Below are 123,049 nucleotides of genomic sequence, written 5' to 3'. Positions count from 1 at the left end.
TCTCTGCCACAGTTAGCAGACGAAGGGGGACAGAGAGAAATGTTTGAGACAGAGAAGGTCAGTGGACAGATCTGAGTGCCTCAGGTGCTCTGAGAATGAGTAGCAATCAGTGAACAGTGTACGTCTGAGTAAAGCCTGGTGAAGGTTTTGAGTGTGACTCCTCTCCTCCTCTCTGCCGCTCTCCCTGGAGGGGACGTTTTTGAACGCAACACCCTCTCTGTCTTTTTGCTGGAGGATAAGGAGGAACGGGAGCAGCAGATGCTCGTTAATCAGCAGAGAGAATGTTTAGAGTGGAAAGGAGAGGAGAGGGAAAGAGAAGAGAAGGAAAGGTGAATAGAAGATTGAGTAATTGTTTTGCAAGCCAAATAAACCCTGTCCTAAACACTCAGGCAGAGAAACCCTGTCCTAAACACTCAGGCAGAGAAACCCTGTCCTATACTCTACAGTCAGCCTCAGAGATGGTTGAGGGTCCCATGCCATCGAATCACCATCTCTTGACCCAGTCTCCTATATTAAGGCAAAGGTCTGTGTCGTGACTTCCCCCGAAGGTGGTTCCTCTCCTTGTTCGGGCAGTGCTCGGCGGGCGGTGCTCGGCGGGCGGTGCGCTCGGTGCTCGGCGGGCGGTGCTCAGTGGGCGGTGCGGGCGGTGCGCTCGGTGCTCGGCGGGCGGTGCTCAGTGGGCGGTGCGGGCGGTGCGCTCGGCGGGCGGTGCTCGGCGGGCGGTGCTCAGTGGGCGGTGCGGGCGGTGCGCTCGGCGGTCGGCGCCCGGCGTCGTTCAACAACATACGGCAGAACTGCAACGTCTGGGCACTGCGATAGATCAGGTGATGGCGGCGATTGACAGGTGGGAGAGAGGTGGCCTTCTTACACCTCCACCAGCCAAAATACAACCAGCCCTCTCATTCGTCGCCTGGGTCCAGTGGTATTCGGCTCGCGCTCCCGAGGGAGTACGATGAGACGGCTGCCGGGTGCCATCACCGATCCATTTTTCCGTTTGTTTTGTCTTTGGTCCATTCACACCTGGTTTTCATTTGCTTTAATTCCTGTGTGTATATTTACCCGTTTCCCCGCTTAGGTTTGTGTGGGATTATTTTCATGTTGCTTGTGGAGGCTTTCCTCAGTTATTCATGTGTGTTTATTATAGTAAGGAGCGTTTTGTTTTTTCTCCTTCCGTGTGTAACTGTGAGTTCCCATTGTCTGGGGCGTTTTCTTTTGGTGATTGTACCTGTACCGTTTTTGGACTTGCCTATTAAAAAAACACTACATTGACATCTCTGCTCTCCTGCGCTTGACTCCTTATCTACCTTCAGAAGGAAATCGCAAAAGTCTGTCTCGACATGGTCTAGTCCTAAAACTATAGCAACTATGGAGAGTTCAACAAATCACGAGCGCTTTTAGATTTCATACATACATTTGGGGGCAGCCACACGGAACAGTCCCTTGTCCGTACTGCTCAACCAAATTATGGACCTGTGCCCCTCACAAATGACCTTAAAAAGCACACCATACATCTTTCTTGGTGAAATTGACAGCATTGTGTTGTAGTGGGGCTGAGAGAAGTATACCCTCCACTCTCACAGGCTGAGGTCATAACACAATTAGTACAAGCAGAGTGGATGAGGAAGAGACTCAGGCCTGCGTCTGAAACGCCACCCTGTCCTCTAAATAGTGCATTACTTTTGACCAGAGTAGTGCACTATATGGGGGTTAGGATGCCAGATAAACCTCATGCATGAAGGACAACGCCAACCTGCCCAACAGAGACGCCAAAAAGAGAGCATCAGATATAAGGAATGTGCACCACCCTGCAGCCAGACAGATGACCAGACAGTGTATAATAACGATTTGTTTGGTAACTCAGTAATTCAGTTCCAAACATCTTATTTTCATTTCAAACAGCAGCCTCCAAATAATATCATTTTTAAAGAGCTGCATAAGCCTGTGATTTGGGCTATACCTAGATAATACGTGAGCCACTCAGTCGGTTGAGTCCGTCCCCTGCTCAGCTAAGTACCATCACACACCCTGTTAGCAGCGACACAACAAACACATATAGCAACCCTGCAGTGGATACACAGACCAGATGGGGCTTTAGTTGACCATAGAGCACATACTGTTTCAAAAAAGCAAAGATGCACCTCTAAAAGAGAATCAGTCAGTCTACTGTGATAACAATTGTCTGGATCCAGATTAACAGCCCAAATATGAAGTAACGGTACATCTCCAAAGCCCCCGTTAGTTGTGTTCTCTGCTGTCTTCACTAAGGTTGGGTTGGTCGCAGTTAAGTCTGGCCTCCAATCCACAACCAACCCAGTCTGGTTAAGAGCACAATGTAACACACTATTTACAATGACACAGTCCACAGTGCAGAAAACAGATAATGCTTGAAGATAATGAAGAAAGCGCAACATTTTCTAGGCACAACAGAGTTCCTACCTTCAGGACATTGACGACACTAATAACAAGCACATATTCAGCATTTTAACATCCAAAGTAACGTGACAATGAGTAGAAGCTTTGTAAAGGTATTACTGATACTGCGTGTCAAGCTACTGCCCTGCGAAACCCCTAAAGCTTATCATTCAGGTGTACACCCCCCTGCTAACCACAGGAGTTGCTGAGAGGACGGCTCATAGAAACGTCTGGAATGGAGTAAATGGAATGGAAACCACGTGCTTGATGTGTTCGATACCATTTCATTCATTCCATTCCAGCCATTTCTATGAGCCCGTCCACCCCAATGAAGGTGCCACCAGCCGTCTGTGCTACCAACACACATCCCTTATATCCCACCCACATAATAATTCCCCGTCCTATATGAGGGATTCATCAGTAAACATGATTGAAATAACTACATTGGCATACGTATACTATTGAACAAAACATTGTTTTCCCATCACTTGGGACAAATGCTAACGCAAAACTGTGCTACGATAATATTTCCTTATTTTCTTTTGTTTGGCAACTATTAAACGGTGTATCATTTTCCTGTGGGTATATTAGGAAAGCATTCTCTATGGGTCATGAGTATTTTCCCTTTTTGAGTGTATACTACAGGTTTGATTTACCCATGCTTAGTTCATCCCTTCAGATAGACATATCTAACTAACTCTCTGACCCCATTGGCTGCCTTGACATTAGCGTTGCAGTAATGGTCAGGCGTTGGTTTCCCTATAGCCCGTGGGTGCATCTCCCCATACCTACCGTCCGCAGGTTAACAGTTTCCCTATACGAATGACATAACATATCTCTCTGGTTTCCCCCCATGTCCCCCTTGTCCCCCCATGTCCCCTTCGTCCCCCAGTCAGTCAATGGTTCCTCCCTCAGCACGTCCCCATAGTGCTGACCGTGGTGTAACTAAATTTGGACATGGACACCCCCATAGCCATGGCGTCCTCCTCTCCATCCCGCAGCCCGTGGCGTCTGTGTCGGCAGGGCGGGCGGCAGCAGCAGGCGAAGGTGGCGAGCAGCGCAGTGCGGAAGCGTGTGTTCATGAAGCAGTAGGTGATGGGGTTGACACAGGCCGAGGTGTAGGACAGGAGGTGGATGAAGGAGATGGGGGCACCAGAGAGGGCACGGCGGGCAGAGACGGGGTGGAAAGCCTTCCAGGTGTTGGCGCAGTAGAGGGGCAACCAGCACAGGAAGAACAGAGCAACAATCACCACCAGCATCCGGATCACGCGCTTCTTGGCCAAGAGCTTGGCCTCCGAGGTGTTGCTGCGGAGACGCTCCAATTTGGACGCGGTTGCCGTCGATGATGTCACAGTGGACATCTCCATGGAGCGCGGTCGCTTGGCGAGCTGGACGTAGCATCCATCACCGCCGTCGTCGCTGCCGCAAGCCCCGGTGGTGGTCAGGCCGTTCTTTAGACCTGAGGGGGCGGGGCAAAGAAGATGACAGAGGATTTACTTCGCAGGCAAGTAGAGGTCCAAAACTGTAAGGAGGGGTCAGACCAATTAGGTTTTGTAACTAATAATTTCAGACGGTCACAAATATTTATGATCCATTCAACACCCCATATATCTAAATTTAGCCATGAGCAACACAATCCTGGGTCACAGATGTATTTTAGAGGAGGCACATCACCAAAAACCTGAGTCACATCTCTCATCTGAGGGCTAATGTTCCCTCGCTTTCTCTCTTCCTCCATATCACTACCCCTCTGTTTCTCTCTCCCCTCCATCCCTCCCTCTCTCATATTGGACAGACAGATGGTGAAGGTCTACAGCCATCAGCAGCAGATATACTCCATTTATCAGATCCTTCCAGCTACTCACTTTCACACTGCCTAAAGGTTACGCTGCTCTAACCTGCAACACAGTAACATGATTGAAATGCTACTGAAATGTTCATTCTGTGTGACCACAGAAAAGAGACAGCCCAAATCCTAATAATCTGGTTCACAATTCAAACATCTGGGAAACACTACTGGGCACTAACTGGATGATAACTATTTATTCTAGTACTCAAAGTTCATTCCAATTCAGCATTCTAACATCTTCTCACTAACCTCTCCACTGCAAGATGTAAATAAATGTGTGAATAATTAAATAACAGTAATGTAGGTCTCACCGGGGGATGATGTCTTCTGAACCATCTCAAACTGGATTCCCCGGTACAGCTCTCTGGAGATGAGTCCATAGGCCACAATCATCACCACCCCCGGAACAACAAAGAGCGTAAGCAGCAACATCATGTTCCTGGGACACACACAGGAAGTGGGTTTAACAAATTGACCTTAGACACTAATCCAAGGTATGTTGTGCCTTACCCCTCTTGAGATGGTTAAGGTTAGGATGTTTGGTGACTACTCTGATCCTAGATCTGTGCCCGAGGCCAGCTTCTTCAAGGAGCATAGAGAGAGCATAGGAGAAAAGGGCTCGCTCTCACAGGAGACTTCCAGAAAGAAGTTAGGCAGAGGAAGTCCAATAGGCATTGGGTTAGAAGGCGCAAACCAGAGATGGGGATCTTCAATTCTTCAATATCTTTGCTGTGGTCCAACGGCTGGAGACAATAATGGTTGATACCCAGTGTAGAAGACATTCCACCACAATGCTGTTATTTTATTTAGTCGTCGTGGAGGACAAAATATGTGGAACGGGTAATCGAAAAGTATTAAATATGTTAACAGGGACATTGAGCTAGTGGATTATGAATATAAACAGTTGGAATTAAATTAGCTCTCTGGGTAAAGCCACATGAATTATGTCCTTGATAGTCCATTGAAATTGTTTAGAGGCACCATGGCTATTAGAACAATATTCCACAATCATAAGAGAGCCTGTAGGAGATTAGAATAGTTACATAGTTACATTAGAATAGTTACATAGTTACATTAGAATAGTTACATAGTTACATTAGAATAGTTACATAGTTACATTAGAATAGTTACATAGTTACATTAGAATAGTTACATAGTTACATGTGCATCCATTCTTCCTTGGAACTGTCTCTTTATCTGTTTGGTTCCTACAAGTGTTTTAACTTGCTTTTGTAACTCATTATTGAACCCTTTGGAGAGTGAAAGAGAGGGTAAAGAGAGTACGTTTCGTGCATTTCATTTATCTCAATAATGATTTCAAATGGATGTCTGACTACAGCAGAGTAGGCTGGTGGGAGGAGCTATAGGAGGAAGGGCTCAATGTAATGGCTGGAATAGAATAAATGGAATGGTATCAAACATATGGAAACCACATCTTTGACTAATTTCCATTCCAGTCATTACAATGAGCCCTGTGACATAACAAGCTGGCATTTACAGGTTAGGTTGTTCTATGTCAGGGCCTCAGACAGAGGGGATGGCGGATGAGGGATAAGGAGAGAGAGAGAGCGACAAAGAGAGAGAGAGAGGGATAAGGAGAGAGAGAGAGGGATAAGGAGAGAGAGAGAGGGATAAGGAGAGAGAGAGAGGGATAAGGAGAGAGAGAGAGGGATAAGGAGAGAGAGAGAGCGACAAAGAGAGAGAAACAGAGACGGACAGAAGGAGGGACGAGCTGACTGACAAGCAGACGGACAGACAGAGGAGAGATGAGGACGCAAAGAGGGGGCTATGAAGAGGCGGGAGAAGAAGAGGTGTGTGTGTGTGTACGTCTCTATCTATGACTTGAGCGGGTATGTGAATATGTGTGGATATGCGAGTGAGTTTTTCTCACAAGAGTAAGCGTCATGGAGGTACCAACATGAAAGAAAAATGACTGAGCCGCATTACAGCTACAGCCAGTGTTTTCTCCCTGGAGAAGTCTACATCAAACCTAAAGCTGGTTTTAGTGGAAAGTTACACCTTATTTTGCTGTTGCACCCATTTTAGTAATGCGTTTCTATTCTAATGAGTATGCAAAAACAACACTGCTGTATCATCACTCTAATGTCTAGGTGTAGACAGATTTTATTTTGTTCGTTATCACAATTCCAACCAAACCCCCTAAAATGCAGTATTAGGACAACAGCACTAAGCAAAAAGTAAGACGAGAGGAATTAACACCCACCCACCCTTACACACACACTTCATACACAACCTCACCCCCACACACACACACCCACCCTTACACACACACACTTCATACACAACCTCACCCCCACACACACACCCTTACACACACACACTTCATACACAACCTCACCCCCACACACACACACCCACCCTTACACACACACGCTTCATACACAACCTCACCCGCCACACACACACCCACCCTTACACACACACACTTCATACACAACCTCACCCCCACACACACACACCCACCCTTACACACACACACTTCATACACAACCTCACCCGCCACACACACACACCCACCCTTACACACACACTTCATACACAACCTCACCCCCACACACACCCACCTACCCGTATACACACACACACACACACTTCAACCTCACCCCCACACACACAGACTCACCAGGCCTGCTCCACCTCCGGATAGGGCCAGATGTGGCGACACATGCGTGCGATGGTGATGTTGTCCTTTAGGGGAACGTGCTTCAGGTGGCTGAACACGGGGTAGGGGGTCATGATCATGAAGGACAGGAGCCAGGTGGCGGCGATCACCCGATAGGCATGGGAACGGGTCTGCCACGCCCGCGATTTCAGCGGGTTGCAGATGGCGCTGTAGCGCTCAATCGCTATGGCAACCAGGCTGAAGGTGGAGATGCTCACGGATACACCTGTTGGAAAGTCAAGAAATGAGAAACGACACAAACAACACTTTTAAAAGTTTCAAATATGTACAACTTTTTCCGTTAGTTACGTAAGAGTTCTGCTAAGTTTACATATTGAAAGGTTCCAACTTTTGTAAAATATCAGATGTGACTGAAGGTTATGAATCATAGATCAGTACTGAGCACTTTTGAGTGAAGATGTGTTTTTAAGGATGTGTTAGTGAAACATGAGTGGGAGATGTTGGCTAAATACAGATGGTGTTGGAGGAAATCGCATCCTGAACCTCCTGATCTGATCCCCCAGACTGGAGGAGGGAAAGGATTCTATGCTCTCCTCCTAATCCATATCCTCCTACTAGCTGGAACATGACATTAGACTGTGTGTGTGTGTGTGTGTGTGTGTGTGTGTGTGTGTGTGTGTGTGTGTGTGTGTGTGTGTGTGTGTGTGTGTGTGTGTGTGTGTGTGAGCCTGCATGCTTGTGTGTGTTCATCCATGTGCGGTATTCTATGTATGTCTGTGTGCAGGTCTGTGAGGTGTCCTGTACTGCGTTATTCTGTGGGGACCATTGGGAGCAGCTGGAGAGCACAGCCAGCAGATTCCCAGATCCTGCCCTTTCCACTCTTGCTCTCTCAATGCATCCTAATGATGATTCTCTGTCTCAGTTCCTTCCATGCCACTAGGTGCCAAGGTTTCCTTTACACTGCCCTACTCTATACATCCCACATGATACCTAGTCAGTCTCCCTCTCTCTCTCCTCTTCTCTCCCCCCCGCCCTCCTCCTGTCTCACCCATGAGGTAGGCCACTATCTTGCACATGGCGGCTCCAAAGATGAAGTCCTCCAGGAGGTTGGGGATGAGGGTGAAGGGCATGCAGAAGATGGCCATCATCAGGTCGCTGACTGCCAGGGACAGCAGGAAGGAGTTGGTGACAGTCCTCATGCGCTTGTTGACTGCCAGCACCACGATAATGAGCAGGTTACCCAACACACTGAGGAGGAAGATGACCGAATAGAGCAGGATACGCAGAGAGTCCACCTCTAGAGGTAGGAGGAGAGAGACAGAGAATAGAGGGATGGAGTTAACAGGGAGTCCACCTCTAGAGGTAGGAGGAGAGAGACAGAGAATAGAGGGATGGAGTTAACAGAGAGTCCACCTCTAGAGGTAGGAGGAGAGAGACAGAGAATAGAGGGATGGAGTTAACAGAGAGTCCACCTCTAGAGGTAGGAGGAGAGAGACAGAGAATAGAGGGATGGAGTTAACAGAGAGTCCACCTCTAGAGGTAGGAGGAGAGAGACAGAGAATAGAGGGATGGAGTTAACAGAGAGTCCACCTCTAGAGGTAGGAGGAGAGAGACAGAGAATAGAGGGATGGAGTTAACAGAGAGTCCACCTCTAGAGGTAGGAGGAGAGAGACAGAGAATAGAGGGATGGAGTTAACAGAGAGTCCACCTCTAGATGTAGGAGGAGAGAGACAGAGAATAGAGGGATGGAGTTAACAGAGTCCACCTCTAGAGGTAGGAGGAGAGAGACAGAGAATAGAGGGATGGAGTTAACAGAGAGTCCACCTCTAGAGGTAGGAGGAGAGAGACAGAGAATAGAGGGATGGAGTTAACAGAGAGTCCACCTCTAGAGGTAGGAGGAGAGAGACAGAGAATAGAGGGATGGAGTTAACAGGGAGTCCACCTCTAGAGGTAGGAGGAGAGAGACAGATAATAGAGGGATGGAGTTAACAGGGAGTCTACCTCTAGAGGTAGGAGGAGAGAGACAGAGAATAGAGGGATGGAGTTAACAGAGAGTCCACCTCTAGAGGTAGGATGAGAGAGACAGAGAATAGAGGGATGGAGTTAACAGGGAGTCCACCTCTAGAGGTAGGAGGAGAGAGACAGAGAATAGAGGGATGGAGTTAACAGGGAGTCCACCTCTAGAGGTAGGAGGAGAGAGACAGATAATAGAGGGATGGAGTTAACAGGGAGTCCACCTCTAGAGGTAGGAGGGTGCTGACAAACAGAGGTGGAGATCACATAACATACTACATTTAGAGCCTGATGGATGCAATAAGATCCCACCAGTCACAATCCAACACAGTACGTATGTTGTGTTCCTTAGCTAGGATTGATGGTTATCATGTCATGACCCCAACAGCGTTATTTATAGAAGCCCCAGCCAGGCAGAGGAAGTCTGAGCATGTAATTATTGAGGGCAGGAGGCCCTAGTCCAGTTTAACAGATTAATCAGCACTGTTGGCAATGAGGCCTTTTATCTACTTCCCCAGAGTCAGATGAAGTCGTGGATACCATTTGTACAACAACAACAACAATAAAAAATTGCCCTTTCAGAGGAAGTTGCTAACTAGCGCTAGGGCAATTGCTAACTAGCATTCATGCAATGACTGGAAGATTACAGGTATCTGCTAGCATACTAGCATACTAGCATACTAGCAGATACCTATAGACTTCCAGTCATTGCACTAATGCTAGTTAGCAATGGCTCACAAAACTAACCCTAACATCCTTCATACTGGACACAGAGACATACATATGGTATCCACGAGTTCATCTGATTCTGCGGAAGTAGTTAAAGGGCCTGAAGTATATGTTTAACATACAGCTCAATACCATTACCCTCTTCCACCATGTCTCTATTGATCTCTACCTCTACAGCCTGCTACCAACTGGGCTCTAGGCGTACCAAAGAGAGGGTGGTGGGAAGGGGTGGGTATGTGTCTGTATGTATGTGACATAGAGAGAGAGAGTGAGAGAGACAGAGAGGAAGAGAGAGAGAGTTAAAGAGACAGAGAGGAAGAGAGAGAGAGAGAGTTGGACAGAGATGAAGAGAGAGAGAGAGAGTGTTACAGAGAGACAGAAAGGAAGAGAGAGAGAGAGTTAGAGAGAGACTCCCATATCTACTGGGTGAAATTCCACAAATTCCACAGTGCCATCACAGCAGCAAGATTTGTGACCTGTTGCCACAAGAAAAGGGCAACCAGTGAAGAACAAACACCATTGTAAATACAACCCATATTTATTTTCCCTTGTGTACTTTAACCATTTGTACATTGTTACAACACTGTATACATATATTTATATAATATGTCATTTGTAATGTCTTTATTGTTTTGAAACTTGTGTGTGTAATGTTTACTGTTAATTTTTTATTGTTTATTTCACTTTATATATTCACTTTATATATGATCTACCTCACTTGCTTTGGCAATGTTAACACATGTTTCCCATGCCAATAAAGCCCTTGAATTGAATTGAATTGAATTGAGAGAGAGAGAGAGAGAGAGAGAGAGAGAGAGAGAGAGAGAGAGAGAAAGAAAGAGAAAGAGAAAGAGAAAGAGAAAGAAAGAGAGAGAGAGAGAGACACAGAGGAAGATAGAGAGAGACAGAGAGGAAGAGAGAAAGAGAGTTAGAGTGAGACAGACAGACAGAGAGACACAGAGGAAGTGAGAGAGAGAGTTAGAGAGAGACAGAGAGACACAGAGGAAGAGAGTTAGAGAGAGACAGAGAGACACAGAGGACGTGAGCGAGAGAGTTAGAGAGAGACAGAGAGACACAGAGGAAGAGAGTTAGAGAGAAACAGAGAGGAAGAGAGAGAGAGTTAGAGAGAGACAGAGAGAGACAGAGAGACAGAGAGGAAGAGAGAGAGAGTTAGAGAGAGACAGAGCGGAAGAGAGAGAGAGAGAGAGAGAGAGAGAGAGAGAGGGAGAGAGAGAGAGAGAGAGAGAGAGAGAGAGAAAGAGAGAGAGAGAGAGAGAGAGAGAGAGAGAGAGAGAGAGAGAGAGAGAAAAAGAGAGACAGAGAGAGAGAAAAAGAGAGAGAGAGAGAGAGAGAGAAAAAGAGAGAGAGAGAAAGAGAGAGAGAGAGACTTTTGACTTTTGGTCTTTCTTTATTGAAACATTCTCAATTCATTTAAAACTCACCCCCCCACTCCTAAAATAAAAAATAAAATAAAAATATATCCTGTACAAATCACCATACACAAAAACCCTCTCCTACAACCGTATATCCAAAACATCTTCCCCAGCAATACAGACAGCCCCCCAACACACCATATCTCCTCAAACATCTCCACACATTTGATCATTTTATAGAACTCAAACTCAACCCTAAGGCGCGCAGAGACCATCCCATTAAACAGTAGTAAAGGGTCTGTTATCCCCCCACCTTTGACCCTGTTCCTCCTTGTTAGCCAAATAGCTAACTTTGCCTGAGCAAACAGAAAATTCAACAAAACACAGTTTTCTTTCTCCTTACTCGAATACCTGTATCCCATTATAAACATCCCAACAGAAAAAAACACCCCCAACCTGTCACACAGACATTAATGGCATTAACCTGGTGCACACAGAAAACACATGAATTACAGTTTCTTTCATTTGACAGAAAGGACACCCCTGCCCAATTCCCGGATCAACCCGTGCCAACCAGCTGTTAGTTGCCAGGGCTCCATGAAGAACCCTCCACTGGAGGTCCCCTGACCTCTTTGGTACTGGGGGTTTGTAGAGCGCCCTCCATCTAAAACCCACCATACTCTCCGCCCCACATACCCCCTGCCACTGATGTGCCTTCACTCCTGTTAGGCTTCTAATGCTCCTAACCTTAACACTGAGGTTGTAGAGGGCTTTACCTCCCACCACCTCAAACTCCCCCAGGCTCGGAGTGTTAAAATCTAACAAGTCCTCCAGACCCCCTTGCCAGTCTCCAGTCTCTGCCGTCACCTGCAGTGGCGGGAACATTGGTGGCCCCTCTCCCTTTGGCCTCTCAAACACCCCCCTTACCGGCTCAGACAGTGCCTCCTGGACCTCCTCCAGGAATCTCTCCAGCAGCCTAAGAGACGTTATTCCTGTTTGTTGCGCCAAGACCTCCGGGGTTTTCCACCCCTCCTCTCCCAGCAGTCTCAGGTCACCCAGCCTTTGTAAACCCCCTGCCATCAGTTGCCTCTGCAGGGTGGCCGACTGAACCGATCTCAAAGGGATGGCTGGGTTGTGGAAGATAGGCTCCTCCCACACCCACTGCCCAGGCTCCACACCCCCTTCTCGTGTGGGCCTTAGCAGCTGCCAGGCCCTCAGCACCGCAGAGTAAAACTCTGAGAGACCTGCTGTACTCAGCCTCTCCAGCTTCATAAGGAACAGCTGCCGGTCCAACCCTAATCCGCCAGCTCTCCTCAGCAGCGCGCATGCTGGTTCCCTCCAGCCAACATCAGTGTGGTACAGCAGTCTCTGCACCGCCTTTAGTCGGAAAGCAGCCATCCTGCTCTCCAGTTCCACCAGGCCCTGTCCTCCTTCGTGGACGGTCATGTACAAAACTGCTGCCTTCAGCCAGTGATGTCCCGACCAAAAGAAGTCCACCAGCTTGCGTTGCAGGTCTGCAAGCAGACCGGCGGGGGGTTGAGGACAGCCAGTTTATGCCACAAGGAAGATGCCACCAGGTTGTTGATTATCAGCACCCTCCCTCTATATGACACTTGTGACAGGAGCCACCTCCACCTGGCCAGTCTTGACACCACTGCCTGTGACAGCCCCTCCCAGTTCTTGCTGACCCACCTCTCCGAGCCCAGGTACACCCCCAACACTTTAAGCCCTTCACAACCCCACTGCAAACCTCCTGGAAGCAGAGGAGGAGGAGCCCTACCCCCATGCCCCACATAACAGAGCTTTGCTCTTTCCCCAGTTTACCTTAGCTGATGAAGCTCCCTCGTACACCTTCAGACTGGTCTCTAGTTCCTGCATATCTTGCCCATCCCTGACCATCACAGAAACATCATCTGCATATGCTGAGACTGCTATTCCTGTCACCACATCCATGCCTGTCCAGCACACTCCAGCCTACTGAGCCCCCTCCCACCTAAGTTTACCTTAGCTGATGAAGCTCCCCACCTTCAGACTGGTCTCTAGTTCCTGCATATCTTGCCCATCCCTGACCATCAAAAACATCATCTGCATATGCTGAGACTGCTATTCCTGTCACCACATCCATGCCTGTCCAGCACACTCCCCGAGTCTCCTGCATAGCAGTCCTCAATGGCTATTGTGTACAGCTGCCCAGATGCATCCTTGTCTAATGCCCCGTCTCACCCAGACTGGCCTACTGAGCCCCCCTCCCACCTTAACCATACATGATGCCCCAGCATACAACAGCTTCACACAGGTCACAAAACTCTTCCCAAACCCAAACACAGACATCACATTAACCTCTTAAGTCGACCCTCTACTTTTTTGAACATTCTGTTAAAAATCGCGCAACATTTCAGCGCCCTGCTACTCATGCCAGGAATATAGTATATGCATTTGCTTAGTCTGTGTGGATAGAAAACACTCAGACGTTTATAAAACTGGTTAAATCACTGCTGTGGCTTTACCAGAACGGCATTTACATCGAAAAGCACAGGAAAAACTGATCACTGAAAATGGGAAAATATATCCATGCGCTACTTGAACCCATTGATAAAGGTGAACCACAATTAATTGACTGAGGTTGCAGTACCTACAGCTTCCACACGGTGTCTAGAGTCTTGTCATTTCCCTTCGAGTTTTTTCTTGGTCAAACACATGCAGGGCACCGTATCTCCTCAGGTCTAGGACCGGATATTTTCGTTGAGTTTCTAGCCGGACATTTTTCCAGACGGACAGCTAATGATCTTTACATCGCCTCCTGATGAATTTTATCGCTTATTAATGTTTACTAATACCTAAAGTTGCATTACAAACGTATTTCGAAGTGTTTTGTGAAAGTTTATCGTCGACTTTTTGAATTTAAAAAAATGACGTTACGTTTTGAAACGATGTTTTTTTCGTTTATCACACAGTCTACATATAACGATATCTAGGCTTTATATGGACCGATTTAATCGAAATAAAGACCCAAATAGTGTTTATGGGACATCTAGGAGTTTCCAACAAAGAAGATGGTGAAAGGTAATGAATGTTTTCTATTTTATTGTGCGGTTTGTGTAACGCCGAAATGCTAATTATTTTGTTTACGTCCCTGCGGGTCTTTTGGGGTGTTACATGCTATCAGATAATAGCTTCTCATGCTTTCGCCGAAAAGCATTTTAAAAATCTGACTTGTTGCCTGGATTCACAACGAGTGTAGCTTTAATTCGATACCCTGCATGTGTATTTTAATGAACTTTTGAGTTTTAACTAATACTATTAGCATTTAGCGTAGCGCATTTGCATTTCCAGAGCTCTAGTTGGGACGCAAGCGTCCCGAGTAGAAGCAAGAGGTTAAACAGATACTCATGATCCACTCTATCAAAAGCTTTCTCTTGATCTAAAGAGACCAGTCCAAAGTTCACATTAGAACCTCTCGACAAGTCCAACATGTCCCTAATCAAGAACAAGTTGTCCGTGATTGAGCGTCCCGGTACACAATATGTCTGGTCCTTGTGTATTATAGAGTCCAGATGGGATTTCAGTCTGTTATAGAGGACCTTGGCAAAAATCTTGTAGTCCGCACAGAGTAATGCCACAGGCCTCCAGTTCTTAAGTTCACACAAGTCCCCTTTTTTGGGCAGGAGAGTCAGAGCCGCCCGACGGCAGCTCATCGGCAACTCTCCTACCCCGACGCATTCACGCAACACGCAAAAGAAATCCTGTCCAATTGTTCCCCAGAATTTTTTGTAAAATTCCACTGGAAGTCCATCGACCCCGGGTGCACGACCGGGGGACATCTGGGTTACTGCCTCTGCCAGTTCATGTGACAACAGAGGAATGTCCATTTCATCCCTCTGTGCCCGAGAGAGCTTAGGGAGTCCTGCGAACAAGACCTGAGCACACATAGGATCACACATTTCTGCCCTATACAATTCAGTATAAAACTCCACAGTCCGCTCCCGCATCTCCCCCACCACAGAGGTCACCCGCCCATCAGACAGCCGTAGACAATGCATACCCTTGGCTTCACTGCTCTGTCTTTCCAAACCAAAGAAGAAGGAGCTGGGAGCATCCATCTCCTTGAGCATGGAGAACCTAGCTCTTACAAGTGCTCCTTTGCTTTAACCTGGAAAAAACTGCCCAGGTCCCTACGTAATTCGGCTAAGTTAGCCTGGAGGCCTACATTGCCTTGCCCCACCATCTCTACCTCCATCTCACTAATACACCGCTCTAGTTCCCCCAATACTCTCCTAGCCTCTGAGGATGAGAGAGCTGTGTACTGTTGACAGAAAAGCCGAATTTGCACTTTCCCCACATCCCACCATTGACTCAGAGACTCATACTCCTCTCTTCGCTGCCCCCATCTTTCCCAAAAAGTCTGGAAACCTGAGCAAAAAGTGGCATCTTGTAAGAGCTTTACATTGAACTTCCAATAAGATGCCTGCCGGGGCCCTGGTGAAATAGACAGCCGAGCCATGGTTATGTGGTGATCCGAAACCCCACTGGGAGAATGGTAGCACCCAGCAGCCTATTGCTCTGATTCCTGGACATGTAAAAACGATCAAGTCGAGCTGCACTCACCCTAGCCCCAAAAACCTTCACCCACGTATACTGTCTTGTGTTTGGATGTTTAGTTCTCCAAACATCCACTAGGTCAAACTGATTAAAGATGTCCCTTAACACTCCCACTGACACTGAATGAGGCTCTTCCCCATTTCTGTCTTTTGTAAAAATCCATTGTACAGTTCCAGTCACCTCCGATCACCAGCGTCTCCTCAGGCGCTACTTGTGAGAGTTCCTGTCTAAGACTCCCAAATAGAACCCCTCTTTCTCTCCCTGTGTTAGGCGCATACACATTTATAAAGACAAAACACATGTTGTTATTTTCTGCTTTAACAACAAGCAACCTACCCCTACACACCTCCTTTGAGGAGCAAATTTTTACAGCCAGACCCGGTGCAAAAAGGACTGCCACCCCTGCACTAAGATTTGTCCCATGGCTCAACACACTTGCCCCTTTCCACCAGAGCCCCCAATCAACTTCATTCACCACATCACTATGCGTCTCCTGCAGAAACAACACCTGTACTTTTTTTTGTTTTACATATTCACCCAACACACTCCTCTTTCCCGCATCTCTGGCGCCATTTATATTGAGCGAGCCTACCCGAAGAGTCTCCATAAGAATTGGGAGAAAAGCCAGCAGAGAAATAGACCAATAGCAAAGCTCAAAAAGCCCCAGTGTCAGTAAGAAATTAAACATTTAAACAGTGTCTGAAGGTAAACCTTTACGCACTGTTGTGACCCACTTCCTCAACCTAAACCGTTTCCTGGGTGAGAGGACACCATGCCCCTCATTACTCATAGCATGTTGTACTGATCTTACAAACTTTCTAGGATCAGGAAAAAAAGCCTCAAGATTAACTTTTTTCCCCTTAGTCTCATTCAGGAACCTTGTCAGTTCTCTCAACGTGTACTTAGACCCCTCTGGTTGACTGGCTGTCAGCTCCGGGCCAATTGAAGAGGAGTCTGAAAAAAATAACTCCTCATCCTCTTCCTCAGACTCACTTTCCTCCTCTTCTCTATCTCCCACCCTGACCACCTGCCCTTTCTCTCTGGTTAGGGCCTCACCCACAGCAACAGGCAACATTTCCATGGTGCCTTTGTCCACACCCTTTTTCCTTTTCCACTTGACACCCTCCTCCTCCCCCCTAATCTCTTACACTTCCCCACTATACTCTCCTCATCCACTAGAATAACCTGACTAGACGCAGTATCATCTGCACCACCCTCCATAGCATGACTAGGGCCAGCCTCATCTGCACCACCCTCCATAGCATGTCTAGGCCCAGCCTCAGCTACCCCACCATCTCTAGCCTGACTAGACCCAGCCTCTGCTTCTCCACCATCTCTAGCCTGACTAGACCCAGCCTCCACTACCCTACCATCTCTAGCCTGACTAGACCCAGCCTCTGCTTCTCCACCATCTCTAGCCTGACTAGACCCAGCCTCCACTACCCTACCATCTCTAGCCTGACTAGGCCCAGCCTCATCTACACCACCATCTCTAGACTGACTAGGCCCAGCCTCTGCTGTCTGCATCTCCTTACCCCCTGCATTTTGACCTCGATTTCCCCCACTTGCGCTAGTACCCTCATTTTGTCTATGGCCTTTATGTGGGCACGCAAAGCTCTTGTGCCCCAAATCCCCACATTCAAAACACCGTAGACTATCTGTGCTGGCAAAACCTGCATAGAGCCCCTCCCCATGCCTCACTTTGAAATGCACATTTAGCTGTTGCTCATTATTGTTCAGAAACATAAACACTTGCCTCCTGAACGAAACAACGTGCTTAACGGCATCTGCCTGAAAACCTGCTGACAGTACACGGAAACCGCTAGCAAACTTACCAAAACGACTCAGCTCTTTCCTAATTTGATCATCCGTAATAAACGGAGGCAAATTTGCCACTACAACTCTTGTTGAAGGGGTAGAGAGAGGTGAAATTGACACCAACACATCCCTTACAAATATTCCGCTAGCAATTAGCCTACCGACCAAATTAGCCCTTTTCATGAACACAACCACCACTTTGTTCATTCTAGAAGCAGAATGTATAAACTCAGCTCCTACCTGTTCACCAACCGCGAGCAGAACCTCCTCCACCTTAACTCCGTTCTCAGGAACACACCTGAATCCATGCTGTATCGACAGCGTCTCCTCCGCGCTAGGCTGAGAAGCCATTGCGCACACAACACCTTCCAACCCCCAGGAAAGTTACTCTGTCCTCTTCCACCCTAACTTTGAAAAAAAACTTTGGATACTGCTAAAAACAAATATTGCATTAACCCTCCACCATAGAAAATAACATGTAAAGAAAAGAATCAAGAAAGTTAGTTAGGATAGAGCTCTCCACACCAAACACCCAAACTCCAAAAACACCCAGCATGCACCGAGAGAGAGAGAGAGAGAGAAAAAGAGAGAGAGAGAGAAAAAGAGAGAGAGAGAGAGAAAAAGAGAGAGAGAGAGAAAACGCGAGAGAGAGAAAAAGAGAGAGAGAGAGAGAGAGAGAGAGAGAGAGAGAGAGAGAAAGAGAGAGAGAGAGAGAGAAAAAGAAAAAGAGAGAGAGAGAGAAAAAGAGAGAGGGAAAAAGAGAGAGAGAAAGAGAGAGAGAGAGAGAGAAAGAAAGAAAGAGAAAGAGTGTTCCGGAGTTCCAAATTGAGCAGCTGCTGAAAAATGAGCTCCTGTATATATTGAGATTTAAATGTTTTTTTAGAGTGAAGTACATCGAAAAAAATCAAGAGAAAACTGCAAGACTCAATAGAAGACAAAACAAGGAACAAACCAAAAGACAGGCTTTTGAAAAAGTAACTATTTTTCATAAAATTGTACAGTTATCTTAGCTAGCTGAATTGCTAGCTGAATTGTTTACTTGTTGCTAAGCAGTTGCTAGGGACTCTCCTGGAAGAAGCTAGCTAGCTTACAAAGAATAACAACAAAAAATATCTAGTTAACAGAAGAAAGGAAGACAAAATAAGGACAGAAGAAAAAGGAAAAGAAAAGGACAACAAAGTGAAACCTCTAAAGAAACAAGAGACCATAATACAAGAAACAGCACTATATAGAGATAGAAGAAATACACAACATTACTTTATAAGGACTGAATTCTAACATAATTCTGCCAAGCTTGATACAGCTTCAACTAGCACCGACGTGTCAAGTGAGAGGTGTCAAAGCCCATTAGCCCAACAATGGCAGGAGAGTCACACAGTCTACCCCAACCAAATGGAGAGGCCTTAGAAGCTCCCTCCTGCTGTTCAGAGGTAATTAAAATACAGTACCCTGTGCATGTAAAGAATAATAAGGCAAGAAAAGATTACAAAATGAAGCTCCTTATGGAAAATCAAGAGACACTTTTTGCTGACTATTACAAAAATGGGAACATCAGCAACCTTATCTTCCACACAAACCATCCCCTGGCATGGCACAGTGCTATATTAGCACACTACCCCCTTGTTACGAGAGCGGGGATTAACGAGGGTGGAAACTCAGAATACTTGATAACGAGGACTCTGAGTCAAGTAATATAAATATCTATAAGTCCGGAACAGTAATGGCACAGGGTAATCACAAACAGTTTCAGCTGGACTTTCACCTAATCAAAGAATTAGCCCAGCAGGAGAAGCTCTCCCTTGATAAAGATACCCCCACACCGAGCGGGTCAGACCAGACCTCTTCATTATGTAACCCCACAGACGAGCAACCCCAGCAGAGAGTCAACCTCCCAGCACAGATTACCACTCCCTCATTGAAATGAAGGACAAATTCACCCAGCTGGAGATAAGGCAGGTGGAGCTGGAACAGCAGGTGATTACACTTCAGTCAGCACAGACCCAGACAACAGTCCAGCACAACAACAGCCCCTTAACCAGACCCGGAGAGCTGGAGGTGGACAGAGACATATCTGCACTTTGGACAGTGGTGAGACAAATACAACAGGAGAAAGAGGAGCAGAACAGAGCACTAGAGGAGAGTATCAGACTGCTGGTGGAGGAGAGGTTGAGGGGGATGGAGGAGAGGTTGAGGGGGATGGAGGAGAGGGTGAGGGGGATGGAGGAGAGGTTGAGGGGGGCGGCGTGCGACAGAGAACAACCCACTAGAGAGGTGGCTACCCCCACAGAGAAGCCAGCAGAACAGCCCACCTCAGCACCCAACAAAAGTCTCGACACCACAGCAGAACAGTCCACACCAGACCCTGACCATAGAGTCGACATCACAGCAGAACAGACAAATGAAGAACCCCAAGCCCAGCGGCTCTCACCCCCTCTGAGCACCCCCTGTCAGCCTGCCTGATAGCCCTTCTGACAACCCCCCCACACCCACTGAGGACAAACACAAGACACAGATTGTACTACTTATGGACACAAATGGGAAATATATAGAAGAAAAAAAACTTTTTCCCAAACACAGTGTGTCTAAACTCTGGTGTCCAAACACCCAGCGCGCCCTAGACCTTCTGTCTGAGGCCAAACTAGGGTCACCCAGCCACATAATAATACACACAGGCACAAACGACCTGAGAGCACAGCAAGAAAGAGTGGCCACAGCACTGAAGGGAGTGATTGAAAAGGCTTCTTCTACTTTCCCCAACGCACAAGTGGTTATCTCCACCCTGCTACCACGAAAAGACTTCCACCCTGCCACAATACAGCCGGTAAATGCAAGTATTTCCCGTGACTGTGCCTCAAAACCAAATGTTTTCCTGGCACACCACTCCACCCTGGACTTGAACAGCCTCTATGACCAGGTCTACCTCTACAAGGCAGCAGTGCCCACCTTTGCCCGAACTCTAAAGGACATCGCTCTCAAACATATCCCCAACACTTCACACAGGAGCAACAGATCAATAGACACCCCACCCAGACCGGCGAGACACCCTCCCAGACCTGCAGGACCCCCCCCTGGACCTACACATAGAGGACCCACGCCAAGAGGAATTACATCCAGACCACCGCACACCCAGACACATCCACACCCCCACCCCAACCAATCCACACCCCCCCACGTCAACCATGCCCACACCCCATTTAGGCCCCCTCAGATCAGACCTATGCCACTCCTGCCCACCCCATGCACCCCACCCCCGCAAAGAGGGCCTCAACATGGAAGCCAATGGCATGTACCAGATGCTCAGCAGGCTCTGCTCACACTTTCTGGCCTGAGGCCAAACCACGACCAACAACATTGGACACTCTATGGAACAAAAAGCATTCACTATATCATCCTGGAATATCCAAGGCCTGAGGTCATCTGCCTTTGGCCTGAAGAGCAGAAACCCGGACTTCACCAAAGAAATCGGTAACACAGACATTGTCATCCTGCAAGAAACCTGGTATAGAGGAGACAGACCCACTGGTTGCCCTCTAGGTTACAGAGAGCTGGTAGTCACATCCACCAAACTACCAGGTGTGAAACAGGGAAGGGACTCAGGGGGTATGCTAATTTGGTATAGAGCAGACCTAACTCACTCCATTAAATTAATCAAAACAGGAACATTCTACATTTGGCTAGAAATTCAAAAGGAAATTATCCTAACAGAGAAAATGTCCTCCTGTGTGCTACCTATATCCCCCCACTAGAATCCCCATATTTTAATGAAGACAGCTTCTCCATCCTGGAGGGCGAAATCAATCATTTCCAGGCCCAGGGACATGTACTAGTCTGGGGCGACCTAAATGCCAGAACCGGACAAGAACCTGACACCCTCAGCACACAGGGGGACAAACATCTGCCTGGAGGTGACAGCATCCCCTCCCACATATTCCCCCCTAGGCACAACTATGACAACATAACCAACAAAAATGGGTCACAACTCCTGCAGCTCTGTCGCACGCTGGGTATGTACATAGTCAACGGTAGGCTTCGAGGGGACTCCTATGGTAGGTACACCTATAGCTCATCTCTTGGCAGTAGTACTGTAGACTACTTTATCACTGACCTCAACCCAGAATCTCTCAGAGCGTTCACAGTAAGCCCACTGACACCCCTATCAGACCACAGCAAAATCACAGTCTACTTAAACAGAGCAATACACAATCATGAGGCATCAAAGCCAAAGGAACTGAGTAACATTAAGAAATGCTATAGATGGAAGGAATGCAGTTTGGAAACCTACCAAAAAACAATTAGGCAACAACAAATTCAATCCCTTTTAGACAATTTCCTGGGTAAAACGTTCCACTGTAATAGTGAAGGTGTAAACCTGGCAGTAGAAAATCTTAACAGTATATTTGACCTCTCAGCTTCCCTATCAAATCTAAAAATCTCAAATAGAAAACCGAAGAAAATTAACAATAATGACAAATGGTTTGATGAAGAATGCAAAAATCTAAGAAAGAAATTGAGAAACCTGTCCAACCAAAAACATAGAGACCCGGAAAACCTGAGTCTACGCCTTCACTATGGTGAATCACTAAAACAATACAGAAATACACTACGGAAAAAGAAGGAACAGCATGTCAGAAATCAGCTCAATGCAATTGAAGAATCCATAGACTCTAACCACTTCTGGGAAAATTGGAAAACACTAAACAAACAACAACACAAAGATTTATCTATCCAAAATGGAGATGTATGGGTAAACCACTTCTCCAATCTTTTTGGTTCTATAACAAAGAACAAAGAGCAAAAACATATACATGATCAAATACAGATCTTAGAATCAACTATTAAAGACTACCAGAACCCACTGGATTCTCCAATTACATTGAATGAGTTACAGGACAAAATAAAAACCCTTCAACCCAAAAAGGCCTGTGGTGTCGATGGTATCCTCAATGAAATGATCAAATATACAGACAACAAATTCCAATTGGCTATACTAAAACTCTTTAACATCATACTTAGCTCTGGCATCTTCCCCAATATTTGGAACCAAGGACTGATCACCCCAATCCACAAAAGTGGAGACAAATTTGACCCCAATAACTACCGTGGAATATGTGTCAACAGTAACCTTGGGAAAATCCTCTGCATTATTATTAACAGCAGACTCGTACATTTCCTCAATGAAAACAATGTACTGAGCAAATGTCAAATTGGCTTTTTACCAAATTACCGTACAACAGACCATGTATTCACCCTGCACACCCTAATTGACAACCAAACAAACCAAAACAAAGGCAAAGTCTTCTCATGCTTTGTTGATTTCAAAAAAGCCTTCGACTCAATCTGGCATGAGGGTCTGCTATACAAACTGATGGAAAGTGGTGTTGGGGGTAAAACATACGACATTATAAAATCCATATACACAAACAACAAGTGTGCGGTTAAAATTGGCAAAAAACACACACATTTCTTCACACAGGGTCGTGGGGTTAGACAGGGATGCAGCTTAAGCCCCACCCTCTTCAACATATATATCAACGAATTGGCGCGGGCACTAGAAAAGTCTGCAGCACCCTGCCTCCCCCTGCTAGAATCCGAAGTCAAATGTCTGCTGTTTGCTGATGATCTGGTGCTTCTGTCACCAACCAAGGAGGGCCTACAGCAGCACCTAGATCTTATGCACAGATTCCGTCAGACCTGGGCCCTGACAGTAAATCTCAGTAAGACCAAAATAATGGTGTTCCAAAAAAGGTCCAGTCACCAGGACCACACATACAAATTCCATCTAGACACTGTTGCCCTAGAGCACACAAAAAACTATACATACCTTGGCCTAAACATCAGCGCCACAGGTAATTTCCACAAAGCTGTGAACGATCTGAGAGACAAGGCAAGAAGGGCATTCTATGCCATCAAAAGAAACATAAATTTCAACATACCAATTAGGATTTGGCTAAAAATATTTGAATCAGTCATAGAGCCCATTGCCATTTATGGTTGTGAGGTCTGGGGTCCGCTCACCAACCAAGACTTCACAAAATGGGACAAACACCAAATTGAGACTCTGCACGCAGAATTCTGCAAAAATATCATCCGTGTACAACGTAGAACACCAAATAACGCATGCAGAGCAGAATTAGGCCGATACCCACTAATTATCAAAATCCAGAAAAGAGCCGTTAAATTCTACAACCACCTAAAAGGAAGCGATTCACAAACCTTCCATAACAAAGCCATCACCTACAGAGAGATGAACCTGGAGAAGAGTCCCCTAAGCAAGCTGGTCCTGGGGCTCTGTTCACAAACACAAACACACCCTACAGAGCCCCAGGACAACAGCACAATTAGACCCAACCAAATCATGAGAAAACAAAAAGATAATTACTTAACACATTGGAAAGAATTAACAAAAAAACAGAGCAAACTAGAATGCTATTTGGCCCTACACAGAGAGTACACAGCGGCAGAATACCTGACCACTGTGACTGACCCAAAATTAAGGAAAGCTCAGTGAGCATAGCCTTGCTATTGAGAAAGGCCGCCGTAGGCAGACATGGCTCTCAAGAGAAGACAGGCTATGTGCTCACTGCCCACAAAATGAGGTGGAAACTGAGCTGCACTTCCTAACCTCCTGCCCAATGTATGACCATATTAGAGAGACATATTTCCCCCAGATTACACAGATCCACAAAGAATTCGAAAACAAATCCAATTTTGAAAAACTCCCATATCTTTTGGGTGAAATTCCACAGTGTGCCATCACAGCAGCAATATTTGTGACCTGTTGCCACGAGAAAAGGGCAACCAGTGAAGAACAAACACCATTGTAAATACAACCCATATTTATGCTTATTCATTTTATCTTGTGTCCTTTAACTATTTGTACATTGTATATATATATATAATATGACATTTGTAATGTCTTTACTGTTTTGAAACTTCTGTATGTGTAATGTTTACTGTTAATTTTTGTTGTTTTTCACTTTATATATTCACTTTGTATGTTGTCTACCTCACTTGCTTTGGCAATGTTAACACATGTTTCCCATGCCAATAAAGCCCTTGAATTGAATTGAATTGAATTGAAAGAGAAAGAGAAAGAGAAAGAGAAAGAGAGAGAGAGAGATACACAGAGGAAGATAGTTAGAGAGAGACAGAGAGGACGACAGAAAGAGAGTTAGAGTGAGACAGACAGACAGAGAGACACAGAGGAAGTGAGAGAGAGAGTTAGAGAGAGACAGAGAGACACAGAGGAAGAGAGTTAGAGAGAGGAAGAGAGAGAGAGTTAGAGAGAGACAGAGAGACACAGAGGAAGTGAGAGAGAGAGTTAGAGAGAGACAGAGAGACACAGAGGAAGAGAGTTAGAGAGAAACAGAGAGGAAGAGAGAGAGTTAGAGAGAGACAGAGAGACAGAGAGGAAGAGAGAGAGAGTTAGAGAGAGACAGAGAGGAAGAGAGAGAGAGTTAGAGAGAGACAGAGAGGAAGAGAGAGAGAGTTACAGAGAGACAGAGGAAGAGAGAGAGAGAGAGAGAGAGAGAGAGAGAGAGGAAGAGAGAGAGAGAGTTACAGAGAGACAGAGGAAGAGAGAGAGAGAGAGAGAGAGAGAGTTACAGAGAGACAGAGGAAGAGAGAGAGACAGAAAGGAAGAGAGAGAGAGTTACAGAGAGACAGAGGAAGAGAGAGAGACAGAAAGGAAGAGAGAGAGAGTTAGAGAAAAAGAGAGAGAGAGAGAGACAGAGAGTTAGAGAGAGAGAGAGAGAGAGAGAGAGACAGAGAGACAGAGAGGAAGAGAGAGAGAGAGTTACAGAGAGACAGAGGAAGAGAGAGAGAGAGAGTTAGAGAGACAGAGAGGAAGAGAGAGAGAGAGAGAGAGACAGAGAGACAGAGAGGAAGAGAGAGAGAGAGACAGAGAGTTAGAGAGAGAGAGAGAGAGAGAGAGAGAGAGAGAGAGACAGAGAGACAGAGAGGAAGAGAGAGAGAGTTAGAGAGAGACAGAGAGGAAGCGAGAGAGAGAGTTACAGAGAGACAGAGGAAGAGAGAGAGAGAGAGAGAGAGAGAGTTAGAGAGACTCCCATATCTACTGGGTGAAATTCCACAAATTCCACAGTGCCATCACAGCAGCAAGATTTGTGACCTGTTGCCACAAGAAAAGGGCAACCAGTGAAGAACAAACACCATTTTAAATACAACCCATATTTATGCTTATTTATTTTCCCTTGTGTTTTTTAACCATTTGTACATTGTTACAACACTGTATATATATATGTATAATATGACATTTGCAATGTCTTTATTGTTTTGAAATGTCTGTATGTGTAATGTTTACTGTTAATTGTTATTGTTTATTTCACTTTTGTATATTATCTACCTCACTTGCTTTGGCAATATTAACACGTTTCCCATGCCAATAAACCCCCTTGAATTGAAATGAATTGAGAGAAAGGAAGAGAGAGAGAGAGTTAGAGAGAGACAGAGAGACACAGGAAGAAAGTTAGAGAGAGACAGAGAGGAAGAGAGGAAGTGAGAGAGAGAGTTAGAGAGAGACAGAGAGACACAGAGTAAGAGAGTTAGAGAGAGACAGAGAGACACAGAGGAAGAGAGTTACAGAGAGACAGAGAGACAGAGTTTTAGAGTTTTAAATACTCTTTATTGGGGGTGGGGGCCCACCACAGAATAAATACTCATACAAAACCACAGTTACACATCAATTAAAAACACAACTTCAATTCCTCCTCCACAGTAACTAAACACAACAGCCTCTGAATACCCCATATACTCAAACAGATCGATATTGTTGACAAGTTTATAATAGGCAAACTCAACCCTTAGTCTCGCTGCCAACATTCCCACCACATCCACAGACCCCTGTCCCCGAATGCTGTTCTTTCGGGTCTTCCATATCGCAAATTTTTCTGCCCCTAACACAAAATTAAGCAACACAACTACACCCTTTTGACTGAACCTGTACTTTGGCCCAAATATATACAGTTGGGAAGAGAAAACCTCTCCCAACGTTGAGAACCAATCAGTGATCAGTTCAATCATCCCAACCAACCTGGGACACAGTAAAATCAGATGTGCCAGAGATTCAGACTCAGCACAGAATGGACACCCCTCTCCAACAGTAGGATCCAGGTGTACCAGATGCATGTTGGTGGCTATAGGCTCCATGTATTACCCTCCATTGGAGGTCAGCTGTCCTCTTATCAATAGGCAGTTTGTATAATGATCGCCAACAGCCTTTTGGAGAGGCACCTGGACCAAGCACATCCGCAGACCTCGTCGATTTTACCCCTTCCAGGGAAGAGGCATGGGACACCTTTACACACATTCTGTACATGGCCTTCTTTCCCACCTCCTTGAATTCCCCCAGCTCCGGGGTATCGAAGGAAAGCAGCATCCCCACGTCCTCTTCAAATGCCCCCATCGCAGCACTAACAATCAGTGCAGGGAACACATAATCCAGACCCTCCTTCCACCGATCAGAATTGGATGTATCCGTCACAATCTGCAGTCCACCAGGCCTTGCCCACCCTCGTGCAGTGGCAGGTACAGGGCTGCAGCTTTAATCCAGTGTTGTCCAGACCAGAAGAAATTGACAAGGGTCCTCTGAAGCACTTGTATCAGACCCTTTGGTGGCTGTAAAATCATTAGTCTGTGCCACAGGGTAGAGGCAGCAAGAGTATTAGCTACCAGGACCCTTCCCCTATAAGACAGCGGGGGCAGCACCCATTTCCATCTTGACAGTCTGGCACACACTTTCTCCGCTACACCCTCCCAGTTATTTTTCTGAAAGACATCGGAGCCTAGAAAACCCCCCAAAGTCTTCATCCCATCTCTGCCCCACTGAAGCCCCCCTGGTAACCGTGGAGTGGACCCCATCTGAAGCTGACCTGCCCACAGCGCTTCACTCTTTCCCCAATTGACTAGCTGAGGAGGCTCCCTCATACACCTTTAAAGTGTTTGAGAGAACCTTAACATCCTCACCCCCTGTAATAAAAACTATCACGTCATCTGCATACGCAGACAGTGCTATCGTGGGACCCTTCATTACACATGGCACAGAGAAACCAGTAAGCTTCGCTCTTAAAAAACAAAGCATTGGTTCAATCGCCAGACTATGATGCCCCTTTCGACAGGGATGGGGCAACTTAAACCACCACCCACCTTCACCATACACGAGGCTCCAGCATACAGTAAATTCACCCAAGACAGAAAAACATCCCCAAACCCAAAGGCTTTCATTGTTTTAAACAAGTACTGGTGGTCCACACGATCAAAAGCCTTCTCCTGATCCAAAGAAATTAAACCCACATTTACATCAGACAGTTTACAAATGTCTAAAACATCTCTTATCAGAAACAAGTTGTCAACAATAGAGCGATCAGGTACACAGTAGGACTGGTCCTTGTGGATCAACAATCTCAGATACACTTTCAACCTGTTTGAGAGACATTTAGAAACAATTTTGTATTCTGTGCACAGCAAAGCAACAGGTGTCCAATTTTTTATGACAGCCAAATCTCCCTTTTTTAGCAACAGTGAAAGCACCGCACGTTGACAGGATACAGGAAGAGAACCCTAAGGAAAAGACTCACACAGCACTTCATAAAAATCCACCCCAATAGAAAAAGCCAAAAGTGCTTATAAAACTCAGATGGTAAACCATCGATGCCAGGGGCTCGGCCTGTTGAGAGCTGCATAACTGCTGTGGACAGCTCCTGCAGTGTAATGTCAGCATCCAATGCGACTCTCTGCTCAGGTCCCAATTGAGGAAGACCATGTAACAACTGTTCAGTACACATAGAGTCACAATCCTCCGCCTTATAAAGGGACGAGTAGAAATCCACGGCATGTTGACGCATTTCAATATCATTCGTGGTCACCTTCCCATCAGGGAGACGAAGGCAGACCATCTGTTTACGTTGAAATATCAACTGTCCTAGGTTTTTTTTAAAGCACTAGGAGCATCCATATCCTTGAGGGAAGCGAAACGAGACATAATCAAGGCACCCTTCACTCTTTCATGCAGAAACGACCTCAGTTCATGTCTCTTGTCCTGTAAATTCATGACTAGTCCAGGGTCGTTCTGAGTGAGCAGCTTCAATTCAATAGACTTGATGTCCTGTTCAAGTGCCTTGATAGTCTCTTTAACTTCAATTTGAGACAGAGCAGGATACTGTTGACAAAATACTCATATTTGGGCCTTCCCAACTTCCCACCATTGTCTCAAGGACTCAAAATTTCCCTTTATAACCCTCCATTTTTCCCAAAACAACAAAAACCTGTCACAAAACATGACATCATGTAACAATTTCACATTAAAATACCATTAAGGTGATGACCTTCGTGGACAGGACAAGTGAATATCAACAGTAACAATATGATGATCAGAAAATCACACAGGAGTAATGGCACACTTTCCAACCCTACTACAGTATTGCTCAGATACATACAACCTGTCTAACCTTGCTGCACTGACACGACCTTCATTAATTTTTAGCCATGTGTACTGCCTAACTTTTGCATTCCTTACTCTCCACACATCAGAAAGCTCAAACTCATTTAATAGGCCAGACAGGCAAGTGGCTGACCGCAGGTGAGGTTCTTCAGTGGTGCGATCAACAGTAAAATCCACTGTACAATTCCAGTCACCCCCTAAAACCATACACCCCTCTTGATCACACTGTCTTAAGGTTTCCTTAATTTGATCAAAAACAGCAATACGCACTGTACTGTCTTTAGGAGCATAAACATAAAAAAAATAAAAAATAAAAACATAACATCCACCTTGACCAATAAAACCCGACCCTTGACAATCTCTGTTGTAGATACCACAGTCACCCCTAAGCCTGAGGAAAACAATATTGCCACCCCAGTACTGAAATTAGTACCATGACTGAGTACATGCTGCCCCTCCCACCACATACCCCAGTCAACCTCATTTTCCTCATCGCTATGTGTCTCCTGTAAGAAAACTACATTAAGCCTTTTCTGTTAAATTACTTCTAATACCCAAGCCCTCTTATTCCTGTCCCTTCCCCCATTAATATTAAGAGAACCTACCATATAGAAAAGAGAAAAGAAAAGCAGAAGAGCCCACAGAGAAACCAACGAGAAAAAAGACACCCTATGAAGCATGATCATCATCATTCTTTTTATTTTCTTCTCTTAACCTGACCACGTTTCCCACCAACTTTTGCTGCTGCAACAGCAGTAATACATCTCCTCAAGCGAAACCGCTTCTTCTCACTCAATTGGTCTAACCCCACCGTCTTCTGTAACATCACAGCTGACCTCACAAATTTATCAACATCAAAATAATCTGCCAATTTGACAGATTTCCCAAAAGTCTGATCCAGAAACGAATTTACCTCCTCTAGATCATAAACTGAGTCCTCACCATCAGCTGTCATATCTAAAGAGATATCCATATCCTTCTCTTGATCCTCAGCTGAGACCACAGAAAACTGACTCCCCTCTACCACATCCCTTTCAACACTCCCCACTTGCACCTCATCACTCGTACCAGGCATCTCCTCCACTACCTGGGAGACTAGCCCCACCTGAACATCACTACTCATAGTGGGCATCTCCTCCACTAACTGGGAGCCTAGCTCCACATGAACCCCAGCACTCGTAGTGGGCATCTCCTCCACTACCTGGGAGCTTAGCTCCACATGAAAACCCTCCTGTACCTCATTACCTGTAGTGGGCATCTCCTCCACTACCTGGGAGCCTAGCTCTACATGAACCCCAGCACTCGTAGTGGGCATCTCCTCCACTCCCTGGGAGCCTAGCTCCACATGAACCCCCTCCTTTACCCCAGCACTCATACTGGGCACCTGCTCACCAGTCTGAGGAACTGGCTCTTCAGATACATCCTTACCTTCTACAACAATACTTTTCTGTAGCATAATTTCCCTCTAATACAAGTTGCAACCCCGTGCCCTCAACACGGATAACTTGTTCCTCAGCAACAGGTGCTTGTGGCTGCTCTACCGCTGTCAGCCCACCTCTCCCTACATCAGCGGGCCCAGGCCTTACGATGACCACCTGTGCCCCTCCCTCTGCCTTCTCCCTTTTCGGGCAAGCATGTCGCTTATGACCAACATCCCCACACTCAAAACACCGTTGACTATCCGTACTAGCATAAGCCATATACATTCTATTGTCATACTTGATTTTAAACGATAACTCTAAAGTCTGCCCCGGTGAGTCCAAAAACATAAACACCTGTCGCCGAAATGACATAACCTGTTTCAACGCCGGGTGTTTGCAACCCAACGGGACAACCTTAATTGAACTGGCGAACTTCCCAAAGCGCAATAACTCGCGCTCCAATAGCTCATTTGGAATAAAAGGTGGTACATTTGAAATCGTTACCCTTGTTGACGGGAAAAAAAGTGGCGTAACTTGAATAAACATTCCTTTAAGAAGTACGCCATGCTCAACCATACGATCAACCAGACACTCTTCTTTAAGAAATACCACCACAGCTTTATTAATCCGGGATGCATAAGCAATATTCTCATATCCTACCTTCTCTCCTACGGCGACCAGAAACTCCTCCACCGTGACAGTAGCTTCAGTAACACACCTAAAGCCATGCCGAAGTGACAGGGACGGCGTCTCCAATCGGGCTGCCATCCCCGCCAAAATCAGGGTCATTTCCATACGAAAAACAAAACACTGAATTCTACCACAACAAAAATAATAACCTTAATCATGCACAGAAGAAAACCCCAAAAATGCCACCAAGAAATAGCAAACCGAATGAAAGTTGTGAATATCTAACTCTCCACAACACACGCACTCCTTCACTCAAACAATTCCCAGCATGCAGAGAGGGAGACAGAGAGACACAGAGGAAGAGAGAGAGAGTTACAGAGAGACAGAGAGAAAGATATATATATATATATCTTTCTCTCTGTCCAACTCTCAATTCAATTCAATGGCTTTATTGGCATGGGAAACATGTGTTAACATTGCCAAAGCAAGTGAAGTAGATAATATACAAAAGTGAAATAAACAATAAAAATGTACAGTAAACATTACACATACAGAAGTTTCAAAACAATAAAGACGTTACAAATGTCATATTATATATATACAGTGTTTTAACAATGTACAAATGGTTAAAGGACACAAGATAAAATAAATAAGCATAAATATGGGTTGTATTTACAATGGTGTTTGTTCTTCACTGGTTGCCCTTTTCTTGCGGCAACAGGTCACAAATCTTGCTGCTGTGATGGCACACTGTGGTATTTCACCCAGTAGATATGGGAATTAATCAAAATTGGATTTGTTTTCGAATTCTTTGTGGATCTGTGTAATCTGAGGGAAATATGTCTCTCTAATATGGTCATACATTGGGCAGGAGGTTAGGAAGTGCAGCTCAGTTTCCACCTCATTTTGTGGGCAGTGAGCACATCTCCTGAGAGCCATGTCTGCCTACGGAGGCCTTTCTCAATAGCAAGGCTCTGCTCACTGAGTCTGTACATAGTCAAAGCTTTCCTTAATTTTGGGTCAGTCACAGTGGTCAGGTATTCTGCCGCTGTGTACTGTCTGTTTAGGGCCAAATAGCATTCTAGTTTGCTCTGTTTTTTTGTTAATTCTTTCCAATGTGTTGAGTAACCCGGCACAGCCAGAAGACAAATGGCCACCCCACATAGCCTGGTTCCTCTCTAGGTTTCTTCCTAGGTGTTGGCCTTTTTTCCTAGTTTTTCCTAGCCACTGTGCTTCTACACCTGCATTGCTTGCTGTTTGGGGTTTTAGGCTGGGATTCTGTACAGCACTTTGAGATATCAGCTGATGTACGAAGGGCTATATAAATACATTTGATTTGATTTGATTTTGATTTGATTTGAGTAATTCTCTTTTAGTTTTCTCATGATTTGGTTGGGTCTAATTGTGTTGCTCTCCTGGGGCTCTGTAGGGTGTGTTTGTGTTTGTGAACAGAGCCCCAGGACCAGCTTGCTTAGGGGACTCTTCTCCAGGTTCATCTCTCTGCAGGTGATGGCTTTGTTATGGAAGGCTTGGGAATCACTTCCTTTTAGGTGGTTATTGAATTTAACGTCTCTTTTCTGGATTTTGATAATTAGTGGGTATCGGCCTAATTCGGCTCTGCATGCGTTATTTGGTGTTCTACGTTGTACATGGATGATATTTTTGCAGAATTCTGCGTGCAGAGTCTCAATTTGGTGTTTGTCCCATTTTGTGAAGTCTTGGTTGGTGAGCGGACCCCAGACCTCACAACCATAAAGGGCAATGGGCTCTATGACTGATTCAAGTATTTTTAGCCAAATCCTAATTGGTATGTTGAAATGTATGTTCCTTTTGATGGCATAGAATGCCCTTCTTGCCTTGTCTCTCAGATCGTTCACAGCTTTGTGGAAGTTACCTGTGGCGCTGATGTTTAGGCCGAGGTATGTATAGGTTTTTTTGTCCTCTAGGGCAACAGTGTCTAGATGGAATTTGTATTTGTGGTCCTGGTGACTGGACCTTTTTTGGAACACCATTATTTTGGTCTTACTGAGGTTTACTGTCAGGGCCCAGGTCTGACAGAATCTGTGCATAAGATCTAGGTGCTGCTGTAGGCCCTCCTTGGTTGGTGACAGAAGCACCAGATCATCAGCAAACAGCAGACATTTGACTTCGGATTCTAGTAGGGTGAGGCCAGGTGCTGCAGACTTTTCTAGTGCCCGCGTCAATTTGTTGATATATATGTTGAAGAGGGTGGGGCTTAAGCTGCATCCCTGTCTCACCCCACGACCTCACTCCCTCTCTTTCTCTCTGTAACTCTCTCTCTAACTCTCTTCCTCTGTCTCTCTGTCTCTCTCTAACTCTCTCTCTCTTCCTCTCTCTCTCTCTAACTCTCTTCCTCTGTGTCTCTGTCTCTCTCTCTCACTTCCTCTGTGTCTCTCTCTAACTCTCTCTCTCTCTTCCTCTAACTCTCTTCCTCTGTGTCTCTCTCTAACTCTCTCTCTCTTCCTCTCTCTCAATCCAATTCTATATATGTATATAGAGGGAGAGAGAGAGCGAGAGTTTGAGAGAGAGTTTGAGAGAGACAGAGAGACAGAGAGAAAGAAAGAGTGAGAAAAAGACAGAGAGGAAGGAAGGAAGTTATATAAAAAGTGAGATAATTCCAGTCTCTGTTGACTACCTTAAAGGTTCTATTGGGATACCTCTTCCGGTCTGGAAACTAAATGGAGGATTCTCAAAGCAATCCGTGAGACACTAATCACTTACAGACCATGGCCTAATACACCACCATTTATTATGGGGATGACATTTCTAGCTGTGTCTATTGGTGAAGAAAAAGGAATTGAACATAGTAAGGTGATGATTGAATAGAGGAAGACGGAATGTTCATTGGAGAGAAGTGATATAAACAGCTAAGACTTGATAGTGCATAGTAAAACACTATAGTGGCTTCATTTCAAATGTCACTTAAAGTATGCTATCATGTACAGTATTTCACTGAGCCTAACACAATGTGGGCCGAAGCAAGAATATGAGTGAGTGATTGGATCAGACGTGAGGGGGCAACGGTTTGAAATTAAACGTAGCTCAGGTTTAGGACAGAGAGAAAGAGAGAAACAGAGATAGACATTGTTAGAACACTGTGCATAGCCATGGTAGAACATTTTAAATCAAATCTAATTGTATTTGTCACACACGCCGAATACAACAGGTACCTTGACGTGAAATTCTTACTTATGAGCCCTTAACCAACAGTGCAGGAAGAGAGAGAGAGAGAGCAAGAGAGAGCAGAGGAAGAGAGAGAAGGAAGAGGAGAGAGATAGAGAGAAGGAAGAGAAGAGAGAGAAGGAAGAGGAGAGAGAGAACCCTCTCCGAGTTGGGCATCTCCGGCGCGGCCCACGCTTGGATTGCGTCCTACCTGACAGGTCGCTCCTACCAGGTGGCGTGGCGAGAATCTGTCTCCTCACCACGCGCTCTCACCACTGGCGTCCCCCAGGGCTCTGTTCTAGGCCCTCTCCTATTCTCGCTATACACCAAGTCACTTGGCTCTGTCATAACCTCACATGGTCTCTCCTATCATTGCTATGCAGACGACACACAATTAATCTTCTCCTTTCCCCCTTCTGATGACCAGGTGGCGAATCGCATCTCTGCATGTCTGGCAGACATATCAGTGTGGATGACGGATCACCACCTCAAGCTGAACCTCGGCAAGACGGAGCTGCTCTTCCTCCCGGGGAAGGACTGCCCGTTCCATGATCTCGCCATCACGGTTGACAACTCCATTGTGTCCTCCTCCCAGAGCGATAAGAACCTCGGCGTGATCCTGGACAACACCCTGTCGTTCTCACCTAACATCAAGGCAGTGGCCCGTTCCTGTAGGTTCATGCTCTACAACATCCGCAGAGTACGACCCTGCCTCACACAGGAAGCGGCGCAGGTCCTAATCCAGGCACTTGTCATCTCCCGTCTGGATTACTGCAACTCGCTGTTGGCTGGGCTCCCTGCCTGTACCATTAAACCCCTACAACTCATCCAGAACGCCGCAGCCCGTCTGGTGTTCAACCTTCCCAAGTTCTCTCACGTCACCCCGCTCCTCCGCTCTCTCCACTGGCTTCCAGTTGAAGCTCGCATCCGCTACAAGACCATGGTGCTTGCCTACGGAGCTGTGAGGGGAACGGCACCTCAGTACCTCCAGGCTCTGATCAGGCCCTACACCCAAACAAGGGCACTGCGTTCATCCACCTCTGGCCTGCTCGCCTCCCTACCACTGAGGAAGTACAGTTCCCGCTCAGCCCAGTCAAAACTGTTCGCTGCTCTGGCCCCCCAATGGTGGAACAAACTCCCTCACGACGCCAGGACAGCGGAGTCAATCACCACCTTCCGGAGACACCTGAAACCCCACCTCTTTAAGGATTACCTAGGATAGGATAAAGTAATCCTTCTCACCCCCCCCCCTAAAAGATTTAGATGCACTATTGTAAAGTGGCTGTTCCACTGGATGTCATAAGGTGAACGCACCAATTTGTAAGTCGCTCTGGATAAGAGCGTCTGCTAAATGACTTAAATGTAAATGTAAAGAGAAGAGAGAGAAGGAAGAGAAGAGAGAGACAGAGAGAAGGAAGAGAAGAGAGAGAAGGAAGAGGAGAGAGATAGAGAGAAGGAAGAGAAGATAGAGAAGGAAGAGGAGAGAGAGAAGAGAGAGAAGGAAGAGAAGAGCGAGACAGAGAGAAGGAAGAGAAGGAAGAGAAGAGAAGAGAGAGAAGGAAGAGAAGAGAGAGAAGAGAGAGGAGGAAGAGAAGAGAGAGACAAAGAGAAGGAAGAGAAGGAAGAGAAGAGAGAGAAGGAAGAGGAGAGAGAGAAGAGAGAGAAGGAAGAGAAGAGAGAGACAGAGAGAAGGAAGAGAAGAGAGAGAAGGAAGAGGAGAGAGAGATGGAAGAGGAGAGAGAGAAGAGACAGAAGGAAGAGAAGGAAGAGAAGAGAGAGAAGGAAGAGAAGAGAGAGAAGAGAGAGAAGGAAGAGAAGGAAGAGAAGAGAGAGAAGGAAGAGAAGAGAGAGACAGAGAGAAGGAAGAGAAGGAAGAGAAGAGAAGACAGAGAAGGAAGAGAAGAGAGAGAAGAGAGAGGGGGAAGAGAAGAGAGAGACAAAGAGAAGGAAGAGAAGGAAGAGAAGAGAGAGAAGGAAGAGAAGGAAGAGAAGAGAGAAGGAAGAGAAGAGAGAAGGAAGAGAAGGAAGAGAAGAGAGAAGGAAGAGAAGGAAGAGAAGAGAGAGAAGGAAGAGAAGAGAGAGACAGAGAGAAGGAAGAGAAGGAAGAGAAGGAAGAGAAGAGAGAGAAGGAAGAGAAGAGAGAGAAGGAAGAGAAGGAAGAGAAGAGAGAAGGAAGAGAAGAGAGAGAAGGAAGAGAAGGAAGAGAAGAGAGAAGGAAGAGAAGGAAGAGAAGAGAGAGAAGGAAGAGAAGAGAGAGAGAGAGAGACAGAGAGAAGGAAGAGAAGAGAGAGACAGAGAGAAGGAAGAGAAGGAAGAGGAGAGAGAGATGTTTGGTTGGTCACGTTTTCGAAGAGGCAGCGATAACCCCAGGAAATTTTGGCCTGCAGCGGGTCATATCCTGTTTAAGACCTGTCTCTCTTCATGTCACTCAAACTTCAGCCCACCAGCCCACCCATCCAACACTGACTCAGACTGTCTGAGTGCACTCCAAAACCGGTTGCCCACGTCGCCGTGCCCAAGGGATTAGAGATGCCCAGGTGACTCTACATAAACACACCTACAGTAAAGTGCATGCATCACAAAAAGGCACACAAACACACACCTGCACAAATTCATGTATCTGTGTCTCAGATATGGTATGCTTACAAACACTCACCCTCAGGGCTTTGACAGCCTCAGACGTGTGTGTTTGTGTGTGTGCGTGAGTGCGTGTGTGTGCATGTTGATTGGTTGTGGTGCAATTGAGCTGAAACCACTGGCATAGTATATGGATTGGATTGACTACTTATGCAAGCCTGCACCCAAATCAACAAACTGTGTCTACCTCTCACTCTGTTTCCCTGTCATACCTGCAGTCTACTCTACCCCTCACTCTGTCTACCTGTCATACCTACAGTCTACTCTACCCCTCACTCTGTTTCCCTGTCATACCTACAGTCTACTCTACCCCTCACTCTGTCTACCTGTCATACCTACAGTCTACTCTACCCCTCACTCTGTTTCCCTGTCATACCTACAGTCTAGTCTACCTCTCACTCTGTTTCCCTGTCATACCTGCAGTCTACTCTACCCCTCACTCTGTCTACCTGTCATACCTACGGTCTACTCTACCTCTCACTCTGTTCCCCTGTCATACCTACAGTCTACTCTACCTCTCACTCTGTCTACCTGTCATACCTACAGTCTACTCTACCCCTCACTCTGTTTCCCTATCATACTACTCTACCCCTCACTCTGTTTCCCTGTCATACCTACAGTCTACTCTACCTCTCACTCTGTCTACCTGTCATACCTACAGTCTACTCTACCCCTCACTCTGTTTACCTGTCATACCTACAGACTACTCTACCTCTCTCTCTGTTCCCCTGTCATACCTACAGTCTACTCTACCTCTCACTCTGTCTACCTGTCATACCTACAGTCTACTCTACCCCTCACTCTGTTCCACTGTCATACCTACAGTCTACTCTACCCCTCACTCTGTTCCCCTGTCATACCTACAGTCTACTCTACCCCTCACTCTGTTTCCCTATCATACTACTCTACCCCTCACTCTGTTTCCCTGTCATACCTACAGTCTACTCTACCCCTCACTCTGTTTTCCCTGTCATACCTACAGTCTACTCTACCTCTCACTCTGTTCCCCTGTCATACCTACAGTCTACTCTACCCCTCACTCTGTTTCCCTGTCATACCTACAGTCTACTCTACCTCTCACTCTGTTCCCGTCATACCTACAGTCTACTCTACCTCTCAGTCTGTCTACCTGTCATACCTACAGTCTACTCTACCTCTCACTCTGTCTACCTGTCATACCTACAGTCTACTCTACCCCTCACTCTGTTCCACTGTCATACCTACAGTCTACTCTACCCCTCACTCTGTTTCCCTGTCATACCTACAGTCTACTCTACCTCTCACTCTGTTCCCGTCATACCTACAGTCTACTCTACCTCTCAGTCTGTCTACCTGTCATACCTACAGTCTACTCTACCTCTCACTTTGTCTACCTGTCATACCTACAGTCTACTCTACCTCTCACTCTGTTTACACTGTCATACCTACAGTCTACTCTGCCTCTCACTCTGTTTCCCTGTCATACCTACAGTCTACTCTACCTCTCACTCTGTTTACACTGTCATACCTACAGTCTACTCTGCCTCTCACTCTGTTTCCCTGTCATACCTACAGTCTACTCTGCCTCTCACTCTGTTTCCCTGTCATACCTACAGTCTTCTCTATCCCTCACTCTGTTTCCCTGTCATACCTAGTCTACTCTACCCCTCACTCTGTTTCCCTGTCATGCATACAGTCTACTCTACCTCTCACTCTGTCTACCTGTCATACCTACAGTCTACTCTACCCCTCACTCTGTTTCCCTGTCATATCTAGTCTACTCTACCTCTCACTCTGTCTACATGTCATACCTACAGTCTACTCTACCTCTCACTCTGTCTACCTGTCATACCTACAGTCTACTCTACCTCTCACTCTGTCTACCTGTCATACCTACAGTCTACTCCACCTCTCACTCTGTCTACATGTCATACCTACAGTCTACTCTACCTCTCACTCTGTCTACATGTCATACCTACAGTCTACTCCACCTCTCACTCTGTCTACATGTCATACCTACAGTCTACTCTACCTCCCACTCTGTCTACCTGTCATACCTACAGTCTACTCCACCTCTCACTCTGTCTACATGTCATACCTACAGTCTACTCTACCTCTCACTCTGTCTACCTGTCATACCTACAGTCTACTCTACCTCTCACTCTGTCTACCTGTCATACCTACAGTCTACTCCACCTCTCACTCTGTTTCCCTGTCATACCTACAGTCTACTCTACCTCTCACTCTGTTTCCCTGTCATACCTACAGTCTACTCTACCCCTCACTCTGTTCCCCTGTCATACCTACAGTCTACTCTACCCCTCACTCTGTTCCCCTGTCATACCTGCAGTCTACTCTACCCCTCACTCTGTTTCCCTGTCATACCTACAGTCTACTCTACCCCTCACTCTGTTTCCCTGTCATACCTAGTCTACTCTGCCTCTCACTCTGTTTCCCTGTCATACCTGCAGTCTACTCTGCCTCTCACTCTGTTTCCCTGTCATACCTGCAGTCTACTCTGCCTCTCACTCTGTTTCCCTGTCATACCTACAGTCTACTCTGCCTCTCACTCTGTTTCCCTGTCATACATACAGTCTACTCTGCCTCTCACTCTGTTTCCCTGTCATACCTACAGTCTACTCTGCCTCTCACTCTGTTTCCCTGTCATACCTGCAGTCTACTCTGCCTCTCACTCTGTTTCCCTGTCATACCTAGTCTACTCTACCTCTCACTCTGTTTCCCTGTCATACCTACAGTCTACTCTACCTCTCACTCTGTCTACCTGTCATACCTACAGTCTACTCCACCTCTCACTCTGTCTACATGTCATACCTACAGTCTACTCTACCTCTCACTCTGTCTACCTGTCATACCTACAGTCTACTCTACCTCTCTCTCTGTTTCCCTGTCATACCTACAGTCTACTCTACCTCTCACTCTGTCTACCTGTCATACCTACAGTCTACTCTATCTCTCACTCTGTCTACCTGTCATACCTACAGTCTACTCCACCTCTCACTCTGTTTCCCTGTCATACCTACAGTCTACTCTACCTCTCACTCTGTTTCCCTGTCATACCTACAGTCTACTCTACCCCTCACTCTGTTCCCCTGTCATACCTACAGTCTACTCTGCCTCTCACTCTGTTTCCCTGTCATACCTGCAGTCTACTCTGCCTCTCACTCTGTTTCCCTGTCATACCTACAGTCTACTCTACCCCTCACTCTGTTTCCCTGTCATACCTACAGTCTACTCTACCCCTCACTCTGTTTCCCTGTCATACCTAGTCTACTCTGCCTCTCACTCTGTTTCCCTGTCATACCTGCAGTCTACTCTGCCTCTCACTCTGTTTCCCTGTCATACCTGCAGTCTACTCTGCCTCTCACTCTGTTTCCCTGTCATACCTACAGTCTACTCTGCCTCTCACTCTGTTTCCCTGTCATACATACAGTCTACTCTGCCTCTCACTCTGTTTCCCTGTCATACCTACAGTCTACTCTGCCTCTCACTCTGTCTACCTGTCATACCTACAGTCTACTCTACCGCTCACTCTGTCTACATGTCATACCTACAGTCTACTCTACCTCTCACTCTGTCTACATGTCATACCTACAGTCTACTCCACCTCTCACTCTGTCTACATGTCATACCTACAGTCTACTCTACCTCTCACTCTGTCTACCTGTCATACCTACAGTCTACTCCACCTCTCACTCTGTCTACATGTCATACCTACAGTCTACTCTACCTCTCACTCTGTCTACCTGTCATACCTACAGTCTACTCTACCTCTCTCTCTGTTTCCCTGTCATACCTACAGTCTACTCTACCTCTCACTCTGTCTACCTGTCATACCTACAGTCTACTCTACCTCTCACTCTGTCTACCTGTCATACCTACAGTCTACTCCACCTCTCACTCTGTTTCCCTGTCATACCTACAGTCTACTCTACCTCTCACTCTGTTTCCCTGTCATACCTACAGTCTACTCTACCCCTCACTCTGTTCCCCTGTCATACCTACAGTCTACTCTACCCCTCACTCTGTTCCCCTGTCATACCTACAGTCTACTCTACCCCTCACTCTGTTTCCCTGTCATACCTACAGTCTACTCTACCCCTCACTCTGTTTCCCTGTCATACCTAGTCTACTCTGCCTCTCACTCTGTTTCCCTGTCATACCTGCAGTCTACTCTGCCTCTCACTCTGTTTCCCTGTCATAACTGCAGTCTACTCTGCCTCTCACTCTGTTTCCCTGTCATACCTACAGTCTACTCTGCCTCTCACTCTGTTTCCCTGTCATACATACAGTCTACTCTGCCTCTCACTCTGTTTCCCTGTCATACCTACAGTCTACTCTGCCTCTCACTCTGTTTCCCTGTCATACCTGCAGTCTACTCTGCCTCTCACTCTGTTTCCCTGTCATACCTAGTCTACTCTACCTCTCACTCTGTTTCCCTGTCATACCTACAGTCTACTCTACCTGTCACTCTGTTTCCCTGTCATACCTACAGTCTACTCTACCCCTCACTCTGTCTACCTGTCATACCTACAGTCTACTCCACCTCTCACTCTGTCTACATGTCATACCTACAGTCTACTCTACCTCTCACTCTGTCTACCTGTCATACCTACAGTCTACTCTACCTCTCTCTCTGTTTCCCTGTCATACCTACAGTCTACTCTACCTCTCACTCTGTCTACCTGTCATACCTACAGTCTACTCTACCTCTCACTCTGTCTACCTGTCATACCTACAGTCTACTCCACCTCTCACTCTGTTTCCCTGTCATACCTACAGTCTACTCTACCTCTCACTCTGTTTCCCTGTCATACCTACAGTCTACTCTACCCCTCACTCTGTTCCCCTGTCATACCTACAGTCTACTCTACCCCTCACTCTGTTTCCCTGTCATACCTACAGTCTACTCTGCCTCTCACTCTGTTTCCCTGTCATACCTGCAGTCTACTCTGCCTCTCACTCTGTTTCCCTGTCATACCTGCAGTCTACTCTGCCTCTCACTCTGTTTCCCTGTCATACCTAGTCTACTCTACCTCTCACTCTGTTTCCCTGTCATACCTACAGTCTACTCTACCTCTCACTCTGTCTACCTGTCATACCTACAGTCTACTCCACCTCTCACTCTGTCTACATGTCATACCTACAGTCTACTCTACCTCTCACTCTGTCTACCTGTCATACCTACAGTCTACTCTACCTCTCTCTCTGTTTCCCTGTCATACCTACAGTCTACTCTACCTCTCACTCTGTCTACCTGTCATACCTACAGTCTACTCTATCTCTCACTCTGTCTACCTGTCATACCTACAGTCTACTCCACCTCTCACTCTGTTTCCCTGTCATACCTACAGTCTACTCTACCTCTCACTCTGTTTCCCTGTCATACCTACAGTCTACTCTACCCCTCACTCTGTTCCCCTGTCATACCTACAGTCTACTCTACCCTCACTCTGTTCCCTGTCATACCTACAGTCTACTCTACCCTCACTCTGTTTCCCTGTCATACCTACAGTCTACTCTACCCTCACTCTGTTTCCCTGTCATACCTAGTCTACTCTGCCTCTCACTCTGTTTCCCTGTCATACCTGCAGTCTACTCTGCCTCTCACTCTGTTTCCCTGTCATACCTGCAGTCTACTCTGCCTCTCACTCTGTTTCCCTGTCATACCTACAGTCTACTCTGCCTCTCACTCTGTTTCCCTGTCATACATACAGTCTACTCTGCCTCTCACTCTGTTTCCCTGTCATACCTACAGTCTACTCTGCCTCTCACTCTGTCTACCTGTCATACCTACAGTCTACTCTGCCGCTCACTCTGTCTACATGTCATACCTACAGTCTACTCTACCTCTCACTCTGTCTACTGTCATACCTACAGTCTACTCTGCCTCTCACTCTGTTTCCATGTCATACCTACAGTCTACTCTACCTCTCACTCTGTCTACCTGTCATACCTACAGTCTACTCTACCTCTCACTCTGTCTACCTGTCATACCTACAGTCTACTCTACCTCTCACTCTGTCTACCTGTCATACCTACAGTCTACTCTACCTCTCACTCTGTTTCCCTGTCATACCTACAGTCTACTCTACCTCTCACTCTGTCTACCTGTCATACCTACAGTCTACTCTACCTCTCACTCTGTCTACCTGTCATACCTACAGTCTACTCTACCTCTCACTCTGTTTCCCTGTCATACCTACAGTCTACTCTACCTCTCACTCTGTTTCCCTGTCATACCTACAGTCTACTCTACCCCTCACTCTGTTCCCCTGTCATACCTACAGTCTACTCTACCCCTCACTCTGTTCCCCTGTCATACCTACAGTCTACTCTACCCCTCACTCTGTTTCCCTGTCATACCTACAGTCTACTCTACCCCTCACTCTGTTTCCCTGTCATACCTAGTCTACTCTGCCTCTCACTCTGTTTCCCTGTCATACCTGCAGTCTACTCTGCCTCTCACTCTGTTTCCCTGTCATAACTGCAGTCTACTCTGCCTCTCACTCTGTTTCCCTGTCATACCTACAGTCTACTCTGCCTCTCACTCTGTTTCCCTGTCATACATACAGTCTACTCTGCCTCTCACTCTGTTTCCCTGTCATACCTACAGTCTACTCTGCCTCTCACTCTGTTTCCCTGTCATACCTGCAGTCTACTCTGCCTCTCACTCTGTTTCCCTGTCATACCTAGTCTACTCTACCTCTCACTCTGTTTCCTGTCATACCTACAGTCTACTCTACCTGTCACTCTGTTTCCTGTCATACCTACAGTCTACTCTACCCCTCACTCTGTCTACCTGTCATACCTACAGTCTACTCCACCTCTCACTCTGTCTACATGTCATACCTACAGTCTACTCTACCTCTCACTCTGTCTACCTGTCATACCTACAGTCTACTCTACCTCTCACTCTGTTTACCTGTCATACCTACAGTCTACTCTACCTCTCACTCTGTCTACCTGTCATACCTACAGTCTACTCTACCTCTCACTCTGTCTACCTGTCATACCTACAGTCTACTCCACCTCTCACTCTGTTTCCCTGTCATACCTACAGTCTACTCTACCTCTCACTCTGTTTCCCTGTCATACCTACAGTCTACTCTACCCCTCACTCTGTTCCCCTGTCATACCTACAGTCTACTCTACCTCTCACTCTGTTCCCCTGTCATACCTACAGTCTACTCTACCCCTCACTCTGTTTCCCTGTCATACCTACAGTCTACTCTACCCCTCACTCTGTTTCCCTGTCATACCTAGTCTACTCTGCCTCTCACTCTGTTTCCCTGTCATACCTGCAGTCTACTCTGCCTCTCACTCTGTTTCCCTGTCATAACTGCAGTCTACTCTGCCTCTCACTCTGTTTCCCTGTCATACCTACAGTCTACTCTGCCTCTCACTCTGTTTCCCTGTCATACATACAGTCTACTCTGCCTCTCACTCTGTTTCCCTGTCATACCTACAGTCTACTCTGCCTCTCACTCTGTTTCCCTGTCATACCTGCAGTCTACTCTGCCTCTCACTCTGTTTCCCTGTCATACCTAGTCTACTCTACCTCTCACTCTGTTTCCCTGTCATACCTACAGTCTACTCTACCTGTCACTCTGTTTCCCTGTCATACCTACAGTCTACTCTACCTCTGTCTGTCTACCTGTCATACCTACAGTCTACTCTACCTCTCACTCTGTCTACCTGTCATACTTACAGTCTACTCTACCTCTCACTCTGTCTACCTGTCATACCTACAGTCTACTCTACCTCTCACTCTGTTCCCCTGTCATACATACAGTCTACTCTAACCCTCACTCTGTTCCCCTGTCATACCTACAGTCTACTCTACCTCTCACTCTGTTCCCCTGTCATACCTACAGTCTACTCTACCCCTCACTCTGTTCACCTGTCATACCTACAGTCTACTCTACCTCTCACTCTGTTTCCCTGTCATACCTACAGTCTACTCTACCCCTCACTCTGTTTCCCTATCATACTACTCTACCCCTCACTCTGTTTCCCTGTCATACCTGCAGTCTACTCTGCGTCTCACTCTGTTTCCCTGTCATACCTACAGTCTACTCTGCCTCTCACTCTGTTTCCCTGTCATACCTACAGTCTACTCTGCCTCTCACTCTGTTTCCCTGTCATACCTACAGTCTACTCTACCCCTCACTCTGTTTCCCTGTCATACCTACAGTCTACTCTACCTCTCACTCTGTCTACCTGTCATACCTACAGTCTACTCTACCTCTCACTCTGTCTACCTGTCATACCTACAGTCTACTCCACCTCTCACTCTGTTTCCCTGTCATACCTACAGTCTACTCTACCTCTCACTCTGTTTCCCTGTCATACCTACAGTCTACTCTACCCCTCACTCTGTTCCCCTGTCATACCTACAGTCTACTCTACCCCTCACTCTGTTCCCCTGTCATACCTACAGTCTACTCTACCCCTCACTCTGTTTCCCTGTCATACCCACAGTCTACTCTACCCCTCACTCTGTTTCCCTGTCATACCTAGTCTACTCTGCCTCTCACTCTGTTTCCCTGTCATACTTGCAGTCTACTCTACCCCTCACTCTGTTTCCCTGTCATACCTGCAGTCTACTCTGCCTCTCACTCTGTTTCCCTGTCATACTTGCAGTCTACTCTACCCCTCACACTGTTTCCCTGTCATACCTGCAGTCTACTCTGCCTCTCACTCTGTTTCCCTGTCATACCTAGTCTACTCTACCTCTCACTCTGTTTCCCTGTCATACCTACAGTCTACTCTACCTGTCACTCTGTTTCCCTGTCATACCTACAGTCTACTCTACCCCTCACTCTGTTCCCCTGTCATAATAAGAGTCTACTCTACCCCTCACTCTGTTCCCCTGTCATAATAAGAGTCTACTCTACCCCTCACTCTGTTCCCCTGTCATACATACAGTCTACTCTGCCTCTCACTCTGTTTCCCTGTCATACATACAGTCTACTCTACTCCTCACTCTGTTTCCCTGTCATACCTGCAGTCTACTCTGCCTCTCACTCTGTTTCCCTGTCATACCTACAGTCTACTCTGCCTCTCACTCTGTTTCCCTGTCATACCTACAGTCTACTCTACCCCTCACTCTGTTCCCCTGTCATACCTACAGTCTACTCTACCCCTCACTCTGTTTCCCTGTCATACCCACAGTCTACTCTACCCCTCACTCTGTTTCCCTGTCATACCTAGTCTACTCTGCCTCTCACTCTGTTTCCCTGTCATACCTGCAGTCTACTCTGCCTCTCACTCTGTTTCCCTGTCATACCTGCAGTCTACTCTACCCCTCACTCTGTTTCCCTGTCATACCTGCAGTCTACTCTGCCTCTCACTCTGTTTCCCTGTCATACCTAGTCTACTCTACCTCTCACTCTGTTTCCCTGTCATACCTACAGTCTACTCTACCTGTCACTCTGTTTCCCTGTCATACCTGTCAGTCTACTCTACCCCTCACTCTGTTCCCCTGTCATAATAAGAGTCTACTCTACCCCTCACTCTGTTCCCCTGTCATAATAAGAGTCTACTCTACCCCTCACTCTGTTCCCCTGTCATACATACAGTCTACTCTGCCTCTCACTCTGTTTCCCTGTCATACATACAGTCTACTCTACTCCTCACTCTGTTTCCCTGTCATACCTGCAGTCTACTCTGCCTCTCACTCTGTTTCCCTGTCATACCTACAGTCTACTCTGCCTCTCACTCTGTTTCCCTGTCATACATACAGTCTACTCTACCCCTCACTCTGTTTCCCTGTCATACCTAGTCTACTCTGCCTCTCACTCTGTTTCCCTGTCATACCTGCAGTCTACTCTGCCTCTCACTCTGTTTCCCTGTCATACCTACAGTCTACTCTACCCAAAACTCTGTTTCCCTGTCATACCTGCAGTCTACTCTGCCTCTCACTCTGTTTCCCTGTCATACATACAGTCTACTCTACCCCTCACTCTGTTTCCCTGTCATACCTGCAGTCTAGTCTGCCTCTCACTCTGTTTCCCTGTCATACCTACAGTCTACTCTACCCCACACTCTGTTTCCCTGTCATACCTGCAGTCTACTCTGCCTCTCACTCTGTTTCCCTGTCATACCTACAGTCTACTCTGCCTCTCACTCTGTTTCCCTGTCATACCTACAGTCTACTCTACCTCTCACTCTGTTTCCCTGTCATACCTGCAGTCTACTCTGCCTCTCACTCTGTTTCCCTGTCATACCTACAGTCTACTCTACCCCTCACTCTGTTTCCCTGTCATACCTGCAGTCTACTCTGCCTCTCACTCTGTTTCCCTGTCATACCTGCAGTCTACTCTACCCCTCACTCTGTTTCCCTGTCATACCTAGTCTACTCTGCCTCTCACTCTGTTTCCCTGTCATACCTGCAGTCTACTCTGCCTCTCATTCTGTTTCCCTGTCATACCTACAGTCTACTCTACCCCACATTCTGTTTCCCTGTCATACCTACAGTCGACTCTACCCCACATTCTGTTTCCCTGTCATACCTGCAGTCTACTCCACCTCTCACTCTGTTTCCCTGTCATACCTAGTCTACTCTACCTCTCACTCTGTTTCCCTGTCATACCTACAGTCTACTCTACCTGTCACTCTGTTTCCCTGTCATACCTACAGTCTACTCTACCCCTCACTCTGTTCCCCTGTCATAATAACAGTCTACTCTACCCCTCACTCTGTTCCCCTGTCATACATACAGTCTACTCTGCCTCTCACTCTGTTTCCCTGTCATACATACAGTCTACTCTACCCCTCACTCTGTTTCCCTGTCATACCTGCAGTCTACTCTGCCTCTCACTCTGTTTCCCTGTCATACCTACAGTCTACTCTGCCTCTCACTCTGTTTCCCTGTCATACATACAGTCTACTCTACCCCTCACTCTGTTTCCCTGTCATACCTAGTCTACTCTGCCTCTCACTCTGTTTCCCTGTCATACCTGCAGTCTACTCTGCCTCTCACTCTGTCTACCTGTCATACCTACAGTCTACTCTAACCCTCACTCTGTTTCCCTGTCATACCTAGTCTACTCTGCCTCTCACTCTGTTTCCCTGTCATACCTACAGTCTACTCTACCACTCACTCTGTTTCCCGGTCATACCTGCAGTCTACTCTGCCTCTCACTCTGTTTCCCTGTCATACCTGCAGTCTACTCTACCCCTCACTCTGTTTCCCTGTCATACCTGCAGTCTACTCTGCCTCTCACTCTGTCTACCTGTCATACCTACAGTCTACTCTAACCCTCACTCTGTTTCCCTGTCATACCTAGTCTACTCTGCCTCTCACTCTGTTTCCCTGTCATACCTACAGTCTACTCTACCACTCACTTTGTTTCCCGGTCATACCTGCAGTCTACTCTGCCTCTCACTCTGTTTCCCTGTCATACCTGCAGTCTACTCTACCCCTCACTCTGTTTCCCTGTCATACCTGCAGTCTACTCTGCCTCTCACTCTGTTTCCCTGTCATACCTACAGTCTACTCTACCTGTCACTCTGTTTCCCTGTCATACCTACAGTCTACTCTACCCCTCACTCTGTTCCCCTGTCATAATAAGAGTCTACTCTACCCCTCACTCTGTTCCCCTGTCATAATAAGAGTCTACTCTACCCCTCACTCTGTTCCCCTGTCATACATACAGTCTACTCTGCCTCTCACTCTGTTTCCCTGTCATACATACAGTCTACTCTACTCCTCACTCTGTTTCCCTGTCATACCTGCAGTCTACTCTGCCTCTCACTCTGTTTCCCTGTCATACCTACAGTCTACTCTGCCTCTCACTCTGTTTCCCTGTCATACCTACAGTCTACTCTACCCCTCACTCTGTTCCCCTGTCATACCTACAGTCTACTCTACCCCTCACTCTGTTTCCCTGTCATACCCACAGTCTACTCTACCCCTCACTCTGTTTCCCTGTCATACCTAGTCTACTCTGCCTCTCACTCTGTTTCCTGTCATACCTGCAGTCTACTCTGCCTCTCACTCTGTTTCCCTGTCATACCTGCAGTCTACTCTACCCCTCACTCTGTTTCCCTGTCATACCTGCAGTCTACTCTGCCTCTCACTCTGTTTCCCTGTCATACCTAGTCTACTCTACCTCTCACTCTGTTTCCCTGTCATACCTACAGTCTACTCTACCTGTCACTCTGTTTCCCTGTCATACCTACAGTCTACTCTACCCCTCACTCTGTTCCCCTGTCATAATAAGAGTCTACTCTACCCCTCACTCTGTTCCCCTGTCATAATAAGAGTCTACTCTACCCCTCACTCTGTTCCCCTGTCATACATACAGTCTACTCTGCCTCTCACTCTGTTTCCCTGTCATACCTGCAGTCTACTCTGCCTCTCACTCTGTTTCCCTGTCATACCTACAGTCTACTCTGCCTCTCACTCTGTTTCCCTGTCATACATACAGTCTACTCTACCCCTCACTCTGTTTCCCTGTCATACCTAGTCTACTCTGCCTCTCACTCTGTTTCCCTGTCATACCTGCAGTCTACTCTGCCTCTCACTCTGTTTCCCTGTCATACCTACAGTCTACTCTACCCAAAACTCTGTTTCCCTGTCATACCTGCAGTCTACTCTGCCTCTCACTCTGTTTCCCTGTCATACATACAGTCTACTCTACCCCTCACTCTGTTTCCCTGTCATACCTGCAGTCTAGTCTGCCTCTCACTCTGTTTCCCTGTCATACCTACAGTCTACTCTACCCCACACTCTGTTTCCCTGTCATACCTGCAGTCTACTCTGCCTCTCACTCTGTTTCCCTGTCATACCTACAGTCTACTCTGCCTCTCACTCTGTTTCCCTGTCATACCTACAGTCTACTCTACCTCTCACTCTGTTTCCCTGTCATACCTGCAGTCTACTCTGCCTCTCACTCTGTTTCCCTGTCATACTTAGTCTACTCTACCCCTCACTCTGTTTCCCTGTCATACCTGCAGTCTACTCTACCTCTCACTCTGTTTCCCTGTCATACCTACAGTCTACGCTACCTCTCACTCTGTTTCCCTGTCATACCTGCAGTCTACTCTGCCTCTCACTCTGTTTCCCTGTCATACCTACAGTCTACTCTGCCTCTCACTCTGTCTACCTGTCATACCTACAGTCTACTCTACCCCTCACTCTGTTTCCCTGTCATACCTAGTCTACTCTGCCTCTCACTCTGTTTCCCTGTCATACCTGCAGTCTACTCTGCCTCTCATTCTGTTTCCCTGTCATACCTACAGTCTACTCTACCCCACATTCTGTTTCCCTGTCATACCTGCAGTCTACTCTACCCCACATTCTGTTTCCCTGTCATACCTACAGTCGACTCTACCCCACATTCTGTTTCCCTGTCATACCTGCAGTCTACTCCACCTCTCACTCTGTTTCCCTGTCATACCTAGTCTACTCTACCTCTCACTCTGTTTCCCTGTCATACCTACAGTCTACTCTACCTGTCACTCTGTTTCCCTGTCATACCTACAGTCTACTCTACCCCTCACTCTGTTCCCCTGTCATAATAACAGTCTACTCTACCCCTCACTCTGTTCCCCTGTCATACATACAGTCTACTCTGCCTCTCACTCTGTTTCCCTGTCATACATAGTCTACTCTACCCCTCACTCTGTTTCCCTGTCATACCTGCAGTCTACTCTGCCTCTCACTCTGTTTCCCTGTCATACCTACAGTCTACTCTGCCTCTCACTCTGTTTCCCTGTCATACATACAGTCTACTCTACCCCTCACTCTGTTTCCCTGTCATACCTAGTCTACTCTGCCTCTCACTCTGTTTCCCTGTCATACCTGCAGTCTACTCTGCCTCTCACTCTGTCTACCTGTCATACCTACAGTCTACTCTAACCCTCACTCTGTTTCCCTGTCATACCTAGTCTACTCTGCCTCTCACTCTGTTTCCTGTCATACCTACAGTCTACTCTACCACTCACTCTGTTTCCCGGTCATACCTGCAGTCTACTCTGCCTCTCACTCTGTTTCCCTGTCATACCTGCAGTCTACTCTACCCCTCACTCTGTTTCCCTGTCATACCTGCAGTCTACTCTGCCTCTCACTCTGTCTACCTGTCATACCTACAGTCTACTCTAACCCTCACTCTGTTTCCCTGTCATACCTAGTCTACTCTGCCTCTCACTCTGTTTCCCTGTCATACCTACAGTCTACTCTACCACTCACTTTGTTTCCCTGTCATACCTGCAGTCTACTCTGCCTCTCACTCTGTTTCCCTGTCATACCTGCAGTCTACTCTACCCCTCACTCTGTTTCCCTGTCATACCTGCAGTCTACTCTGCCTCTCACTCTGTTTCCCTGTCATACCTACAGTCTACTCTACCTGTCACTCTGTTTCCCTGTCATACCTACAGTCTACTCTACCCCTCACTCTGTTCCCCTGTCATAATAAGAGTCTACTCTACCCCTCACTCTGTTCCCCTGTCATAATAAGAGTCTACTCTACCCCTCACTCTGTTCCCCTGTCATACATACAGTCTACTCTGCCTCTCACTCTGTTTCCCTGTCATACATACAGTCTACTCTACTCTCACTCTGTTTCCCTGTCATACCTGCAGTCTACTCTGCCTCTCACTCTGTTTCCCTGTCATACCTACAGTCTACTCTGCCTCTCACTCTGTTTCCCTGTCATACCTACAGTCTACTCTACCCCTCACTCTGTTCCCCTGTCATACCTACAGTCTACTCTACCCCTCACTCTGTTTCCCTGTCATACCCACAGTCTACTCTACCCCTCACTCTGTTTCCCTGTCATACCTAGTCTACTCTGCCTCTCACTCTGTTTCCCTGTCATACCTGCAGTCTACTCTGCCTCTCACTCTGTTTCCCTGTCATACCTGCAGTCTACTCTACCCCTCACTCTGTTTCCCTGTCATACCTGCAGTCTACTCTGCCTCTCACTCTGTTTCCCTGTCATACCTAGTCTACTCTACCTCTCACTCTGTTTCCCTGTCATACCTACAGTCTACTCTACCTGTCACTCTGTTTCCCTGTCATACCTACAGTCTACTCTACCCCTCACTCTGTTCCCCTGTCATAATAAGAGTCTACTCTACCCCTCACTCTGTTCCCCTGTCATAATAAGAGTCTACTCTACCCCTCACTCTGTTCCCCTGTCATACATACAGTCTACTCTGCCTCTCACTCTGTTTCCCTGTCATACCTGCAGTCTACTCTGCCTCTCACTCTGTTTCCCTGTCATACCTACAGTCTACTCTGCCTCTCACTCTGTTTCCCTGTCATACATACAGTCTACTCTACCCCTCACTCTGTTTCCCTGTCATACCTAGTCTACTCTGCCTCTCACTCTGTTTCCCTGTCATACCTGCAGTCTACTCTGCCTCTCACTCTGTTTCCCTGTCATACCTACAGTCTACTCTACCCAAAACTCTGTTTCCCTGTCATACCTGCAGTCTACTCTGCCTCTCACTCTGTTTCCCTGTCATACATACAGTCTACTCTACCCCTCACTCTGTTTCCCTGTCATACCTGCAGTCTAGTCTGCCTCTCACTCTGTTTCCCTGTCATACCTACAGTCTACTCTACCCCACACTCTGTTTCCCTGTCATACCTGCAGTCTACTCTGCCTCTCACTCTGTTTCCCTGTCATACCTACAGTCTACTCTGCCTCTCACTCTGTTTCCCTGTCATACCTACAGTCTACTCTACCTCTCACTCTGTTTCCCTGTCATACCTAGTCTACTCTACCTCTCACTCTGTTTCCCTGTCATACCTACAGTCTACTCTACCTGTCACTCTGTTTCCCTGTCATACCTACAGTCTACTCTACCCCTCACTCTGTTCCCCTGTCATAATAAGAGTCTACTCTACCCCTCACTCTGTTCCCCTGTCATAATAAGAGTCTACTCTACCCCTCACTCTGTTCCCCTGTCATACATACAGTCTACTCTGCCTCTCACTCTGTTTCCCTGTCATACCTGCAGTCTACTCTGCCTCTCACTCTGTTTCCCTGTCATACCTACAGTCTACTCTGCCTCTCACTCTGTTTCCCTGTCATACATACAGTCTACTCTACCCCTCACTCTGTTTCCCTGTCATACCTAGTCTACTCTGCCTCTCACTCTGTTTCCCTGTCATACCTGCAGTCTACTCTGCCTCTCACTCTGTTTCCCTGTCATACCTACAGTCTACTCTACCCAAAACTCTGTTTCCCTGTCATACCTGCAGTCTACTCTGCCTCTCACTCTGTTTCCCTGTCATACATACAGTCTACTCTACCCCTCACTCTGTTTCCCTGTCATACCTGCAGTCTAGTCTGCCTCTCACTCTGTTTCCCTGTCATACCTACAGTCTACTCTACCCCACACTCTGTTTCCCTGTCATACCTGCAGTCTACTCTGCCTCTCACTCTGTTTCCCTGTCATACCTACAGTCTACTCTGCCTCTCACTCTGTTTCCCTGTCATACCTACAGTCTACTCTACCTCTCACTCTGTTTCCCTGTCATACCTGCAGTCTACTCTGCCTCTCACTCTGTTTCCCTGTCATACTTAGTCTACTCTACCCCTCACTCTGTTTCCCTGTCATACCTACAGTCTACGCTACCTCTCACTCTGTTTCCCTGTCATACCTGCAGTCTACTCTGCCTCTCACTCTGTTTCCCTGTCATACCTACAGTCTACTCTGCCTCTCACTCTGTCTACCTGTCATACCTACAGTCTACTCTACCCCTCACTCTGTTTCCCTGTCATACCTAGTCTACTCTGCCTCTCACTCTGTTTCCCTGTCATACCTGCAGTCTACTCTGCCTCTCATTCTGTTTCCCTGTCATACCTACAGTCTACTCTACCCCACATTCTGTTTCCCTGTCATACCTGCAGTCTACTCTACCCCACATTCTGTTTCCCTGTCATACCTACAGTCGACTCTACCCCACATTCTGTTTCCCTGTCATACCTGCAGTCTACTCCACCTCTCACTCTGTTTCCCTGTCATACCTAGTCTACTCTACCTCTCACTCTGTTTCCCTGTCATACCTACAGTCTACTCTACCTGTCACTCTGTTTCCCTGTCATACCTACAGTCTACTCTACCCCTCACTCTGTTCCCCTGTCATAATAACAGTCTACTCTACCCCTCACTCTGTTCCCCTGTCATACATACAGTCTACTCTGCCTCTCACTCTGTTTCCCTGTCATACATACAGTCTACTCTACCCCTCACTCTGTTTCCCTGTCATACCTGCAGTCTACTCTGCCTCTCACTCTGTTTCCCTGTCATACCTACAGTCTACTCTGCCTCTCACTCTGTTTCCCTGTCATACATACAGTCTACTCTACCCCTCACTCTGTTTCCCTGTCATACCTAGTCTACTCTGCCTCTCACTCTGTTTCCCTGTCATACCTGCAGTCTACTCTGCCTCTCACTCTGTCTACCTGTCATACCTACAGTCTACTCTAACCCTCACTCTGTTTCCCTGTCATACCTAGTCTACTCTGCCTCTCACTCTGTTTCCCTGTCATACCTACAGTCTACTCTACCACTCACTCTGTTTCCCGGTCATACCTGCAGTCTACTCTGCCTCTCACTCTGTTTCCCTGTCATACCTGCAGTCTACTCTACCCCTCACTCTGTTTCCCTGTCATACCTGCAGTCTACTCTGCCTCTCACTCTGTTTCCCTGTCATACCTACAGTCTACTCTACCTGTCACTCTGTTTCCCTGTCATACCTACAGTCTACTCTACCTGTCACTCTGTTTCCCTGTCATACCTACAGTCTACTCTACCCCTCACTCTGTTCCCCTGTCATAATAACAGTCTACTCTACCCCTCACTCTGTTCCCCTGTCATACATACAGTCTACTCTGCCTCTCACTCTGTTTCCCTGTCATACATACAGTCTACTCTACCCCTCACTCTGTTTCCGTGTCATACCTGCAGTCTACTCTGCCTCTCACTCTGTTTCCCTGTCATACCTAGTCTACTCTGCCTCTCACTCTGTTTCCCTGTCATACCTGCAGTCTACTCTGCCTCTCACTCTGTTTCCCTGTCATACCTACAGTCTACTCTACCCCACACTCTGTTCCCCTATCATACCTACAGTCTACTCTAACCCTCACTCTGTTTCCCTATCATACTACTCTACCCCTCACTCTGTCCCCCTGTCAGACCTACAGTCTACTCTGCCTCTCACTCTGTTTACCTGTCATACATACAGTCTACTCTACCCCACACTCTGTTTCCCTGTCATACCTACAGTCTACTCTGCCTCTCACTCTGTTTCCCTGTCATACCTACAGTCTACTTACACCCCTCACTCTGTTCCCCTGTCATACCTACAGTCTACTCTGCCTCTTACTCTGTTTACCTGTCATACATACAGTCTACTGCGTGTCTTTGGCTATGCTGGATTAAGTGATATGACATGCTATTCTATAAAATAGTTTCTCCGTAATTAATTTGACCTGATTTAGCTAATCATGTAAATGTAATTAACTAGAGAGTCGGGGCACCACAAAATAATATTTATAGTGCTGTTATCTTCCGAATAAAATCTTAAAGACCTAGTAATAATTTACATCAATAGCAGTCAATATTAATCGTCATCTTAATTCAGTCTTAACTGAAAGTTGTACGTTTTGCAACTTTAAAAAATATATATATATTTGTACATTTTCTGCACGAACACTGGCTAACAAGTTGAATCAGCAATACAAAATTGGGTTTAATTATTTATTTACTAAATAACTAACTAATCAGACAGAATTACACATACATATAATTAATCATGACTTTATTACAAATTACGTCATAAAGGAAAACGTCCCTAGCGGGCGGAACAGATATGGCAGCTGGTTACACAAAAGAAAAGGGTCTGGGTTTGAGTGAAAGAGCGGGAAAACTGAGGAACAAAGGGCGAAGCTGTGCTATGCAAATACAGCATCTCATGGATTCTAAATTACCGCCCATTTGGAAAAGGAAAATGCAATAAATATTTACTCTGAGCTGCGCTTCGGTAGGTTGGTGGTAGATGGAAGGCCGTGTTGCCAAACCGAGCCCTTTTAAGAATGTCTCTGGTGGTCAATTGGATACGTTGTAGTAACCTCATTGTGTGGTAGACGGGATACTCTGTCTGTTCCTTCCTAACCTGTGTTTGCAGCTGCTGTTGCTAACTCAACGACTAGGAGGTGTCACTTCTGTAGTGAATAAGAGTTCAAAGTTCATACCATTCGCAACCAAAGCTCACGCTGATGTTGGCTTCGTTCTGTAGTTATTATCTGAACCATTCTGACATCAGACCGTCGTCCTCAGATCCTCGGAACAGGAGGTTATATTGTCGTCAAAGGCTTATATTGGAAGGGAGAGGAGGGCGTGTTTGAAAAGTTCATTCACAGGCGCGGGCCACTGATTGAGCAGAGCCCTATCTTATGAAAAGCCAAATCTCACATTTTAGAAGCTAAAATCACATTTCATCCCATCACAAATAATTTCATATTCAAACATTTAAATTGAACAACAATTCCATGTGAATCCGATAACTCTGATGTGTAGACTTTCCACTATAGAGTTTATGTCATCTTATCATTGATGAGAATGTCTCAGATGACAACCGAACTGACATCATATTCATTAAGTACCACCGCATATGTTAAATTGGTCGGATTACCAGAATATAGTTAATTTCCCCCCACCTTCCTTCTGATGTGCCCAGAATCTCTATGTTAACCAAGGGTTTTGCAAATGTAACATCAGTAGGGTAGAGAGAGGAAAAGGGGGGAAAGAGGTATTTATGACTGTCATAAACCTACCCCCAGGCCAACATCATGACAGTCCCCCCATGTTGGGTTCAATCTTGCAATTAACCTGCATGTTGCAAACCAACATAAAAATGACCGTGGGTTGTCCTGGTTGTGGACCATCATTGTGGTCTCCATCTGGTGGTAGACCCGGGTAGGGTTTCTGCGAATGAAATCCGCTCCATGGCTGGACAGCAGATGTCCAGTTGGTGGTCACTGTTGCAGTCCCCTCTCTGGTGTAGTCGACCCGGGTAGGGTTTCTGCAAATGAAGAAATACGCTCCATGGCTGGGAAGCGGATGTCCGGATTAGGATCGCCGTTCCAGTCCCCTCTCCGGTGGTCGACCCGGGTAGGGTGTCTGCAAATGAAGAAGTACGCTCCATGGCTGGGCAGCGGATGTCCGGATTGGGATCTCCGTTCTGGACCCGTCGTCTGGTCGTCCAGACTGGAAGATCTGGGCAGTAACTTAGGCAGATGTTAACAACGCACACACACTCATGAAATATATGATTACATTTCCTCCCAAATGAGCGGCGTTGTGGCACTAACTGATGATTGTACGGGGAAGTTGTTTATGGCTCTATCACTTTCCAAGTGCCAAAGAAAATGAAACAAAATGAATGAAAGCATAAACAAAACAGAATATAGTTATGCCCCCTTAATCATCTAATTGGACTGTATTCTATCTACGTCCAAGGTCTTGGAAAAATGACCCTATAATGGCATTGTCTAATGTCATATCTAGGGCGTTCCTAAATTGCAGGGTGTTGCTTAGGGTACTATCCTAAGTTGATAACTATATGATAAGTCTACAGCTGTAAGGCACTAGTTTTGGGAAGTCTACAGGGATGACCTATGGACTTCTGAAAAGAAAACTGGTGAAGAGTGCAATGGAGATTCTCTTCCCCGTGTTGCACTCTGAGTGACTCCTATGTCACTGTTATCAAAAGCAATTTAACTTGTGAGGTTACTAATCCTCTTACTGAGTGTTGCTGGACTGACTGTGGTATTGGTACTGGTACTCAAGGGGTCCAGTTGTCCTACCGATTTATTCTGAAATGTTATCCTACAGGAATACATGATTAGAGCATTTTACTAGTTGTCTTGTAGTGACTACTACACATGGCAAGGAATGATTATTGTTGCCATTTGTTTTGGAGGTGGACAAGTCCACTGGACTTCCTTTACGACCAGTGTGGTACACCTCAGTACTATCTTAGATTTGTTCTAAGATAATCCCCGTCTAGGGGCCCGTCTGCTCCTCACTGTTCTCATAGGGGAGTTTACAACTAGATTTGATTTATGCTCTGGCGGCCTCGTACGGTGTTGTCCATAGTCTCGACCCCCCAACCAGCCTCGATAAAGCTCATCATGGGTCTTGGCTAGTATTCCCCCCCTTTGTGTCTCGGGTTGTCAGTGGCTGCGTTATTATGAGAGTGGCTGTAACCTTTCAACCAAATCTCCTGGTGTTTGTGTTTCAACACCATTAGTGGCTGTTGAGGTCTGTCAGTCACCACCACGTCCGCGTGTGGCAATCTCTTCAGTACCTGCGAACTGAGACGAGGCTATCGGTCTGTGATATCGCAAAGTGTTTCGCCAGTGGGAGTCATCGGGTCAGTTGCTGGACTGACGCCATTAGTGTCATTGTAAGGGGTGACAGTCCCCAACAAAGCGGAAGGTGTATCATCGGAAGCAGAGTATACTCTGCGCATCAATGTTTTTCTTGCTGAGACGCCGCAGTGCTTGCGGAAATGTCCGAAAGGCAAGAGAAGTTCATCTCAACTACCGTATTGCATGACTGCAAGGAGGAGGGAAGTTGCTCATTCACAGAGACAGCTGGCTCGAAATCATGAAAATAATTTTCAATCAGATTGGCTGATGGAATGTGTTGAGATATAGTAATATCTCCTTGGATCGGATTCTGCCCCAAGAGGTTTCTAAACGTCTTTTTCCCAATGGGTGCTTTTGACAGATACCCCTTGTGAATGACTGCGTTGCAGCTAGTGTTAGGGGAAGACAGTGTGGTCAGTGGAGAAGGCACTGTGGCCTGTGACCATACCTGGTTGGTTTTCCAATCCATCAATGGGAGTAACCGATCCATCAAGTTTGCTCCAAGTAGCAGGGGTACAGTTTTGAGGCTGGTAACATACACAGGGTGGACGAGCGATACATCCTTGAAGTGTGGTTTCAGCATGACTCTCAATGTGAGAGGCGAGGTAGCCTGAGTGACCCCTCGAAGTGTAGTGTCGCATCGTTCCACTTTTAACCAACGTTTAGTTGGCTTCAAAGCCCTTTTAAGATCATCAAACAATGTTTGAGAGATGAGTGATATTGTCGCACCCGAATCAATTAGCGCATGACAAATGAAGCAGTCCTCCAGGACTGTTTCCAGGTATGGTCGTTTCGATTCTAATTTAGTGGACATATTCCCCACAAAGTGGAGTGGTCGTTCGCAACAACGTGATGTGTCAATTCTGTTCAAGGTGGAAGCAGATCGACTTTTCCGATTTTGAGTGGGCTTGGCTTTAACGAAGCGTTTGACCTTTTTCTTTGCAACTTTTGTATCAGAGTCTTGATCAAACGGGCCCTGGATAGGGTCTCGAGTGAGAGCAGGAGAGATTTTAATTTTAACGTCCTTGCTATGAGTGTTAATTCCCCGTCTAGTCCTTGTGACTTATCTTTTACCCTTTTCTCAAATGTTTCTCGCCTTAGTTCCTCACCTAGTGGAACTTCTAGAGAACATTGGTCTTTGTTTTGATCATCCTTTAACCCTTTGTTACCCTTGTGACTGACACTTTGTGTGGGTTGGGTGCAGGAACGTAGTGAACAGGTCAATTGTAGCGGTAGTTGTTTTGATAGCGACGTACTTTACAGTTATTTTGACCGCTGAGGTTATTGGAATCATGGTTTCATGGTAGAAACTGTTGTTGTGCATCATCTCTCAACGCTCCAATACCTGATAATGCACCCTCTAACTGGAGTGAGTGCTCCTGGTCAAACTTCAAAACCAAGTGGTCAGGGCTCTTAGCGTTGCGAGCTTTTGATGCCTCAAATGCTGTGCTTGCAAGCTCTCTGAGTTGTGAGATAGGCAAGCCAATGCGTAGTCATTTAGCACGTGTTGCTGTTGTAGGCGAATGAACCTGGTCACGTGTCTATTCGACGTTCGCTTCAACAGGTAAACCCTGTCAGAACCCGTAGCGTTTGGGTAGCCATCCAAAGCGTCCTCTATGTCAGCTAGGAATGTCTCAGTATCCTTTGGCTGACCTGGAACGGGGTGGGGAAATTCTTGACGAGTTTGTCAAGGTATTCCGCGTCAAGCGGGCGGAGAGGGTTGGCTTCATCCTGTGGGGAAAGTGGGGCCGAAAGGCCAAGAGTAGAAGCCAAACTTTGGCTTTTTTGGCCAAGAGGCGCCATATTACTCAGTGCCGAATGGCCAAGAGGAGAAGACTGAGGGACACTTAATGGAGGCAATGTCTGAAACCTATCATCTTCACTCCTTTGAGAGCAGGGCTCCGGATGCTTGGATGGGTAGTCACGCTTTCCTCCACTTGCTTAGAAATCAAGATTTCCATCTACATCACCCAAGTTCTCGCATCATTCATTTGGTCAGCGACTTCAATGAGTTCTACTCCTGTTTGTAGATAACTCAACAGATATATCTAGTTTGGAGTGGGACAACATCGTATTTAGTTTTGGCTAAATCGAGTTGTTCCTGGAGACAACGATTTTGTTGAAGAGTTTGTGCTCGTTCATCGTCATACGTATTTGCAATACCTTTAAATTGTTCAGATTTCAAACACAGTTCCTCGACTAGCAGAATGTTTTCATTTTCTGCTTTTGTCAGTAGTTGCTCAGTTCTCTCCACCTGCCCCCTCATGTTAGCCATGTCTGGCACGTGCTTCAGCTGTGCACTGTGGTATTGGACCGATGCCACATTTGTATGGGGATACATCAGTGCAAAATTGGGGAGAACCGTCACAAAGCCTGTGTTTCATGGTTGATTTTGGAGGCCGTTCGCAATTTCGGCTGTTTTTTCGCTAATGGCATAATTAGGGTTGGTATCGCTGCTGAGGTCAGAGATCAATCCTTTTATGGGTGGAGGTTCGATAATTAGCGGAGGAGTGGTGACCACCTCCTTTGATAGCTTGCACATTATTAGAAGAATTTTGAGGAAAAATGTTCCTTTTTTTTCTTTCAAAGTTTGGGTTTGGAATTCATTGGAAGCTGCAAAGACAAGTTTAATCTATTTATAGATGTTGACGAACCATCAGTACTGTACCAGTAATGTGGAAGTTGGACGTGAATTAATTTGCAAAAGCAAATTTAATGAATTAATCAATGCCAATGATTAATCCTACCTGGGTAGGCTATCTGGGTATTAAACTTTAATTAACCTGAGAAGTTGCTTCATCTAGGTTAATATGAGAAGTTTAAAAGTGTCTCATTTGATTGGAAGAACATTAAGTTATGTTCAACAATTTAACTTATTAAATTGAATGAGACAATAATCCATACAATCTCCATTGATTGGATATCATAAGTGTAAACAGTAAATCAAATGTTGGGAACATTCAACACTGGTACACTTCTCCCTAAGGCCGAAACCACATGGGATTCCCACTGGGGTGGGGCTTCTGTCAGTACTGGATTACTGAACTCCGGAGCTCTGTCAGAGTGACCCTCGGGTTCTTGGTTACCTCCCTGACCAAGGACCTTCTCTCCCGATTGCTCACGTAGGAGACACTGCTAGCTAGCCAACAGCTAGCCAACGTCTACCGAACAGTACTTCCGCACTCAACAATCCGGTAGCATTTCGCTTCGCTCCACAGGTAGTATCACATTTTTCATTTCATTTCATTACAGTACAACGGCTTGATTTGTTTGATCGTAGCTAGCTACATAGCTAGCTACATAGCCGTCTTTGTATCAAAGATAATTGTGTAGTCTTGAGCGATTTCCTAGGTTAGCTAGCCAGCTATTGTCGTTCTTTTAACGCAACGTAACGTAATCAACACTGCTAGCTAGCCAGCTAGCCCCGAATAGCAGCACAGTAGCACAGTAGAAACTATTACACTCAACGGAACGACTTGATTAGTGTAGTGTCAACAACGCAGACACTGCCAGCTAGCCTACATAATCAGCAACGCAGCCTCTGCCAGCTAGCCTACTTCAGCAGTACTGTATCATTTTAATCATTTTAGTCAATAAGATTCTTGCTACGTAAGCTTAACTTTCTGAACACTCGAGACGTGTAGTCCACTTGTCATTCCAATCTCCTTTGCATTAGCGTAGCCTCTTGTGTAGCCTGTCAACTATGTGTCTGTCTATCCCTGTTCTCTCCTCTCTGCACAGACCATACAAACGCTCCACACCGCATGGCCGCGGCCACCCTAATCTGGTGGTCCCAGCGCGCACGACCCACGTGGAGTTCCAGGTCTCCGGTAGCCTCTGGAACTGCCGATCTGCGGCCAACAAGGCAGAGTTCATCTCAGCCTATGCCTCCCTCCAGTCCTCGACTTCTTGGCACTGACGGAAACATGGATCACCACAGACAACACTGCTACTCCTACTGCTCTCTCTTCGTCTGCCCACGTGTTCTCGCACACCCCGAGAGCTTCTGGTCAGCGGGGTGGTGGCACCGGGATCCTCATCTCTCCCAAGTGGTCATTCTCTCTTTCTCCCCTTACCCATCTGTCTATCGCCTCCTTTGAATTCCATGCTGTCACAGTTACCAGCCCTTTCAAGCTTAACATCCTTATCATTTATCGCCCTCCAGGTTCCCTCGGAGAGTTCATCAATGAGCTTGATGCCTTGATAAGCTCCTTTCCTGAGGACGGCTCACCTCTCACAGTTCTGGGCGACTTTAACCTCCCCACGTCTACCTTTGACTCATTCCTCTCTGCCTCCTTCTTTCCACTCCTCTCCTCTTTTGACCTCACCCTCTCACCTTCCCCCCTACTCACAAGGCAGGAAATACGCTCGACCTCATCTTTACTAGATGCTGTTCTTCCACTAACCTCATTGCAACTCCCCTCCAAGTCTCCGACCACTACCTTGTATCCTTTTCCCTCTCGCTCTCATCCAACACTTCCCACACTGCCCCTACTCGGATGGTATCGCGCCGTCCCAACCTTCGCTCTCTCTCCCCCGCTACTCTCTCCTCTTCCATCCTATCATCTCTTCCCTCTGCTCAAACCTTCTCCAACCTATCTCCTGATTCTGCCTCCTCAACCCTCCTCTCCTCCCTTTCTGCATCCTTTGACTCTCTATGTCCCCTATCCTCCAGGCCGGCTCGGTCCTCCCCTCCCGCTCCGTGGCTCGACGACTCATTGCGAGCTCACAGAACAGGGCTCCGGGCAGCCGAGCGGAAATGGAGGAAAACTCGCCTCCCTGCGGACCTGACATCCTTTCACTCCCTCCTCTCTACATTTTCCTCTTCTTCTCTCTGCTGCTAAAGCCACTTTCTACCACTCTAAATTCCAAGCATCTGCCTCTAACCCTAGGAAGCTCTTTGCAACTTTCTCCTCCCTCCTGAATCCTCCTCCCCTCCCCCTCCTCCCTCTCTGCAGATGACTTCGTCAACCATTTTGAAAAGAAGGTCGACGACATCCGATCCTCGTTTGCTAAGTCAAACGACACCGCTGGTTCTGCTCACACTGCCCTACCCTGTGCTCTGACCTCTTTCTCCCCTCTCTCTCCAGATGAAATCTCGCGTCTTGTGACGGCCGGCCGCCCAACAACCTGCCCGCTTGACCCTATCCCCTCCTCTCTTCTCCAGACCATTTCCGGAGACCTTCTCCCTTACCTCACCTCGCTCATCAACTCATCCCTGACCGCTGGCTACGTCCCTTCCGTCTTCAAGAGAGCGAGAGTTGCACCCCTTCTGAAAAAACCTACACTCGATCCCTCCGATGTCAACAACTACAGACCAGTATCCCTTCTTTCTTTTCTCTCCAAAACTCTTGAACGTGCCGTCCTTGGCCAGCTCTCCCGCTATCTCTCTCAGAATGACCTTCTTGATCCAAATCAGTCAGGTTTCAAGACTAGTCATTCAACTGAGACTGCTCTTCTCTGTATCACGGAGGCGCTCCGCACTGCTAAAGCTAACTCTCTCTCCTCTGCTCTCATCCTTCTAGACCTATCGGCTGCCTTCGATACTGTGAACCATCAGATCCTCCTCTCCACCCTCTCCGAGTTGGGCATCTCCGGCGCGGCCCACGCTTGGATTGCGTCCTACCTGACAGGTCGCTCCTACCAGGTGGCGTGGCGAGAATCCGTCTCCACACCACGTGCTCTCACCACTTGGTGTCCCCCAGGGCTCTGTTCTAGGCCCTCTCCTATTCTCGCTATACACCAAGTCACTTGGCTCTGTCATAACCTCACATGGTCTCTCCTATCATTGCTATGCAGACGACACACAATTAATCTTCTCCTTTCCCCTTCTGATGACCAGGTGGCGAATCGCATCTCTGCATGTCTGGCAGACATATCAGTGTGGATGACGGATCACCACCTCAAGCTGAACCTCGGCAAGACGGAGCTGCTCTTCCTCCCGGGGAAGGACTGCCCGTTCCATGATCTCGCCATCACGGTTGACAACTCCATTGTGTCCTCCTCCCAGAGCGCTAAGAACCTTGGCGTGATCCTGGACAACACCCTGTCGTTCTCAACTAACATCAAGGCGGTGGCCCGTTCCTGTAGGTTCATGCTCTACAACATCCGCAGAGTACGACCCTGCCTCACACAGGAAGCGGCGCGGGTCCTAATCTAGGCACTTGTCATCTCCCGTCTGGATTACTGCAACTCGCTGTTGGCTGGGCTCCCTGCCTGTGCCATTAAACCCCTACAACTCATCCAGAACGCCGCAGCCCGTCTGGTGTTCAACCTTCCCAAGTTCTCTCACGTCACCCCGCTCCTCCGCTCTCTCCACTGGCTTCCAGTTGAAGCTCACATCCGCTACAAGACCATGGTGCTTGCCTACGGAGCTGTGAGGGGAACGGCACCTCAGTACCTCCAGGCTCTGATCAGGCCCTACACCCAAACAAGGGCACTGCGCTCATCCACCTCTGGCCTGCTCGCCTCCCTACCACTGAGGAAGTACAGTTCCCGCTCAGCCCAGTCAAAACTGTTCGCTGCTCTGGCCCCCCAATGGTGGAACAAACTCCCTCACGACGCCAGGACAGCGGAGTCAATCACCACCTTCCGGAGACACCTGAAACCCCACCTCTTTAAGGAATACCTAGGATAGGATAAAGTAATCCCTCTCACCCCCCTTAAAAGATTTAGATGCACTACTGTTCCACTGGATGTCATAAGGTGAATGCACCAATTTGTAAGTCGCTCTGGATAAGAGCGTCTGCTAAATGACTTAAATGTAAATGTAAATGTAAAAACTATTTGGGAATTAAACTTGAATTAACCTGAGAAGTTGCTTCATTTAGGTTAGTTTGGGAAAAGTTTACAATGTCAATTTGGATATTATTTAAAATATCTATTTCAGAATGTAAATTGACAGATTTACACTTATTAGTTCAATTGGATAAGACATTGATATCCGTCTGGATATCATAAGTAATAAGACTTAAGTGTGACCTGAATAATTCTTCATGAACGAATATCCTGGGCACACGTCAGCGGTCAATGATTTCCCACGCTGAAATCAAACGGAACTACCCGGGGCGGGACTTCCGTTCCGCAAGGCGGAGGAATTTCAACGTAGCACAAGAAAACAAAATGGCTATTTTCCTTTGTTAGCTTTAGCAGGCAAGCTAAACCCTCCTTTGTGCCTAAAAATGCAGCACATAGGATTCCCTTAGCAAGGGAAAGGTTTTACTTATATCGTATTATGTTCAAACCCTTTCCGGCGTTATTTGATGATGTTTTAACCGGAACATGCGGCAACAACAAATGCGCCTTGGTCTACTCGCGAGAGAGACAGAGATATATATCGCTGGTCATGCTTACATCTCCTGAATTTCAATCGGCTGGCTCTTTGTCCTCGCTCGAGAAATTAATAATGACTGAGCCTACCCGCATCTGAAATGGAGGAGGCAGAAATAGCCCTGCGTTTGGCCAAACGCTCTATTTCTCAGATTTCTATAATTAGCTTTATCAGCCCTCATACAGAAATGTATTCGCTTACGTTCCCCACTGACTAGTCAGAGAACAACATGGAGGCGGGGAATCCTCAGCACACACACCCAATAATGCTTGTCTACCACTCCAAAAATGTGTACAATAAACTTGGTATATTATGTCCACTGTTTTTCAATCTTATACAGGCTGAATCAAAATGAAAGCCTCATTCTATTTTAGATTCCTATCAGGGGGCACCAATAATCTTTGGCTATGCCCGATTAAGTGATATGACATGCTATTCTATAAAATAATTTCTCCGTAATTAATATTACCTGATTGAGCTAATCATGTAACTGTAATTAACTAGAGAGTCGGGGCACCACGAAATGATATTTATAGAGCTGATATCTTCAAAATAAAATCTTAAAGACCTAGTAATATTTTACATCAATAGCAGTCAATATTAATCATCATCTTAATTGAAACTAATCTGAAAGTTGTAAATTCTTGGTTATCTGCACAAACCCTGGCTAACAAGTTGAATCAGCAATACAAAATTGGGTTTAATTATTTATTTACTAAATAATCACACAGAATTACACATACATATAATTAATCATGACTTGATTACAAATGACATCATAAAGGAAAACGTCCCTAGCGGGCGGAACAGATATGACAGCTTGTTACACAAAAGAAAAGGGTCTGGGTTTGAGTGAAAGAGCGGGAAGACTGAGGAACAAAGGGCGAAGCTGTGCTATCGTAAATACAGTATGTTGTGCATTCTAAATTACCGCCCATTTGGAAAAGGAAAATGCAATAAATATTTACTCTGAACTGAGCTACGGTAGGTTGGTGGTAGATGGAAGGTCGTGTTGCCAAACCGAGTCCTTTGAAGGATGTCTCTGGTGGTCAATTGCAAACGTTGTAGTAACGTTGTTGTGTGGTAGACGGGATACTCTGTCTGTTCCTTCCTAACCTGTGTTTGAAGCTGCTGTTGCTAACTCAACGGCTAGGAGGTATCACTTCTGTAGTGAATAAGAGTTCAAAGTTCATACCTTTCGCAACCATAGCTCACGCTGATGTTGGCTTCGTTCTGTAGTTATTATCTGAACCATTCTGACATCAGACCGTCGTCCTCACATCCTCGGAACAGGAGGTTATATTGTCGTCAAGGGATTATATAGGAAGGGAGATGAGGGCGTGTTTGAAAAGTTTTATAGCCCATATCCCTTCACAGGGGCTGGCCACTGATTGAGCAGAGCCCTATCTTATGAAAACCCAGATCTCACATTTTAGAAGCTAAAATCACATTTCAACCATTCAGGAATAATTTCATATTCAAACATTTAAATTGAACAACAATTCTATGTGAATCCGATAACTCTGATGTGTAGACTTTCCACTGTAGAGTTTATGGCATCTTATCATTGATGAGAATGTCTCAGATGACAAACAAACTGACATCATATTCGTATTCGACATCATAAGTACCACTGCATATGTTCAATTGGTCGGATTACCAGAATATAGTTAATTTCCCCCCACCTTCTGATGTTCCCAGAATCTCTATGTTAACCAAGAGATAGGAAAAAGGGGGAAAGAGGTATTTATGACTGTCATAAACCTAACCCCAGGCCAACATCATGACACTACTCTACCTCTCACTCTGTTCCCCTGTCATACATACAGTCTACTCTGCCTCTCACTCTGTTTCCCTGTCATACATACAGTCTACTCTATCCCTCACTCTGTTTCCCTGTCATACATACAGTCTACTCTACCTCTCACTCTGTTTACCTGTCATACCTAGTCTACTCTACACCTCACTCTGTTTCCCTGTCATACCTACAGTCTACTCTACCCCTCACTCTGTTTCCCTGTCATACCTACAGTCTACTCCAGCTCTCTGTATGCTATTATAGTGCAGGTCTTTCCTCTCCATTTGTATTACTTTCTCTTTCTGCCTGTCTCTCGCTGTCTCTTTCTCAATCTGCCTGTCTCTCTCTGTCTCTTTCTCAATCTGCCTATCTCTCTCTCTGTCTCTTTCTCAATCTGCCTGTCTCTCTCTCTGTCTCTTTCTCAATCTGCCTGTCTCTCTGTCTCTTTCTCAATCTGCCTGTCTCTCTCTCTGTCTCTTTCTCAATCTGCCTGTCTCTCTCTGTCTCTTTCTCAATCTGCCTGTCTATCTCGCTGTCTCTTACTCAATCTGCCTGTCTCTCGCTGTCTCTTTCTCAATCTGCCTCTCTCTCTGTCTTTCTCAATCTGCCTGTCTCTCTGTCTCTTTCTCTCTCTGCCTGTCTCTCTCTGTCTCTTTCTCAATCTGCCTGTCTCTCTCTCTCTCTCTGTCTTTCTCTCTGTCTCTTTCTCTCTCTGCATGTCTCTCTCTGTCTTTCTCTCTGCCTTCCTCTCTCTGTCTCTTTCTCAATCTGCCTTTCTCTCTCTGTCACTTTCTCAATCTGCCTGTCTTTCTCTGTTCCTCTATCTCTCAGACGGCCACCTGCTTATCATCCAACTGTGGATCATTCTCTCTCTGCTGGTTCACTCAATCAGAGCTTCATCGATCAGTTTATCTGAAGGCAGTTTTGAGAGCAGTGCCCTGTAAAAGGCTTATACCGGATACTGAAAACCCAGCAGGAACAAAGAGGAACTTCAGGAGGATTTGGTCTCTCCCCGTGTTTCATCAGAACAGCTGTGTGCCACTGATATCACACTTTGAGCTTTAAAAGAAAGCCTTCCTCTATCGACAGCGAATGAACTTCATTGAGCTTATGCTGTGCTGTCTGAAGTTGGAATCCATCAACAGTACTTTGCTAGTTATTATATCATTCAGCAGGTGATGGCTGCAGGCTCTGATTTATCACACAGGTCTTACTTGTATCAACGAACACATTGCATAAAAGATGACATCACGCTGTGATATGCAATAACAAAAATGTTCTCTCTCGATCTCTCTCTCTCTCTGTTCCTCTCTCGCTCTCTCTAATTAAATATGTTACACGGGAAGCCAATTAGTTTCCCTGTGTGCTCGGTGGCTTTGCAGGGAACAGCCATAACTCCCTGAGCACATTTACTTTTGTCATCCTGCTGGCTGTTTGAACTAGGAGAAGAGAGGAGCAAATTCTCTCCTTAATTACCCCTGGGATACAACCTGCTAGTCCTTATCAATATGGACCATCACACACACATTCCCCCTTCTCAGAGAGCGAGAAAAGGAAGAGAGAAAGGAAGGGAAGAGAGAGAGGTAGCGGAGACAGAGAGAGAGTCCAGTTTGTTGAATGTCCAGTTTGTTGAATGTTTCCTCAAGTTTCTCTCCCCAATACACAGTAGCCTAGCAACCTCGGCCTCATGCACCAACATTTCCAAATGAAAACAACACACACAGATATCATACTCGTTAGATTTTTCCCATTTGAAGGCACAGCACAAATCTCTCCTTAGCTTACACAGTCAGCGGGGAGCGGAGAGAATGGGAAACTACATAAACTGAGGTAGTAGTTGTGATTGTTTAGAGGTGGGGTAAGCCACACTAAATCCATGTGCATACGTGTTCACAGGGAAGTAAACATGACACCCACTGAGTCTGCCTTGTTAAAATCACACAAATCAACACCATCGTGTAGACATAGTCGTTTTGGGGGGTTAACTAACTGCCTTGCTCAAGGGAAGAACAACAGATCGTTTGCCTTGTCAGCTCCGGGATTCGAACTGGCAACCTTCCAGTTACTGGCCCAATGCGCTAACCACCGGGACACAGCCACCCTATCACCCTCCAAACACTGAAATGGCACCCTATTCTCTACACAGTGCCTGTCTTTGGCACTGTCTCTAGCCTGTCTCTAGCCTGCATTTGGCACTGTTTCTAGCCTGTCTTTGGCACTGTCTCTAGCCTGTCTTTGGCACTATCTCTAGCCTGTCTTTGGCACTGTCTCAAGCCTGCCTTTGGCACCGTCTCTAGCTTGTCTTTGGCACTGTCTCTAGCCTGTCTTTGGCACTGTCTCTAGCCTGCCTTAGGGATTGTCTCTAGCCTGTCTTTGGCACTGTCTCTAGCCTGCCTTTGGCACTGTCTCTAGCCTGTCTTTGGTACCGTCTCTAGCTTGTCTTTGTCACTGTCTCTAGCCTGTCTCTAGCTTGTCTTTGTCACTGTCTCTAGCCTGTCTTTGGCACTGTCTCTAGCCTGTCTCTAGCCTGCATTTGGCACTGTCTCTAGCCTGTCTTTGGCACGGTCTCTAGCCTGTCTCTAGCCTGCATTTGGCACTGTCTCTAGCCTGTCTTTGGCACGGTCTCTAGCCTGTCTTTGGCACGGTCTCTAGCCTGTCTTTGGCACTGTCTCTAGCCTGTCTTTGGCACTGTCTCTAGCCTGTCTCTAGCCTGCATTTGGCACTGTCTCTAGACTGTCTTTGGTACTGTCTCTAGCCTGTCTTTGTCACTATCTCTAGCCTGTCTTTGGTACTGTCTCTAGCCTGTCTTTGTCACTGTCTCTAGCCTGTCTTTGGCACTGTCTCTAGCCTGTCTCTAGCCTGCCTTTGTCTCTAGCCTGTCTTTGGCACTGTCTCTAGCCTGTCTTTGGCACTGTCTCTAGCCTGTCTTTGGCACGGTCTCTAGCCTGTCTTTGGCCTCTTCTCTAGCCTGCCTTTGGCACTGTCTCTAGCCTGCCTTTGGCACTGTCTCTAGCCTGCCTTTGGCACTGTCTCTAGCCTGTCTTTGGCACTGTCTCTAGCCTGCCTTTGGCACTGTCTCTAGCATGTCTTTGGCACTGTCTCTAGCTTGTTGTTGTCACTGTCTCTAGCTTGTTGTTGTCACTGTCTCTAGCCTGTCTTTGGCACTGTCTCTAGCCTGCATTTGGCACTGTCTCTAGACTGTCTTTGGTACTGTCTCTAGCCTGTCTTTGGTACTGTCTCTAGCCTGTCTTTGGCACCGTCTCTAGCCTGTCTTTGGTACCGTCTCTAGCCTGTCTTTGGCACTGTCTCTAGCCTGTCTATGGCACTGTCTCTAGCCTGTCTTTGGTACCGTCTCTAGCTTGTCTTTGTCACTGTCTCTAGCCTGTCTTTGGCACTGTCTCTAGCCTGTCTTTGGTACCGTCTCTTGCCTGTCTTTGGCACTATCTCTATCCTGTCTTTGGCACTGTCTCAAGCCTGCCTTTGGCACTGTCTCTAGCTTGTCTTTGGCACTGTCTCTAGCCTGCCTTTGGCACTGTCTCTAGCTTGTCTTTGTCACTGTCTCTAGCCTGCCTTTGGCACTGTCTCTAGCCTGTCTTTGGCACTGTCACTAGCTTGTTGTTGTCACTGTCTCTAGTCAGTCTTTGTCACTGTCTCTAGCCTGTCTTTGGTACCGTCTCTAGCCTGTCTTTGGTACCGTCTCTAGCCTGTCTTTGGTACCGTCTCTAGCCTGTCTTTGGTACCGTCTCTAGCCTGTCTTTGGCACCGTCTCTAGCCTGTCTTTGGTACCGTCTCTAGCCTGTCTTTGGCACCGTCTCTAGCCTGTCTTTGGCACTGTCTCTAGCTTGTCGTTGTCACTGTCTCTAGTCAGTCTTTGTCACTGTCTCTAGCCTGTCTTTGGCACTGTCTCTAGCCTGTCTTTGGCACTGTCTCTAGCTTGTCTTTGGCACTGTCTCTAGCCTGTCTTTGGCACTGTCTCTAGCCTGTCTTTGGCACTGTCTCTAGCCTGCCTTTGGCCCTGTCTCTAGCCTGCCTTTGGCACTGTCTCTAGCCTGTCTTTGGCACCGTCTCTAGCTTGTCGTTGTCACTGTCTCTAGCCTGTCTTTGGCACTGTCTCTAGCCTGTCTCTAACCTGCATTTGGCACTGTCTCTAGCCTGTCTTTGGTACTGTTTCTAGCCTGTCTCTCTAGCTTGTCGTTGTCACTGTCTCTAGCCTGCCTTTGGCACTGTCTCTAGCCTGTCTTTGGCACTGTCTCTAGCTTGTCGTTGTCACTGTCTCTAGTCAGTCTTTGTCACTGTCTCTAGCCTGTCTTTGGTACCGTCTCTAGCCTGTCTTTGGTACCGTCTCTAGCCTGTCTTTGGTACCGTCTCTATCCTGTCTTTGGTACCGTCTCTAGCCTGTCTTTGGCACTGTCTCTAGCCTGTCTTTGGTACCGTCTCTAGCCTGTCTTTGGCACCGTCTCTAGCCTGTCTTTGGCACTGTCTCTAGCTTGTCGTTGTCACTGTCTCTAGTCAGTCTTTGTCACTGTCTCTAGCCTGTCTTTGGTACCGTCTCTAGCCTGTCTTTGGCACCGTCTCTAGCTTGTCTTTGGCACCGTCTCTAGCTTGTCTTTGGCACTGTCTCTAGCTTGTCTTTGGCACTGTCTCTAGCTTGTCTTTGGCACTGTCTCTAGCTTGTCTTTGGCACTGTCTCTAGCTTGTCTTTGGCACTGTCTCTAGCCTGTCTTTGGCACTGTCTCTAGCCTGCCTTTGGCACTGTCTCTAGCCTGTCTTTGGCACCGTCTCTAGCTTGTCGTTGTCACTGTCTCTAGCCTGTCTTTGGCACTGTCTCTAGCCTGTCTCTAGCCTGCATTTGGCACTGTCTCTAGCCTGTCTTTGGTACTGTTTCTAGCCTGTCTCTCTAGCTTGTCGTTGTCACTGTCTCTAGCCTGTCTTTGGCACTGTCTCTAGCTTGTCTTTGGCACTGTCTCTAGCTTGTCTTTGGCACTGTCTCTAGCCTGTCTTTGGCACTGTCTCTAGCCTGTCTTTGGCACTGTCTCTAGCCTGCCTTTGGCACTGTCTCTAGCCTGTCTTTGGCACCGTCTCTAGCTTGTCGTTGTCACTGTCTCTAGCCTGTCTTTGGCACTGTCTCTAGCCTGTCTCTAGCCTGCATTTGGCACTGTCTCTAGCCTGTCTTTGGTACTGTTTCTAGCCTGTCTCTCTAGCTTGTCGTTGTCACTGTCTCTAGCCTGTCTTTGGCACTGTCTCTAGCTTGTCTTTGGCACTGTCTCTAGCTTGTCTTTGGCACTGTCTCTAGCCTGTCTTTGGCACTGTCTCTAGCCTGCCTTTGGCACTGTCTCTAGCCTGCCTTTGGCACTGTCTCTAGCCTGTCTTTGGCACTGTCTCTAGCTTGTCGTTGTCACTGTCTCTAGCTTGTCGTTGGCACTGTCTCTAGCCTGTCTTTGGCACTGTCTCTAGCCTGTCTTTGGCAATGTCTCTAGCCTGTCTTTGGCACCGTCTCTAGCCTGTCTTTGGCACCGTCTCTAGCCTGTCTTTGGCACCGTCTCTAGCCTGTCTTTGGCACCGTCTCTAGCCTGTCTTTGGTACCGTCTCTAGCTTGTCTTTGGCACTGTCTCTAGCCTGTCTTTGGCACTGTCTCTAGCCTGTCTTTGGTACTGTTTCTAGCCTGTCTCTCTAGCTTGTCGTTGTCACTGTCTCTAGCCTGTCTTTGGCACTGTCTCTAGCTTGTCTTTGGCACTGTCTCTAGCTTGTCTTTGGCACTGTCTCTAGCCTGTCTTTGGCACTGTCTCTAGCCTGTCTTTGGCACTGTCTCTAGCCTGCCTTTGGCACTGTCTCTAGCCTGCCTTTGGCACTGTCTCTAGCTTGTCGTTGTCACTGTCTCTAGCTTGTCGTTGGCACTGTCTCTAGCCTGTCTTTGGCACTGTCTCTAGCCTGTCTTTGGCACTGTCTCTAGCCTGTCTTTGGCACCGTCTCTAGCCTGTCTTTGGCACCGTCTCTAGCCTGTCTTTGGCACCGTCTCTAGCCTGTCTTTGGCACCGTCTCTAGCCTGTCTTTGGCACCGTCTCTAGCCTGTCTTTGGCACTGTCTCTAGCCTGTCTTTGGTACCGTCTCTAGCTTATCTTTGGTACTGTCTCTAGCCTGTCTTTGGCACTGTCTCTAGCCTGTCTATGGCACTGTCTCTAGCCTGTCTTTGGTACCATCTCTAGCTTGTCTTTGGCACCTTCTCTATCCTGTCTTTGGCACTGTCTCAAGCCTGCCTTTGGCACTGTCTCTAGCTTGTCTTTGTCACTGTCTCTAGCCTGTCTTTGGTACCGTCTCTAGCCTGTCTTTGGTACCGTCTCTAGCCTGTCTTTGGTACCGTCTCTAGCCTGTCTTTGGTACCGTCTCTATCCTGTCTTTGGTACCGTCTCTAGCCTGTCTTTGGCACTGTCTCTAGCCTGTCTTTGGTACCGTCTCTAGCCTGTCTTTGGCACCGTCTCTAGCCTGTCTTTGGCACTGTCTCTAGCTTGTCGTTGTCACTGTCTCTAGTCAGTCTTTGTCACTGTCTCTAGCCTGTCTTTGGTACCGTCTCTAGCCTGTCTTTGGCACCGTCTCTAGCTTGTCTTTGGCACCGTCTCTAGCTTGTCTTTGGCACTGTCTCTAGCTTGTCTTTGGCACTGTCTCTAGCTTGTCTTTGGCACTGTCTCTAGCTTGTCTTTGGCACTGTCTCTAGCTTGTCTTTGGCACTGTCTCTAGCCTGTCTTTGGCACTGTCTCTAGCCTGCCTTTGGCACTGTCTCTAGCCTGTCTTTGGCACCGTCTCTAGCTTGTCTTTGTCACTGTCTCTAGCCTGTCTTTGGCACTGTCTCTAGCCTGTCTTTGGCAGCCTGCATTTGGCACTGTCTCTAGCCTGTCTTTGGTACTGTTTCTAGCCTGTCTCTCTCTAGCTTGTCTTTGTCACTGTCTCTAGCCTGTCTTTGGCACTGTCTCTAGCTTGTCTTTGGCACTGTCTCTAGCTTGTCTTTGGCACTGTCTCTAGCCTGTCTTTGGCACTGTCTCTAGCCTGTCTTTGGCACTGTCTCTAGCCTGCCTTTGGCACTGTCTCTAGCCTGTCTTTGGCACCGTCTCTAGCTTGTCGTTGTCACTGTCTCTAGCCTGTCTTTGGCACTGTCTCTAGCCTGTCTCTAGCCTGCATTTGGCACTGTCTCTAGCCTGTCTTTGGTACTGTTTCTAGCCTGTCTCTCTAGCTTGTCGTTGTCACTGTCTCTAGCCTGTCTTTGGCACTGTCTCTAGCTTGTCTTTGGCACTGTCTCTAGCTCTAGCCTGTCTTTGGCACTGTCTCTAGCCTGTCTTTGGCACTGTCTCTAGCCTGCCTTTGGCACTGTCTCTAGCCTGCCTTTGGCACTGTCTCTAGCCTGTCTTTGGCACTGTCTCTAGCTTGTCGTTGTCACTGTCTCTAGCTTGTCGTTGGCACTGTCTCTAGCCTGTCTTTGGCACTGTCTCTAGCCTGTCTTTGGCAATGTCTCTAGCCTGTCTTTGGCACTGTCTCTAGCCTGTCTTTGGCACCGTCTCTAGCCTGTCTTTGGCACCGTCTCTAGCCTGTCTTTGGCACACGTCTCTAGCCTGTCTTTGGCACCGTCTCTAGCTTGTCTTTGGCACTGTCTCTAGCCTGTCTTTGGCACTGTCTCTAGCCTGTCTTTGGTACTGTTTCTAGCCTGTTTGGCACCGTCTCTAGCTTGTCGTTGTCACTGTCTCTAGCCTGTCTTTGGCACTGTCTCTAGCTTGTCTTTGGCACTGTCTCTAGCTTGTCTTTGGCACTGTCTCTAGCCTGTCTTTGGCACTGTCTCTAGCCTGTCTTTGGCACTGTCTCTAGCCTGTCTTTGGCACTGTCTCTAGCCTGCCTTTGGCACTGTCTCTAGCTTGTCGTTGTCACTGTCTCTAGCTTGTCTTTGGCACTGTCTCTAGCCTGTCTTTGGCACTGTCTCTAGCCTGTCTTTGGCACTGTCTCTAGCCTGTCTTTGGCACTGTCTCTAGCCTGTCTTTGGCACTGTCTCTAGCCTGTCTTTGGCACCGTCTCTAGCCTGTCTTTGGCACCGTCTCTAGCCTGTCTTTGGCACCGTCTCTAGCCTGTCTTTGGCACTGTCTCTAGCCTGTCTTTGGTACACTGTCTCTAGCTTATCTTTGGTACTGTCTCTAGCCTGTCTTTGGCACTGTCTCTAGCCTGTCTTTGGCACTGTCTCTAGCCTGTCTTTCTAGCCTGTCTTTGGTACCATCTCTAGCTTGTCTTTGGCACCTTCTCTATCCTGTCTTTGGCACTGTCTCTAGCCTGTCTTTGGCACCTGTCTTTGGCACTAGCCTGTCTTTGTCACTGTCTCTAGCCTGTCTTTGGCACCGTCTCTAGCCTGTCTTTGGTACCGTCTCTAGCCTGTCTTTGGCACCGTCTCTAGCCTGTCTTTGGTACTCTAGCCTGTCTTTGGTACCGTCTCTAGCCTGTCTTTGGTAGCCTGTCTTTGGCTCTCTAGCCTGTCTTTGGTCTCTACCACCGTCTCTAGCCTGTCTTTGGTACCGTCTCTAGCCTGTCTTTGGCACCGTCTCTAGCCTGTCTTTGGTACCGTCTCTAGCCTGTCTTTGGCACCGTCTCTAGCCTGTCTTTGGTCTTGGCACCGTCTCTAGCCTGTCTTTGGCACTGTCTCTAGCCTTTGTCTCTAGCTGGCACTGTCTCTAGCCTGTCTTTGGCACTGTCTCTAGCCTGTCTCTAGCCTGTCTTTGGCACCGTCTCTAGCCTGTCTTTGGCACTGTCTCTAGCCTGTCTTTGGCACTGTCTCTAGCCTGTCTTTGGTACCGTCTCCTAGCCTGTCTTTGGTACTGTCTCTAGCCTGTCTTTGGCACCGTCTCTAGCCTGTCTTTGGTACTGTCTCTAGCCTGTCTTTGGCACTGTCTCTAGCCTGTCTTTGGCACTCACTCTCTAGCTTGTCTTTGGCACTGTCTCTAGCTTGTCTTTGGCACTGTCTCTAGCTTGTCTTTGGCACTGTCTCTAGCTTACCTTTGGCACTGTCTCTAGCCTGTCTTTGGCACTGTCTCTAGCCTGCCTTTGGCACTGTCTCTAGCCTGTCTTTGGCACCGTCTCTAGCTTGTCTTTGGCACTGTCTCTAGCCTGCATTTGGCACTGTCTCTAGCCTGTCTTTGGTACCGTCTCTAGCCTGTCTTTGGCAGCCTGTCTTTGGCACCGTCTCTAGCCTGTCTTTGGCACTGTCTCTAGCCTGTCTTTGGCACCGTCTCTAGCCTGTCTTTGGTACCTCTAGCCTGTCTTTGGTAGCCTGTCTTTGGCACTGTCTCTAGCCTGTCTTTGGCACTGTCTCTAGCCTGTCTTTGGCACTGTCTCTAGCTTGTCTTTGGCACTGTCTCTAGCTTGTCTTTGGCACTGTCTCTAGCTTGTCTTTGGCACTGTCTCTAGCTGTCTTTGGCACTGTCTTTGTCTTTGGCACTGTCTCTAGCCTGTCTTTGGCACTGTCTCTAGCCTGCCTTTGGCACTGTCTCTAGCCTGTCTTTGGCACTGTCTCTAGCTTGTCTTTGGCACTGTCTCACTAGCCTGCATTTGCCTGTCTCTAGCCTGTCTTTGGTACCGTCTCTAGCCTGTCTTTGGCACTGTCTCTAGCCTGTCTTTGGCGTCTCTAGCCTGTCTTTGGCACTGTCTCTAGCCTGTCTTTGGCACCGTCTCTAGCCTGTCTTTGGTACCGTCTCTAGCCTGTCTTTGTCTTTGGCACCTGTCTCTAGCCTGTCTTTGGTACCGTCTCTAGCCTGTCTTTGGCACTGTCTCTAGCCTGTCTTTGGCACTGTCTTTGGCACTCTCTCTAGCTTGTCTTTGGCACTGTCTCTAGCCTGTCTTTGGCACTGTCTCTAGCCTGTCTTTGGCACTGTCTCTAGCCTTGTCTTTGGCACTGTCTCTAGCTTGTCTTTGGCACTGTCTCTAGCCTGTCTTTGGCACTGTCTCTAGCTTGTCTTTGGCACTGTCTCTAGCCTGTCTTTGGCACTGTCTCTAGCCTGTCTCTAGCCTGCATTTGGCACTGTCTCTAGCCTGTCTTTGCCTGTCTTTGTAGCCTGTTTTGGCAGCCTGTCTCTAGCCTGTCTTTGGCAGCTTGTCGTTGTCACTGTCTCTAGCCTGTCTTTGGCACTGTCTCTAGCCTGTCTTTGGAACTGTCTCTAGCCTGTCTTTGGCTGTCTCTAGCCTGTCTTTGGCACTGTCTCTAGCCTGTCTTTGGCACTGTCTCTAGCCTGTCTTTGGCACTGTCTCTAGCTTGTCTTTGTTGTCACTGTCTCTAGCCTTGTCTTTGGCACTGTCTCTAGCCTGTCTTTGGCACTGTCTCTAGCCTGTCTTTGGCACTGTCTCTAGCCTGTCTTTGGCACTGTCTCTAGCCTGTCTTTGGCACTGTCTCTAGCCTGTCTTTGGCACTGTCTCTAGCCTGTCTTTGGCACTGTCTCTAGCCTGTCTTTGGCACTGTCTCTCTAGCCTGTCTTTGGCACTAGCGTCTCTAGCCTGTCTTTGGCACCGTCTCTAGCCTGTCTTTGCCTGCACCGTCTCTAGCCTGTCTTTGGCACCGTCTCTAGCCTGTCTTTGGCACCGTCTCTAGCCTGTCTTTGGCACTGTCTCTAGCCTGTCTTTGGTACCGTGTCTCTAGCCTGTCTTTGGCACTGTCTCTAGCCTGTCTTTGGCACTGTCTCTAGCCTGTCTTTGGCACTGTCTCTAGCCTGTCTTTGGCACTGTCTCTAGCTTGTCTTTGGCACTGTCTCTAGCTTGTCTTTGGCACTGTCTCTAGCTTGTCTTTGGCACTGTCTCTAGCCTGTCTTTGGCACTGTCTCTAGCCTGCCTTTGGCACTGTCTCTAGCCTGTCTCTAGCCTGTCTTTGGCACTGTCTCTAGCCTGTCTTTGGTACTGTTTCTAGCCTGTCTCTCTAGCTTGTCGTTGTCACTGTCTCTAGCCTGCCTTTAGCACTGTCTCTAGCCTGTCTTTGGCACTGTCTCTAGCCTGTCTTTGGCACTGTCTCTAGCTTGTCGTTGTCACTGTCTCTAGCTTGTCGTTGTCACTGTCTCTAGCTTGTCGTTGTCACTGTCTCTAGCCTGTCTTTGGCACTGTCTCTAGCCTGTCTTTGGCACTGTCTCTAGCCTGTCTTTGGCACTGTCTCTAGCCTGTCTTTGGCACTGTCTCTAGCCTGTCTTTGGCACTGTCTCTAGCCTGTCTTTGGCACTGTCTCTAGCCTGTCTTTGGCACTGTCTCTAGCCTGTCTCTAGCCTGTCTTTTTGGCACTGTCTCTAGCCTGTCTTTGGCACTGTCTCTAGCCTTGTCTTTTGGCACTGTCTCTAGCCTGTCTTTGGTCTTTGGCACTGTCTCTAGCCTGTCTTTGGCACTGTCTCTAGCCTGTCTTTGGCACTCTCTCTAGCCTGTCTTTGGCACTGTCTCTAGCCTGTCTTTGGCACCTGTCTCTAGCCTGTCTTTGGCACCGTCTCTCTAGCCTGTCTTTGGCACCGTCTCTAGCCTGTCTTTGGCTAGCCTGTCTTTGGCACCGTCTCTAGCCTGTCTTTGGCACTGTCTCTAGCCTGTCTTTGGCACTGTCTCTAGCCTGTCTCTAGCCTGCATTTGGCACTGTCTCTAGCCTGTCTCTCTAGCCTGTCTTTGGCACTGTCTCTACCTGTCACTCTAGCCTGTCTTTGGCACTGTCTCTAGCCTGTCTTTGGCACTGTCTCTAGCTTGTCTTTGGCACTGTCTCTAGCCTGTCTTTGGCACTGTCTCTAGCCTGTCTTTGGCACTGTCTCTAGCCTGCCTTTGGCACTGTCTCTAGCCTCTAGCCTGTCTTTGCCTGTCTTTGGCACCGTCTCTAGCTTGTCGTTGTCACTGTCTCTAGCCTGTCTTTGGCACTGTCTCTAGCCTGTCTCTAGCCTGCATTTGGCACTGTCTCTAGCCTGTCTTTGGTACTGTTTCTAGCCTGTCTTTGGCACTGTCTCTAGCCTGTCTTTGGCACTTGTCACTGTCTCTAGCCTGTCTTTGGCACTGTCTCTAGCTTGTCTTTGGCACTGTCTCTTTGGCACTGTCTCTAGTCTTTGCACTGTCTCTAGCCTGTCTTTGGCACTGTCTCTAGCCTGTCTTTGGCACTGTCTCTAGCCTGCCTTTGGCACTGTCTCTAGCCTGTCTTTGGCACTGTCTCTAGCTTGTCGTTGTCACTGTCTCTAGCTTGTCTTCTCTAGCCTGCACTGTCTCTAGCCTGTCTTTGGCACTGTCTCTAGCCTGTCTTTGGCACTGTCTCTAGCCTGTCTTTGGCACCGTCTCTAGCCTGTCTTTGGCACTGTCTCTAGCCTGTCTTTGGCACTGTCTCTAGCCTGTCTCTAGCCTGTCTTTGGCACTGTTTCTAGCCTGTCTCTAGCCTGTCTTTGGCACTGTCTCTAGTCTTGTCTTTGGCACTGTCTCTAGCCTGTCTTTGGCACTGTCTCTAGCCTGTCTTTGGCACTGTAGCCTGTCTTTGGCACTGTCTCTAGCCTGTCTTTGGCACTGTCTCTAGCTTGTCGTTGTCACTGTCTCTAGCCTGTCTTTGGCACTGTCTCTAGCTTGTCTTTGGCACTGTCTCTAGCCTGTCTTTGGCACTGTCTCTAGCCTGTCTTTGTGTCTCTAGCCTGTCTTTGGCACTGTCTCTAGCCTGTCTCTTTTTGGCACTGTCTCTAGCCTGTCTTTGGTGGCAGCTTGTCGTTGTCACTGTCTCTAGCCTGTCTTTGTCTCTAGCACTGTCTCTAGCCTGTCTTTGGCACTGTCTCTAGCCTGTCTTTGGCACTGTCTCTAGCCTGTCTTTGGCACTGTCTCTAGCCTGTCTTTGGCACCGTCTCTAGCCTGTCTTTGGCACCGTCTCTAGCCTGTCTTTGGCACCGTCTCTAGCCTGTCTTTGGCACCGTCTCTAGCCTGTCTTTGGCACTGTCTCTAGCCTCTAGCCTGTCTTTGGCACTCTCTCTAGCTTGTCTTTGGCACTGTCTCTAGCTTGTCTTTGGCACTGTCTCTAGCTTTTGTGTCTTTGCTAGCCTGTCTTTGGCACTGTCTCTAGCCTGTCTTTGTCTTTGCACTGTTTCTAGCCTGTCTCTAGCCTGCATTTGGCACTGTCTCTAGCCTGTCTTTGGTACTGTTTCTAGCCTGTCTCTTCGTTGTCACTGTCTCTAGCCTGTCTTTGTCTCAAGCCTGTCTTTGGCACTGTCTCTAGCCTGCCTTTAGCACTGTCTCTAGCCTGTCTTTGGCACTGTCTCTAGCCTGTCTTTGGCACTGTCTCTAGCTTGTCGTTGTCACTGTCTCTAGCTTGTCGTTGTCACTGTCTCTAGCCTGTCTTTGGCACTGTCTCTAGCCTGTCTTTGGCACTGTCTCTAGCCTGTCTTTGGCACTGTCTCTAGCCTGTCTTTGGCACTGTCTCTAGCTGGTCTTTGGCACTGTCACTGTCTCTAGCTTGTCTTTGGCACTGTCTCTAGCCTGTCTTAGCCTGTCTTTGCTACCTGTCTCCTGCATTTGGCACTGTCTGTCTTTGGCACCGTCTCTAGCCTGTCTTTGGCACTGTCTCTAGTCTCTAGCCTGTCTTTGGTCTCTACCGTCTCTAGCCTGTCTTTGGCACTGTCTCTAGCCTGTCTTTGGTACCGTCTCTAGCCTGTCTTTGGCACCTCTAGTCTTTGGCTGTCTCTAGCCTGTCTGGCACTGTCTCTAGCCTGTCTTTGGCACCGTCTCTAGCCTGTCTTTGGCACCGCCTCTCTAGCCTGTCTTTGGCACCGTCTCTAGCCTGTCTTTGGCACCGTCTCTAGCCTGTCTTTGGCACCGTCTCTAGCCTGTCTTTGGCACCGTCTCTAGCCTGTCTTTGGCACCGTCTCTAGCCTGTCTTTGGCACCGTCTCTAGCCTGTCTTTGGCACCGTCTCTAGCCTGTCTTTGGCACCGTCTCTAGCCTGTCTTTGGTACCGTCTCTAGCCTGTCTTTGGCACCGTCTCTAGCCTGTCTTTGGCACTCTCTCTAGCTTGTCTTTGGCACTGTCTCTAGCTTGTCTTTGGCACTGTCTCTAGCTTGTCTTTGGCACTGTCTCTAGCTTGTCTTTGGCACTGTCTCTAGCCTGTCTTTGGCACTGTCTCTAGCCTGCCTTTGGCACTGTCTCTAGCCTGTCTTTGGCACCGTCTCTAGCTTGTCGTTGTCACTGTCTCTAGCCTGTCTTTGGCACTGTCTCTAGCCTGTCTTTGGCAGCTGTCTTTAGCACTGTCTTCTAGCCTGTCTTTGGCACTGTTTCTAGCCTGTCTCTAGCCTGGATTTGGCACTGTCTCTAGCCTGTCTTTGGTACTGTTTCTAGCCTGTCTCTCTAGCTTGTCGTTGTCACTGTCTCTAGCTTGTCGTTGTCACTGTCTCTAGCCTGTCTTTGGCACTGTCTCTAGCCTGTCTTTGGCACTGTCTCTAACCTGCCTTTGGCACTGTCTCTAGCCTGTCTTTGGCACTGTCTCTAGCCGGTCGTTGTCACTGTCTCTAGCTTGTCGTTGGCACTGTCTCTAGCCTGTCTTTGGCACCGTCTCTAGCCTGTCTTTGGCACCGTCTCTAGCCTGTCTTTGGCACCGTCTCTAGCCTGTCTTTGGCACCGTCTCTAGCCTGTCTTTGGTACCGTCTCTAGCCTGTCTTTGGCACCGTCTCTAGCCTGTCTTTGGCACTCTCTCTAGCTTGTCTTTGGCACTGTCTCTAGCTTGTCTTTGGCACTGTCTCTAGCTTGTCTTTGGCACTGTCTCTAGCCTGTCTTTGGCACTGTCTCTAGCCTGCCTTTGGCACTGTCTCTAGCCTGTCTTTGGCACCGTCTCTAGCTTGTCGTTGTCACTGTCTCTAGCCTGTCTTTGGCACTGTCTCTAGCCTGTCTCTAGCCTGTCTTTGGCACTGTTTCTAGCCTGTCTCTAGCCTGCATTTGGCACTGTCTCTAGCCTGTCTTTGGTACTGTTTCTAGCCTGTCTCTCTAGCTTGTCGTTGTCACTGTCTCTAGCCTGTCTTTGGCACTGTCTCTAGCCTGTCTTTGGCACTGTCTCTAGCCTGCCTTTGGCACTGTCTCTAGCCTGCCTTTGGCACTGTCTCTAGCCTGTCTTTGGCACTGTCTCTAGCCTGTCGTTGTCACTGTCTCTAGCTTGTCGTTGTCACTGTCTCTAGCCTGTCTTTGGCACTGTCTCTAGCCTGTCTTTGGCACTGTCTCTAGCCTGTCTTTGGCACTGTCTCTAGCCTGTCTTTGGCACCGTCTCTAGCCTGTCTTTGGTACCGTCTCTAGCTTGTCTTTGGCACTGTCTCTAGCCTGTCTTTGGCACTGTCTCTAGCCTGTCTTTGGCACTGTCTCTAGCCTGTCTCTAGCCTGCATTTGGCACTGTCTCTAGCCTGTCTTTGGTACTGTTTCTAGCCTGTCTCTCTAGGTTGTCGTTGTCACTGTCTCTAGCCTGTCTTTGGCACTGTCTCTAGCCTGTCTTTGGCACTGTCTCTAGCCTGCCTTTGGCACTGTCTCTAGCCTGCCTTTGGCACTGTCTCTAGCTTGTCGTTGTCACTGTCTCTAGCTTGTCGTTGTCACTGTCTCTAGCCTGTCTTTGGCACTGTCTCTAGCCTGTCTTTGGCACTGTCTCTAGCCTGTCTTTGGCACTGTCTCTAGCCTGTCTTTGGCACCGTCTCTAGCCTGTCTTTGGCACCGTCTCTAGCCTGTCTTTGGCACCGTCTCTAGCCTGTCTTTGGTACCGTCTCTAGCTTGTCTTTGGTACTGTCTCTAGCCTGTCTTTGGCACTGTCTCTAGCCTGTCTTTGGCACCGTCTCTAGCCTGTCTTTGGTACCGTCTCTAGCCTGTCTTTGGCACCGTCTCTAGCCTGTCTTTGGCACTGTCTCTAGCTTGTCTTTGGCACTGTCTCTAGCCTGTCTTTGTCACTGTCTCTAGCCTGTCTTTGTCACTGCTTATCACATCCACCTTATTACCACATATACTGCACAATGGGCCATAAGAATAAACATTACTCTTTAGCAATATGAGTGCACTGGGGCAGCAGACACTTTTTACTGGGATACGTTTTATTAGTTTAATAAAAAATGTACCACAGTGATCATCTATCATCCAGCCTACTTTACAATGTCATAAGCATGATATGACAGGTGACAACTGTCAAGCACTTCCATAAGAGATAATAATCACTTTATGACCTGCTATAAGACTGTCATATTGTATGTTGTGATGTACTACAGCTAGTGAGAAGGGTTTCCAGACGACCTGAGTTGCTGTGTTATAGCCGTGTTAGATGACTTGTCAGGAGTTATGTCTTTTGATATGATAGCTCATGCTGTTGCAGCACCTAGTCATGCATGATGGGAGGAGTTACCTTAGCACAAACCAGGCTCAACTACATTTCTACTCCATTGATTCACAAAATGTATTGAAATTTCATTAATTTATTTCATAATCTGATTTGAAAACAAAGGGTAATTTGCAGTCAAATTCATTTTCAATTTCTCACCTTAATTGACTGAATTGAAATGGAATCCATCACAGCCCTGCAAAAAAGAGTTTAAATCAAGTATGACTGTCTGCTTCACAATGACAAGAGGGCTTGAAGCATGTGGGAGTGATCTGAGTCTGGTAGAGCTGAACCTCTAGTCCTCTGGTCAAGGAGGCTTGGCTTGCTATGAAATCATTCAACCCTCTATGTGATTCCACTACCATACAGCTCTGTCTGTTTTTGTCTGCCTGCCTACTTCAGTCTACTGCTCTATAAATACCAGAATACACAGGGACAAAGAGAAAGTGAGAGAAACAGAGAAATTAGAGTGGTTGAGTGAGAAAGTGAGCAAGTGTTAGGGTGACTGAGTGACTAAAGATGATGGCAGCAGCTGCGGTCTTGGATATTCCCCATCAGTGTGTGTCGGATAATGTGTGTGATTCTGAGGGGCATGCTAAATGTTACATACAGGGCAGTGAAGGGCCTCCTCAGGCTTAAGACTCTCCCGTCTCCGTACACAGCCTCAGTTTGTACCAACTGCTGTTGTTGACAGAGTGCTGGTCAAACACACACACCACACATCACAACACACACACACCACACTACATACACACACACTTCCTGAAGGGCCGCCCCCAGGTGGTAAGGGTAGGTAACAACACATCCGCCACCCTGATCCTCAACACAGGGGCCCCTCAGGGGTGCATGCTCAGTCCCCTCCTGTACTCCCTATTCACTCGTGACTGCACGGCCGGGCACGACTCCAACACCATCATTAAGTTTGCCGATGACACAACAGTGGTAGGCCTGATCACCGACAATGACGAGACAGCCTATAGGGAGGGGGTCAGAGACCTGGCCATGTGGTGCCAGAATAACAACCTCTCCTTCAATGTGATCAAGACAAAGGAGATGATTGTGGACTACAGGAAAAAGAGGACCAAGCATGCCCACATTCTCATCGACGAGGCTGCAGTGGAGCAGGTTGAGAGCTTCAAGTTCCTTGGTGTCCACATCACCAACAAACTAACATGGTTCAAGCTAGAGGTCGACCGAATATGATTTTTCAACACCAATACCGATTATTGGAGGACCAAAAAAAGCAGATACCAAATAATATATATATTTATTTATTTATAATAATGACAATTTTAACTTAATACAATATAATCTATTTAGTCTCAAATAAATAATGAAACATGTTCAATTTGGTTTAAATAATGCAAAAACACAGTGTTGGAGAAGAAAGTAAAAGTGCAATATCTGCCATGTAAAAGAGCTAACGTTTAAGTTCCTTGCTCAGAACATGAGAACATATGAAAGCTGGTGGTTCAATATTCCCAGTTAAGAAGTTTTAGGTTGTAGTTATTATAGGAATTATGATGCGTCAACTATTTCTCTCTATACCATTTGTATTTATGGTGTTTATGTTTTTATGTTTATGGTTAGCTACATTTGTGCAAAGATTGTGTTTTTTTTGACAATGCGTTTTTGTTAAAACATTACCCGTTTGGCGAAGTAGAAGTAGGCTGTGATTCGATGATAAATTAACAGGCACCGCATTGATTTTATGCAATGCAGGACAAGCTACTTAACCTAGTAATATCATCAACCATGTGTAGTTAATCACTAGTTATGTGAAGATAGATTGTTTTTTATGAGATAAGTTTAATGCTTAGGTAGCAACATACAATGGCTCCTTGCAGCCACAAGGTCCTTTTGACGCTGCATTTGCTTAACAGGTGGTCAGCCTGCCACACAGTTTCCTCATGGATTGCAATGTAATCTGCCATAATTGTTGTCCAAAAAGCCCGATTACCGATTGTTATGAAAACTTGAAATCGGCCCTAATTAAATCAGTCATGCCGATTAATCGGTCGACCTCTAGTCCAAGCACACCAAGACAGCCGTGAAGAGGGCACGACAAAACCTTTTTCCCCTCACGAGACTGAGAAGATTTGGCATGGGTCCTGAGATCCTCAAAAGGTTCTACAGCTGCACCATCGAGAGCATCCTGACTGGTTGCATCACTGCCTGGTATGGCAACTGCTTGGCCCCTGACCGCATGGCACTACAGAGGGTAGTGCGTACGGCCCAGTACATCACTGGGAATAAGCTGCCTGCCATCCAGGACCTCTACACCAGGCGGTGTCAGAGGAAGGCCCTAAATATTGTCAAAGACTCCAGCCACCCTAGTCATAGACTGTTTTCCCTGCTACCACACGGCAAGTGGTACCGGAGTGCCAAGTCTATGTTCAAGAGGCTTCTAAACAGTTTTTATCCCCAAGCAATAACACGAAACACAAACCGGCTGCGAGCGTGTGCGCTATCATGCATAAATGTATTTTGGCCCCCCACACCAAACGCGATCACGACACGCAGGTTAAAATATCAAAACAAACTCTGAACCAATGACATTAATTTGGGGACAGTTCGAAAAGCATTAAACATGTATGGCAATTTAGCTAGTTAGCTTGCACTTGCTAGCTAACATTAATTTGTCCTATTTAGCTAGCTTTCTGTTGCTAGCTAATTTGTCCTGGGATATAAACATTGAGTTGTTATTTTACCTGAAATGCACAAGGTCCTCTACTCCGACAATTATACATAAAACGGCCAACCGAAAAGTTTCTAGTCATCTCTCCTCCTTCCAGGCTTTTTCATCTTTGAACTTATATGGTGATCGCATCTAAACTTTCATAGTATTACCACGACATCCGGCCACAAAGTTCTTCTTTCAATCACCCACGTGCGTATAACCAATGAGGAGATGGCACGTGGGTACCTGCTTCTATAAACTAATGAGGAGATGACTTTCAGCGTGATCTGCGTCAGAAATAGGAACGACACACACACACACACACACACACGCACGCGCTGCCCTTACTCTAGACAACGGATCAAAATGAGCGTGGGAAAAAGCCACCTTGTTCGAAGTGGACAGATACAGCTAGAACATTGAGTTTTCCAGATTGATAAAGTGCAATGCTGACCTTGTGGAGCAGCCACAAAGCTTCAGTCTCCTGACTGCACTGGAGATTGGCTTCATTTAGGCTAAATATTGCAGTAGTAATGTCTGTCAACAATTTCTTTAAGGATGGGTGGTAGTCATGGTTTTAAAGGGGGATAGGGGTGGATTTCCAGGAGTGACAATTTCCTTTCTGAATGAGTGTAATGTTCTCCAGCATTGGGATTCGTTGTGACTAGATTGGATACATGAGTGCTTAATGCGCTGTTGCTTTTTCTGCTGCTAAATTAATTAGCTACATCACTGCACACACACACATATACATGCACACACACACAACCACACACAGAGACAGAGACACACTGTATGAAAACACACTAGACTAGAGCTATTGTAATTATTTTGTGGAGAAGTCTTGGCATCTGCACTCGGGTTGACCTACAATTCTTAGAAAGATAGGGGACATTGATTACTGTAGCATTCATTATGTTCCAGCCCTTTTAAATGTTATTAATTGCAACCAATTCATGATTCTATTATATATAATTTTATTTATTAAATACATTTATGGAATAGCATCATGGAAACATTTGCATTTGTACTTCGCATGTAATTATGATTAACTTTTTGGTCAAATTGTTTTGTTTTGTCTCAGGCTCGGATTAACTTCGATATTTGGAATGGGCCTATTGATAAACGAAATATCAAGGAATCTGTAGTTTGAGCGCCTATTGCTGGTGAACTGGATTTTGTGTCAGATTGACGAAAATGAAAAGGTTTTTCAAATCAAACTGTAGGCCTATTGGTCGCGTAAACAGTGTAGCAGATGTTATAGGGGGTGCAGCGAAATGCTTGTGTTACCAGCTCCCAACAATGCAGTAAACATGTCATACAAGTACACAAATAATAATAAACAACTAGAAACAAGAAAATCACGAATGTCAGGACGAATCCAGTTAACAAACCAAAACACTGCTTTTGTGTATCGTTATTTCCGTATTTGGTCACTTAATTTAGGTTTATAAATAAACATAAATATAGGTGGCCCGGCTCCTCACCTTTCTGTTTGACATGCTGCGGTTTGAGCACCACGGACTCGTTTCCACAGGTGGTGATGTTTGTGAGTCCCAGACTGACGTTCATTGTTCTGTTTGACGCAGCGTCTTGCGCTCCCACACACTCCAAGAACGTAGAGGTCTCGTTCAGTGTTCGTAAATCCATTTTGAGGGTTAAAGAAAAATGTCAGAAGTGCACATTATTTTCGTGCTATGTTCTAGCATCTGCTTTGGTCAAATGACTGCGTCCATAGAAATCCACCAAAATATGTTTAAGTGGTCTAATTCTTTCCCAAAATTATCCAACCAAATGATTGCTTACTTTGTCTGTAGATGTTCCAAAGTATATTTCCTACTTTACCCATTTATTGGGCATCCTTGAAGTTTCCAGTTGACAGTTTTCACCTCGGAGTTGAAAGGATCTCTGCTTTGCTGTAGGTTCGTGGATCCCACCTTTCCGCTGGTGACTGTGGCTCGGACTGCAGCGGTGAGGTTATGGGGGACAGCTGAGTGCGTGGGAAGGTGGGGGGAGTAGTTTGGGGGTGGGGGTGCTGCGTTTGGATGCAGTGGTGGATACAGCATTTTTTTTTAATTGACCGCACAGAAGATGTCTGTATTTGTCGCTAATACAGGACCAGTAAAGCACTACTTGTGTGTGAGAAAAAAATAACTACATGTATTTGAGTGTTTACCAGTTTTTGTCATTTGAGTCTGATAATTATCTGTACAAAACAGTTAATCTGAGAATGTGTGTGGAATATAAAAATACTGTTTTCCAGTTTTTTTTAAATACTTTGCAAATGCATCTTATTTCAATGTGAAAGCTATAATGGTCTAGTCATTCCTTTTCCATAGACATTCTTATCCAGAGCAACATATAATAGTGAGTGCATACATTTTCCGTACTGGTCCCCCATGGGAATTAAAGCCACAACCCTAGCATTGCAAGGGCCATACTCTACCAACTAAACCAGATCATCACACAACCACTTTGTCTCAATGTACTCAATTACTGTATTGTGCATTGTTTTTATTTATGGTGATGAAAAGTCCACCGTACAAACTTAGATTACCAGCAAATGTACAATACAGTAATGTACATTTGTGGTTTGTAAGGATGGTAAATTAATACTGCACAAAAAGTGGTTGTTTTCCATGTTATTGGATCAAGAACAACATCTAATTGATGTGGATGTTTTGTGTCTTTGAACATAGTGCTATACAGAAACCCAGCCTAAAACTCCAAACAGCAAGCAATGCAGATGTAGAAGCACGGTGGCTAGGAAAAACTCCCCAGAAAGAAACCTAGAGAGGAACCAGGATCTGAGGGACGGCCAGTCCTCTTCTGGCTGTGCCGGGTGGAGATTATAACAGTACATGGCCAAGATGTTCAAATGTTCATAGATGACCAGCAGGGTCAAATAATAATAATCACAGTGGTTGTAGAGGGTGCAACAGGTCAGCACCTCAGAAGTAAATGTCAGTTGGCTTTTCATAGCCGATCATTCAGAGTTAGAGACAGCAGGTGCGGTAGAGAGAGAGAGTCGAAAACAGCAGGTCTGGGACAAGGCAACACGTCCTGTGAACAGGTCAGGGTTCTATAGCTGCAGGTAGAACAGTTGAAACTGGAGCAGCAGCACGACTAGGTGGACTGGGGACAGCAAGGAGTCATCAGGCCAGGTAGTCCTGAGGCATGGTCCTAGGGCTCAGTTCCTCCGAGAGAAGAGAGAAAAGAGAGAAAGAGAGCGAGAGTTAGAGGGAGCATACTTAAATTCACACAGGACATCAGATAAGACAGGATAAATACTCCAGATGTAACAGACTGATCCCTAGCTCCCCGACACAAACTATTGCAGCATAAATACTAGAGGCTGAGACAGGAGTGGTTGGGAGACACTGTGGACAGGGCCAACCAAGCAAGATATAACCCCACCCACTTTGCCAAAGCACAGCCCCCACACCACTAGAGGGATATCTTCAACCACCAACTTACTACTCTGAGACAAGGCCGAGTTTAGCCCACAAAGATCTCCCCCAAGGCACGAACCCGAGGGGGGCACCAACCCGGACAGGAAGATCACGTCAGTGACTCAACCCACTCAGGTGACGCACCCCTCCTAGGGACGGCATGGAAGAGCACCAGTAAGCCAGTGACTCAGCCCTGGTAATATGGTTAAAGGCAGAGAATCCCAGTGCAGAGAGGGGAACCGGCCAGGTAGAGACAGCAGGGTGGTTCGTCGCGCCAGACTACACTCAATCATAGGAACAACTGAAGAGATGAATCTTCAATAAAGACTTAAAGGTTGAGACCGAGTCTGCATCTCTCATATGGATAGGCAGACCATTCCATAAAACTGGAGCTATATAGAAGAACCCTGCCTCCAGCTGTTTGCTTAGAAAGTCTAGGCACAATAAGGAGGCCTGCGTCTTGTGACTGTAGCGTACGTGTAGGTATGCGCGGCAGGACCTAATCGGAAAGATAGGTAGGAGCAAGCCCATGTAATGCTTTAAAGGTTAGCAGTAAAACCTTGAAATCAGCCCTTGCCTTAATGATTGACTGCTATTGATATTAAAGAGCTTCAGATCTTCAGAGATAGCTGCTCTATATCAACTAATGCGTCTGTGGTGCCCTGGATTCTTAATAAGTTAGTTATTGCCTAATTCATCAAATCAAATAATTCAACTTTAGGTAATCGATTTAAAAATAGCATGTCATCTCATTTAACCATAGTAAAGACACGACGTGTCTGAAACACAGGCTTCCAGGGAGGGCAATTTTTGGGGCTTCACCATGTTTCATCGAAATGTACAGCTCTGTATTGTCTGCATAGTGATGAAAGTTAACATTATGTTTCCGAACTACACCACCAAGAGGTAAAATATATAGTGAAAACAATAGTGGTCCTAAAACGGAACCTTGACAAAACACTGAAATTTATAGTCCACAGCGACAAACTGATATCTTTCCGACAGATAAGATCTAAACCAGGCGAGAACTTGTCCCTGTAGACCAATTTGGGTTTCCAATCTCTCCAAAAGAATGTGGTTATTGATGGTATCAAAAGCAGCACTGAGGTCTAGGAGCACGAGGACAGATGCAGAGCCTTGGTCTGACGCCATTAAAAGGTAATTTGCCACCTTCACGAGTGCGATCTCAGTGCTATGATGGGGTCTAAAACCAGACTGAAGCATTTCGTATATATTGTTTGTCTTCAGGAAGGCAGTGAGTTGCTGGGCAACAGCTTTTTCAAAAAATGTTGAGAGGAATGGGAGATTCAATATAGGGCAATCGTTTTTTAAATTTTGGGGTCAAGGTTTGGCTGTTTCAAGAAAGGCTTTATTACTGCCACTTTATTACTGTGAGTTTGGTACACATCCGGTGGATAGAGAGATGTTTATTATGTTCAACATAGGAGGTCGAAGCACAGGAAGCATCTCTTTCAGTAGTGTAGTTGGAATAGGGTCCAGTATGCAGCTTGACGGTTTAGAGGCCATGACAATTTTCATCAATGTGTTAATTATATATTGTCTAAAAAACCTGTGTCTCCCCTGATCCCAGGTCCTGGCAGTGTTGTGCAGACTCAGGAAAACTGAGCTTTGGAGAAATACGCAGATTTAAAGAGTCCGTAATTGCTTTCTAATGATCATGATCTTTTCATCAAAGAAGTTCATGAATTGTTCACTGCTAGTTAGCTTTGCGACAGCAACAAAAATAAATTTAGGATTGTTCTTATTCCCCTCAATTAAGTTGAAAAATAAGATGATTGAGCGGCAGTCAGTGCTCTTCGATACTGCACGGTACTGTCTTTCCAAGCTAATCAGAAGACTTCCAGTTTGGTGGAGCAGCAGTCAGTGCTCTTCGATACTGCACGGTACTGTCTTTCCAAGCTAAACAGAAGACTTCCAGTTTGGTGCAGCGCCATTTCCGTTCCAATTTTCTGGAAGTTTGCTTCAGGACTCTGGTATTTTCTGTATACCAGAGAGCTAGTTTCTTAGAACAAATGTTTTTTGTTTTCAGGGGCCCTACTGCATCTAGGGTATTACGCAAGGTAAATTTAGTTCCTCAGTTAGGTAGTTATACAGATTTTTGTACTCTGACATCCTTGGGTAGGTGGAGGGAGTCTGGAAGGGCATCTAGGAATATTTGGGTTGTCCGAGAATTTATAGCACAGCTTTTGATGATCCTTGGTTGGGGTCTAAGCAAATTATTTGTTGTGATTGCAAACGTAATAAAATGGTGGTCCAGTAGTCGAGGATTATGAGGAAAAACGTTAAGATCCACAATATTTATTCCACGGGACAAAACTAGGTCCAGAGTATGACTGTGGCCGTGAGTAGGTCCGGAGACATGTTGAACAAAACCCACTGAGTCGATGATGGCTCTGAAAGCCTTTTGGAGTGGGTCTGTGGACTTTTCCATGTGAATATTAAAGTCACCAAAAATGTCAATATTATCTGCCATGACTACAAGGTCCGATATGAATTCAGGGAACTCAGTGAGGAACGTTGTATATGGCCCAGGAGGCCTGTAAACAGTGTCTAAAAAAGTGATTTGAGTAGGCTGCATAGATTTCATGACTAGAAGCTCAAAAGACGAAATTGCAGTCATTTGTTTTTTTTGTTATTTGAAATTTGCTATCGTAAATGTTAACAACACCTCCACCTTTGCGGGATATGTGAGGGATATGGTCACTAATGTAACCAGGAGGTGAGGCCTCATTTAACACAGTAAATTCATCAGGCTTAAGCTATGTTTCAGTCAGGCCAATCACATCAAGATTATGATCAGTGATTAGTTCATTGACTATAACTGCTTTGGAAGTAAGGGATCCAACATTAAGTAGCCCTATTTTGAGATGTGAGATATCACAATCTCTTTAAATAATGACAGGAATGGAGGAGGTCTTTATCCTAGTTAGATTGCTAAGGCGAACACCGCCATGTTTAGTTTGCCCAACCTAGATCGAGGCACGGACACGGTCTCAATGAGGATTGCTGAGCTGACTATACTGACTGTGCTAGTGGCAGACTCCACTAAGCTGGCAAGATGGCTAACAGCTTGGTGCCTGGTCTGCACTCTATCTCATTGTGGAGCTAGGGGAGTTAGAGCCCTGTCTATGTTCATAGATAAGATGAGAGCACTCCTCCAGCTAGGATGGAGTCCGTCACTCCTCAGCAGGCCAGGCTTGGTCCTGTTTTTGAGTGAGTCCAGGAGAGAGGGCCAATTATCTACAAATTCTATCTTTTGGGAGGGGCAGAAAACAGTTCTCAACCAGTGATTGAGTTGTGATACTGCTGTAGCGCTCATCACTCCCCCTAACTGGGAAGGAGGCCAGAGACAATTACTCAATGCCGACACATCTTTCTAGCTGATTTACACGCTGAAGCTATGTTGCGCTTGGTGACCTCTGACTGTTTCATCCTAACATTGTTGGTGCCGACGTGGATAACAATATCCCTATACTCTCTACACTCACCAGTTTTAGCCTTAGCCAGCACCATCTTCAGATTAGCCTTAACCTCGGTAGCCCTGTCCCCTGGATGATTATTTTTAAGTCTAATACGTCTAATGGAGTCGCCAATGACTAGGTTTTTTAATTTGTCAGAGCTAATGGTGGGAGGCTTTGGCGTCTCAGACCCCATAACGGGTAGAGGAGAGACCAGAGAAGGCTACAGCATTTCCTTTCAGAAGCCATGAGAAAATTATCCGTCTGTGGGGACTATGCGAGGGCATTTCTACTACTATCTGTACTTATTAGTGGCACAGACGCTGTTTCATTCTTTCCTACGCTTAAATTACCCTTGCCTAACTATTGCGTCTGAAGCTGGGCTTGCAGCACGGCTCTGCTCACCATAAGGTGATTGTTCTCCTGTATATTATACAGTACAGCGACTGCAATTAGAAGGCATAATGTTAATGATACTATTTATCTTCGGCTGGTGGAGGTCCTATAGAACCTTGTCCAGATAAAGCGTTCGTGAAGAAAAGGTTGAATGAAAAAAGTTGAGCGAGGGAAAAATACAAATATGAAACGATAATTAAAAAGTAAAAACTGTAAAGTTGGCAGGTAGCAAAGTAACGTTAGCAACAAACCGCACAGCAGCACGTAATCAAGTTCACAAGTTGTGGCCGTGAATGACCTAACTGAAAATCAAAAAAAGAAAATGGATTCATATTTTTTTTGTATTAATATTTTTCAGTGGGTGCTGCAGCACCCCCAGAACCCCTACTTACACGGCTATGGGAAGTAGGGGATTGGTAGTGGAGCCTGTTTGCAGACGTTTTGGGGTGGAGGACAACGGTCCTCTGACTCGGGTAGAAAGTTATGAATGACAGGTTGAACAGAGCACTCTAGTGGCTCCCTCAAGTGGTGAATAAACACATTGATTTTACAAGCTCAGATTCCAGAATGTGTAAGCGGTCTACAGGGCTCAATATTGCAGGGCCTTGGTTATCACAATCGACTTCTACTTTATGACTTCAAGAGATCTATATATTGATACGGTACTTTAATCATCTCCCAATGTAGATATGAAACTTGACATAGGTTGTTATTTCATGTGTGAAATGCAGCCGATCCATGTCTCACAACGCACAGTTTTCACACAATGCTTTTCCCATCAAGGAAGTGGACCTACACATATGTTTATCTATTCCATAGATTAGAATGACAATAACAAACTATTGTCATATAGGCTAAGACACATTATTCTATCAACTCACTTCCAATGGAACAAGCTATTTATTTTCCGCATGGCTTCCCTGCACTGTTTCCCTTAAAAGCAGGCAGAGATGAATGGGCCGCTGGATTGGCGGTAACACCTGCTGTATTATAATCAAAGGACCTGTTGTACAGTAGCAGATAGCTGCCTGCTGAGGCGTGTTATTGCTCTGCAGAGAAGGGACTCATCCAAAGGCCTGTGGTGTGGTTATATGAACGCAAACGGCTCTCCCTCAGAGAGAACCATGACTGATTATTACTTCTCCAGACCACAGAACCAAATCTATCCAAAGCTTTAATTACCCCAGTTCAGTATGCAGCCAGTCAATCTGCAGGTGCAATTACCCACATAAACAACCCTATGAGAATGCCAATCAAAGGAGAGGGAAGGAGAGAGAGAGATAGAGAGAGGGCTGCTACCTATTGGGAGGAGTGTTATTCATCATGGTGTCTCTCTGAGAGAAGTGTAATTCATCATGGTGTCTCTCTCTCTGGGAGGAGTGTAATTCATCATGGTGTCTCACTGAGAGAAGTGTAATTCATCATGGTGTCTCTCTGAGAGAAGTATAATTCATCATGGTGTCTCTCTCTCTGGGAGGAGTGTTATTCATCATGGTGTCTCTCTCTCTGGGAAGAGTGTAATTCATCATGGTGTCTCTCTGAGAGAAGTATAATTCATCATGGTGTCTCTCTCTCTGGGAGGAGTGTTATTCATCATGGTGTCTCACTCTCTGGGAGGAGTGTAATTCATCATGGTGTCTCTCTCTCTGGGAAGAGTGTAATTCATCATGGTGTCTCTGAGAGAAGTGAAATTCATCATGGTGTCTCTCTCTCTGGGAGGAGTGTAATTCATGATGGTGTCTCTCTCTCTGGGAGGAGTGTAATTCATCATGGTGTCTCTCTCTCTGGGAAGAGTGTAATTCATCATGGTGTCTCTCTGGGAGGAGTGTTATTCATCATGGTGTCTCTCTGGGAGGAGTGATATTCATCATGGTCTCTCTCTCTGGGAAGAGTATTATTCATCATGGTGTCTCTCTGGGAGGAGTGATATTCAACATGGTGTCTCTCTGGGAGGAGTGATATTCAACATGGTGTCTCTCTGGGAGGAGTGATATTCATCATGGTCTCTCTCTCTAGGAAGAGTGTTATTCATCAAGGTGTCTCTCTGGGAGGAGTGTTATTCATCATGGTGTCTCTCTGGGAGGAGTGATATTCATCATGGTGTCTCTCTGGGAGGAGTGCTATTTCTCATGGTCTCTCTCTGGGAGGAGTGCTATTCATCATGGTCTCTCTCTGGGAGGAGTGCTATTTCTCATGGTCTCTCTCTGGGAGGAGTGCTATTCATCATGGTCTCTCTCTGGGAGGAGTGTTATTTCTCATGGTCTCTCTCTGGGAGGAGTGCTATTCATCATGGTCTCGCTCTGAGAGGAATATTATTCATCATGGTCTCTCTCTCAGGAAGGAGTGTTATTCATCATGGTCTCTCTCTGGGAAGAGTGTTATTCATCATGGTGTCTCTCTGGGAGGAGTGATATTCAACATGGTGTCTCTCTGGGAGGAGTGATATTCAACATGGTGTCTCTCTGGGAGGAGTGATATTCATCATGGTCTCTCTCTCTGGGAAGAGTGTTATTCATCATGGTCCCTCTCTCCCTGACATGAGTGTTATTCATCATGGTCTCTCTCTCTGGAAGGAGTGTTATTCATCATGGTGTCTCTCTGAGAGAAGTGTAATTCATCATGGTCTCTCTCTCCCTGAGAGGAGTGTTATTCATCATGGTCTCTCTGAGAGGAATTTTTATTCATTATGGTCTCTCTCTGAGTGGAATGGTATTCATCATGGTCTCTCTCTCTGGGAGTGGTGTTATTTATCCTGGTCTCTCTCTCCCTGAGAGGAGTGTTATTCATCATGGTCTCTCTGACATGGAGAGGTGTGTTATTCATCATGGTCTCTCTCTGAGAGGAATGTTATTCATCATGGTCTCTCTCTCTGTGGGGTGTTATTCATCATGGTCTCTCTCAAATGTAGAGGTGTGTTATTCATCATGGTCTCTCTCTGAGGAGTTTTATTCATCATGTTCTCTCTCTGGGAAGAGGGATAATCATCATGGTCTCTCTCTGGGAGGAATGTTATTCATCATTGTCTCGCTCTGAGAGGAATGTTATTCATCACGGTCTCTCTCTCTGGGAGGGGTGTTATTTATCCTGGTCTCGCTCTCCCTGAGAGGAGTGTTTTTCATCATGGTCTCTCTGACATGGAGAGGTGTGTTATTCATCATTGTCTCTCTTTCTGGGAGGAGTGTTATTCATCATGGTCTCCTCCTCTCTGGAAGGAATGTTATTCATCATGGTCTCTCTCTGAGAGGAATGTTATTCATCATGGTCTCTCAAATGTAGAGGTGTGCTATTCATTATGGTCTCTCTCTGAGAGGAGAGTTATTCATCATGGTCTCTCTGAGAGGAGTGTTATTCATAAAGGTCTCTCTCTCGCTCTCTCCCGTCATGTTGTCTCTCTCTCTGGAAGAGTGTAAATCATCATGGTCTCTCTCTCCCCGAGAGGATTATTATTCATCAGGGTCTCTCTCTCTGGGAGGAGTGTTATTCATCATGGTCTCTCTCTCTGGGAGGAGTGTTATTCATCATGGTCTCTCTCTCCCTGAGAGGAGTGTTATTCATCATGGTCTCTCTCTCTACCTGAAAGAGGTGTTATTCATCATTGTCTCTCTCTCCCTGAGAGGAGTGTTATTCATCATGGTCTCTCTCTCCCTGAGAGGAGTGTTATTCATCATGGTCTCTCTCTCCCTGAGAGGAGTGTTATTCATCATGGTCTCTCTCTCTGGGAGGAGTGTTATTCATCATGGTCTCTCTCTCTGGGAGGAGTGTTATTCATCATGGTCTCTCTCTGGGAGGAGTGTTATTCATCATGGTCTCTCTCTCCCTGAGAGGAGTGTTATTCATCATGGTCTCTCTCTCTCTGGGAGGAGTGTCATTCATCATGGTCTCTCTCTCCCTCAGAGGAGTGTTATTCATCATGGTCTCTCTCTCCCTGAGAGGAGTGTTATTCATCATGGTCTCTCTCTCTCTGGAAGGAGTGTTATTCATCATGGTCTCTCTCTCCCTGAGAGGAGTGTTATTCATCATGGTCTCTCTCTGTCTCTCTGGGAGGAGTGTTATTCATCATTGTCTCTCTCTCCCTGAGAGGAGTGTTATTCATCATGGTCTCTCTCTCTCTGGAAGGAGTGTTATTCATCATGGTCTCTCTCTCCCTGAGAGGAGTGTTATTCATCATGGTCTCTCTCTCCCTGAGAGGAGTGTTATTCATCATGGTCTCTCTCTCTCTGGGAGGAGTGTCATTCATCATGGTCTCTCTCTCCCTCAGAGGAGTGTTATTCATCATGGTCTCTCTCTCCCTGAGAGGAGTGTTATTTCTCATGGTCTCTCTCTGGGAGGAGTGCTATTCATCATGGTCTCGCTCTGAGAGGAATATTATTCATCATGGTCTCTCTCTCAGGAAGGAGTGTTATTCATCATGGTCTCTCTCTGGGAAGAGTGTTATTCATCATGGTGTCTCTCTGGGAGGAGTGATATTCAACATGGTGTCTCTCTGGGAGGAGTGATATTCAACATGGTGTCTCTCTGGGAGGAGTGATATTCATCATGGTCTCTCTCTCTGGGAAGAGTGTTATTCATCATGGTCCCTCTCTCCCTGACATGAGTGTTATTCATCATGGTCTCTCTCTCTGGAAGGAGTGTTATTCATCATGGTGTCTCTCTGAGAGAAGTGTAATTCATCATGGTCTCTCTCTCCCTGAGAGGAGTGTTATTCATCATGGTCTCTCTGAGAGGAATTTTTATTCATTATGGTCTCTCTCTGAGTGGAATGGTATTCATCATGGTCTCTCTCTCTGGGAGTGGTGTTATTTATCCTGGTCTCTCTCTCCCTGAGAGGAGTGTTATTCATCATGGTCTCTCTGACATGGAGAGGTGTGTTATTCATCATTGTCTCTCTTTCTGGGAGGAGTGTTATTCATCATTGTCTCTCTCTCTGCAAGTTGTGTTATTCATCATGGTCTCTCTCTGAGAGGAATGTTATTCATCATGGTCTCTCTCTCTGTGGGGTGTTATTCATCATGGTCTCTCTCAAATGTAGAGGTGTGTTATTCATCATGGTCTCTCTCTGAGGAGTTTTATTCATCATGTTCTCTCTCTGGGAAGAGGGATAATCATCATGGTCTCTCTCTGGGAGGAATGTTATTCATCATTGTCTCGCTCTGAGAGGAATGTTATTCATCACGGTCTCTCTCTCTGGGAGGGGTGTTATTTATCCTGGTCTCGCTCTCCCTGAGAGGAGTGTTTTTCATCATGGTCTCTCTGACATGGAGAGGTGTGTTATTCATCATTGTCTCTCTTTCTGGGAGGAGTGTTATTCATCATGGTCTCCTCCTCTCTGGAAGGAATGTTATTCATCATGGTCTCTCTCTGAGAGGAATGTTATTCATCATGGTCTCTCAAATGTAGAGGTGTGCTATTCATTATGGTCTCTCTCTGAGAGGAGAGTTATTCATCATGGTCTCTCTGAGAGGAGTGTTATTCATAAAGGTCTCTCTCTCGCTCTCTCCCGTCATGTTGTCTCTCTCTCTGGAAGAGTGTAAATCATCATGGTCTCTCTCTCCCCGAGAGGAGGTATTATTCATCAGGGTCTCTCTCTCTGGGAGGAGTGTTATTCATCATGGTCTCTCTCTCTGGAGGAGTGTTATTCATCATGGTCTCTCTCTCCTGAGAGGAGTGTTATTCATCATGGTCTCTCTCTCCCTGAAAGAGTGTTATTCATCATTGTCTCTCTCTCCCTGAGAGGAGTGTTATTCATCATGGTCTCTCTCTCCCTGAGAGGAGTGTTATTCATCATGGTCTCTCTCTCCTGGGAGGAGTGTTATTCATCATGGTCTCTCTCTCTGGGAGGAGTGTTATTCATCATGGTCTCTCCTGGGAGGAGTGTTATTCATCATGGTCTCTCTCTGGGAGAGAGTGTTATTCATCATGGTCTCTCTCTCCTGGGAGGAGTGTTATTCATCATGGTCTCTCTCTCCTGGGAGGAGTGTTATTCATCATGGTCTCTCTCTCCTGGGAGGAGTGTTATTCATCATGGTCTCTCTCTCCTGGAGGAGTGTTATTCATCATGGTCATCATCATGGTCTCTCTCTCTGGGAGGAGTGTTATTCATCATGGTCTCTCTCTGTCCTCTGAGAGGAGTGTTATTCATCATGGTCTCTCTCTCTGGGAGAGGAGTGTTATTCATCATGGTCTCTCTCTCTGGGAGGAGTGTTATTCATCATGGTCTCTCTCTCCTGAGAGGAGTGTTATTCATCATGGTCTCTCTCTCTGGAGGAGTGTTATTCATCATGGTCTCTCTCTGGGAGGAGTGTTATTCATCATGGTCTCTCTCCCTGAGAGGAGTGTTATTCATCATGGTCTCTCTCTCCCTCAGAGGAGTGTTATTCATCATGGTCTCTCTCTCCCTGAGAGGAGTGTTATTCATCATGGTCTCTCTCTCTCTGGAAGGAGTGTTATTCATCATGGTCTCTCTCTCCCTGAGAGGAGTGTTATTCATCATGGTCTCTCTCTCTGGAAGGAGTGTTATTCATCATGGTCTCTCTCTCTGGGAGGAGTGTTATTCATCATGGTCTCTCTCTCCCTGAGAGGAGTGTTATTCATCATGGTCTCTCTCTCTGGAGGAGTGTTATTCATCATGGTCTCTCTCTCCCTGAGGAGGTCTCTCTCTCCTGAGTGTTATTCATCATGGTCTCTCTCTCCCTGAGAGGAGTGTTATTCATCATGGTCTCTCTCTGGGAGGAGTGTTATTCATCATGGTCTCTCTCTCTGGGAGGAGTGTTATTCATCATGTGTTATTCATCATGGTCTCTCTCTGGGAGGAGTGTTATTCATCATGGTCTCTCTCTCCTGAGAGGAGTGTTATTCATCATGGTCTCTCTCTCTGGGAGGAGTGTTATTCATCATGGTCTCTCTCTCTGGGAGGAGTGTTATTCATCATGGTCTCTCTGAGAGGAGTGTTATTCATCATGGTCTCTCTCTCCCTGGGAGGAGTGTTATTCATCATGGTCTCTCTCTCTCTGGGAGGAGTGTTATTCATCATGGTCTCTCTCTCCCTGAGAGGAGTGTTATTCATCATGGTCTCTCTCCTGGAGAGTGTTATTCATCATGGTCTCTCTCTCTCTGGAAGGAGTGTTATTCATCATGGTCTCTCTCTCCCTGGGAGGAGTGTTATTCATCATGGTCTCTCTCTCTGGGAGGAGTGTTATTCATCATGGTCTCTCTCTCCCTGAGAGAGGAGTGTTATTCATCATGGTCTCTCTCTGGGAGGTTATTCATCATGGTCTCTCTCTCTCTCTCTGGAGAGGGAGTGTTATTCATCATGGTCTCTCTCTCTGGGAGGAGTGTTATTCATCATGGTCTCTCTCCTGAGAGGAAGTATTCATCTGGTCTCTCTGGGAGGAGTGTTATTCATCATGGTCTCTCTCTCCCTGAGAGGAGTGTTATTCATCATGGTCTCTCTCTCTCTGGGAGGAGTGTTATTCATCATGTCTCTCTCTCCTGAGGAGGAGTGTTTATTCATCATGGTCTCTCTCCCTGGGAGGAGTGTTATTCATCATGGTCTCTCTCTCTGGGAGGAGTGTTATTCATCATGGTCTCTCTCTCTGGGAGGAGTGTTATTCATCATGGTCTCTCTCTCTGGGAGGAGTGTTATTCATCATGGTCTCTCTCCTCAGAGGAGTGTTATTCATCATGGTCTCTCTCTCCCTGAGAGGAGTGTTATTCATCATGGTCTCTCTCTGGAGGAGTGTTATTCATCATGGTCTCTCTCTCTGGGAGGAGTGTTATTCATCATGGTCTCTCTCTGTCTCTCTGGGAGGAGTGTTATTCATCATGGTCTCTCTCTCCCTGAGAGGAGTGTTATTCATCATGGTCTCTCTCTCCCTGAGAGGAGTGTTATTCATCATGGTCTCTCTCTCTCTGGGAGGAGTGTTATTCATCATGGTCTCTCTCTCCCTGAGAGGAGTGTTATTCATCATGGTCTCTCTCTCCTGAGAGGAGTGTTATTCATCATGGTCTCTCTCATCATGGTCTCTGGAGAGGAGTGTTATTCATCATGGTCTCTCTCTCCTGAGAGGAGTGTTATTCATCATGGTCTCTCTCTCTGGGAGGAGTGTTATTCATCATGGTCTCTCTCTCCCTGAGAGGAGTGTTATTCATCATGTCTCTCTCCCTGAGAGGAGTGTTATTCATCATGGTCTCTCTCTCCTGAGAGGAGTGTTATTCATCATGGTCTCTCTCCTGGGAGGAGTGTTATTCATCATGGTCTCTCTCTCCATCATGGGAGGAGTGTTATTCATCATGGTCTCTCTCTCTGGGAGGAGTGTTATTCATCATGGTCTCTCTCTCCCTGAGAGGAGTGTTATTCATCATGGTCTCTCTCCCTGAGAGGAGTGTTATTCATCATGGTCTCTCTCTCTCTGGGAGGAGTGTTATTCATCATGGTCTCTCTCTCCCTGAGAGGAGTGTTATTCATCATGGTCTCTCTCTCCCTGAGAGGAGTGTTATTCATCATGGAGGAGTGTTATTCATCATGGTCTCTCTCTCCCTGAGAGGAGTGTTATTCATCATGGTCTCTCTCTGGGAGGAGTGTTATTCATCATGGTCTCTCTCTCCCTGAGAGGAGTGTTATTCATCATGGTCTCTCTCTCCTGGGAGGAGTGTTATTCATCATGGTCTCTCTCTCCCTGAGAGGTATTCATCATGGTCTCTCTCTCTGGAGAGGAGTGTTATTCATCATGGTCTCTCTCTCTGGGAGGAGTGTTATTCATCATGGTCTCTCTCTGTCTCTCTCTCTCTGGAGGAGTGTTATTCATCATGGTCTCTCTCTCCCTGAGAGGAGTGTTATTCATCATGGTCTCTCTCTCTGGGAGGAGTGTTATTCATCATGGTCTCTCTCTCTGGGAGGAGTGTTATTCATCATGGTCTCTCTCTCCCTGAGAGGAGTGTTATTCATCATGGTCTCTCTCTCTCTGGAAGGAGTGTTATTCATCATGGTCTCTCTCTCCCTGAGAGGAGTGTTATTCATCATGGTCTCTCTCTGTCTCTCTGGGAGGAGTCATCATGGTCTGGGAGGAGTGTTATTCATCATGGTCTCTCTCTCCTGGGAGGAGTGTTATTCATCATGGTCTCTCTCTCCCTGGGAGGAGTGTTATTCATCATGGTCTCTCTCTGGGAGGAGTGTTATTCATCATGGTCTCTCTCTCCCTGAGAGGAGTGTTATTCATCATGGTCTCTCTCTCTGGGAGGAGTGTTATTCATCATGGTCTCTCTCTCTGGGAGGAGTGTTATTCATCATGGTCTCTCTCTCTGGGAGGAGTGTTATTCATCATGGTCTCTCTCTCTCTGGGAGGAGTGTTATTCATCATGGTCTCTCTCTCTGGGAGGAGTGTTATTCATCATGGTCTCTCTCCCTGAGAGGAGTGTTATTCATCATGGTCTCTCTCTGTCTCTGGTCTCTCTCCCTGAGAGAGTGTTATTCATCATGGTCTCTCTGGGAAGGAGTGTTATTCTCATGGTCTCTCTCCTGAGAGGAGTGTTATTCATCATGGTCTCTCTCTCTGGGAGGAGTGTTATTCATCATGGTCTCTCTCTCTGGGAGGAGTGTTATTCATCATGGTCTCTCTCTCCCTGAGAGGAGGATCATGTGTTATTCATCATGGTCTCTCTCTCTGGAAGGAGTGTTATTCATCATGGTCTCTCTCCTGGGAGGAGTGTTATTCATCATGGTCTCTCTCTCCTGGGAGGAGTGTTATTCATCATGGTCTCTCTCTCTGGGAGGAGTGTTATTCATCATGGTCTCTCTCCCTGAGAGGAGTGTTATTCATCATGGTCTCTCTCTCTCTGGAGGAGTGTTATTCATCATGGTCTCTCTCTGGGAGGAGTCATCATGGTCTCTCTGGGAGGAGTGTTATTCATCATGGTCTCTCTCTCCTGGTCTCTCTGGGAGGAGTGTTATTCATCATGGTCATCTCTCTCCTGGGAGGAGTGTTATTCATCATGGTCTCTCTCTCCCTGGGAGGAGTGTTATTCATCATGGTCTCTCTCTCCCTGAGAGGAGTGTTATTCATCATGGTCTCTCTCTCTCTGGAGGAGTGTTATTCATCATGGTCTCTCTCTCCCTGGAGGAGTGTTATTCATCATGGTCTCTCTCTCCTGAGAGGAGTGTTATTCATCATGGTCTCTCTCTCTGGGAGGAGTGTTATTCATCATGGTCTCTCTCTCCCTGAGGAGTGTTATTCATCATGGTCTCTCTCTCCCTGAGAGGAGTGTTATTCATCATGGTCTCTCTCTCTGGAGGAGTGTTATTCATCATGGTCTATTTATTCATCATGGTCTCTCTCTCTGGGAGGAGTGTTATTCATCATGGTCTCTCTCTCCCTGAGAGGAGTGTTATTCATCATGGTCTCTCTCTGGGAGGAGTGTTATTCATCATGGGAGAGGAGTGTTATTCATCATGGTCTCTCTCTCTGGGAGGAGTGTTATTCATCATGGTCTCTCTCTCCTGGGAGGAGTGTTATTCATCATGGTCTCTCTCTCCTGGGAGGAGTGTTATTCATCATGGTCTCTCTCTCCTGAAGGAGTGTTATTCATCATGGTCTCTCTCTCCCTGGGAGGAGTGTTATTCATCATGGTTCTCTCTCTCTCTCTCTGGGAGGAGTGTTATTCATCATGGTCTCTCTCTCTGGGAGGAGTGTTATTCATCATGGTCTCTCTCTCTGGGAGGAGTGTTATTCATCATGGTCTCTCTCTCCTGGGAGGAGTGTTATTCATCATGTCTATTCATCATGGTCTCTCTCTCTGAGAGGAGTGTTATTCATCATGGTCTCTCTCTCCCTGAGAGGAGTGTTATTCATCATGGTCTCTCTCTCTGGGAGGAGTGTTATTCATCATGGTCTCTCTCTCTGGGAGAGGAGTGTTATTCATCATGGTCTCTCTCTCTGGGAGGAGTGTTATTCATCATGGTCTCTCTCTCCCTGAGAGGAGTGTTATTCATCATGGTCTCTCTCTCCTGGGAGGAGTGTTATTCATCATGGTCTCTCTCTCTGGAGGAGTGTTATTCATCATGGTCTCTCTCTCTGGGAGGAGTGTTATTCATCATGGTCTCTCTCTCCCTGGAGAGGAGTGTTATTCATCATGGTCTCTCTCCCTGAGAGGAGTGTTATTCATCATGGTCTCTCTCTCTCTGGGAGGAGTGTTATTCATCATGGTCTCTCTCCTCTGGAGGAGTGTTATTCATCATGGTCTCTCTCTCCCTGGAGGATTTATTCATCATGGTCTCTCTCTCTGAGAGGAGTGTTATTCATCATGGTCTCTCTCTCTGAGAGGAGTGTTATTCATCATGGTCTCTCTCTCCTGGAGGAGTGTTATTCATCATGGTCTCTCTCTCTCTGGAGGAGTGTCATTCATCATGGTCTCATCTCTCTCCTCCTGAGAGGAGTGTTATTCATCATGGTCTCTCTCTCTCTGGAAGGAGTGTTATTCATCATGGTCTCTCTCTCCCTGAGAGGAGTGTTATTCATCATGGTCTCTCTCTGTCTCTCTGGGAGGAGTGTTATTCATCATGGTCTCTCTCTCTGGGAGGAGTGTTATTCATCATGGTCTCTCTCTCTGGGAGGAGTGTTATTCATCATGGTCTCTCTCTCCTGGGAGGAGTGTTATTCATCATGGTCTCTCTCTCCTGGGAGGAGTGTTATTCATCATGGTCTCTCTCTCTGGGAGGAGTGTTATTCATCATGGTCTCTCTCTCCCTGAGAGGAGTGTTATTCATCATGGTCTCTCTCTCCCTGAGAGGAGTGTTATTCATCATGGTCTCTCTCTCCCTGAGAGGAGTGTTATTCATCATGGTCTCTCTCTCTCTCTGGGAGGAGTGTTATTCATCATGGTCTCTCTCTCCCTGAGAGGAGTGTTATTCATCATGGTCTCTCTCTCTCTGGAAGGAGTGTTATTCATCATGGTCTCTCTCTCCCTGAGAGGAGTGTTATTCATCATGGTCTCTCTCTCCCTGAGAGGAGTGTTATTCATCATGGTCTCTCTCTCCCTGAGAGGAGTGTTATTCATCATGGTCTCTCTCCCTGCAGAGGAGTGTTATTCATCATGGTCTCTCTCTCCCTGGGAGGAGTGTTATTCATCATGGTCTCTCTCTCTGGAGGAGTGTTATTCATCATGGTCTCTCTCTCCCTGAGAGGAGTGTTATTCATCATGGTCTCTCTCTGGGAGGAGTCATCATGGTCTGGGAGGAGTGTTATTCATCATGGTCTCTCTCTCCTGGAGGAGTGTTATTCATCATGGTCTCTCTCTCTGGGAGGAGTGTTATTCATCATGGTCTCTCTCTCTGGGAGGAGTGTTATTCATCATGGTCTCTCTCTCCCTGAGAGGAGTGTTATTCATCATGGTCTCTCTCTCTCTGGGAGGAGTGTTATTCATCATGGTCTCTCTCTCTGGGAGGAGTGTTATTCATCATGGTCTCTCTCTCCCTGAGAGGAGTGTTATTCATCATGGTCTCTCTCTCTGAGAGGAGTGTTATTCATCATGGTCTCTCTCTCCCTGAGAGGAGTGTTATTCATCATGGTCTCTCTCTCCCTGAGGAGGTCTCTCTCTCTGGGAGGAGTGTTATTCATCATGGTCTCTCTCTCTGGGAGGAGTGTTATTCATCATGGTCTCTCTCTCCTGGGAGGAGTGTTATTCATCATGGTCTCTCTCTCTGGGAGGAGTGTTATTCATCATGGTCTCTCTCCCTGAGAGGAGTGTTATTCATCATGGTCTCTCTCTCTGGGAGGAGTGTTATTCATCATGGTCTCTCTCTCCCTCTGGTCTCTCCTCAGAGGAGTGTTATTCATCATGGTCTCTCTCTCCTGGGAGGAGTGTTATTCATCATGGTCTCTCTCTCTGGGAGGAGTGTTATTCATCATGGTCTCTCTCCCTGGGAGAGAGTGTTATTCATCATGGTCTCTCTCTCTGGGAGGAGTCATGGTCTCTCTCTCTCTGAGAGGAGTGTTATTCATCATGGTCTCTCTCTCCTGGAGGAGTGTTATTCATCATGGTCTCTCTCTCTGAGAGGAGTGTTATTCATCATGGTCTCTCTCTCTGGGAGGAGTGTTATTCATCATGGTCTCTCTCTCCCTGGGAGGAGTGTTATTCATCATGGTCTCTCTCTCTGGGAGGAGTGTTATTCATCATGGTCTCTCTCTCTGGGAGGAGTGTTATTCATCATGGTCTGGTCTCTCTCTGAGAGGAGTGTTATTCATCATGGTCTCTCTCTCCCTGGAAGGAGTGTTATTCATCATGGTCTCTCTCTCTCTGGGAGGAGTGTTATTCATCATGGTCTCTCTCTCCTGGGAGGAGTGTTATTCATCATGGTCTCTCTCTCCTGAGAGGAGTGTTATTCATCATGGTCTCTCTCTCTGGAAGGAGTGTTATTCATCATGGTCTCTCTCTCTGGGAGGAGTGTTATTCATCATGGTCTCTCTCTCCCTGAGAGGGAGTGTTATTCATCATGGTCTCTCTGGGAGGAGTGTTATTCATCATGGTCTCTCTCTCCCTGAGAGGAGTGTTATTCATCATGGTCTCTCTCTCCCTGAGAGGAGTGTTATTCATCATGGTCTCTCTCTCTGGGAGGAGTGTTATTCATCATGGTCTCTCTCTCCCTGAGAGGAGGAGTGTTATTCATCATGGTCTCTCTCTCTGGGAGGAGTGTTATTCATCATGGTCTCTCTCTCCCTGAGGGAGTGTTATTCATCATGGTCTCTCTCTCTGGAAGGAGTGTTATTCATCATGGTCTCTCATCTCCCTGAGAGGAGTGTTATTCATCATGGTCTCTCTCTCTGGGAGGAGGTTATTCATCATGGTCTCTCTCTCTGGGAGGAGTGTTATTCATCATGGTCTCTCTCTCTGGGAGGAGTGTTATTCATCATGGTCTCTCTCTCTCTGGGAGGAGTGTTATTCATCATGGTCTCTCTCTCCCTGAGAGGAGTGTTATTCATCATGGTCTCTCTCTCCCTGAGAGGAGTGTTATTCATCATGGTCTCTCTCTCCCTGAGAGGAGTGTTATTCATCATGGTCTCTCTCTCCCTGGGAGGAGTGTTATTCATCATGGTCTCTCTCTCTGGGAGGAGTGTTATTCATCATGGTCTCTCTCTCCCTGAGAGGAGTGTTATTCATCATGGTCTCTCTCTCTGGGAGGAGTGTTATTCATCATGGTCTCTCTCTCCCTGAGAGGAGTGTTATTCATCATGGTCTCTCTCCCTGAGAGGAGTGTTATTCATCATGGTCTCTCTCTCTGAGGGAGTGTTATTCATCATGGTCTCTCTCTCTGAGGAGGAGTGTTATTCATCATGGTCTCTCTCTCCTGGGAGGAGTGTTATTCATCATGGTCTCTCTCTCCCTGGAGGAGTGTTATTCATCATGGTCTCTCTCTCCCTGGAGGAGTGTTATTCATCATGGTCTCTCTCTGGGAGGAGTGTTATTCATCATGGTCTCTCTCTCCTGAGAGGAGTGTTATTCATCATGGTCTCTCTCTGAGAGGAGTGTTATTCTCATGGTCTCTCTCTCCTGAAGGAGTGTTATTCATCATGGTCTCTCTCTCTGGTCTCTCTCTCTCCTGAGAGGAGTGTTATTCATCATGGTCTCTCTCTCCCTGGGAGGAGTGTTATTCATCATGGTCTCTCTCTCCCTGGGAGGAGTGTTATTCATCATGGTCTCTCTCTCTGGGAGGAGTGTTATTCATCATGGTCTCTCTCTCCCTGGGAGGAGTGTTATTCATCATGGTCTCTCTCTCCATCATGGTCTCTCTCTCTGAGGAGTGTTATTCATCATGGTCTCTCTCTCCTGAGAGGAGTGTTATTCATCATGGTCTCTCTCTGAGAGGAGTGTTATTCATCATGGTCTCTCTCTCTGGGAGGAGTGTTATTCATCATGGTCTCTCTCTGGGAGGAGTGTTATTCATCATGGTCTCTCTCTCCCTGAGAGGAGTGTTATTCATCATGGTCTCTCTCTCTGTTATTCATCATGGAGGAGTGTTATTCATCATGGTCTCTCTCTCTGGAGGAGTGTTATTCATCATGGTCTCTCTCTCTCTGGAAGGAGTGTTATTCATCATGGTCTCTCTCTCCCTGAGAGGAGTGTTATTCATCATGGTCTCTCTCTCTGAGAGGAGTGTTATTCATCATGGTCTCTCTCTCCTGGAGGAGTGTTATTCATCATGGTCTCTCTCTCCCTGGAGGAGTGTTATTCATCATGGTCTCTCTCTCCTGAGAGGAGTGTTATTCATCATGGTCTCTCTCTCCCTGGAGGAGTGTTATTCATCATGGTCTCTCTCTCCCTGAGAGGAGTGTTATTCATCATGGTCTCTCTCTCCTGGGAGGAGTGTTATTCATCATGGTCTCTCTCTCTGGGAGGAGTGTTATTCATCATGGTCTCTCTCTCCCTGGGAGGAGTGTTATTCATCATGGTCTCTCTCTGGGAGGAGTGTTATTCATCATGGTCTCTCTCTCCCTGAGAGGAGTGTTATTCATCATGGTCTCTCTCTCTGGGAGGAGTGTTATTCATCATGGTCTCTCTCTCTGGGTCTCTCCTGAGAGGAGTGTTATTCATCATCTCTCCTGGGAGGAGTGTTATTCATCATGGTCTCTCTCTCCTGAGAGGAGTGTTATTCATCATGGTCTCTCTCTCCCTGAGGAGGAGTGTTATTCATCATGGTCTCTCTCTCCTGAGAGGAGTGTTATTCATCATGGTCTCTCTCTCCTGGGAGGAGTGTTATTCATCATGGTCTCTCTCTCTGGGAGGAGTGTTATTCATCATGGTCTCTCTCTCCTGGAGGAGTGTTATTCATCATGGTCTCTCTCTCCTGGGAGAGTGTTATTCATCATGGTCTCTCTCTCTGGGAGGAGTGTTATTCATCATGGTCTCTCTCTCCCTGAGAGGAGTGTTATTCATCATGGTCTCTCTCTCTCTGGGAGGAGTGTTATTCATCATGGTCTCTCTCTCCCTGAGAGGAGTGTTATTCATCATGGTCTCTCTCTCTCATCATGGTCTCTCTCTCTGGGAGGAGTGTTATTCATCATGGTCTCTCTCTCTGAGAGGAGTGTTATTCATCATGGTCTCTCTCTCTCTGGAGGAGTGTTATTCATCATGGTCTCTCTCTCCCTGAGAGGAGTGTTATTCATCATGGTGGTCTCTCTGGGAGGAGTGTTATTCATCATGGTCTCTCTCTCCCTGAGAGGAGTGTTATTCATCATGTTATTCATCATGGTCTCTCTCTCTGGGAGGAGTGTTATTCATCATGGTCTCTCTCTCCTGTTATTCATCATGGTCTCTCTCTCTGGGAGGAGTGTTATTCATCATGGTCTCTCTCTCCCTGAGAGGAGTGTTATTCATCATGGTCTCTCTCTCCCTGAGAGGAGTGTTATTCATCATGGTCTCTCTCTCTGGGAGGAGTGTTATTCATCATGGTCTCTCTCTCTGGGAGGAGTGTTATTCATCATGGTCTCTCTCTCCCTGAGAGGAGTGTTATTCATCATGGTCTCTCTCTCCCTGGGGAGGAGTGTTATTCATCATCATGTTATCATCATGGTCTCTCTCTCTGGGAGGAGTGTTATTCATCATGGTCTCTCTCCCTGGGAGGAGTGTTATTCATCATGGTCTCTCTCTCCTGAGAGGAGTGTTATTCATCATGGTCTCTCTCTCCCTGGGAGGAGTGTTATTCATCATGGTCTCTCTCTCCCTGAGAGGAGTGTTATTCATCATGGTCTCTCTCCCTGAGAGGAGTGTTATTCATCATGGTCTCTCTCTCCCTGAGAGGAGTGTTATTCATCATGGTCTCTCTCTCTGGGAGGAGTGTTATTCATCATGGTCATGGTCTCTCTCTCTGGGAGGAGTGTTATTCATCATGGTCTCTCTCTCCTGAGAGGAGTGTTATTCATCATGGTCTCTCTCTCCCTGAGAGGAGTGTTATTCATCATGGTCTCTCTCTCCTGGGAGGAGTGTTATTCATCATGGTCTCTCTCTCCTGAGAGGAGTGTTATTCATCATGGTCTCTCTCTCTGGGAGGAGTGTTATTCATCATGGTCTCTCTCTCTGGGAGGAGTGTTATTCATCATGGTCTCTCTCTCTGGGAGGAGTGTTATTCATCATGGTCTCTCTCTCTGGAAGGAGTGTTATTCTCATGGTCTCTCTCTCCCTGAGAGGAGTGTTATTCATCATGGTCTCTCTCTCCCTGGAGGAGTGTTATTCATCATGGTCTCTCTCTCTGGAGGAGTGTTATTCATCATGGTCTCTCTCTGGGAGGAGTGTTATTCATCATGGTCTCTCTGGGAGGAGTGTTATTCATCATGGTCTCTCTCTCCTGAGAGGAGTGTTATTCATCATGGTCTCTCTCTCCCTGGGAGGAGTGTTATTCATCATGGTCTCTCTCTCTCTGGGAGGAGTGTTATTCATCATGTTATTCATCATGGTCTCTCTCTCTGGAGGAGTGTTATTCATCATGGTCTCTCTCTCTGGGAGGAGTGTTATTCATCATGGTCTCTCTCTCTGGGAGGAGTGTTATTCATCATGGTCTCTCTCTCTGGGAGGAGTGTTATTCATCATGGTCTCTCTCTCTGGGAGGAGTGTTATTCATCATGGTCTCTCTCTCCCTGAGAGGAGTGTTATTCATCATGGTCTCTCTCTCCCTGGGAGGAGTGTTATTCATCATGGTCTCTCTCTCCCTGAGAGGAGTGTTATTCATCATGGTCTCTCTCTCCCTGAGAGGAGTGTTATTCATCATGGTCTCTCTCTCTGGGAGGAGTGTTATTCATCATGGTCTCTCTCTCTGGGAGGAGTGTTATTCATCATGGTCTCTCTCTCTGGGAGGAGTGTTATTCATCATGGTCTCTCTCTCTCTGGGAGGAGTGTTATTCATCATGGTCTCTCTCTCTCTGGGAGGAGTGTTGGTCTCTCTCTCTGGAAGGAGTGTTATTCATCATGGTCTCTCTCTCCCTGGGAGGAGTGTTATTCATCATGGTCTCTCTCTCCCTGAGAGGAGTGTTATTCATCATGGTCTCTCTCTCCCTGAGAGGAGTGTTATTCATCATGGTCTCTCTCTCCCTGAGAGGAGTGTTATTCATCATGGTCTCTCTCTCTGGGAGGAGTGTTATTCATCATGGTCTCTCTCTCCCTGGAGGAGTGTTATTCATCATGGTCTCTCTCTCTGGAGGAGTGTTATTCATCATGGTCTCTCTCTCTGGGAGGAGTGTTATTCATCATGGTCTCTCTCTCCCTGAGAGGAGTGTTATTCATCATGGTCTCTCTCTCTCTGGGAGGAGTGTTATTCATCATGGTCTCTCTCTCTGGGAGGAGTGTTATTCATCATGGTCTGGGAGGAGTGTTATTCATCATGGTCTCTCTCTCTGAGAGGAGTGTTATTCATCATGGTCTCTCTCTCTGGGAGGAGTGTTATTCATCATGGTCTCTCTCTCCCTGAGAGGAGTGTTATTCATCATGTCTCTCTCCCTGAGAGGAGTGTTATTCATCATGGTCTCTCTCTCCCTGAGAGGAGTGTTATTCATCATGGTCTCTCTCTCTGGGAGGAGTGTTATTCATCATGGTCTCTCTCTCCCTGGGAGGAGTGTTATTCATCATGGTCTCTCTCTCTGGGAGGAGTGTTATTCATCATGGTCTCTCTCTGGTCTCTCTCTCCTGAGAGGAGTGTTATTCATCATGGTCTCTCTCTCCCTGAGAGGAGTGTTATTCATCATGGTCTCTCTCTCTGAGAGGAGTGTTATTCATCATGGTCTCTCTCTCCCTGGGAGGAGTGTTATTCATCATGGTCTCTCTCTCTGGGAGGAGTGTTATTCATCATGGTCTCTCTCTCTGGGAGGAGTGTTATTCATCATGGTCTCTCTCTCCCTGAGAGGAGTGTTATTCATCATGGTCTCTCTCTCTGGGAGGAGTGTTATTCATCATGGAGGAGAGGAGTGTTATTCATCATGGTCTCTCTCTCTGGGAGGAGTGTTATTCATCATGGTCTCTCTCTCTGAGAGGAGTGTTATTCATCATGGTCTCTCTCTGGGAGGAGTGTTATTCATCATGGTCTCTCTCTCTGGGAGGAGTGTTATTCATCATGGTCTCTCTCTCCCTGAGAGGAGTGTTATTCATCATGGTCTCTCTCTCTGGGAGGAGTGTTATTCATCATGGTCTCTCTCTCTGGGAGAGGAGGTCTATTCATCATGGTCTCTCTCTCCCTGGGAGAGGAGTGTTATTCATCATGGTCTCTCTCTCCCTGAGGAGTGTTATTCATCATGGTCTCTCTCTCTGGGAGGAGTGTTATTCATCATGGTCTCTCTCTCCCTGAGAGGAGTGTTATTCATCATGGTCTCTCTCTCTCATGGTCCTGGGAGGAGTGTTATTCATCATGGTCTCTCTCTGGAGGAGTGTTATTCATCATGGTCTCTCTCTCTGGGAGGAGTGTTATTCATCATGGTCTCTCTCTCCCTGAGAGGAGTGTTATTCATCATGGTCTCTCTCTCTGGGAGGAGTGTTATTCATCATGGTCTCTCTCTCTGGAGGAGTGTTATTCATCATGGTCTCTCTCTCCCTGAGAGGAGTGTTATTCATCATGGTCTCTGGGAGGAGTGTTATTCATCATGGTCTCTCTGGAGGAGTGTTATTCATCATGGTCTCTCTCTCTGGGAGGAGTGTTATTCATCATGGTCTCTCTCTCTGGGAGGAGTGTTATTCATCATGGTCTCTCTCTCCCTGAGAGGAGTGTTATTCATCATGGTCTCTCTCTCCCTGAGAGGAGTGTTATTCATCATGGTCTCTCTCTCTGGGAGGAGTGTTATTCATCATGGTCTCTCTCCCTGGGAGGAGTGTTATTCATCATGGTCTCTCTCTCTCTGGGAGGAGTGTTATTCATCATGGTCTCTCTCTCCCTGAGAGGAGTGTTATTCATCATGGTCTCTCTCTCTGGGAGGAGTGTTATTCATCATGGTCTCTCTCTCTGGGAGGAGTGTTATTCATCATGGTCTCTCTCTCTGGGAGGAGTGTTATTCATCATGGTCTCTCTCTCCCTGAGAGGAGTGTTATTCATCATGGTCTCTCTCTCCCTGAGAGGAGTGTTATTCATCATGGTCTCTCTCTCTGGGAGGAGTGTTATTCATCATGGTCTCTCTCTCTGGGAGGAGTGTTATTCATCATGGTCTCTCTCTCATCATGGTCTCTCTCTCTGGAGGAGTGTTATTCATCATGGTCTCTCTGGGAGGAGTGTTATTCATCATGGTCTCTCTCTCCTGGGAGGAGTGTTATTCATCATGGTCTCTCTCTCTCTGAGGAGTGTTATTCATCATGGTCTCTCTCCCTGAGAGGAGTGTTATTCATCATGGTCTCTCTCTCCCTGAGAGGAGGTTATTCATCATGGTCTCTCTCTCTGGGAGGAGTGTTATTCATCATGGTCTCTCTCCCTGGGAGGAGTGTTATTCATCATGGGGAGGAGTCTCATCTCTCTCTGGGAGGAGTGTTATTCATCATGGTCTCTCTCTCCTGGGAGGAGTGTTATTCATCATGGTCTCTCTCTCCTGAGAGGAGTGTTATTCATCATGGTCTCTCTCTGGGAGGAGTGTTATTCATCATGGTCTCTCTCTCTGGGAGGAGTGTTATTCATCATGGTCTCTCTCTCTGGGAGGAGTGTTATTCATCATGGTCTCTCTCTCCCTGAGAGGAGTGTTATTCATCATGGTCTCTCTCTCCTGGGAGGAGTGTTATTCATCATGGTCTCTCTCTCCTGGGAGGATTCATCATGGTCTATTCTCTGGGAGGAGTGTTATTCATCATGGTCTCTCTCTCCCTGAGAGGAGTGTTATTCATCATGGTTTCTCTCCCTGAGAGGAGTGTTATTCATCATGGTCTCTCTCTCTCCCTGAGAGGAGTGTTATTCATCATGGTCTCTCTCTCCCTGAGAGGAGTGTTATTCATCATGGTCTCTCTCTCTGGGAGGAGTGTTATTCATCATGGTCTCTCTCTCCTGGGAGGAGTGTTATTCATCATGGTCTCTCTCTCTGGGAGGAGTGTTATTCATCATGGTCATGGGAGGAGTGTTATTCATCATGGTCTCTCTCTCCTGAGAGGAGTGTTATTCATCATGGTCTCTCTCTCCTGGGAGGAGTGTTATTCATCATGGTCTCTCTCTGGGAGGAGTGTTATTCATCATGGTCTCTCTCTCCTGAGAGGAGTGTTATTCATCATGGTCTCTCTCTCTGGGAGGAGTGTTATTCATCATGGTCTCTCTCTCCTGGGAGGAGTGTTATTCATCATGGTCTCTCTCTCTGGGAGGAGTGTTATTCATCATGGTCTCTCTCTCCCTGAGAGGAGTGTTATTCATCATGGTCTCTCTCTCCTGGAGGAGTGTTATTCATCATGGTCTCTCTCTCTGGAGGAGTGTTATTCATCATGGTCTCTCTCTCTCTGGGAGGAGTGTTATTCATCATGGTCTCTCTCTCCCTGGGAGGAGTGTTATTCATCATGGTCTCTCTCTCTGGGAGGAGTGTTATTCATCATGGTCTCTCTCCTGAGAGGAGTGTTATTCATCATGGTCTCTCTCTCCTGGGAGGAGTGTTATTCATCATGGTCTCTCTCTCCTGAGAGGAGTGTTATTCATCATGGTCTCTCTCTCTGGGAGGAGTGTTATTCATCATGGTCTCTCTCCCTGGGAGGAGTGTTATTCATCATGGTCATCTCCCTGGGAGTGTTATTCATCATGGTCTCTCTCTGAGAGGAGTGTTATTCATCATGGTCTCTCTCTCTGGGAGGAGTGTTATTCATCATGGTCTCTCTCTCTGGGAGGAGTGTTATTCATCATGGTCTCTCTCTCTGGGAGGAGTGTTATTCATCATGGTCTCTCTCTCTGGGAGGAGTGTTATTCATCATGGTCTCTCTCTCTGGGAGGAGTGTTATTCATCATGGTCTCTCTCTCTGGGAGGAGTGTTATTCATCATGGTCTCTCTCTGGGAGGAGTGTTATTCATCATGGTCTCTCTCTCCTGAGAGGAGTGTTATTCATCATGGTCTCTCTCTGGGAGGAGTGTTATTCATCATGGTCTCTCTCTCTGGGAGGAGTGTTATTCATCATGGTCTCTCTCTCTGGGAGGAGTGTTATTCATCATGGTCTCTGGGAGGAGTGTTATTCATCATGGTCTCTCTCTCTGGGAGGAGTGTTATTCATCATGGTCTCTCTCTCCTGGAGGAGTGTTATTCATCATGGTCTCTCTCTCTGGGAGGAGTGTTATTCATCATGGTCTCTCTCTCCTGAGAGGAGTGTTATTCATCATGGTCTCTCTCTCTGGGAGGAGTGTTATTCATCATGGTCTCTCTCTCTGGGAGGAGTGTTATTCATCATGGTCTCTCTCTCTGGGAGGAGTGTTATTCATCATGGTCTCTCTCTCTGGGAGGAGTGTTATTCATCATGGTCTGGGAGGAGTGTTATTCATCATGGTCTCTCTCCCTGGGAGGAGTGTTATTCATCATGGTCTCTGAGAGGAGTGTTATTCATCATGGTCTCTCTCTCCTGGAGGAGTGTTATTCATCATGGTCTCTCTGGGAGGAGTGTTATTCATCATGGTCTCTCTCTCTGGGAGGAGTGTTATTCATCATGGTCTCTCTCTCTGGGAGGAGTGTTATTCATCATGGTCTCTCTCTCCTGGGAGGAGTGTTATTCATCATGGTCTCTCTCTCCTGGAGGAGTGTTATTCATGGGAGGAGTGTTATGGTCATCATGGTTATTCATCATGGTCTCTCTCTCTGGGAGGAGTGTTATTCATCATGGTCTCTCTCTCCCTGAGAGGAGTGTTATTCATCATGGTCTCTCTCTCCCTGAGAGGAGTGTTATTCATCATGGTCTCTCTCTCTGGGAGGAGTGTTATTCATCATGGTCTCTCTCTCTGGGAGGAGTGTTATTCATCATGGTCTCTCTCTCCCTGAGAGGAGTGTTATTCATCATGGTCTCTCTCTCTCTGGGAGGAGTGTTATTCATCATGGTCTCTCTCTCTGGGAGGAGTGTTATTCATCATGGTCTCTCTCTCCTGGGAGGAGTGTTATTCATCATGGTCTCTCTCTCTCTGGGAGGAGTGTTATTCATCATGGTCTCTCTCTCCCTGAGAGGAGTGTTATTCATCATGGTCTCTCTCTCTCCCTGGGAGGAGTGTTATTCATCATGGTCTCTCTCTCTGAGAGGAGTGTTATTCATCATGGTCTCTCTCTCTGGGAGGAGTGTTATTCATCATGGTCTCTCTCTCTCTGGGAGGAGTGTTATTCATCATGGTCTCTCTCTCTGGGAGGAGTGTTATTCATCATGGTCTCTCTCTCCCTGAGAGGAGTGTTATTCATCATGGTCTCTCTCTCTGGGAGGAGTGTTATTCATCATGGTCTCTCTCTCTGGGAGGAGTGTTATTCATCATGGTCTCTCTCTCTGGGATGAGTGTTATTCATCATGGTCTCTCTCTCTCTGGGAGGAGTGTTATCTCTCTCTGGGAGGAGTGTTATTCATCATGGTCTCTCTCTCTGGGAGGAGTGTTATTCATCATGGTCTCTCTCTCTGGGAGGAGTGTTATTCATCATGGTCTCTCTCTCTGGGAGGAGTGTTATTCATCATGGTCTCTCTCTCCCTGAGAGGAGTGTTATTCATCATGGTCTCTCTCTCCCTGAGAGGAGTGTTATTCATCATGGTCTCTCTCTCCTGGAGGAGTGTTATTCATCATGGTCTCTCTCTCTGGGAGGAGTCATGGTCTCTCTCTCTGGGAGGAGTGTTATTCATCATGGTCTCTCTCTCCCTGAGAGGAGTGTTATTCATCATGGTCTCTCTCTCTGGGAGGAGTGTTATTCATCATGGTCTCTCTCTCTGGGAGGAGTGTTATTCATCATGGTCTCTCTCTCCCTGGGAGGAGTGTTATTCATCATGGTCTCTCTCTCCTGGGAGGAGTGTTATTCATCATGGTCTCTCTCTCCCTGAGAGGAGTGTTATTCATCATGGTCTCTCTCTCTGGGAGGAGTGTTATTCATCATGGTCTCTCTCTCTGGGAGGAGTGTTATTCATCATGGTCTCTCTCTCTGGGAGGAGTGTTATTCATCATGGTCTCTCTCTCTCTGGGAGGAGTGTTATTCATCATGGTCTCTCTCTCCTGGGAGGAGTGTTATTCATCATGGTCTCTCTCTCCCTGAGAGGAGTGTTATTCATCATGGTCTCTCTCTCCTGGGAGGAGTGTTATTCATCATGGTCTCTCTCTCTGGGAGGAGTGTTATTCATCATGGTCTCTCTCTCTCTGGGAGGAGTGTTATTCATCATGGTCTCTCTCTCCCTGAGAGGAGTGTTATTCATCATGGTCTCTCTCCCTGAGAGGAGTGTTATTCATCATGGTCTCTCTCTCTCCCTGGGAGGAGTGTTATTCATCATGGTCTCTCTCTGGGAGGAGTGTTATTCATCATGGTCTGAGAGGAGTGTTATTCATCATGGTCTCTCTCTGGAGAGGAGTGTTATTCATCATGGTCTCTCTCTCTGGAGGAGTGTTATTCATCATGGTCTCTCTCTGGGAGGAGTGTTATTCATCATGGTCTCTCTCTCTGGGAGGAGTGTTATTCATCATGGTCATCATGGTCTCTCTCCCTGAGAGGAGTGTTATTCATCATGGTCTCTCTCTCTCTCTGGGAGGAGTGTTATTCATCATGGTCTCTCTCTCCCTGAGAGGAGTGTTATTCATCATGGTCTCTCTCTCCCTGAGAGGAGTGTTATTCATCATGGTCTCTCTCTCTGGGAGGAGTGTTATTCATCATGGTCTCTCTCTCTGGGAGGAGTGTTATTCATCATGGTCTCTCTCTCTGGGAGGAGTGTTATTCATCATGGTCTCTCTCTCCCTGGGAGGAGTGTTATTCATCATGGTCTCTCTCTCCCTGAGAGGAGTGTTATTCATCATGGTCTCTCTCTCTCTGGGAGGAGTGTTATTCATCATGGTCTCTCTCTCTGGAGGAGTGTTATTCATCATGGTCTCTCTCTCTGGGAGGAGTGTTATTCATCATGGTCTCTCTCTGGGAGGAGTGTTATTCATCATGGTCTCTCTCTCTCTCTCTGGGAGGAGTGTTATTCATCATGGTCTCTCTCTCTGGGAGGAGTGTTATTCATCATGGTCTCTCTCTCCCTGAGAGGAGTGTTATTCATCATGGTCTCTCTCTCTGGGAGGAGTGTTATTCATCATGGTCTCTCTCTCTGGGAGGAGTGTTATTCATCATGGTCTCTCTCTCTGGGAGGAGTGTTATTCATCATGGTCTCTCTCTCTGGGAGGAGTGTTATTCATCATGGTCTCTCTCTCCCTGAGAGGAGTGTTATTCATCATGGTCTCTCTCTCCCTGGAGGAGTGTTATTCATCATGGTCTCTCTCTCTGGGAGGAGTGTTATTCATCATGGTCTCTCTCTCCCTGGGAGGAGTGTTATTCATCATGGTCTTATGGGAGGAGTGTTATTCATCATGGTCATCATGGGAGGAGTGTTATTCATCTCTCTCTCCTGAGAGGAGTGTTATTCATCATGGTCTCTCTCTCTGGAAGGAGTGTTATTCATCATGGTCTCTCTGGGAGGAGTGTTATTCATCATGGTCTCTCTCTCTGGGAGGAGTGTTATTCATCATGGTCTCTCTCTCCTGGAGGAGTGTTATTCATCATGGTCTCTCTCTCTGGGAGGAGTGTTATTCATCATGGTCTCTCTCTCCCTGGAGGAGTGTTATTCATCATGGTCTCTCTCTCTGAGAGGAGTGTTATTCATCATGGTCTCTCTCTCTGGAGGAGTGTTATTCATCATGGTCTCTCTCTCCTGGGAGGAGTGTTATTCATCATGGTCTCTCTCTCTGGGAGGAGTGTTATTCATCATGGTCTCTCTCTGGGAGGAGTGTTATTCATCATGGTCTCTCTCTGGGAGGAGTGTTATTCATCATGGTCTCTCTCTCTGGGAGGAGTGTTATTCATCATGGGAGGGAGTGTTATTCATCATGGTCTCTCTCTCTGAGAGGAGTGTTATTCTGGAGGAGTGTTATTCATCATGGTCTCTCTCTCTGGGAGGAGTGTTATTCATCATGGTCTCTCTCTCTGGGAGGAGTGTTATTCATCATGGTCTCTCTCTCTGGGAGGAGTGTTATTCATCATGGTCTCTCTCTCCCTGAGAGGAGTGTTATTCATCATGGTCTCTCTCTCTGGGAGGAGTGTTATTCATCATGGTCTCTCTCTCCTGGGAGGAGTGTTATTCATCATGGTCTCTCTCTCTGGGAGGAGTGTTATTCATCATGGTCTCTCTCTCCTGGGAGGAGTGTTATTCATCATGGTCTCTCTCTCCCTGGGAGGAGTGTTATTCATCATGGTCTCTCTCTCCTGAGAGGAGTGTTATTCATCATGGTCTCTCTCTCTGGGGAGGAGTGTTATTCATCATGGTCTCTCTCTCTGGGAGGAGTGTTATTCATCATGGTCTCTCTCTGGAGGAGTGTTATTCATCATGGTCTCTCTCTCTGGGAGGAGTCTCTCTCTCTCTGGGAGGAGTGTTATTCATCATGGTCTCTCTCTCTGGGAGGAGTTCATCATGGTCTCTCTCTCCCTGGGATTTATTCATCATGGTCTCTCTCTCCTGAGAGGAGTGTTATTCATCATGGTCTCTCTCTCCCTGGGAGGAGTGTTATTCATCATGGTCTCTCTCTGAGAGGAGTGTTATTCATCATGGTCTCTCTCTCTGGGAGGAGTGTTATTCATCATGGTCTCTCTCTCCCTGGAGGAGTGTTATTCATCATGGTCTCTCTCTCTCTGGAGGAGTGTTATTCATCATGGTCTCTCTCTCCCTGAGAGGAGTGTTATTCATCATGGTCTCTCTCTCTCTGAGGGAGTGTTATTCATCATGGTCTCTCTGGGAGGAGTGTTATTCATCATGGTCTCTCTCTCCCTGAGAGGAGTGTTATTCATCATGGTCTCTCTCTCTGGGAGGAGTGTTATTCATCATGGTCTCTCTCTCTGGGAGGAGTGTTATTCATCATGGTCTCTCTCTCTGGGAGGAGTGTTATTCATCATGGTCTCATGGTCTCTCTCTCTGAGAGGAGTGTTATTCATCATGGTCTCTCTCTCTGAGAGGAGTGTTATTCATCATGGTCTCTCTCTCTCTGGGAGGAGTGTTATTCATCATGGTCTCTCTCTCCTGGAGGAGTGTTATTCATCATGGTCTCTCTCTCTGGGAGGAGTGTTATTCATCATGGTCTCTCTCTCTCTGGGAGGAGTGTTATTCATCATGGTCTCTCTCTCCCTGAGAGGAGTGTTATTCATCATGGTCTCTCTCTCTCTGGGAGGAGTGTTATTCATCATGGTCTCTCTCTCCCTGAGAGGAGTGTTATTCATCATGGTCTCTCTCTCCCTGGGAGGAGTGTTATTCATCATGGTCTCTCTCTCTGGGAGGAGTGTTATTCATCATGGTCTCTCTCTGGGAGGAGTGTTATTCATCATGGTCTCTCTCTCCCTGAGAGGAGTGTTATTCATCATGGTCTCTCTCTCTGGGAGGAGTGTTATTCATCATGGTCTCTCTCTCCCTGAGAGGAGTGTTATTCATCATGGTCTCTCTCTCCCTGGGAGGAGTGTTATTCATCATGGTCTCTCTCTCCTGGAGGAGTGTTATTCATCATGGTCTCTCTCTCTGGGAGGAGTGTTATTCATCATGGTCTCTCTCTCTCTGGGAGGAGTGTTATTCATCATGGTCTCTCTCTCTCTGGGAGGAGTGTTATTCATCATGGTCTCTCTCTCTGGGAGGAGTGTTATTCATCATGGTCTCTCTCTCCCTGAGAGGAGTGTTATTCATCATGGTCTCTCTCTCCCTGAGAGGAGTGTTATTCATCATGGTCTCTCTCTCTGGGAGGAGTGTTATTCATCATGGTCTCTCTCTCTGGGAGGAGTGTTATTCATCATGGTCTCTCTCTCTGGGAGGAGTGTTATTCATCATGGTCTCTCTCTCCCTGAGAGGAGTGTTATTCATCATGGTCTCTCTCTCTGAGAGGAGTGTTATTCATCATGGGGGAGGAGTGTTATTCATCATGGTCTCTCTCTCTGGAGGAGTGTTATTCATCATGGTCTCTCTCTCTCTCATGGTCTCCTGGGAGGAGTGTTATTCATCATGGTCTCTCTCTCCTGAGGTCATGGTCTCTCTCCCTGAGAGGAGTGTTATTCATCATGGTCTCTCTCTCTGGGAGGAGTGTTATTCATCATGGTCTCTCTCTCTGGGAGGAGTGTTATTCATCATGGTCTCTCTCTCTGGGAGGAGTGTTATTCATCATGGTCTCTCTCTCTGGAGGAGTGTTATTCATCATGGTCTCTCTCTCCTGAGAGGAGTGTTATTCATCATGGTCTCTCTCTCTGGGAGGAGTGTTATTCATCATGGTCTCTCTCTCTGGGAGGAGTGTTATTCATCATGGTCTCTCTCTCTGGGAGGAGTGTTATTCATCATGGTCATCATGGTCTCTCTCTGGGAGGAGTGTTATTCATCATGGTCTCTCTCTGGAGGAGTGTTATTCATCATGGTCTCTCTCTCTGGGAGGAGTGTTATTCATCATGGTCTCTCTCTCCCTGAGAGGAGTGTTATTCATCATGGTCTCTCTCTCTGGGAGGAGTGTTATTCATCATGGTCTCTCTCTGGGAGGAGTGTTATTCATCATGGTCTCTCTCTCTCTGGGAGGAGTGTTATTCATCATGGTCTCTCTCTCTGGGAGGAGTGTTATTCATCATGGTCTCTCTCTCTGGGAGGAGTGTTATTCATCATGGTCTCTCTCTCTCTGGGAGGAGTGTTATTCATCATGGTCTCTCTCTCTGGGAGGAGTGTTATTCATCATGGTCTCTCTCTCTGGGAGGAGTGTTATTCATCATGGTCTCTCTCTCCTGGGAGGAGTGTTATTCATCATGGTCTCTCTCTCTGGGAGGAGTGTTATTCATCATGGTCTCTCTCTCCTGAGAGGAGTGTTATTCATCATGGTCTCTCTCTCTGGGAGGAGTGTTATTCATCATGGGAGGAGTGTTATTCATCATGGTCTCTCTCTCTGAGAGGAGTGTTATTCATCATGGTCTCTCTCTCTGGGAGGAGTGTTTATTCATCATGGTCTCTCTCTCCCTGAGAGGAGTGTTATTCATCATGGTCTCTCTCTCTGGGAGGAGTGTTATTCATCATGGTCTCTCTCTCTGGGAGGAGTGTTATTCATCATGGTCTCTCTCTCCCTGAGAGGAGTGTTATTCATCATGGTCTCTCTCTGGGAGGAGTGTTATTCATCATGGTCATCATGGTCTCTCTCCCTGAGAGGAGTGTTATTCATCATGGTCTCTCTCCCTGGGAGGAGTGTTATTCATCATGGTCTCTCTCTCTGGGAGGAGTGTTATTCATCATGGTCTCTCTCTGGGAGGAGTGTTATTCATCATGGTCTCTCTC

At 46.7% G+C, this 123,049-nt stretch overlaps 1 protein-coding gene across 1 annotated transcript; it reads right to left on the bottom strand.

Annotated features, from left to right (window-relative positions):
- Nucleotides 1–3,304: 3,304 nt before the first annotated feature.
- LOC115119341 (cholecystokinin receptor-like) lies at nt 3,305–87,942 on the bottom strand. Its single transcript, XM_065005759.1, has 5 exons — nt 87,780–87,942; nt 7,954–8,202; nt 6,906–7,170; nt 4,573–4,700; nt 3,305–3,871 (listed from the first exon to the last, which is right to left on the bottom strand). Exons 1-5 carry the CDS (start codon nt 87,940–87,942, stop codon nt 3,324–3,326), a joined length of 1,353 nt encoding a protein of 450 aa, XP_064861831.1. The 3' UTR covers nt 3,305–3,323.
- Nucleotides 87,943–123,049: the final 35,107 nt, after the last annotated feature.

The sequence above is a fragment of the Oncorhynchus nerka genome, linkage group LG3 (genome assembly GCF_034236695.1).
Source record: "Oncorhynchus nerka isolate Pitt River linkage group LG3, Oner_Uvic_2.0, whole genome shotgun sequence".
NCBI lineage: Eukaryota > Metazoa > Chordata > Actinopteri > Salmoniformes > Salmonidae > Oncorhynchus > Oncorhynchus nerka.
This window is presented reverse-complemented; position numbering and strand designations above follow the sequence as displayed.

Excerpts from the sequence above, each read along its gene's own strand:
- LOC115119341 (XM_065005759.1), bottom strand. The coding sequence starts at position 87,942 with ATGGATTTACGAACACTGAACGAGACCTCTACGTTCTTGGAGTGTGTG. Across the intron at positions 8,203-87,779 it reads GCAGCATGTCAAACAGAAAG|AGGTGGACTCTCTGCGTATC; the intron begins GTGAGGAGCCGG and ends TCCTACCTCTAG. Across the intron at positions 7,171-7,953 it reads GATAGTGGCCTACCTCATGG|GTGTATCCGTGAGCATCTCC; the intron begins GTGAGACAGGAG and ends ACTTTCCAACAG.